The sequence below is a fragment of the Danio rerio genome, chromosome 25, assembly GCF_052040795.2.
Source record: "Danio rerio strain M-AB ecotype USA chromosome 25, GRCz13ab, whole genome shotgun sequence".
Classification (NCBI taxonomy): domain Eukaryota; kingdom Metazoa; phylum Chordata; class Actinopteri; order Cypriniformes; family Danionidae; genus Danio; species Danio rerio.
Genome location: NC_141045.1, coordinates 7,119,365 through 7,263,543, shown reverse-complemented (window position 1 = coordinate 7,263,543; position 144,179 = coordinate 7,119,365). Strand labels below are relative to the sequence as shown.

The 144,179-nt window shown below is 35.7% G+C and overlaps 4 protein-coding genes and 2 long non-coding RNA genes across 54 annotated transcripts in view; 4 read left to right on the top strand and 2 right to left on the bottom strand.

Annotated features, from left to right (window-relative positions):
• Positions 1-15,685, top strand: part of ireb2 (iron-responsive element binding protein 2) — a 34,361-nt gene extending 18,676 nt beyond the window's left edge. For 2 of the 5 annotated variants that reach the window (XM_087311408.1, XM_087311409.1), the window contains exons 11-21: positions 746-862; positions 3,286-3,445; positions 3,550-3,685; positions 5,579-5,663; positions 5,753-6,034; positions 7,306-7,410; positions 7,926-8,068; positions 8,356-8,503; positions 10,926-11,048; positions 11,140-11,325; positions 14,772-15,685. In XM_087311408.1, the coding sequence (XP_087167534.1) occupies positions 746-862; positions 3,286-3,445; positions 3,550-3,685; positions 5,579-5,663; positions 5,753-6,034; positions 7,306-7,410; positions 7,926-8,068; positions 8,356-8,503; positions 10,926-11,048; positions 11,140-11,325; positions 14,772-14,885 (1,599 nt within the window). In that variant the 3' untranslated portion in view covers positions 14,886-15,685. Of the gene's footprint in view, positions 1-745; positions 1,512-1,705; positions 2,109-3,285; positions 3,446-3,549; positions 3,686-5,578; positions 5,664-5,752; positions 6,035-7,305; positions 7,411-7,925; positions 8,069-8,355; positions 8,504-10,925; positions 11,049-11,139; positions 13,327-14,357 lie in introns of those variants that run through there. The other 3 variants (XR_015525933.1, XR_015525934.1, XR_015525935.1) reach the window with 3 other exon arrangements.
• A 2,537-nt stretch (positions 15,686-18,222) lies between these two features.
• Positions 18,223-19,608, top strand: LOC147830768 (uncharacterized). The gene is made up of 2 exons (XR_015526100.1): positions 18,223-18,704; positions 18,788-19,608. It is a non-coding gene; the product is annotated as an uncharacterized LOC147830768 (long non-coding RNA).
• A 1,787-nt stretch (positions 19,609-21,395) lies between these two features.
• Positions 21,396-32,074, top strand: psma4 (proteasome 20S subunit alpha 4). The gene is given in 9 exon segments (NM_214697.1): positions 21,396-21,459; positions 22,029-22,053; positions 22,139-22,181; positions 22,271-22,433; positions 25,685-25,762; positions 27,227-27,315; positions 27,413-27,543; positions 30,112-30,235; positions 31,807-32,074. Coding segments are annotated over 8 exon segments (786 nt in total). The 5' UTR covers positions 21,396-21,459; positions 22,029-22,050; the 3' UTR covers positions 31,962-32,074.
• Positions 32,075-40,271: 8,197 nt separating this feature from the next.
• Positions 40,272-57,326, bottom strand: oaz2a (ornithine decarboxylase antizyme 2a). Its single transcript, NM_001304356.1, is given in 5 exon segments — positions 40,272-41,234; positions 42,647-42,732; positions 43,166-43,338; positions 49,664-49,794; positions 57,176-57,326. Coding segments are annotated over 5 exon segments (540 nt in total). The 5' UTR covers positions 57,196-57,326; the 3' UTR covers positions 40,272-41,103.
• Positions 57,327-57,470: 144 nt separating this feature from the next.
• Positions 57,471-76,107, top strand: LOC141380873 (uncharacterized). Of its 3 annotated transcripts, XR_015526117.1 has the most exons (6): positions 57,471-57,973; positions 60,692-60,876; positions 61,122-61,412; positions 69,947-70,112; positions 75,224-75,334; positions 75,621-76,107. It is a non-coding gene; the product is annotated as an uncharacterized LOC141380873 (long non-coding RNA). The 3 variants fall into 3 exon arrangements; XR_015526116.1 differs by lacking the exons at positions 57,471-57,973; positions 75,224-75,334; positions 75,621-76,107 and having other exon boundaries at positions 69,947-70,732; XR_015526118.1 differs by lacking the exons at positions 57,471-57,973; positions 60,692-60,876; positions 61,122-61,412; positions 75,224-75,334; positions 75,621-76,107 and adding an exon at positions 67,422-67,800 and having other exon boundaries at positions 69,947-70,732.
• Positions 76,108-96,589: 20,482 nt separating this feature from the next.
• Positions 96,590-123,531, bottom strand: rbpms2a (RNA binding protein, mRNA processing factor 2a). 43 transcript variants are annotated; one of them, XR_015525681.1, is made up of 10 exons: positions 123,121-123,520; positions 114,877-114,918; positions 114,678-114,755; positions 114,553-114,591; positions 112,429-112,491; positions 109,329-109,479; positions 107,001-107,164; positions 99,874-99,946; positions 99,184-99,803; positions 96,590-96,797 (listed from the first exon to the last, which is right to left on the bottom strand). XR_015525681.1 is itself a non-coding variant. In XM_087310638.1 (9 exons), the coding sequence occupies exons 2-8, from the start codon at positions 122,946-122,948 to the stop codon at positions 99,881-99,883; spliced, it is 687 nt and encodes a 228-aa protein (XP_087166764.1). In that variant the 5' UTR covers positions 122,949-123,014; positions 123,121-123,520; the 3' UTR covers positions 96,590-99,803; positions 99,874-99,880.
• Between the last annotated feature and the right edge of the window lie 20,648 nt (positions 123,532-144,179).

Sequence of the window (144,179 nt, the reverse complement as noted above, 5' to 3'; positions counted from 1 at the left end):
TATATATACTCACTAAGGCTGTTTTTTATTATTTATATTTGTTTATTTTACTGTAAAAATATTAATACTGCGAATTTTGTTTTTACAAATTTTATAATGCAATAAAATTAAAATGATGCAAATAAAACCTTCAATCAGAAGAATTTTTAATGAAGTTTTATTGTTATACTTTTAAAGTGCTATTAAATAATTTTGGGTTATTTTTGTCTTTATAATTTAGAAAAGTTTTTTTTTAATGTAAAAAAAAGTTAAAAACGATAATATTACGAAATATTTTTTACAATTTTTATTTATTCTGAATTATTATTATTTTTTATTACTTGTAATTAAAAAGTAGATGAATTATATGAAAAAACACACTTGCTTTATTTTGGCTAGTTGCCCAGGAAACATTTCTCATTTTCAAATTAAAATAGCAAAAAAGTAATATAAATAAATATATAAAGAGAGATACTTTTTTAAATTACTAAACATTTTTTTTTATAAAAAATGAAGGCAATGATAGATACTAAAATATCTGTGAATAACTGATTAAATCATTATAATGCAGATCTTCATTTTTATGAATAGTTTAAAATATTGCATTAACTTTGTCATTTTAAATCGGCTAAATCCATCCTTACCTAAATAAAATTAAATAATAAAAAACTTAACAAACCAGTGATACAAATTCATGTTATTTCCCCTATAAAAGCTCAGAATCTGTTTGTCTCAATCAAATGGTTGTGTTTTTATTGTTCTGCAGGTTATTGAGATGAACCTGAGCTCCATTGTGCCGCATGTCAGTGGACCCAAACGGCCGCAGGACAGGGTCGCCATCACCGGCATGAAGGAGGACTTTATCAACTGCTTAAATGAGAAGGTAAAGGCACTCCAGCGATTTAAAAACAACTATATAGTGAAGTATTATTTACATTTAACATAATGTTTTGGATTTTCATAAGTTTTATAATGTCATTTATTCAGGGGACTCGAAGCTGTATTGAGCTGATTTGCTGTTTTATTATGATCAGTTGTTTTCTGTGATCAGACATTAGTAATAATGCAAAACTGCATTTACTTGAAATAAAATCTTTTAATGCGGTGTACTTGTCTTTACTCCTAAATAGTTTGACTATCTTGATTAATATTGAATAAATAATTAAGTAAATTTTTTAATGGTCGTGTTTAACAGTTTTCATAAAATATGAAGCACCCCAGCAGTTTTCAACACTGCTAATTCAATTCATGTTTGTTTCTATAGCGCTTTTACAATGTAGATTACGTCAAAGCAGCTTAACATAGAAGTTCTAGTAAATTGAAACCGTGTCAGTCTAGTTGAAGTTGCGTTTAATTCAGTTCGGTGTGGTTTAATTTCACTGCTGAAAGTCCAAACACTGAAAAGCAATTCTATTGATGTGAAGCTCCTCAATTCCCAAACCAAGCAAGCTAGTGGCGTTGAACAAACTTCACCAATTGACGAAAGTGAAGGAAAAAAACAGGCTCAGTTGGGCATGAACATTTCCCTTTTGGCCCCCAATCATAATTTTAAATTTATTGAAAATTTTTTAAATTTATTGAGCATAGGATAATCATGTAAAAAGGATTGATAATCATAATAATAAATTATATACCAAATAATTGATGATTCAACTTTAAAACCCCAAAAATTTTATGAATTTATTCAATAAAAACATGTATGTACAGTTGAAGTCAGAATTATTAGCCCACCTGTTTATTTTTCCCCCTAATTTCTGTCGGAGAGAAATTTTTTTAAACACTTTTCTAAACAAAATAGTTTTAATAATTCATCTCTAATAACTGATTTATTTCATCTTTGCCATTATGACTAAATATTTTCAACTTAAATATAATTTTAAGTTATTGTAAAACGCTGGTTTGTTCTGAAGACAATCAGAAAATAAAAGCGTCTGCTAAATGACTAAATGTAAATGTAAATTTGCTTAAATAGGGTAATAATTTTGTCTTTAAAATGGTTCATAAAAATTAAAAACTGCTTTTATTCTCGCCGAAATAAAACAAATAAGACTTTTTCCAGAAGAAAAAATATTATCAGACAAACTGTGAAAAAAATCCTTGCTCTGTTCAAAATTGTTTGGCAAATATTTAAAAAAGAAAAGAAAAATCAAAGGGGGGCTAATAATTCTGACTTCAACTGTATGTGTGTGTGTGTGTGTGTTGTCTGTATTTTATTATGTATATAAATAAATACATGCATGCATATATTTGAGAAAATGTTTATTTATATTTAGATATAACATATTTATGTAAATGAAACAAAATATATGGAAATTTAATTATCTCTGTAACAAAATGGTCAAGTCAAGTTGAGCTTTATTGTCATTCTGCTACATGTGTGGCGAAATGCAGGAACGAAATGTCGTGTCTCATTAGACAACGGTGCTACATAAATTGATCTTGAATACAAACACAACTTTGGACTTAAGAGCTATTAAAAAAAACTATGCATAACTAACATATAACATTCTTAACTTTACAAACAAGACAGGCTATACAAGTACAGGATATTGTGCAAGAGAAGTATTTAAGGTTGAATATTGAGCGAGAGTAAGGTTGAAGCAAGCAGCGCAACATGATTGTGGTACACTTATAGTAAAGATTGTTTTCTTTATTGAGTCCCTTGTAAGATGGATTTTAGATAAAGTGTCAGGTACATAAGAGAGAACAGTGTTTCTACGGGTGGTTTGTCAAGACCACTCACCTGAATGAAGCACAAAGCTTCCAGGGGGTAAGAAGGGATTGAGAAAGTGTGCAAATACGCAGCCTGGTGCAAGAGTCAGAGATAAGGGGGTGTCTTTTCTAGAGGTGGTTTGTTAAGCCCACTCACCTGTATGGGAGATAATCAGGAATGCATGGGGAGGGTTAGGGTGGCGGGGTGGATGAGATTTCAGAGGTGGGTAAATTGACTGGAGTTGAGGGCTCTAACAGGGCTCTGTGGAAAGAAGCTGTTGAGTAGTGTAGCCGCGCAGGCTCTAATACTTCGAAAACTTGTGTTTAGTTTTGTTTCTAAAATAAATGTATATAATAGACTCACATATATTATAATTATTTATAAATTATATTCATGTTTTTATTTTAATTTATGATTTATTTTAATAAATTTTTTACTGTATTTTTGAACAAGGAAAAGTAGCCTTGCTAAACAAACTACCTTATTTTAAAACATTTTAAAAATTTAACCTGTTCCAGTTGAGTATTACTAATAAATTGAAGGAAATGTTAGAGGCAACATCACTCATGAATATGATTCTGTCTCTCATGTAGGTTGGTTTTAAAGGCTTCCACATATCCAAAGAGAAGCAGTCGACTCTGGTGCCGTTCCGGCATGATGGTGCGGAGTATAACCTTGCGCACGGATCTGTGGTCATCGCCGCTGTCATCAGCTGCACCAATAACTGCAACCCGTCCGTCATGCTCGCTGCAGGTCAGACGTCAATACAACTGTGCACTGTGCATCTGATCTGCTATCAGCTGTTTGTACAGTGTTTTTTTTCATGCATCTCATGTGTTTGTCTGTGTTTTGTTCAGGTCTGCTAGCGAAGAAAGCTGTGGAGGCTGGGCTGACGGTAAAACCATACATCAGGACGAGCCTGGTGCCCGGCAGCGGAACAGTCACACATTACCTGAACACCAGCGGAGTCCTGCCCTTCCTCAAGAGACTCGGGTACTGCATATTCACACTCACATATGCTAAAGATATTATTAACAAAGGCTAAAATAAAAATGACTGCAATTAAAAAATATATTTGTTTTATTTCTTATTAATATATTTAACGGAATCTTTTTTTAACATAATTATTTTATTTATTATTGAAATGGAAAATATAAATATTATTTAACATATATATATATATATATATATATATATATATATATATATATATATATATATATATATATATATATATATATATATATATATAATTTAAACAAAATGTATTGAAATATTCTTAAATTAATTAAAAAACACTAATTGGAAGCAATAATTAAATTACATTTTCTAAATTTGGGCCATATATATGCACAGAAAATGGTTAGTATTCATATTATTAATGACTCCTAACTAAAATCTAAGTTATATTTGTTTGTTAAATTAAATAAATAGCAATAAATACAATAGCAGAGGTAAATATTTTAAAAATATTTTTTATAAAAATTAAATAAAATCTTCATTTTAAAGTGATTTTAATTAAAATAAAATTTGTATTTTTAACAGTCTTTCTATTCTAGTTTTAGTCATTTTGCTAGTTTAACCAAACTAGTTTATTTAATTTAGTTTTTATTTAATTTATTTCATTTAGTAAAGACAATATTTTATATATGTATATACACTACCGGTCAAACGTTTGGCATCAGTAGGAATTTTATATGTTTTAAAATAAGCTTCTCCTGCTGCATTTATGTCATCAAAAATACAGTACATAGTGTAAAATTGTGAAATGTTACTTCACTATAAAATTACTGTTCGAAAGTAGTTTATCATTTTATTTAATCATTTATTCCAGTCATTTAAATGATGAATTTTCAGTTTCATTACTCCAGTCTTCAGTCACATAATGCTTCAGAAATCACTCTAATATTAATTATTATTATTGTTATTATTATTAATATTATCATTAATTGTAATAGTAATAAAAGCAATAATGACTGGAATAATAATTCCATTTGAAACTACATACAATGAGAAAGCAGTTATTGAACATTTTAATAAATATTTAATAATTTAACATTTGTTTACATTTAATAAATGCCACCTTGATGAACAGAATAGTTTTCGGTAAAAAAAAAATGACCACAAACTTTTGACCGTGTCTATACAAATTTGTCTGTATATGTGTGTGTATATACAGTTGAAGTCAGAATTACTAGCCCCCTTTGATTTTTTTTTCTTTATTTAAATATTTCCCAAATGACTTTTTACAGAGCAAGGAAATTTTCACAGTTTGTCTGATAATTTTTTTCTTCTGGAAAAGTCTTATTTGTTTTATTTCGGCTAGAATAAAAGCTGTTTTTTTATTTTTTATTGAAGGTCAAAATTATAAGCCCCTTTAAACTATATATATATTTTTCGATACTTTACAGAACAAACTATCGTTAGTTAACCTAATTAACCTAGTTAAGCCTTTAAAGTCACTTTAAGCTGTAAAGAAGTGTCTTGAAAAATATCTAGTAAAATATTATTTACTGTCATCATGGCAAAGATAAAATAGATCAGTTATTAGAGTTGAGTTATTAAAACTATTATGTTTAGAAACGTGTTGAAAACATCTGCTGTCTGTTAAACAGAAATTAGGGAAAAGAAAAAGCAGGGGCTTATAATTCTTACTTCAACTGTACATAATACATATGTATATATACATAATTATTTTAAACACAATTAAAATCGATTTAAAAGAAATAAATACTCTTAAACTTTTAAAATACTATAAAAAATATAAAGAATAATTTTTTTTTGCGAAATAATAAAAAATATTTTTAAATTGGTAATAGTTTTGTTGCACATTACCACTAAATATAAAAACAAAATAGTAACATGTCTTTTGTTCATGTGTTTCAGTTTTGAGGTTGTAGGTTATGGATGTGCGACGTGTGTAGGAAACACAGCACCTTTACCTGAAAGTGTGGTGGACGCCGTCAAACAGGTGACACGGTTTAATCCATACACTTTCTCTCTCTCTCTCTCTATCCATTCCTTATCTGCTGTATATTAATCTTGTCTGCTCGTTTTCAGGGTGATTTAGTGGCGTGTGGCGTTCTGTCCGGAAACAGGCATTTAGAGGGACGCCTCTGCGACTGCGTGCGGGCCAATTATTTGGCCTCCCCTCCGCTAGTAGTCGCATACGCCATCGCAGGCACTGTCAGTATAAACCTGGAGACGGAGCCGCTGGGAGTGAACGCAGATGGCAAAGACGTGTTTCTGTGTGATATCTGGCCGACCAAAGAGGAAGTGAACCACATAGAGGAGAACATCGTCATCGCCTCCATGTTCACCGAGCTGAGGAGCCGGATGGAGGTGAGCAGAGTTTCATTGCACGTATTAAACAGGAAAATACTTCAGTGTGATTCAATTTAGAAATCAAATGTTCTAGTTGTGTTTACATTGTCATTTAGCAGACGCTTTTGTCTAAAGGGGTTTACAATTGGGAAGGCATTCAGCGATTCAACAAGGCAATACACACAAGATGTGCTAATTATACGAAGGAACAGTTAGCAGTCAGAGGATTAGGTGCTAGAGTAAGGAAGGTTTTTTGTTTGTTAGTTTGTTTACTTCTATATTATAGAGAAAAGTGTTTCTACAGGTGGTTTGTCAAGCCCACTCACCTGTGTGAGGCACACTCTGAATTGCATAATGTTTTGAAGTTGTCAAAATATGATTTTGGTTAGTTGCTGAGTTGAATGGAAGTGCGAGACATTATATTAAACAGGAGATACATCAGTGTGATTCATTTGATTCACTGAGTCATGATTCATTATGGATCAGATTTTCTAGTTGCGATTAAATTAGTCATTAAGCAGATGCTTTTATCCAAAGCGACATACAATTGAGAAGGAAGATAATTAGCACAAGAAGAGCTAATTATACAAAGGAACTGTTTGTGCTCAGAAAATTAAGGAGAGAAAAGTGTCTCACAGGTGGTTTGTCAACTCCACTCACCTGTATGAGGCACACTCAGAATTGCATAATGCTTTGAAGTTATCAAACTGTTATTTTGATTAAACGCTGAAGTTTTTATCACTATTATCAGCGTTTACTGTATTATTATGCTGCAAAATTGAACATGTATAATAACCCAAAAATAATAAGTGTTTTATGAATATGTTCAGAGTAAATAAATCAAATTGCAAAAGAATGATAAAGTTTCATTAGTAAATGTTAGCTAATGGATTAAGTCAGAAATATCCATAGTTATACTATAATAATATATAGTAATAACATCATTTTGAATTGTTATTAACAAATAAAACTATTACAATTTTAATTAATGTCTTTTTCAGTTATTTACTTGAGTTAAATTAACTGATGTTTAAAGGAGCTTTACTGTACGAACAACAGGTCTATAAATAGTCACCGAATTTTCAATGTCGTGGGGCAGATAAACGTGGATATTCTTATAAGGTGCTCTAAAAGTTTAAATGCTAAGTAATTAATAACTGTATTTTGAAGTGTCCATGATATCAATATTGCGCACGTTCATTATCACGATTTATTGAATATCATATGGCATCTGTCTAATTAGTTTGAATTTTGCGTTTACTCCGGCTAATTTGTGTGATTGTCTGCAGAAAGGAAGTTCGTTCTGGAATAATTTAGAGTCTGCTGAATCTGCACTCTTTCCGTGGGATCCCAAATCCACCTACATACGCTGTCCGTCCTTCTTCAGCAAAATGGTGAGTGTCATGATTTACTTTTGGAGAATATATTAACATTATGATTATAATTTTAGTGCACTTTCGCAATATTTGTTGTTTAAAATATTTCTGTTTGTTTTTTCATTTGTTTAATTTTTTGTAGTTTTATGTATATATTAAATTATTACTTTGTTTTAATGCTTCTGTTTAGCTCAATTGTTTATTTCAGTAATTTTTTGTCATTCATTTTATGCATTGTTTTTATTTAATGTATATTTTTCATCTTTTTGCTTTTTAAAGTGTTTTTTTTTACTTAGTTTTAGTTTAGTTAATCTTATTTCAGCTAGTTGCTAAAGCAGAATTTCCCATTTTTATGTTTTATATGTATATATATTTTTTGGCTTATTTTAAAATGAATCATTCCATTTTATTCTTGATTCAATATTTTTTCCCCCCAACCTTTTGTTCAAAAGCAAACCTCCACAAGCATAATTTTGTTCCTTTTCATATGATTTTGACATTAACACAGCCCATATTTCTTTTTTTAATCTCAGTCTAAAGAGGTGTGCTCTCCTCAGTCCATTGACGGCGCATATCCGCTCCTCTTTCTGGGTGATAAAGTAACAACCGATCACATTTCTCCAGCTGGAAGCATCGCACGAGTCAGTGCTGCCGCCAAATACCTGCAGAGCAAACGGTGAGCGCGTTCACATCACATCATGCTCTGTTTCTTCCCCAAAGTACATCTTTAAACTCGTATTAGACTTGCTGGAAGAGTGTCAGAACTTTGGTTCATTAAAATCATTGATTCATTCATTAAAGTTGATTCTTTTGAACAATTCATTCCAATCGAGACATCGTTCAGTGTTTCTGGAGCTCCTGCATTGCATTTTAGATTATATTTTGTTACTGTGTTGTTAAATATTAATGATAATGATCATTTAAATGGTAAGTTGAGTTTCTTTCTTATTATGTTTGTCTCAGTCTGACCCCTCGTGAGTTCAATTCTTACGGCGCACGCAGAGGAAATGATGCCGTGATGACTCGAGGAACGTTTGCCAGCATAAAGCTTCAAAACCGCCTCATCGGGAAAACCGGACCCAAAACACTGCACATTCCTACAGGACAGACGGTCAGTGGCCAGAGCAAGCCAGACTCAACACAGTTCATTCTAGAGTTACAAAATGAATCATTTACAGTTGTGATGTTGATTCTAAATAGTAGCAGATTTCTTAATTGTTTGACAATCTCTGCTTATTAAACAGATTCAGCCTTTTAGTCTTTTCAACCAGTATTATTATAATTCCAAAACTATTATTTGTTAATACCATTCAAATTGGCACATAATTAGAGGGATTATGGTTTATTGTTGGTTAAAATATTGATGTCTAGCAATCAAAATAAAAGTTTGGAAGCAGCTTGGCACGGTTGTAGGATTACAGTGTTACACTAAAATAAAAAATAAAAATTTGTTTCTGAATAATTGATTAAATTATAATTGATTTTATTTAACCATTTAATTTGTGAAAAATATTTCAATTCTTTGTTTATTTTCCTTCGGCTTGGTCCTTTATTTATCAGGGATTGCCTCAGCTGAATGAACCACCAACTATTCCAGCATATGTTTTACTCAGTTGATGCCCTTCAAGCTACAACGCAGTATTGGGAAGCACCCATACACTCTCACATTCATACACATACTCATACACTATGGCCAATTTCAAGAGTTCACACTTAGCTGATGATTGATAATAAAGCTTGTTTGGCATGCCTGAGAGTGAGCCCTGAGCTCATAAGATCCTCAAGCCTGGGGCTCCCTCCCGTTAGCAGGGCAAGAGGGGAGTTTGAGCTTAGGTAGATCTTGATGAACTCCCCCGACTTATTTCTGGCTAATGACAGATAAGGGATGGCTAAATAGAGATACACGGCTTACTAGGAGTGGACTATGATGCCAATTTAGAATGTTCAATTTACTTAAGTTGCATTTTTTTGGACTGTGGGAGGAAGCCAGGGAACCCAGGGTCAGAACACGCAAGCACGGGGAGAACAAGCAAACTCAGCACAGAAATGTTGACTGGTTCAGTGGTGACTTTGAGCTGTGACATTCTTGCTGTGAGTCAACAGTGCCAACCACTGGGCTGCTGTGTCGCCCAATCTAGAAAGGAGGGGGGACTAGGTTCATGAGTAGCGCATGAGTTTAGACTGTGGGGTAAACCGGAGCACCTGGATCAAACACACCAACACGGGGAGAACATGCAAACTCCACACAGAAATGCCAACTGACCCAACCGGGACTCAAACCAACAACCTTCTTGCTGTGAGGCAACGGTGCTAACCAACTGAGACATCGTGCTGCCCCATATTAAATTATAATTGACTAAATAATTGTAATTATAATATGTTATAATTGATCAAAACAAATTGAATCTCTATTTAAACAAAATATCTGGGTTCTCAGTTTCTCCAGAATTATGCCGCTCTAATTCCCTCGGACTGGAAATTCCGGCCAGGGTTGTATACATATATTAATTTCCTCCTGCTTAGTCTGCTTAGTTAGGAATGAAGGGTCAAGCATGATAGCAATAATTCTTTCCTCTTGATCATTTATATCTAATCTCCCAAGTTAAAGAAATAAGTTAAATTTTGCAATATGGGAATGCTTGGGGCAGGGGTGTTCAAACTCTGTGCTGGAGGGCTGGTGAACTGGAGAGTTTAGCTCCAACCCTAATCAAACACACCTGAACGAGCTAATCAAGCTCTTACTAGATTTACTAGAAACTTCCTGACAGGTGTGTTGAAGCAAGTTGGAGCTAAACTCAGCAGGACACCGACCCCCCAGGGGCCTCCTCCAGGGGTATTTAAAAAAAAACCTTTTATAATGTAAATGTCAAGCTTTTTTTGTAACAAAGAAATGGTTCTTGTTACTGATAAGAATTAGTATTTAATAAATACTGTGGAACTCTTCATGACACTTATTAATTTGTATATCTTTGACAATTATACAGTAAAAATATCTCATCCTGTTATATAACTGTCACAGTTTGATATACAGTTGAAGTCAGAATTATTAGCCCTCTTGAATTATATATTTTCCCAATTTCTGTTTTAATGGATTTTTTTCAACACATTTCTAAACATAATAGTTTTAATAACTCATTTCTAATAACTGATTTATTTTATTTTTACCATGATGACAGTAAATAATATTTTAGATATATTCAAGACACTTCTTTACAGCTTAAAGTGACATTTAAAGGCTTAACTATGGTAATTAGGCAAGTTGGGGTAATTAGGCTAGTTATTGTACAACAGTGGTTTGTTCTGCAGACCATAGAAACCAATATTGCTGAAGGAGGCTAATAATATTGAATAATATGATTATAGAAAAATTTAAAACTGTTTTTATTGTAGACAAAATAAAACAAAAGACTTTCTCCAGAAGAAAAAATATTATAGGAAATAGTTAAACATCATTTGGGAAATATTTAAAAAAGAAAAAAAAATCCCAGGAGAGTGAATAATGTTGACTTTAACTGTGTGTTTTCATACTGCAGCTGGATGTGTTTGAAGCTGCTGAGCGCTATCAAAGAGACGGAGTTCCTCTCATCATCCTGGCTGGAAAGGAGTACGGCTCAGGCAGCTCACGAGACTGGGCTGCCAAAGGACCTTATTTACTGGTAGGAGACGTATAAACCTTGAAATCAAAAAGTATTGAGCTGCGATTCACTCACCACTCAACACACTGACTGTCTTTGTTGTGTTTCTCAGGGCGTGCGTGCGGTGATCGCTGAGAGCTTTGAGAAGATTCATAGGAATCATTTGGTGGGGATGGGAATCGCTCCTCTTCAGTTTTTGCCAGGACAGAATGCAGACTCACTGGAGCTGTGTGGAAAAGAGCGATTCACCATCGACATCCCAGAGGAGCTCACGGCCAGACAGCAGATCACTGTACAGGTAGATGTCCCCCCCAACTGCACAAAACAACAGCATGACTTGTGTAGTCTGATTTATGATCCTTATAAACAGATTCTGTGTTAAACTGATTCACATACAAATGACTGTCATGAGCCATTTCTTTATAGTGAACAATAAACATACAGCATAACCAGTGCACTGTGATTTACAAACAAGTGACTCTTATGAACCAGTTCTTTTAGTATTTTGAATAATGGTGTGTTACAATTTGTGTAACACCATTGTTAACAAATGACTTTTATGAACTTTTTTATTTTTAATGAATCAAAACAAATGACTTTTATAAATCAATTAAATCTTATGAATGTTTTTACTGCATCAGAAACAACACAATTCATGTAGTCTGAGATAGAAATTACTTTTTTTGTAGTCTTTGTACTCATTGTTGTCCAATTTTCAAACAAATGACTCACAAAAACAGGTTCTTTTAGGCGAAACACAAATGTACAGCGCATCCAAATGTAAACCAAACCAAATCAAACAAATGACTCTCATAAACAGGTTCTTTTAGTGAATCAAAAACATAACACACAATCAGTGTAGTGCAAGTCTCAAACAAATGACTCACCTGAACAGGTTCTTTTTAGTGAATCAGAAATTTACAGCACCTCTACTTTTAAACTCTCAAACTAATTGACTCGCATGAACAGATTCTTTTTAGCGAAACATAAATACAGTGCATCCAAATGAAAACCAAATCAAACAACTCTTGTGAACCAGATATTTTAGTGAATCAGAAACAACACAAAACCATTGTAGTCCAAATTTCAAACAAGTGACTCTTATGAACCAGTTCTTTTAGTATTTTAAATAATGGTGTGTTACAATTTGTGTAACACCATTGTTAACAAATGACTTTTATGAACTTTTCATTTTTAATGAATCAAAACAAATGACTTTTATAAATCAATTAAATCTTATGAATGTTTTTACTGCATCAGAAACAACACAATTCATGTTGTCTGAGATACAAATTACACTTACAAATTCCTTTTTTTGTAGTCTTTGTACTCATTGTAGTCCAATTTTCAAACAAATGACTCGCATGAACAGATTCTTTTTAGCGAAACATAAATACAGTGCATCCAAATGAAAACCAAATCAAACAACTCTTGTGAACCAGATATTTAAGTGAATCAGAAACAACACGAAATGTATTGTATTCCCACTCTCAAACTAATGACTTGTATGAACAGGTTCTTTTTAGCAAATCAGAAATATACAGTGCATCTAAATGTAAACCAAATCAAGCAAATGACTCTCATGAACCAGTTCATTTAGTGAATCAGAAACAACACAAAACCATTGTAGTCCAAAACTCAAACAAATGACTCGCATGAACAGGTTCTTTTTAGTGAATCAGAAATTTACAGCACCTTTATTTTCAAACTCTCAAACTAATTGACTCGCATGAACAGGTTCTTTTTAGCGAAACATAAATACAGTGCATCCAAATTAAAACCAACTTAAACAACTCTTTGTGAACAAATTTTTTTAGTGAATCAAAAACATAAGTCTCAAACAAATAACTCACATGAACAGGTTCTTTTTAGTGAAAAAAATATACAGTGCCTTCAATTGTAAACCTAATCAAACGACTCTCATGAAGCAGCTATTTTAGTGAATCAGAAACAACACAAAACCATTGTAGTCCAAATCTCAAACAAATGACTCACATGAACAGGTTCTTTTTAGTGAATCAGCAATATATGGTGCTTCCAAATGTAAACTAAATCAAACAAATGACTCACTTGAACAGGTTCTTTTTAGTGAATCAAAATATATGGTGCCTCCAAATGTAAACCAAATCAAACAAATGACTCACTTGAACAGGTTCTTTTTGTTGAATCAGTTATATATGGTGCTTCCAAATGTAAACCAAATCAAACAAATGGCTCACTTGAACAGGTTCTTTTTAGTGAATCAGAAATATACGGTGCTTCCAAATCAAGTGTGCCGCAAGCCTGCGTTTGAGTGAAGGTTTCGGCCGTTAGATCGCCCCCTGGGGGCTGGCTGCAGTACAAGTCATAAAGCCCGCCTCCTCCGTGTTAATGAAGGAGACTTGAGCCCAAATAAAAAAAAATATTACACTTGCAATAAAATGTCCCGAAAGATAGTTCTGGTCGATTAAGGCACTGGTTATTGTGCTGAAATAGGTGCAGATCTTCATTTTTGTAAACAGTTTGTTTTTAGCAGTAATTTAATGCTGGGCGTGTCATCGTGATTGACAGCTGTGATTGACAGTTTCTCAAAGCGCGGCGTCTGCGCTTCGGCAGGAGACTGAAGTAGACTGAAATGTTATTATTCGATTTCTGTGTTATTTTACCATGACAAAATGAGTTCAGCAGTAAACTATAGTAAACTATATATATATTTCTGACATACATGATCCTGGTGGAACACTGTTTATTCGCTAAGTTCAGGGCTTTTTTCGGGCTTTATTAGTTTGCTGATACACGCCTAACCACCCAGATAGCAAAACACAGTTCCGGCTAGATTCTCGCCTGCCGGAGACTTATCTCTTAGAGCTCAGACTGACTAACGTTACCTCTGCTGGACCTACTCCGGATGCCTGGACTCACTACCCAATTCCAGCCCGAGTCAATCGAGCCAGATGCGGCGGCCGAGCGAGCAGGCGCTGCCGCATGCGAGCCGGAATCAGCCCGCGACGCCGCGAGTAAGTTATGCGCTGCGGCCTGGAGCTGGCGCGATTGAATATATAAAACCCTCATATTTGTTAACGTTATTACATCCATTTGTGTTGATATGACAGCAAACGCATGCTGAGAAGTTCGGGGGGCGTAGTTGATTTTACATAAAGCGTTTGATTGGAAGCTCGACTCCGCTCATTTTCGCGGCTCCTCCTCTGGCTCCATCAGACAATCCTTCTGCGCATGTCTGGCTCCAATTTTAGCAGTCTTTTGCGACAGTTTGTGCCCGTCAAGCAGGCGTTTTGCCCTCAAGGCGTTCAATGGGAAAAAGGGCTGTCGCGTCGTCCATATTTTTTACAGTCATTGTTCCAAATGTAAACCAAATCAAACAAATGACTCACTTGAACAGGTTCTTTTTAGTGAATCAAAAATATACTGGGTCACCAAATGTAAACTAAATCAAACAAACGACTCTCCTGAGCCAGTTCTTTTAGCGAATCAGAACCATAATACAGTTGTTGTAGTCCAGTTCTCAAACAAATGACTCGCATGAACAGGTTCTTTTTAGCTAATTAGAAATGTACAGTGGATCCAAATGTAAACCAAATCGGACAACTCTTGTAAACCAATTCTTTTAGTGAATCAAAAACAAAACAATCATAGGAGGTCAAGTCTCAGACTAATGACTCACAGGAACGATTCTTTTTAATGATTTAAAACGTGCAGCATCTCCACAAATGACTCTTATGAACTGATTCTGTTTTTTTTCTCCAGACAAGCACTGGGAAGAGTTTCATGGTCACGGCTCTCTTCGAGAACGACATGGATGTGGAGTTTTTCCGACACGGAGGCATCCTGAAGTACGTGGCTCGCTCTCTGCTGCCGTAAAGCATAATCATATGGACCTCTGAACACCACAGCGCCACCTAGAGGCTTTCAAGAGGCCTTAAAAACTGAACGCTGTGCCTCTCGTTTGCCCAATCCTCCAGAGGATGTCATTATTTTGCACTTAAAGACAACAAATGTCCGACGTTTCTCTCCAAATGATCCTCTCCACACTCAGACGGCTGGTTTTAGGGTCTGGGTGTGGAGATTGAGTTTGGGAGGTTTGATTTGGGCATTTTGTATTGCAGTGCCTGCGACGCGTCAAAAAAACTGTTCTGAGCTTTTCCGGTGCAAAGAACGTAGTCGACGGAGGCTCCGCTCTTCCTTCATGGTGCTGATTTGATGAAGCATTCAAAGCTTTTTCTGCTCTGGTTTGTGTATGAACGTCCACATGTTGCCGTCACGGTGAAAAATAAATCAAAAACGCGCACTCTTAGTTCAATCCGATCCTGTAGAATATCAGTTTATTTATTATGATCGTCCATTTCATGTCTTCTCCTATTAGGCACGTGACTGAAGAAGTAAAGGAAGTCGCATGTTTAACATCCGACGGAGACCGAGATGTGTTTTCATCTCGACACATCATGTTAAATATGAGCAAATCACTGAGGTGAACGATGGCTGGCTGTGATACTTTCGCTGTGCTGTTTGCCTTGTTCAGCTTCAGTCTTTGTGTTTCTGTATGTGAAGATCATATTCAGCTCCTCGGCACAGGGGTGAAAGATGCAGTAGGTAAATAAAACTTTGTTTTCTTGGATTATGCTGTTATTGTAAATAATTTTTAATAAATGACGAGATCAGCATGTTGAGTTGGTCTGTTTTTATTTTATTTTATTTATAATGCTAAAGGCTGTCACTCTGTATCTTAAATAACCTAATTTAATCCCTGAATTTGGGAAATCATTTAAAAGTTTTCATTTCCGTTACATTTTAAGAATCAATTTTGGATTTAGAATATATTTGAGGTGTCTAAAATGTGTACAGTCATGGCCAAAAGTTTTAGGAATTATATAAATCTTGGAATTTGGAAAAGTTGCTGCTTACGTTTTTATGATAGCAATTTGCATATACTCCAGGATGTTGAAGAGTGATCAGATGAATTGCCTTCCTTCTTTGCCATGAAAATTAACTGAATCCTGATTAACACTTTCCACTGCATTTCCTTGCTGTCATTAAAGGACCTGCTGAGACCATTTCAGTAATCGTCTTGTTAAGTCAGGTGAGAATGTTGACAAGCACAAGTCTGGAGATCATTATGTTAGGCTGATTTGGTTAGGCTGCGGTCACACTAGAGTTTGTGTGCGAAATTCTGTCGTACGGCTCTGCGAAAAGGGGCGGGGTTAAACAAGATGATTAGACATTTAAAAAGCGAGCGATTGACGAGATGTCATGTTTTGATCCTCGATTGGTCTCAAGCAGTCAAGTGATGTGATTTCGCAGGTCAGAGTTCACCGAGCTTGCACCGCAGCAACCTGCGAAACTTGACGCATGACCCTGCATTTCCGGTCTGACACATTCGGGTGCGTATAAATGGCAGTCTATAGAAAGAAAAGCCCAGTGTGACCGCAGCTTTAGAATGGCAGATTTGACTTGTTAAAAGGAGGGTGATGCTTGAAATCATTGTTCTTCCATTGCAGGGGTGTCCAAACTCAGTTCTGGTGGGCCGGTGTACTTCATATTTCAGTTCCAACCCAATTAAATACACCAGAACTAGCTAACAAGCTCTTACTAGGTATACTAGGAACATTCAAGGAGGTGTGTTGAAGGAAGTTGGAACTAAACTATGCAGGACACCGGCCTTCTAGTACTGAGTTTGGATACCCCTGTTCCATTGTTAACCATTAAACCTGCAAAGGAAAGCGTGCAGCTGTCATTGCATAAAAATGGCTTCACAGGCAAGGATATTGTGGCTACTAAGATTGCACCTAAAGGGATCACCAAACTTGCTCCCGGGCCTGGTTTTTTAAAAGTAATCCACTAGGATTTTGGATAAGGGATTGGATCAAATCTTCAAAATGGGTTTTTCAAAAGAAAAAACGGATTACGTAATCGGATTAGATCACGTAATGCAAACTTGGTTTTGATCCGGATTAAACCTTTACTTTGGGTTTTTCAGACCTTTTTTTGTAGGTTCTGGATCACTTTGATCCAAAAAACCTGGATTAAACTGATCCCATCAGAAGGGTGGATTTAGCGTGGATTTCATGCCCAAAATGTAATGAAAACTTAAATGTATTAAATAATACTATTTTTGGATCATGCAGTATCTTACGAGATATACTATTTATTCATAAGGTTTTCATTTTATTTGTTCATCTGTCAGGCTATAGTGAGTATAGGCTTTAATGTATTCAGCCTTTCAGTATAGGCCTACAGCAAAGTAGAAAGAGTTTGGCCTCATAAAATAATCCCCCAAACAGCTGTCAAAACTGACCAAAAACCATCAATTTTATTCCGTCTCTAATTGATATATATATTCATCACACAATGGAAAATATTTTTCTTTTTAGAATATATATTAGTGATGCATGCAATGATTACAGAATAACAAACAAACAGAAAAATCGCAAAGAATGGCAATGACTGATTTTTGAAATCACTTTCAACAATTGCAAAAAGAGACTGAAAGGGCAGAAGCACAGCTTCATCTGGCAGAGAACAACTGACTCTAAACTAAACTGCAGCAAACCAAGGCCAATGACTTGAGATTCGCCTCCTAAAGGCTACGCTCAGACAAGCTGGCCTCTCCACATCAGATGAAGAAGTCTGAAATTATTGTGGAGTTTTTGAAATTAAGTCTTTTTTTTATTTACATTTATGTTTGAAACTTATTATAAATATCCTCAATGTACAGTGTTGTAGGTCTCAGATGAGTGGACTGCTGAAAGAGGATGGGGTGGGGTTTTTCTTGTTTTTTATTATTTATTATTATTTTAATAATTATTAAATTTTCATAGTTTTCATTTCAAATAAAAATAAAGTTATATTGGCCCCACGCTGGCTATTCTACTTGTTGCTCTTTACATATCTATAGTTCTACATTGTGATGTCCTATGCTGTTTGAGCACTGGTAATCCAGATTTAGTGATCCTGAAAAGTTCCTATCCGGATCAGATTGATCCAATCCGATGTTGCTTTGAAAAACTGGCTCAAAAAGTAAGCTGGATTACATGATCACGGATCGCAAAAACAGGATTACTAAATCTGGATCAATTTTATCCGGATTAAACCTTTTGAAAAACCGGGCCCTGGAGGTCTGGTGTCCTGCAGATTTTAGCTCCAACCCTAATCAAAAACACCTGAACAAGCTAATCAAGGTCTTACTTGGTTTACTTGAAACACTCAGGCTGGTGTGTTGAGGCAAGTTGGAGCTAAACCCTGCAGGGCACCAGAACGCCAGGAACGAGATTGGTGACCCTTCATAGATAGGATCATCAGGAACTTAAAGAAAAGAGGTTCAATTCTTGTTAAGAAGGCTTAAGGGCGTCCAAGAGCGTCCAGCAAGCGCCAGGATCGTCTCCTAAAGAGGATTCAGCTGTGGGATCGGAGTGCCAGCAGTGCAGAACTTGCTCAGAAATGGCAGCAGGCAGGTGTGAGCGCATCTGCAAGCACAGTGAGGTGAAGACTTTTGGAAGATGACCTGGTGTCTAGAAGGGCAGCAAAGAAGCCAGCATCAGAAAAAAAACGTCAGGGACAGATTGATCTTCTGCAAAAAGTTTGGCGAATGGACTGCTGAGGACTGGGACAAAGTCATATTCTCCGATGAAGCCCCTTTACGATTGTTTGGGGCATCTGGAAAAAGGCTTGTCCGGAATAGAAAAGGTAAGCGCTACCATCAGTCCTGTGTCATGCCAACAGTAAAGCATCCTGAGACCATTCATGTGTGTGGTTACTTTTCTTCCAAGGGAGTGGGCTCACTCAGAATTTTGCCCAAAAACAGCAATAAAGAATTGTACCAAAACACCATCCACTAGCAACTTATTCCAACAATCCAACAACAGTTTGGTGAAGAACAATGCATTTTCCAGCATGATGGAGCACCGTGCCATAAGGCAAAAGTGATATCTAAGTGGCTCGGGGACCAAAACGTTGAAATTTTAGGTTCACGGCCTGGAAACTCCCCAGATCACAATATCATTGAGATCTTGTTGTCAATCCTCAAGAGGCGGGTGGACAAACAAAAATCCACTAATTTTAACAAACTCCAAGAAGTGATTATGAAAGAATGGGCTGCCATCAGTCAGGATTTGGCCCAGAATTTGATTGAGAGCATGCCCAGTTGAATTGCAGAGGTCCTGAGAAAAAAGGGCCAACACTACAAATACTGACTCTTTGCATAAATGTCATGTAATTGTCGATAAAAGCCTTTGAAACGCAAGAAGTGCTTGTAATTATATTTCATTACATCACAGAAACAACTGAAACAAAGATCTAAAAGCAGTTTAGCAGCAAACATGAAAACTAATATTTGTATCATTTTCAAAACTTTGGCCACAACTGTATGCGGGTTGAATTATAAATATTAAGCATTTAATTCTGAAATTATTTTAAATGTATTGTCAATCTTGGTTAGTGTATAAGTTTAAAAATGTTGTGATAAAATACATGACAATGCACCTTCCCTTACACTAGGGGCGATGTAAAGCTGAGGAAGTTGTTTCTGCATGATGTAGAACATTTTCAAGCTAGCTCACCCACTCTTACACATTAAAAGCGCATGAAAGCAGGCAGTTGTGAGAGATTTTTCTAATTAGTCTCCTTTGGTCTGGTAAACTTAAACAATAAAAGCTGGTAAAGGCTCAATTTTAAAACAGTTTTCATATTTCACTAATAGATTTGTATACTTAGGATGTCTACAAGTAGATATTCATATATCAATTCAATTCATCATAATTTCTGTAGCACTTTCACAATGTAGATTGTCAAAGCAGCTTAACATAGAAGTTCTGGTAAATTGAAACTGTGTCGGTCCAGTTGAAGATCAGATTAGTTCAGTTCATTTATTTTCTTTTTTGACATAATCCCTTTATTAATCTGAGGTTGCCACAGCGGAATGAATCATCAACTGATCCAGCACATGTTTACACAGCGGATGCCCTTCCAGCTGCAACCCATCACTGGGAAACACACATACACTATGGACAATTATAGCTTACCTAATTCACCTAATTAGATTACCTGATTCATGTCTTTGGACTGTGGGGAAACTAGAGCACCTGGAGGAAACCCACGCGAACGCTAAGGGAACGTGCAAACTCCACACAGAAATGCCAACTTCGGATCAGTGACCTTCTTGCTGTGAGGCGACAGCACTACCTGCTGTCACTGTGTCACCTAGTTCAGTGTGGTTTCATTTTCACTGCTGAAAGTCCAAACACTGAAGAGCAAATCCATCGATGCACAGCTCCACAAGTCCTAAACCAAGCAAGCCAGTGGCGAGGAGCAAACTTCACCAATCAACGAAAGTGAAGGAAAAAAAATCGAGAAAAATCAGGCTCAGTTGGGCACAACCATTTCTCCTCTGGCCAAAACCTCCTGTGTGGAGCTTCAGTCTAGGCGTGGAGGCTCATCGTGGAGAAGCTGCAGGTGTGAGTAGGTCACCAGAGGGTGTTCAGGCTGGCTTACGGGATCAGTGTGAAGACTCGTCTTTCACTGGGATCTTTCAGGAATCAGTCTCATGCTCTCTATTCCTCAATGGCCACCACAGCATCAGCTCAGGATACGGCCTGGTCCAGGATTATGGATGCCTTGGCATCATCTCTTTACAGTTCTTGGATCATATCAATGGTGCTGCACAATCTCTAGAGCCCTCTGGATGAGTATCCCCAGGTGGAAAAAGAGAATAACACATCACAGAAATTAACTTCCTCTTATCAGAGCGTGATTTTCGAAAACGTACATCATGGGTCTTACACCTGATTCCTGGAGGGCCGCCGCTCTGCACAGTTTTGTTCCAACTCTAATTAAACTAATCAAGGTGTTTAAGGCTACTAGACTATTAAGCAGGTGTGAGTTGGAGATGGTGGAAGCTAAACTATGCAGAGCTGCAGCCCTCCAGGAATTGAGTTTGAGACCATTGAAGTACACAATTTTTAACCTTCATTTTCAAACATTTTTACACTGATTAGAATATTGCCGTTTCAATAAAAACGCTATAACGTTTAACAACAAATTGATATACATAAAAGGCATTTTATATTTGCGAGTTTTAGAATTCGTAGTCCCATGAAATTAAAATATGAGATTACATCAAATATTGAATTACAAAAAAGCACTTCATGGGACCTTTAATGTTAAAATATGTTTTGAAAAAAGTAAAATTAATGCTGTAACTGATATTCCATGTAGAAACCCCAATAAAAGAAAATTGAAATAATAAATAAATAAATGATAGTCAAGCCAATCTGCTAGCGCATCCGCTACTCTTAAAAAAACTGAGCCAATCAGATGGCTGAACGTAAGACACGTGACTCATCCTGGAAGTGAACCCAGAGTGGACGCGCTTCTCGCCGCAGTGAATTTCTTCAGCGGAGTCGGAGCCGCAACAGTGAACAGGCATTGCTATCCCAGGCTTTAGGTATGAAAATTCTAATATTCTACAATTTTTTACATTCTTCACATCATGTTTATGATAATCCCAAACATTTTATGCGTGTAAGAGACGCTGAGCCGGTGTAAGGTGAATTAAACGAAGGCTAATTTTAAATGATATGAAAAGTTGCTGCTTCATGCTGTTATGCAGCTGCTAATGCTAAAGCTAAACACATTCATACAGGAGAAACTGATAGAAGCGCTACAGTTCACCTTTATATTCCAGCACATTTAATATTAAAGTAGTTTTTATAGGTATTTTAATGTATTCGTTATGCTTCATTTGTGTTTGTGTGGAATTTTGCTATTTTCAGCTACTTTCTGTTTCATTTTGTTGCTCAATGAGTGTTTAAGCGCCTTAGATAGTGACAGCAGCACAACAAATATTTTTAACTGAAATAAACTGATATATTTATTAATTATAATGTGTTTTAACTATTAATGTTGAGCATATTTTTCTTGTTTTGCACTATATGTTTTATGTATTCATATATGTATTGACAGCAACACAAATACATTACTGATTAATTTACTAATTTTGTAATCTGTTTGCAGGATTTATTTTATTTAGGGCACTATGGTAAGTAACAATTTATTTCTTAATTTTTAATGCGTTTTATTGATTAACAACATTCATAATCATAATTTTTGCTTTATTTTTACAGTCTCGGAGATATGATTCAAGAACAACCATCTTTTCCCCAGAGGGTGAGGGTCTTTATAGACTGTTTGTTTAAATTATTGTGCGTTTTATTGTTCTGAATGTTGATTATTATTGTTTTAATTATGTTTTGCAGGGCGTCTGTATCAGGTAGAATATGCCATGGAGGCCATCGGGCACGCTGGCACCTGTCTGGGCATCTTGGCCAATGACGGTGTGCTGCTGGCGGCGGAGCGAAGGAACATCCACAAACTGCTGGACGAGGTTTTCTTCTCCGAGAAGATTTACAAACTCAACGAGTGAGTCTGGGTTTTTTTTTTTTTCATATGAGATTTTGAGCATTTGTTTGACTTGAGTATCTTTTACATTGTTAAATGAACACAAATAACCTCCTAGCATTTGAATTTCTTAGTAATAGTTTTGTAAATGAAGATAAATTAATAAAATGTATTATTATTTCTTGTATTTGTCGGAATAGCTTTGAAATTAAAGGCGTAGATTTATTTGTTTATTTATTTATTTATTTATTTGTAAACTGATTTATTTATTATTATTATTATTATTATTTTAATCCAAAGCCACTTGATTACAAATGTGGAAGGCATTGTGATCATAAAGAGGCAATACACATAAGAAGTGCTACTAATACAAAGATTCTGACATGGTTAGGAAAATAAAAGCTAGTTTTTTTGTGTGTTTGGGTATTTTTTTGTAAATCTTTTTGGCCTAGTTTTAGGATATAAGCTTGAAATTTATTTCAGTTTGTTTTTAAGTTATTTTAATATGTTTTTGGTTAGTTTTAGCTTCTTTTTTTGTCATTTTGCAACATGCACTTGTCATTTTTATTTTTTTATCTTGGGTCTAGTATTTAAAATGTGCTTTAGTTTGTTACCTTTTTAAACTTTTTTTTTTAACCTTTGAGACTGAAATTTTATCTGTGTTAGTCAGTAGTTTTTTCTTATATCTATGCGTTTAAGTATTAGCAATTTTTACTACTTGAACTTTTCGATTTTATTCAAATAGTTATCAATTCTAATTTGACCTTGTTTTTAGTTCAATTTTGGTTTATTTCTATTTCTGTGTATGGTCATTGTTAGGTTTTGGTAAAATGTAATGCTTTTTCAGTTAGCTATAAAAGCTTATTTTTAGTTTGCTTTAAAGTTTTCATCAAACATTTATGTCATTTCAGCTTTACTTGAAATGTTTTTAGTCATAAAGTAAGGCATAATGTACATGTAGCCCGTTGTTCTAGCAGAATAAAGCCTGACAGGTTTTTCAGCAGCTGTTGCATAAGACTGAATTGATTAATTTTGTGTAAAGAACTGTCTAGATGTGCATTATCCCACTTGTTTCATGACTTCCTGCCACAAAACTGAACTAAATCAGACATAAAACACTGATCTGAGTTGTAATAATTTACTAAGTCTTTAGTTAGACGTAAAGCATGTAGAAATAAAAACATCTGAATGCAGCCTGTGCTCATCATCCAGGCACAAGATGGCGACAAAAAAGCATGTAAAAATTTAGGTTGTAATGGCTATAGTTGTGTATAAGTCCTATATTTTATCTTTAATGGGAATAACAAAAAATCGATTAAAAGTAAAAAATTGCTTTCAATGTATAATCTCGTATATATTTCCCGCTGGTTTGTGTCTTATTATATATTTTTTTTACTTTTTTTTTTCTTTGTTTAAAATGTAATGTGCATAATGTACCACCATTTCTGTATTTTTTCTGATGTTGTAAGTTTCAATTCAAAGTTGCTGCAATCTTTATTGTTAACTGGTTTTCGAAATCAATTAAAAAAAACTGATTATAAGATAGAGGTGTGAACCTACACTGGTCTCTTGGTTCAGTTACGATTATCATGCCATCGATTCGGTTTAATTCGATATCACGGTGCATTGACAATGCTTTCCATACACAGTATTAGATTTTCAGCACAGTACAGCAATTCTTGGATTAAAATGTATGAATATATTTATATTTACCATTTGTAATACAATTTTGTCCTTTAATACAAACAGTCAGATATATAAACTGTACCTTTAAACAACTCAAGCATTTATAGCAAATAAACAAATACAAATATCCAGCTCGCTTTCTGAGCCTTGTCTAGCAAGTTCTGTCGTACAGCCCTTTGATTGGTCACGTACTCAACAGAAAGGGCTGCGATTGGCTCTAACACGCTGGCGCACTTCACAGATGAGTGACCTTAGCTATGTTTTCATCCACATATTTTTATGCGCATTTTGCATATGCGCATAGGAAAACCGGTTGATGGTGTTCAATCAAAACTTTCATTTAAATATAGTACCTTGTTTCTTTTAATATGGTAACTGTATTTTTTTTTTGCATTTTTAGTTTTTTTTGTTTAAAGTATAGGGAGATTGTTAACATGTTGTTATCTCTACTTTGTTGACCTCAAAGAAGGTTATCCGGGTTACAAATGAGAGAGCGCGCAGGGGCGGGGTTTTGTGTGGTGAATGTTTATTGAAGATGTCTCGTATGTGTGCGAGGAGGGAATTAACGAAATAAAGTATGCTTATTAAATAAACGTCGTGTTTTTTCAACTTTACAGATGGAAACACCATGATGCGTATACATTTTGAAAATGCGCATTTAAAACTTGTGCGAATAACTTGAGTAGGAGAAAACCTACGATGGAAACACTTTTACCTCACAAATTTCAGTATGCGCATTAAAAAAGGTCATGTGATTTTGTTATAAGAGATCATGTGATGATGAAAATGTGCGTAAATGGACAAACCAGCAAGCTGAGCACACTGTAAACCATCTGAAATGTTGTTTTGGTCATTCTAAAACGCCTTACTGTTTAAGTGTTACTGTCACTCCAGAATTATTACTGGACCTCCAGAATCCAGAGCATCTGTGCTCCGCGTCCAGACTGCCTTGCGCGTTCACTGCATGTCAGGATTGCCTTCTGAGGCGCAAGTCATTTATTAGATGAAGAAAAGATTGATGCAGCTTCTCCTACTGCAGCAAATGCAGTTTTTATTGTTGATATTTGGCGCCAGTTAATCAGGAAGTGACGATTTTGTTCGCTTTGACTCGTTAAATGGAAACGCTGCTTTATTCGCACGTCTTTTATGCGATAATCCAGTTTTGCGCTTTAAGCTCATTCCCATTTTTAGATGGAAACATAGCTAGTGATAAACTGCAGCGGCGATCACAGCTAATCCATGATCGACACGGAGAAAACTCTGCATACACACGCTCGTGTCGGTATCCAGAAGTAAAGCTGTAACAGCCGAGAGGAGAGGAAAAGTCACGCCAGCAAGAGAGAAAGAAATGGAGTTTACTTTCATTCCCTCATTCGCAGTAAAATAGGGGATTCTGCTGAAAGTGTCAAGTGTGAAAGTGTGTTTCGAAGTACCCGCATGAGCCCAGATGTTATTAATTTCAGCGGTTGTTATCTGGGAAAATCATACCTTGGAATGTCACAATTGACCAATCAGAATCAAGTATTCCAGACAACCATGTAATCATTTCCTGTAACTCACTGCTGTGTGTTGATTGTGTGATGCAGAGACATGGCCTGCAGTGTCGCAGGAATCACATCAGATGCAAACGTCCTCACGAACGAGCTGAGACTCATCGCACAGAGGTCAGTCAAAAATCACCAAAACACACGACTTTAAAGAAACATTCTTTTTTTTTTTAATAATGCTCATTTTACAGCTCCCATAGAGTTAAACAGTTGGGTTTTAGCATTTTTAGCTTAGCATAGATCAACGATGCACCTTCTGCAGTCATTATGGTTGCTTTGTGGTCTGGTCAGATTGGGACGCAGACCAGAAAAAAAGGAGAAGTTTAAAAGAGAGACCCGAATGTCATTGTTTGGTGCCCTACAATCAAATCACTCTTATTGTCACATCATCTGCAGCACGTCTGCTGTGATGAGTGAAAAGCTTAGGTGCTGGCTTCAGATACAAAAACATACAACAGCATACTCCTAAAACAACAGGACAATGTAAAATTGGCAGTGTTGACAGCGATATGTACAATGAATAGGTGTACACATAGTTGTAGGCAGTACTGTTTTAAGTAAGGGTTGGTTTAAGTGCACTGCATGCTACATATTGATTGTGTAGTGAGGGGTATGGAAGAGTCTGTGTGGGGTGTGTTAAGTGTCCATCAGCCTGATAGTCTGTGGGAAGAAGCTTTCCTTCAGTCGGCTGGTGCATGACCGGATGCTGTGGAACCGTCTGCCTGAGGTTAGCGGAGAGAAAAGTCTATGGCTTGGGTGGCTGGAGTCGCTGATGATTCTCTTGGCTTTCCTCATGCACCGCCTGGTGTAGATGTCCTGGAGGGAGGGAAGCTCACTTCCTACTACGCGTCCAGCAGTTCGCACAATCCTATGTAGGCCTTTGCGTTTGCTGCTGCTGCTGTTTCCATACCCAAGAACACCCAAGAACAACAGATGTGGGTGTCAGATTGGACCTGCCGACCGTTCCCAGTAACGCAGACCTTACTGTAGTTGATATACTGGTGAATATTACATTATCCATTCAGCAATATTATATATATTAGGGCTGCTTAAAACATTAACATTGCAATGTGTTTATCCACAATATGGTCAGTTTTGAGTCAAGTTTCTTATTTGCAGGTGTATTAAAAGTGCCTGAGAATAGTCCCGAACTAGGTAATATCATTGCAGCTATGGTAAAGCAACAAGTTCCTTGATTATTACGCCAGAATGAGAGTATAGTTACTATAGCCATATCAGCCTAGAAGATAGCAACTTTTGTTAGTCTTAGTACATGATGTAACTACAGAAGAGTCAAACTTTTAAATGGGAAAACTATCACTCTTTGGCCATTTTTGAGTGAATGCTAACGGTCTAATCTGATTCAATAACTTATGCTAAGCTAAGCTAAACATGCTCCTGCCAGACCTGGGGAGTGGCTGAATGGATTCAAAAATGGTAAAACTGAACTGTTTAACTATAGGAGTGTAGTAAAATGAGCATATATCCAAAGAAAGTGGAGTGTTCCTTTAAATGATCTTGCTTTAATAAATGAGAGTGAATATATGAACATTTGTAGAGTCATAAATGTGCAATGTTCAGGTACCTGCTGCAGTATCAGGAGCCCATTCCCTGTGAGCAGCTGGTGACGGCTCTGTGTGACATTAAACAGGCCTACACGCAGTTTGGAGGTGCAGCAGTCAGCATTTTTACATTATTAATAATTTCTGGCATGATGAGTTCACTTGTCTATGTGCAGTCGAATGTAAAACGTGTGTGTTTTGTCAGGTAAGAGGCCTTTCGGTGTGTCTCTGCTGTATATGGGATGGGACAAACACTACGGTTTCCAGCTCTATCAGAGCGACCCCAGCGGAAACTACGGAGGCTGGAAAGCCACGTGCATCGGCAACAACAGCGCAGTGAGTGAACCCTTTCTGTAAATGTTCTTTGAACCCGCTTAAATGATCTAAGATGATTCGGCAGATCCTGGATCTTTTAATCTTGATAACTGATCTCTGGCTAATTTAGTTCTTCAAACGAGTTCGTGAATTACTTTAAAATGTCTGGATGAACTGATATGAGATCGCTGCCTGTGTTGTGAAGGACAGAGCTATCGATCTTCGAAATCTTAATCAGCAATGCAACAATTGGCTGACAGCACAGCTACGTAATGACATCATCTGATTAATATTCAATTATCCATGCAAGTGAAATTATACAAATATTTGCAGTTAATGGTTTGTTAAATATGATGCGCAATAACTTTACACCTTTGTTGTGGGCTGCAGACTTTACAGTTTCATGTGTCAAGTATTTAGCAGTTTTAGTTTTACATTTAGAGTGTATTTTCTTTATTATAGTAGCCTAGGCCTATTCAAGTTTTTAATGGGTGTAAGGAATAACTAGCTGTTTCAATTAATTTTGCATCAGAAAAGCATTTAGATATTGGTAAAGGTGTCTGCAACTTTTGCGACGCATTTAATCCCAACAGATGAGCTGTTAAACGTGTGCATGACTGCATAGATTATTCCTTTACAAAACAGTCGAATATTGTACTTGTCTAGTATCATACACAGATTGTACTAAAGCTGGGCGGTACCTTAAAATAGTGCGCTTTGTATCTAAAAAGTCCCTATTAAAACATTTTCTTATTGAATCTCTTGGGAAGAACCACCCCATGTACTTTTATTTTGGAGTGCAGATTGCATAAGTTTTATATATTAATATTTTTATTATAACTTATAAACTTCAACTACACATGTATATTTTTTATTTCTATCTATTTTACTATTTTCCCAAGTGCATTTAACTAGAACTGTAAGAAAATAAGAGCATTTAGCACATACTTTCAGTATAACCTTTGCTTGAAATGACCTGATCTCATCCTGTTTATATGAAATAAGCAGGTTTGAGCTACCAGACCTGTTGCTATGACAACAACTCTCAGATGAGTTTTGAAGAACGAAACGATCCTGGATCATGTCAAATCCTAAATGACCAAATCCAGCTAATTGAGTATTCCACGTACGAAGAACAGACCCCTGTTTGAGCTAATGATTCTTTTTAAGTTTTGGTGGGTTTTGCCCCTTGTTTTTTATTTATTTATTTATGTTTTATACATGTTCCTACTTTGTGTGCATGTTTTTAAGTTTGAATAACTTTTAAGCATTTTGGTTAGATATAATTGTTAGTTTTATTTTTTTTTATATTATTCAATATGCTTTTCAGTTTCTTTTATGTAATTTTTGTATTTTTTGTTGATATATATATATATATATATATATATATATATATATATATATATATATATATATATATACATACATTTTTTGTCCTTTTAGTATTTAATTGAGTTACTTGTCAATGTAAATAATTTTTATTTGAATTTATTTATACTTAAATTATTTATTTTTCTAATTTTTGTACTTGTAAAAGGATAATGCAATTAGTTGTTAAGGTATATTAAATATAATTTAGTAATTAATGTGCTCATGGGATTTTTTAATTTTTTTTTAAATGTACGTTTATCTTTATTTTAGTATTTTAGTAATATTTGTATGCACGATCATTCCAGGTTATTGTCGGCTAGTTTTATCTGGTATTTTCGTTTTAAGTTTTAGTGTTTCTTTTTTTTTTTTTTTGCTTGATCTTTTCTTTTTACTTTTAGTAACTTCAAGCATTTTAGTTGGGTATGAATGTTCATTTTATTCTTTGTTATTTAAATGTGTTTACATTCAATTTCTGTTTTAAATATTTTTTGTATTTTTTATATTTATTTTTTACTTTATATAATTTTTTTGTCATTTTTGAACCTAATTATTTGAGTAATTTTTATATCTATTTTTTATGCTTATTTATTTTTATGAATAAAATATTTTTTGTAGTTTTTCAATTTTTACTGTTACTTTATATAATTTATTTTGTAATTTTATTTCTTAATTTGGATTATTTAGTCTTGAATTTACATATTTATTTATTGTTTTATTTCTATTTGTTTTAGGACATCACAGTTAGTTGTCAGGGTTTATTTTATTTACATTTTAAGATTTAGTTATTTATGTGCTTATGGATTTTTTTTATCTTTATTGTAATATTTTAGTCATTTTTGTATGCACACTCATTTCAGTTAGTTATCAAGGTTTATTTCAAGTAAATGCAATTTTAATTGTGTTTTTGGGATTTGTTTTTTTCAATTTCAAAGACAGTCATAAGTGTCAATTTATGGTTTTCATTTATATCCACGCAGGTTGCTTCAGTTCTTTTTGCCTTTTTATGAAATTAACAAGACATCGCCACTACGTTTGAATTCTCATTTGTTTAAAGCTATGCTGCTGAAATATCTTCTGTAATAATGTCATGATTCAACCAGTAGATGGCGACAACAGACCTGCCCTAAATCCACCATTTCTGCTGTCACCTAAAGAACAAATGCTGTCAAAACACTTCAGAGACTGAATGAGTCTGTGTGTGTTTGTGTGTGTGTTCAGGCTGCTGTGTCAATGCTGAAGCAGGACTATAAAGAGGGAGAGATGACTCTGTCTGCGGCCCTCGCTCTCGCCGTCAAAGTGCTGAACAAGACTATGGACGTCAGCAAGCTCTCGGCAGAGAAAGGTGTGTGCTTGGCAGACACGGAGAGGGAATAAATGTTTTAGCGTGCAGACCGATGCTGCTAGTTTGAGGAAGAGAGCAGACTTGTGCATTATGAATGATCATGACACTATATACAGACACACAGTCCATCTGAGCACTCAGAGTAATGTGGATGCTCACGTGCCGGACCACAGACACTGCAAAGCTGTCATGCAGCTACTGTTTTAACAATAACATGACTTTAGAACTGCCTTAATCATTCGTGGCATAGATTAAACAAGGTACTGGAAATATTCCTCTGAGGTTTTACTCCATATTGACATCATAGCATCATGCAGTTGCTGCAGATTTGTCGGCTACACATCCATGATGCAAATCTCCCGTTCCACCACATCCCAAAGGTGCTCTATTGGATTAAGATCTGGTGATTGTGGAGGCCATTTGAGTACAGTGAACTCAGTCATGTTCAAGAAGACAATCTGAGATGATTCACGCTTTTATGTGATTGGCGGATTATTTGCGTTAGAGGAGTTGCACAGATGTACCTAATAAAGTGGCTGGTCAGGCTATAATTTTTATATAATATAAATGCATGCATATCAAAATTATTATATTTATAATTAATATGCATTCATTTATTTATTTTTTTCATTTTTTTCTAAATAGGCTTCATATAAGGGTTTTGGTTGGGTTTAAAAAAAAAACGTAAAATTTAAATATCTAGAATTTAGGCTTCAATAATTCACAGAACATTTGTGTTCTAGGTATTAAATAATTTTAAAGTGGCATTAATTTTCCTGTCTATATACTCATTGAATGCTTCTGCAGTGCTTTAGATTGTGTTCTTATGTTTTTTTGCAAATTCATTTATTAAAAAAAACATTTATAATTAATATGCATATATTTATTTATTATTGATTAAATTATCAAATGTTTTGTATTGTATTCATAAATGTATTTATTTATTGAATTTAAAAAAAACTAAATAGGTTTCATATATGGGTTTATGCTGAGTTTTAAAAAAATATAATAAAAAAAAACTATTAAAATTTAATTATCTCAAATTTAAGCTTTAATAAATCACAGAAAATTTGTTTCCTAAGTATTAAATCATTTTAAACAGGCCTTAATTGTCCTGTCCATATATTCATTGAAATGCTCCTGCAGTGCTTTTAGTCTGTATTTTGATGTTTTGTGTTGTGTTTGTTTTTTCTTTTGATTTTTGTGGTTGTGTAGTTCTTTTGCTAGTCAAAATATGGCATGTATTACTGCTATAAATGAGACCAACATCATGAAATACACTTAAAAATGAGATTGGCTGTTTCTTCAACCTGCTTATTTAAAATCCGCTGAAACGATTACATTTTTTTTGGGGACAAATTAATTTTTTATGTTCAATTCAAATATGCAAAAACTAATAAGCTAACTTAATTCCTTCATATTCCTACACAAATGGATTGCATGGAACCCAGCAATTTTTACAGAGAGTAGGTCATGATGACAAATGATGCCAATGATTGCAATTAAAATTATTCAGGGACAAAATGATTTGATCTGATTTTATTCCCTTTTTCTCCTGTTCATTTCTGCAGTTGAGATCGCTACACTGACACGAGAGAACGGCAAGACCAAAATCAAAGTCCTCAAGCAGAAAGAAGTGGAAGAGCTCATCAAGAAACACGAAGCGGAAGAAGCCAAAGCTGAGAAGGACAAGAAAGAGAAAGAACAGAAGGAGAAAGACAAATAAAACGCCTGCACTTGTTTTCTACTGAAATGCAAACGCCCGCTGGGATTCGTAAAAAAGTTCATATTGCTCTGTCTGTCCATCTGTCGATTTCTTTATTAAACACAAAATGAAAAGAGAAATGTGTTGTTTTTATTTCTAATGATCTAATGTATGCCCTGAGTGCATCCCTCAACACCCTACAGCTGGTGGATTAATGTTGAATAATGGATATGTTTAAGCGTTCATCTGGAAATGCCTGCTGCTAATGTGTGTTGTGTAACTGAGTTTTTATGCTGCTGTGTGTCGAGAAAACTTTGTTGCCCAGATGTCCATACAATATCATATATAAGTCATTTGTAGTACTGTAGTTGTACTTGTAGTACTTGTTCAAACAATCTAAAGTTATTAATATTGTATTCATGAATAATACATTTAAAACCCTTTAAATTTATATATATTTCTATTTCTATTGAAGTAATATTCTATTACTTTAATGCAGGGGTCACCAAACTTGTTCCTGGAGGTCCGGTGTCCTGCAGATTTTAGCTGCAACCCTAATCAAACACACCTGAACAAGCTAATCAAGCTCTTACTAGGTATACTTGAAACACCCAGGCAGGTGTGTTGAGGCAAGTTGGAGCTAAACCCTGCAGGGACACTGGGCCTCCTGGACCGACATTGGTGACCCCTGCTTTTAATGCATAAACAGGCTCCATAACAACATATAACAAGTAAATAGTAATTCAATACAACTATTTTGACTACTGTTAGCAAATACATCCTTAAAACAGTTTTACTGCAGGTTACCATAGTGAATTATGGAAATAATACTTTAAAGAAAACCATTTTCTGTGTTTTATATAAGACTCTCGTAATCAAATAGATATATTTACAGGGCCAAGGGTGCCCAAACTCGGTCCTGAAAGGCCGGTGTGCTGCATAGTTCCAACCCCAATCAAACACACCTGAACCAGTTAATAAAGCTCATTTGGTATACAAACACTTCCAGGCTGGTGTGTTAAATGAAGTTGTAACTAAACTATGCAGGACACCGGCCCTTCAGGACCGAGTTTGGACACCCCTGGCTTAGGCACTTGTTTAATCTTTGACTGAGGTGTTGTTGTATTTTGCCCGTTTTCCAAGAAGCGCGGGAATATTATGCACGTGTTGCGTAAGCGCGCGAAAAGATTATAGCCTCTGAGGTCAGACCTGCACGCAGCGAGGAGCTCGCACAGTAACCCAACAACACAGAAATGTTAACGTTTTACACACTCAGAGAATTTAGGTCATTTTTATGGACTAAGATTGTTATGATGTAACCCAGCACGGATCGTTAAGTGCTAATGGCCTGCAGGTCTGTACTGCTCACAGCGACAGACGCTCTTCAGTTAAGCCTGTCAACAGAAGTCAGTCAGCGTTTGAATGGAGGTACATCTGGGTTTCAGAGGGTTTCATAACCATTATTATTTCATGTTTAGTGATGGATAACGAATTTGTGTTTTTGAGATATATTGCAGTAAAATTGTAGTCTGCTAGCTGTGAGGTTGATTAATATGTTAGTGTAGCCTACCATTACGACCTGGTTTTGCTAACAATAAGCACAAATTTTGGTCAAACAATGGTAACAACAATTTAACTGATTTTGCTACATTATTTATTGTTTAACCATGGTATGTGTTGTAAAACTGGTTATATCCACATTTTCTTGTGTAACTCGAGACAGTATTGTTTACTATATTCAAGTTTAGCCATACAAAACAGCTCATTATGCTGCTTAATATTTGTATTTCCTTTTATTCATTTCCCTTTAAATGTATTGGAGCAATTCCGTGTAAATGTCAATTTTGGCATGAAAAAAAAAAAATTAAGTTTACACCAAAATACACAAACGTTTTTTTTTTCTTTTTGTGTGTGTGTGTGTGTGTGTGTGTGTGTGTGAACAAGTACACAGCACTTTTTCAAAAATGCATCTGTCAATGTTTTCAAACTACTCCATTTGATTTTACAAAGTCACACAAGTGGCAATTTCACATCGGTCACATCCATAACGGAGAGCTGTCACATGCATAACGACACTTTTTTTTTTATTATTTTTTTTTTTTTGGAAATGTGAAAATATTAAATTAAATAAAACCCAATTATTTTTGTTCTATAGAGAGTCGACTCTTATTCTTTTGATATGTATTATTATTTTTTTGGGGTTGTGCAGTTTAACAGAATTTCTACAAAGTATGTTTTAAACCAGGGGTCACCAACATGTTGCCCGTGGGCACCAGGTAGCCCGCCAGGTACACATGAGTTGCCCGCTGGCCTGTTTTAGAAAATAGCTCACCATAGCACCACATATGGGTAAGCTGCATCTAATATTTTTATATTTATTCTTTTTTCAATCACACTTGCTTTGGTGTAAATTTGAAAAAAGTTATATATTTAAAAAACTTTAAAAACAATTTCAGACAAATGAAGAGTTGCAAATTGATATTTATCTACCTTGTTAAATCATTGTTGACAACTACTGTGACAAATCATTAACATGATCAATGTCTTCACAAAGATTAATATTATTAGTTATTAATAATTACATATAATTAAAAGTAAATTAAGAAAAATGTGTTATTTAATAACTGGTAGCCCTTCATACTAATCCGTACCCAAGAAGTAGCTCTCAGTTTCCAAAAGGTTGGTGACCCCTGCTGTAAACTGTAAACTCGCAGACTTTTTGTCACATCCATAACGCATGTTTATTTTCCTCATTTATAGTGCGAAACATGTTTACAGATTGATATTTTTCTGATCTCATAACTCTGGTCAGTTGTTCTGGAAAATATAAACAGATGTTTGAATATAATGTTAACAACTGCAATTGTCACATGCATAACGCTGGAATTGCTCATTGCCATAAACATGGTTTATAGCGCAAGTAGTTTGACCCTTTATTGCCGTTTGTTAATGGTCATTTAGCCGCAGCGGAAGTCACATTCACAGAAAAAAAAGAGCTTTCTTCAACATTGTCAAACAAGGTGGATAAATGGTTAAGCAAAATAAAATAATGGGTAATTTTTGTAATAGTTAACGTCAAAATATTAAGATTTAAAAACTGTTTAAGTATATGACTTTCTTATAGTTACCATCAATAAACATATTTAATGTACAATTTTTTGTATAAGACTCTATTATAAATAAACTAAATGAGCATCGTCTCTTTAGTCTTAAACAATACACAAAACGCATACTGCCTTTATTAGCAGTTTCATTTTAATCATGCTCCTACTTTTAAAACATACAATGATTTCTGGCTTTAAACAATTCAAAATATATATATATATATATATATATATATATATATATATATATATATATATATATATATATATATATATTAACTTAAGTGGCATTTGAGAGCTACAGCCAAGAAAAATATTACCACACTTTTAGTAAAATAGTTTATTTTTTTAAATAATTGTTTTTGTAATATTTTTAATATTAAGATGGGAGTGCGTGAAAATTTTGCTTAAGTATATGACTTATTTTACAATTAATGTCTTTAATAATGTACTGTTTTATTTTCGTATAAGACTATGAACCAGCTAAATAATACACAAACTCTGTCTAAAATACTGTCTTTATTAGCGATTTCATTTTAATCATGCTCATATTTTTAAAACCTTCATTAATTATTTGCAAATTTTAAACAATGACAAAAATATATATTTTAACTTAAGTGGCATTTGAGAGTTACAACCAAGAAGAATGTATAACAAAGACCCCAAAGAGGGTGAGTATTTACCACACATACTGTAGTTTTAGTAGTGTAATAATATCAGCTTTGGACTATTGAAGTTTTGTTTGTTTTATCAGCATTATCAGACATTTTATTTTGTCTTTCAGCTTGTTTATGGAAAACTGGTTTACTGGTGGACGCCAAAATAAAGGCAAGTCATGATGTCTATATTTTGTGTGTTTTATTTGGACATAAGCAAAAAAAAAAAAAAGGTAACCTCCTTATTTTTCTTGTAAAAGTGAAGGGCAGCCGTTATAGCTAAGACACAGTCCCGTTTACTTGCATTAAAGTTTAGCCCTATCAAACAGCTCGTCATGTTGCTTGATGTTAGTATTTTCTTTTATTAATTTACTTCATTTATTGCCATAAACATGGTTTGTAGCACAAGTACTCATTTACCCTCACCGTAAGTCACAATCACAGAAAAGAGCAATTTCCACAGTCAAATAAGGTGGATAAATGATGGTCAACTGACCAAAAAAACAACACTTTAGTATAATACTTCATATATAAATTTAAATAACTGTTTTTGTAATATTAAGATGGTAGTGCATGAAACATTTGCTTAAGTATATGACTTATTTAACCATTAATGTCTTCAATAGTGTACTGTTTTTATTTTGCATGAGACTGTTATAAACAAGCTAAATAAAACTCAAACTCTGTCTAAAATACTGTATTTTATTAGCGATTTTGTTTTAATCATGCTCATATTTTTTAAAACCTTCATTAATTATTATCAAGTTTTAAACAATGAAAAAAAATATATATATATTTAAACATAAGTGGCATTTGAGAGCTACAACCAAGAAGAATGTATTACAAATGTATTACTTACTGTAGTTTTAGTAGTGTAATATCAGCTTTGGGCTACTGAAGTTTTTTTTTTGGTTTATCAACATTATCAGACATTTTATTTTTGTCTTTCAGCTTGTTTATGGAAAACTGGTTTACTGTTGGAAGGCAAAATAAAGGCAGGTCATGATGTTTATATGTTTGTGTGTGTTTTATTTGGACAATAGGAAAAAAAAGTTAAAGGTAACCTCATTTTTCTTGTAAAAGTGAAGCGCAGCCGTTATACTTGAATCGACACAGTCCAGTTTACTTTGTTTTTTGTTTTGTATAAGACTCCTATTATGAACAAGCTAAATGATCATTGTTTCTAGTCTAAAACAAAACACACTGTCTTCATTAGCATTTTAATCATGCTCATATCTGTAAAACATTCAATGATTTCTGGCTTTAAACAATCCACACACACACATATTATATATATATATATATATATATATATATATATATATATATATATACATATACATATACATATACACACACACACACACACACACACACACACACACACATATATATATATATATATATATATATATATATATATATATATATATATATATATATATATATATGTGCTTTTTTACATGGCATTTAAGTGCTACAGGCAAGAAGGTGGTATTAGAAAGACCATAAAGAGGGTGAGTATATTTACCACACTTACTGTAGTTTTAGTAGTGTAATATCAGCTTTGGACTACTGAAAGATGTTTTTTTTTTTATCTACATTATCAAACATTTTTGTCTTGCAGCTTGTTTATGGAAACTGTTTTATTGGCGAACCAAAAAAAAAAGGCAAGTCCTGATGTTTATTTTTTCATGTGTGTTTTATTTGGACATAAGGAAAAAAAGTTCAAGGTATACAAGTGTAGATTGTCAATAAATGATTTCACTCTAAACCCTATACACTACAAAAATCAATCAATCAATCAATCAATATAGACAAAATAATATCGTAGATAAAAATAAAATTTAAGTGAATAAACAACAAAAACAAACAAACATTCTCTAAAAGCTTATTGTCACAGCCCATGAGGAAAGGTAAGATCTATTTACACATGCAAAACCTAAAGGCCACCCTGCCGAGAAGTCTGAATTCACTGAACACCTATCATTTCCACAGAGATGACCCAGAATGGAGGAAACAGAGGCTTCTGCTCCAGGGAATGTTTTTGCATGTTTTACCTGACTGCGCCGGGGTTTACCTGCTAATCTGAAGGTGCTGCTACCTGTCTTATCTGAATGAAACTTGAGGCGGCGTTCACTCTGAATGGAGCCCATTTTCTTTGGCAAGTATATGACAAGTTCACTAAACACTGCAAGACATCTTAACGACTCAAATTACATCTCCGCAATGCGCCGTGGACTGAATTGCTTGTGTTTTCCTAAAGTGCTTGTGTTAAACCCCTGAGGGCCAGAGGGTGGGGTTGGTTTACTCTCATGAATTGTGAAGACAAACGGTGTAATGGACTATGGTAAGACTCAGAGCATCTGCTAAATAAAAATGAGGACCTATTGACGTCATTCTTCACGTACAAGCGTGCACCGCCACTTGAATCTTTTTGGCTTGGATTTTTCACTTTTGATTTTCCGATCTCATTCATAATTGATTTTAAGCCATTAAAAACAGCTGCTTGATTATATTATTCAACTTTTTACATATAGTCATGAACACTCTTGATTGTAGAGTGAGTACACTACCTGACTGAAGTCTTGTCCCCTATCCAGGTTTTAGGAACAGCAAATAATAATTTGACTTCTAGTTGATCGTTTGGTATCAGAAGTGGCTTATATGAAAGGCAAAGGCCTCTAGATTACGCTTATTTACCACAATAAAATATGATCATTTCCTGATTTTTAATTATTTAATTAGGACAATAAGGTCTGACTTTGCTTAGACTTATTAAAGTCATCTGGAATGGCAAAGAAAGCGTCCTTGCAGGACTCCCAGAGTTCATCAAGATTCTTTGGATTCATCTTCAATGCCTCCTCCATCTTACCCCAGACGTGCTCAATAAGGTTAATGTCTGGTGACTCGGCTGGCCAATCCTGGAACACCTTGACCTTCTTTGCTTTCAGGAACTTTGATGTGCAGGCTGAAATATGATAAGGAACAATATCCTGCTGAAGAATCAGGCCTCTCCTGTGGTTTAGGTCACACAAATGTCTTGATACCTCATTCTGTTGATGTTGCCATCCACTCTGCAGATCTCTTCCATGCCCCCATACTGAATGTAACCCCAAACCATGATTTTTCCCTTCACCAAACTTGACTGATTTATGTGAGAATCTTGGGTTCATTCGGTTTCCAATAGGTCTTCTATTTTGGGATAATTGGGATGCAGATCAACAGATGATAAATCTGGAAAATCTACCTTCTGGCACTTTTAGAAATGATCAACTAGAAGTCAAGACATTATTTGTTGCTCTTACAACTGGGATCCACAACAAGACTTTTTCTGCCGTTTATTATTCCTCCCATAGGAAACTCAATTGGAAGTTATAAAACAATCGCAAAAAAACGAGCGCACTTCTGCACCACACAATAAGGTCATAGGGTTTTTTTTTTTTAAATAGAATGGTTCATCACTAACATGCTCATGCATCTAGAAGCGTTCAAGTCTGTTTTTTTTTAAAGAATAAACAGACCTGGCCGATCGACTTCAATTCAAAGGATTTGTGAAAAGCAAACCTCACAACCAGACTAAGATAAACGTCAACTAAATTTAAACATAAGTGCATTGTTGGGGTCTGGAATGATGCGATGGTGTTTTTATTAAACTCAAACTAGAATGCTGCGAAACGTCCAGTATTTTCGACTTCTTAGAATAAAGCCATTGGTTGCATGATGATGATGATGGGTGGATATAAACGCACTTTTATTATCATTTTAATTATTTAAAGTGGGAACTTTCACGTACAGTTAAAGACAAAATTATTAGCCCTCCTGTGAAGGTTTAATTCTTTTAGAGAGTTTACTTGCGGGAGTTCATTGGCATTTTCCCGCACGTGAATTCTGACCAATCGATAAGCAGTTTAGGAACTATGTTTAACAACATCTGGCCAATGAGTGATGAGGATTTTGTCAGATGAGCGGATTTTGGTTCTTTTCAACTGGTTCGGACCAAAGCCAGCAGTGTGGTGTGAAAACAAGCCAAAGACGGCAAAAAAAATGCAACAATGTGTCATTTATTGCCCTTGGTCCAGACCAAATGAAGCGAACTACAGATGTAAAAGCACCCTTAGATTAATTGGGCAAGTCACTGGACAACAGTGGTTTGTTCTGTAGCCAATTCATATCTTCTTAAGGGGGCTAATAATATTGATCTTAAACAAAAAAAACCTATAAAAATTAAAAATAGGGCTGGGCGATACGGCAAAAATGTCATGTCGATAATTATTTTCCATATAGAACGATAACGCTATATATTTCAATATATAAATTGTTAGTCCAGATTTAAAAGAGTACCCCAACAATGACTGAAGCCACAAAAAAAATAGATATTAAATAAAACATTTTCGGCCAATAAATTGTCGGTGGCCGAAAATTCGGTGCATCTTTAATATCAACACACTTTTAGATTTTCATTGTTGCACATTACTGCTGTGTGATTGGCTCCGAGATCAATATAGAGTAAAAAGGTCCAGAGCTTATCATAGTTATTGAGATAAATGTTATCTCGATTCAATATAATATCGTTTATCGGCCCAGCCTTAATTAAAAACTACTTATATTTCAGGCAAACAAAAAATAAGACTTTCTACAGAAGAAATGTATAGGAAATACTGTGAAAATCCCCTTGGCCCTTTTAACATTACTTGAGAAATATTTAAATTTCACAGGAGGGCTAATCATTTTGCCTTTAGCTAATTTTTAGCACTTTCTTTGGACTTGTTCCTGTGGCGTTCAAGTCTGAAATCAATTTCCGTAGACCTTTCCAAGTTGGACATCCAACTTCAAGTGCACTCAAACTGTGGAAAGTTGGACGTTCAAAGAGCTGAATGGAACGTAGCATAAATCCTAATGAGCGTCTGAAGGACTAATTGTGCTGCTGAAGAGAGTCGAGTCTTAGTTGCTAAGAGCGGAGCGCTTTTCAGCTTGTTGAATGATTAACTAGCTGAAACTCCTAGAGAAGAGTAAAACCAGAAGTCTGACGAACTGAAACACATAAATCGCCAACAAAAAGCAGTTTACAGTCGATTACAAAGGCATTCCCTTCTGTAAAACGTATCACTACCATCTCTGCTGTCTAAATCTGCTGTTCTATACATGACTGTTTTGATATATGGTGTGAATTAACAGAAAGGATATGCTGGATTCTGGTTTAGCACCAACCCACCTCCTACTGATGGAGCGACCAATCAGAACGGATCGGTGAGATATTAACCCGAAGCTGAACCAATCAGAGTGTAAATCGGAGCAGCTACGTCCCTCCCCCTGTCTTTAAAGTCATTTTGATGCAGAAGATTAGAGAGGGGGAGGAAGAGGGGTGGGGGGGCATCTTAAGATTGACCGAGAGTGTGATGGTCACTCTTCATCTGAACTGCTGCTGTCCATACAATAGACCATAAAGAGGAGATCGGGCCGAGCCGGCACCAGCGGGTGACCCGGTTTCACCACTTCAAAACCCATGTAGTGGAAGGTCTTCATGATTGACACTGTGAAAGTGGAGGGGAAAATTTGGTAATTATTTATGGTTATTATCAGACTGATTATACGGTTTTAAAACCCCAAAGTTAAAGTTATGTTATGATATAAAATTGTGTTCTAGGGCTGCACGATGTTGGTAAAATCTGACATTGCGATATTTAGTGTTTCTGTGATAAAATATTGCAGTATATAATATAATTTCACTGGATGACTATGGAGCCAGATCAGTCTAAAAAAATAATACATTTCTGAAATAAAATTCATACATGCACAGCACAATTCACATTTACAAAATCCAATTTGTAAATTCAAAACACAATTCATAAATACAGTACACAATTTGTTCATAAGTAAAAAATCTAATATTTTCGTCAAGTGAATTGGATTTGTGTATATTTATGAATCATGTTTTGAGTTTACGAATTGGATTTGTTTATTTACGAATTGTGTTACGAGTTAACGAATTGGATTTGTGCATTTATAAATTGTGTAATGAGTTTATGAATTGGATTTGTGTATTTTTGTGAATCGTGTCTTGAATTTACAAATTGGATTTGTTTATTTACGAATCGTTTTGAGTTTACGAATTGGATTTGTGTATATTTACGAGTCGTGTTTTGAGTTTACGAATTGGATTTGTGTATATTTACGAGTCGTGATTTGAGTTTACGAATTGGATCTGTGTATATTTACGAGTCGTGTTTTGAGTTTACGAATTGGATTTGTGTATATTTACGAGTTGTGTTTTAAATTTACAAATTGGATTTGTGTATTTACGAATCATGTTTTAAATCTGCCAGTTGGATTTGTGCACTTTTTTAATTGTGTTTTCAATTTCTGAATTAGATTTGTGTATTTACGAATCATGTTTTGAATTTTCAAATTAGATTTCTGTATTAACGAATTGTGATTTCAATTACGAATTAAATTTTGGTAACATGAATCGTTTTGTGGCGGTAAACACTATATTTTGTAAATGTATTATTTTTGAGACTAATCTGGCTCTATAGATGACTGCTATTTGCAAAGAACGTATTAATTTAGAATGATTGGCATGATTCTGTGAGGAAGTGAATCATGCATAAAACTAAATAAATTACAAGCAAATACAAAAAAGCAAAGATAAGTGAAATAAACTGTGTCATGGTTTTTGGGGCAGTCGAATTGTATTCAGTTACATAATTTGAATAATCAAATGTAAAATAACACTGAAAAAGTCTTTACTGCTATAAATAATTCAATAAAATTATTCTTTATTAAAGTTACAAACGGTACAATGTCTTGTGCCTGAATGCTTTAAACTCTCTCAGGCCTCAGGTTACTAACAAACAACCAATGTCTGAATAATAGACCGGTAAAAAAACACTAGTTAATATTGAGAATTGGTATTTAAACTAAAGTGTGTGTAAATGTATCTTACGTCGATCGTCTCTGTTTTTGTGAAGCCACAGGAACACATAGCTGACTTTCAACTGCTCCTCTGCAAACTCCAGCAGCCGGGTAAAACTGCAGCGTAACAAGAGAGAGAGAGAGACAGAGGTGGTGACGCACTGCTGCTTTTACATAATGTCCATCTTATGTAATAATGCAGATGTACTAGCCACAAAACAACTTCAGGTCACACACACACACTTAATGCTTTCTGACAGTCCAGCACCTGCTCGCTGAAGGTAAAACACTCTGTACTAATGCGTGCAGGGATCTAATTGACAGCACGTCACTGATCCAAATGAGAAACGACTATCATGCTTCTTTCACAGCCTCATACCACTGTTGAAACATCACACTGAAAAACCAACTCGAGCTGCTTTGGGCTAAAATTAAACCGGCTGTTTGTTTGGCTGTGGCCTAAAACTGTCTGTTAAAGTCAGAGACTGATATCCTGCTTTCAACTTGACACTTTTTAGCCACACTATGGCAGATTATAAACCCAATTTACCCTTCTCTGCTGCCATTGTGAAGAGCACCAGCAGGGATTTCCAGATAGAGAGCGTCGTCTGACAGAACCGTGTCCCAAGAGGAGATCCGTCGCTCGCTCAGCTGGTACTGGAAGTGCAGGACAGGGGGCGCTCCACTTACCGACCCTGCCTCGGTCACCGTCAACTTTTCGTCCTGGGGTAAACAGACAAATAATGTTAGACAACATCTGAACGCCATTCATAGCAAACCAAAACAAAATGTTATAGTCTAACAGTTGCTCATTTTTTAATCTTAGAGAATTAATCAGACCCCCTAGTTTTTCACAATTTTTTTTTGCGATTTAAAAATTATTTTAAGGTAGTAATTCCTAGAAATTTGCAAAAATTTTGCGATCAACAATGCATGTGTGTATACGTATATATATATATATATATATATATATATATATATATATATATATATATATATATATATATATATATGATATCTTGTTAGTTAGCTTACTGTTAGGTGTGCAATCTGACACAATAACACAAATCATAAAAATAAAGCTTCATTTTGGTCTCGACAAGATCTAAAACGATCGAGATTAAGCCATAGGAAGGTTATATAACTCTTATTTTTGTCCATGATCTTACTTTCTCTCAGATTTCACTCAACGGAGCATCTGAGATCATGTACCTCACTCAGGACATGCGTTAGGGCTTCCGCTACGTTAATACACCTAAAACACGGATTGCTGTAAAACTAGTCAATGACAGAATCGTTTTCTCTTATCAACGACAGGAAAAGTTTTATAGATTTGACGCAGATCATAATATCAGCTATACATGTAAAGCACAAATAATGTCCTTCAATTTGGTCACATCCAGCGGCCATAATTCTTGAACCAATGTCCATCATTGCAAGCTGCTTGCTTTTCTGTCTGTTCCATTGCTCCGTTTGTTAGATGTTTGCTCACACTTTCTTTCACAGTCTGAAGCACGACCAACGCTCAGAACGGCCAATTCGCGTCGTGTTATTCACTCGATTTGCAGCACAGGATGTCTAATCTTTGCATTGACTTCACATGTAAATACAAACTAGAGGTCTGCATTCCTGCTGGACCCAACCAGATTTCTTGCGGTGCGGGAATAAATTTCAGAATAAAGCGCGGGAGGAGTCGGTAACTGGTGTAATCTGAACGGGAGTGCGCGGTCTAACAATATCGCTCCTAAGCGAGTGAGCACGCGCACATTCGTGTGGATGCTGTTTATGTGTATGTGTGTGAATGAGAGAGAGTGTGATGTTGTGTGTCGCTTGTTTGGTAGGGGTGTCAAAATTAATCGTTTCTTAGGTGCACTGCGATGCAGACGCGGACGATTCGGTATCGGTTCAGTAATAATCATAACCGGTTTTTACTCACGTAATTTACCTCATATGCGCTCTAGCGATCGCGAGTATTTACAGCGCTTTAACTACTTAAAACTCATAAACTGTGCACAATTTCACTGTGTGTGTTTGCTGGATCAGTCTTTCACTGACATATACAACAATAGCCCCTATTTCACTGAGATCTGTTGGCGTGGCTTTTCTTCTCTTCTTGGCTGTTTTACAGCGTTACTTTTGCATACAGAAACGAGCGCGTGTCTGCAGAGTTTTCTCCACCGTGTTTATCATACATCAGCTGTGAGATCGCCCCTGCTGCTTATCAGTATCACTCATCTGTGAAGAACGCAGCGCGCAAGAGCCAATCGCAACCGGTTTTTTTTTTTTGAGAGTGTGACCAATCAAAGAGGTGTAAGAGAACTAGACAAGGATCAGAAAGTGAGCTGGATGTTTATATTTGTTTATATTATTTGCTAAATGCTCGTTTTGTTTAATGTTACAGTTTATATATCTGACTGTTTGTATTAAATGACAAAATTGTATTACAAATAGTATATAAATATATTCATACATTTTAATACAAGAACTGCTGCTGTGAAGAAAATATAAAACTGTGTATGGAAAGCACCGTCAATGCACCGTGATGCACCGAAATATCGAATTGAACCGAATCGATGGCATGATAATCGTAACCGAACCGAACCGTGAGACTAGTGTAGGTTCACAGCTCTATTGTTTAGTATTGTCTTTGTGTGTGTGTGTGTGTGTGTGTGTTTATGTGTGTGAATTAGAGAGAGCATGATGCTGTGCGTCGCTGGCTTGGTGCTGTCTAGCTATGTGTGTGTGTGCATGTGTGTGAATGAGAGAGAGTGTAGTGCTGTGTGCCTATGTGTGTTTACACCGACAGCGCGCAGATCTCTAATACAAACAAGGCAATTTGCAAATTGTGCAACAAACAGGTGACCACGAACCTAAGGTCGCATACACGGTATTCAGTTTCTGAATAGTTCAGGCACAAGCCAACAGTTTGGTGACACTGTCTGAGCCTTACATCATATTTTCTTTTATTATGCACGGTAATTCTGTCTACCGAGGTAAAATAGGGAGGAGGTTTGATGGAATCAACATTTGGATAGCATACACAAAAAGATTGTTTGGTGTTTGATTAAAATTGAATTTACAATGTATTGCTGAGTATGTAAACATGCTCATTTACTTTGGCAAAAGATCAACTATGTAGATGTTCCTTCTATTAATTCAAATGAGACCACTGTTGAAATCCAATACTGTTTGTAAGAGATCCTAGCTGAAACTATGCAATATTTCCTCTTAATTGCAAACCAATCCAAATGTGATGCACTGAATTGCGACATCTGTATTTGGGGCATTGTTATGTAAATGGAAATTCCCTCAGAGCGATTGCTCTATTGAACCCACAGCAGATTTTCAATCGATTTTCGTCTAAATATTACCCAGAGTGTCTATGTAGACAAATCAATCACTATAAATGAGCTCAGTAGCTTGCACAACAGGTGTAAGTGATCCAAAACCTCTTAACCTTTTGAGACAGTCACATGTCTGTGCACAGACAGCGCTGACATCTATAGTCTCGCGCACAGATGATCAGGTGTATGCCGAGTTCAAGTGCCAACACCACGCATATGTAGGGCAGATGGAAACTTCAGCAGTAAATATGGCACGGAGCTACATGACAAAAAAAACAAGCCCTAGAGATCCCAGCAGTCTCCCTCCCTCAGGCTGTTTGTGTGTATGGTTTATTTTGGACTGCTCCAGCATTTTATCGATTAAACTCTTCATTTACTGGTCAAGGTTTTCAGGATCATGCTGGGATAGTAAAATAGTACACTTAGATGGCCTGTGTCTCATTTTGCAATCTATCTACACTAGATTATTGATTCTATTTTGATATACTAATTCGGCTCAGTGCCATATACATCAGGGGTTGCCACAGTGGAATGAATCGCCAACTTTTCCAGCATATGTTTTATGTAGCAGATGTGTCCTCTCAGCTGCAACCCAGTACTGGGAAACACACATTTACACACTATGGACAATTTTAGTTATCCAATTCACTAATACCATGTGTTTGGATGGTGGGGGAAACCCACACAAACACGGGGAGAACATGCAAATTCCACACACAAATGCCAACTACCCAAATGCCAACTGGACTCGGATCCAGCAACCTTCTTGCTGTGAGGCAACAAAGCTAACCACTGAGCCACCGTGCTGCCAAAATACTAATCAAGTTTGGTTTTATCCTGTTGCTTAACTAACAGATTTGCTAACTGCTTACCGATTTAAGGATTAATTAACTATTCTGGGTTTTTACCCTAAATGTCATCCTGTGACTGTGAAAAAATATACTGAGATGGGCTACTGCATCCCAATTTGCATGCAATTTGCTGATATTTAACAAAATATTGAATCCTGTCATAGTCAAAGCACACAACATTAGTATATATATAGTATATAGCATAAAATATTAATATATCCAGATTTTTTTTGTTCAAAATATATTTATTTGCATTTGTTTTGAACACATAATACATTTAAATAAAAGAGAAAAAACACACATAAGAGAACCTTGCAGAACTTTAACCCCCCCCAAAAATAATAATAATAATAATAAATAAATAATAAATATATCCAGATTTAGGTGTTCAAAACATGAATACTTTAATAAACCAACAGAAAGCAGTTCATGTGTTTATATACAGGGCGAAATCTGCATAAGGGGCAAAAACTTAGTCATGACAGATGGTTTATGTCGAGTTAATAAAGGTATAGTTCACGCCCAAATTATAGGACATCATAATTTCATAAGCCTTGTAGCAAATATATGGACATAATCTGTGTGGCGCTTTTTGGTTTGAAAAGTAAATAGATTTTAAATGCAAGCATAAGAGATTATATCTGCATTTCTTCTCTGCTGTGACGTTTGTCAAGTAAATAGTCTTTTTGACATATAAATGATGAAATATAAATCTCCAGCTCTTTGAAATATAAATTGATTTGATTGGTCATACATTACGTATGTAATTAAAGATTGTGACGACACATTTAAAACAATTATTGTGTGTGCAGATTAATCATTTATAACGAACACTAACTGTCTATAAATAAACCCAGCAATTTTATGGTAACTTTAAATCTTTTTAAAAATGGACATTTATTGCTACCTGGAAAACTCATGATATACACACACACACACACACACACACGATATACATTTATATATATATATATATATATATATATATATATATATATATATATATATATATATATATATATATATATATATACACACAGGTGAAGTCAGAATTATTAGTCCCCCTTTGATTTTTTTTCTTTTTTTAATATTTGCTAAATGATATTAAACGGAGCAAGGCATTTTTCACAGTATGTCTGATAATGTTTTTTTCTTCTGGAGAAAGTTTGTTTTATTTCAGCAAGAATAAAAGCAGTTTACAATAAAAAAAAAACATTTAGGGACAAAATTATTAGCCCCTTTAAGCGATATTTTTTTCGATAGTCTACAGAACAAACCATCGTTATACAATAACTTGTCTAATTACCCTAACCTGCCTAGTTACCCTAAAAAACCTAGTTAAGAAAAACTAAAACAGGAGGGCTAATAATTCAGGGGAGCTAATATATACTATATATACTATTCACACACACACAAGTGTATATATATATATATAACAATATTCATTTATTTATTTATTTTTGGCTTAGTACCTTTAATAATCTGGGGTTGCCACAGTGGAATGAGCCGCCAACTTATCCAGCACATGTTTTAAGGATGCCAGCGCATGCCCTTTCAGCTGCAACCCAGTACTGGGAAACACCCATAGACACTCATTCACACAAATACACTACAAACAATTTAGCCTACCCAATTCACCTGTACTGCATGTCTTTGGACTTATGGGGGAAACCGGAGCACCCGGAGGAAACCCACACAAAATCCACACAGAAATGCCAACTGGCCCAGCTGAGGCTCCAACCAGCGACCTTCTTGCTGTGAGATGATTGTGCTACCCCCTACGCCACTGTGATGCTTCTATATAACTATATAAATACAATATATACACTTGTTTAGATGAAATCTGTTGTTTACAGTTTAAAATTAGTAATTAAATATATTTGGCGAGCTTAAAAGGTAGATTTTCAGCTGCAAATTATATAAAAAAATAATAATGAGTTTTTACCCTAATGATAAAATTTAACCCCAAATAAACCAAACTATCTAAAAAAAATCTTATTTGGATATGTTTTTTGAAGGGAATTGATATAAAAAAATGACCTTAAATGATTTGTTGCTTGGCGTTCTTCACTCTTGCTTGTTTAAAGTACAAATAAAACCAGAACTCGCCATTTTGATAAACTTCCGGTGACCTGTTATTGTGAACTTTTTTCCCATTTTATACGGTTCCTTAAACAGCATCAATGTTGTAATGTCATTAAAATACATTCAGTTAAATAAACTTTAGCATTTATTTAGTTGCTTAAGCGTAAAACGAGACAAAAAGCGATTTACTCGCACGCGCCCGTCAGAATCAGCAGGCTAGTGCAGAAGCTCCATTGAATATACTGAGGTAAAATAAATGCTCATATTATAAAGACATGGCGGGGGAAATGTAATTTAATGCAGTGCTTCTCGTACAATCTGAGACCCACTTTATTTCGGATATCACTCAGCTAGTGGAGATCGCTGATTTTTTTTAAAAAACAGACCTTAAACGCACCGGATTTTGCATTGGCATTCAATTCGCCGGAAGAGCTTAACCCAGGTTACTGGCAAATTAAAAGTCCTATTAGCATGCTTCGGCATATACCCCACTGTCAGATTATGTCTGTCTGAGGTATTGGGCCTGTCTGTAAAAACTCTTACAAACCCGATTTCCAGATCTTTCTGAATGAAATGCCTTCTTGACCACATCTAATCAGCTCGCATTAGAGAAACAAGCCACGCTCACCGTTTACTCATTTAATATTGCGTTTCTCTAGAAACTGTCACAACTGCTGCAGCTTCAGGTTCATGTGTACTTCAAGGGCTAAAATGTTTCATTCCAACGATCTAAAGACTGTATATATTGAATAAATGTGTGTTTTTTACCTTGTGCAGTACACTGTGAGGGAGATCCCTGCCCGTCCCTCGCCCACCCGGGATCTTCGTTAGTGGGAGAGGGGCATCAGGAGCACCACAGAGGCCCTGGAGCCCGCTGCCTCGAGCCCAGCACAGCACAACTGCAAGACAGAGACAAAGCAAACATCTCATACCACTGTGAGAGATTAACGCAACATTCCTCGAGTGCTTTAACAAAAACTGCTGTGTGTTTCCAAAAGCGATCTTCTCTCTCGGCATCATGAGTCAAATGCATGATGCAGCTTGGCACAGGACTGGGGATGCCAGCTGATTATAGATAGCCATCCTGCCAGCAGCAGAAAAACAGTCTGCTGAAATGTTGCCACTTTTAGAGGCTCTGTTTTTAGTTTTATGCATTATCACTGCAAAAAATGCGAGTGTCACATGTTAAAATCACACATGGAAATGCATGAAATGTGGTTTATTATGATTTTCAACATGAAAATATTCCAAAATCACACATCTCATGCGTGTTTCTCAAGATATGTTAACATGTGATGCTCGTGTGGTTTTTTTTATAAGGATTTTTTTTGCTCCCCATGTGGAAATCTGATATTCGGCCAAATATGAAACATGTACAGCTAATATATTTCAATGTATACGTGCGCCATTCTTCAACTACGGGCACTTTAGACTTGTGAGGTTGAGTAAAAAAAACTTAACGTAAAATTAACATACAATGCCTCATAAGTCTAAACAATTTGTCTAGTTTTAAGATCTGTAAGAGGACAAACTTCTAGATAAGAAGAGAAACTTTTTTTCCATGGTGAACTGAACAAATTCTACCACATCTCAATATACAGCTTATTTCAAAATGAAATAAATGATGGCAGTCAAACATTGTCTAAGATCATTTTTGTATCCAGTTTACCCAATCTTTCTACAATATATATAAAATAATTATACATTTGTCAATGAAATAAATGAGTTGTCTGCAGAATTGTTTACCCGTCACACTCTAAAATGTAATATTAATTTGGTTAAGAGCTACTTAGAAAATAAATAAACTGGATTTGTATATTAGAGCATGAACTCATACATTGCGAATACACTTTTAATGAGTGATGAGAACTTTTTACATATTTTTGTAAATGTGAGTGGTGATGGAAATGCAGTGGTGGAAATGACATTTCAACAGTTTATTGTGAAAAAAACGAAGGATAGCTTCACCGATTAGCTTTAAATTGATACAAGCCTTTCATGTATACAAAACACTCTTATTTACCCTCATTTTGTTTGGTTTTTGAAGGTACAACCTGTTTGGAAATGACGTAAAATAAATGTATTTCCTTATCAAGCAATATTTAACTTGATTTTTCTTCAAGTGTTGTTGATGAAAATGTAAATTCCCTCCATCTTGAACATGTTTTCAGATGACACTATTCAATTTTATTGAAACCACCTAAAATAATCTTTCACACAAACTTTTTGAAGCGACATTACAGTCTTATGGTGGAAATGATACTGATACTGTGCGACAGCTATATTTGTCTAAAAAATAATATTGATAATAGCCTCACATCAATACCTATTAAATATCTAAAATATTCCACCAGTGCTTCATTAAGATACAGCAATAGATACCAGATAAATAATAGTTTAAAATGTTACTTTTATTATTTAATTATTTATTATTTTTATTATTTAAGTTTAAAACTTAACATTGCTAAAACAGTGATTTTGACACCTAAAAGGAGGACGAATAATATAAAAAATATATAATAAAAAGCTAGTAATTTTTTTAAAAGTAGGTTTTATTGTTAGTTTGACAAAAAAAAGAGGAATTTTAACAAATTATGTGTATTTTTGGATATTTGATCAAAGGACATAAAAGTGCCCGTAGTTGAAAAATTACCCATGTACATATTTGTAAATCCCATAATTGAAAAATCTGTGAAATATTTTGACAAATATCATGCATGTGACACCTTTTATCCATGTGAAATCCAAACATGAACTTGTATGTCGTGTATGTAATTTGCATATAATGCCACATATCAGATTTTCAGCTCTTTTTTTTTTTTTTTTTTTCCACTTAAGCGGCACGGTGGCGTAGTAGTTAACAATGTCGCCTCACAGCAAGAAGGTCGCTGGTTTGACTTTCGGCTAGGTCAGTTGGCATTTTTGTGTGGGAGTTTGCATGTTGTGTTTGTGTGGGTTTCCTCCGGATGCTCCGGTTTGCCCCAGAGTTCAAAGACATGCGCTATAGGCGAATGGAAGAAGCTAAATTAACAGTAGTGCATGTGTGTGTGGGAATGAGAGTGTGTATGGGTGTTTCCCAGTACTGGAATGCGGCTGGAAGGGCATTAACTGCGTAAACATATGCTTAAATAGTTGGTGGTTCATTCCGCTGTGGTGACTTTTGATAAATCAGAGACTAAGCCGAAGGAAATTGAATGAATTTCCTCTTAATCTTTAACCTGCTTTTTTAACTTTCACTATCGTCAGCATTAACGTTTTTTATTTACTTAAAATAAAGTGACGTCAAACGTTGCCAAACTTAATTATTGGTCCATTGAGCATACCTGTCAACATTGGGATGTGAAGATGAGGCATATACAAGCCCCTTTTTTATCCACAGTGGAACGAACTGCTAACTATTCCGGCACATGTTTACCTCAATGGATGCCTTTCCAGCCGTAACCCATTACTGGGATTACACACTCATACGCTACGGCCAATTTTAGTTCATCCAATTCACCTATAGGGCATGCCTTTGAAAACCCACACGGACATAGGGAGAACAGGCAAACTCCACACTGAAATGCCAACTGACAAAGCCGGGACTCGAACCAGTGACTTTCTTGCTGTGAGTCGACAGTGCTAACCACTGAGCTGCCCCAAGTAAACATTCATTCATTTTCCTTCGGCTTAGTCCTTTTATTCATCAGGGGGTGCCACAGCGGAATGAACCGCCAGCATATGTTTTAAACATGCCCTACCAGCTGCAATCCATTACTGGGAAACCCTGAGTAAACATATTTAACCTAAACATTAAATAAATTCTGGTGTACGTTCACCTTTAGGAAGGATTCTACGCATATGTATATATCAGACCCCAGGATTATTGTACTGATTTTGCATCGGGTCACTATGGAGAAGCATTAGCTGACTTGGGGCCAGGTAAGCAGAGATATTTGAGTTCCCCACGACAGATGTTTCACTTTCCACTTGACAGAAGAGAGGCAGCTTGCACGGATCACAAACAAGCACATGACGTGAAAACAAGTCTGTAAATAGCAGCTTGGCTGAGAACATTTCGCATCCCAAAGGGTTTGAGTTACAGCGCTGGCGTTTAGAGACGGTAATAACAGACATTTATGTCCCCGTGACATGCTGGGAGATCTTTGGATCTGACGAAGCCAGGCCACACGCTGTCAGCGAAAATCTCTCATTACGATCGAAGGCATGCTAGAAAACACCCACTTTTCATAACAACCCTGTTTACAACCGACACTACTGAAGAACAGAAGCTCTTAAACTGATCTAGAAACAGAACATTGATATTTCATGCCGTAATCAGCTGACGCGCATCCATGACAGCACAAATGAAACGGCTGTTCAAGTCCTGGGCGCTTTGCTTTCTAGTCTCATGAGCCATATTACCCAGAAGGCATATGAGAGAAGGCAGGCGGAGTGTGGTTACCACATATGTCACCTTGGCTACTATTTTGCATTGTGACCACATTAAAACAGGTGAAGCTATAACTGAGGATACTTTCATTTTTGGTTACTCTACAGACCACTTCTACTTGTGTGATAGATTCAAGGCATCTTAAGGTACTCTAGACTCGAGTCTCTATATAGAGCGTTTGGACTAGAGTGAAATGTCAGCTTGTTTTGAAAGCCGACACTTTCCCCCTCTGACATTCAAGCACCTTCCTCCCCTTCGCCGTCTCGGATTATACACTCTGAACAGATTCAGGCCAACGGAAAGAAAAAAAAAAACTGGGGGTCTTTCAGGGACTTATTTCACATGGGGCAAACTTGTTTTGTGTTTACGCTTTCCTAGCTTGCCAGTGCAAACGTCTCTATCGCAATGATGTCAGTGTTTGCACGACTTTCTGATGGTTTTTAACATCACAGCAATGCTATGTCGAATATTTAGCTGAGCTTGCCTGTGTTCATTCATCTGTTTTGCATTTATTTAAATTCAATTTTGGGATTATGGCAACTTTTAATCATGAAAAGTTCAACATTGTGAGTTTTATTGATATTTTAGCAGACCAAAGTGATATTTGTTCTTGGTTAATCGTGTGAATTACAGTTGGAAAATACTGCGATGAGCTGCCAAATACATGTTCTGCTATTGCATGGATTGATTTCTAAATAGATTCTTAAATATATTGTTGTTTTAAACAACTAAAAACATCTATAACAAAGCCATTAAGCAATAAGAAGTCACTTTGTTAAACTGCAGATTTGCATTTTAAGGAGATTAATGAGATTAAGGTCGCATAATGCAATTCTAATGCATAAATAAACAGAAAATGTTAATTAAAGCAGAGTGGAAGGGAAAACTGTAAGTTTTTATGGTCGGAAAGGACACATTTACAAGAGAATATGCATATTATAGTAACAAATTAACTAATTAATTATAATAATACATCATTACAATGTATTAATTTACTTTCTTGATACAATTAAATGAAAACGAGGGAGTTATTTAGTTGGTCACAATTGGCTAAAATCATTATTTTGTGGGAAAATATTGACGGCCATGATCTGACTACACTGCCACACTTGATTACCATCTGTCCCGATGGTTTGCAACTTATTTGCTCTGCTTTTTGTGCGGTTTTGGACATCATTTACTACTTCCATCAATGCTTTCTAAGCTTCTATCAATGCTTGCACTCTTGTGTTGATTTGCTGTTTATTAAATTTATCCATTTTCCTTTAGCTTAGTCCCTTTTTTATCAGGGGTCGCCACAGCGGAATGAACCACCAACTATTCCAGCATATGCTTTACACGGCTAATGATCTTCAAGCTGCAACCTAGTATGGGGAAACACCCATACTACACACTCGCATTCACACACACACACACACACACACACACACACATAAACTACGGCTAATTTTCTTTACCCAATTCACCTATAGACCATTTTAAGGGGCGTAAACAATAACAAAATCTATGTAATGTAATCTAACGTATGTCCCGTTTTACATTTTTTTTCTTTCCATTGCTTTTGAGAATCCAAAAAGGTCCACATATTGATAAATAATGTTATGATGGTTGTTTTAACGTTAGGTCATGATTGAATTTCCTCTTATTAGAGTTATGGAATAGTTTGACAACAAGGAGGAAATGTTCATGGGCCAATACCATTGCCACTTTGCAAAGGTCTATTGACCTTATTCTTCAATGCGGAAGTGCGCTCATTTTTGCGCTCGTTTTAGAACTTGCGATTCAGTCACCTATGGGAGAAATGACTAGGACTAACAAACGGCAGTAAAAGGTAAAACTACGCACTCTACAAACTAATGTGTGCATGATTATACATAAAAAGTAGAATAATCTAATAAGAAAATAACATTTTGCAACATCAAGCAGCAGAACAAGCTGATTTTAACGTCTAAATATGAATGGAAGTGAATAGCACAGAGCCAAAAACGATTCAAATGGCTGCGCCTGTTCGTACGTGAAGAATAAGGTCAATAATCTTTGGACTGTTGGAGAAACCAGAGCACCCAAAGGAAACCCACGCCAACACGGGGAGAACATGCAAACTCCACACAAAAATGCCAATTGCCCTAGCCAGGACTCGAACCAGTGACTTTCTTGCTGTGAGGCGAAAGTGCTAACCACTAAGCCACCATGCCACCCTGTTTACTAAATTTCATATCCCAATTAAGAGCAACAGTTAAAGATACTGTTTGATTCCTAGAATCCAAAAAGCACGATCTACTCCCAAAAGGAATCCAAAGCTCCTCTTTTGTTACTAAGAAAGTAGTTCGCCTGATTCTACAGAAAGCTTTTCAAAGAAAACAAACAAGATCATTCCTGATCTGCAGGACCAGCACAGGGTTATAGTCCGGATCTGCCGGGATTCAGGTTAATCTTTAGTGCAGTAATTACTGGCTCCACTGAGTGTTTGGAAAAGGATCAGGAAACCGTCAAAAACCAAAACAGGATACTGTGGGTCTTCCAGGAAAACAGTTATCATTTGGCTACAGAGGGGCTTGAAGTGTAATGTTTGACCATCGGCTCACAGTGAACCTGTTTTTTAGACCAGGAGAGGTGGAAGGTTTGTGTTTTTCATGTATCAGATTTCAGTCTCAGCAAGCATTTGGCCTTCTCTGACAACAAGTCTGACACGTTTGTGTTTCGTCAAGAGATTTGGAGTTGCTGCGCTCTTCCTTAACACTGTTTCTCTTTTGAGTGTTGCAGGTCTGGACCAATTCCAAGTCAAACAACGAAAACACAAACCGAACATGAAACCGAGAAACAGGACGTCGCATGAAATGTGAGTGTGGATAGATTGTGACCTGCGAGGAAAACGTGTTCATGAAAGACGCAGTGAATTAAACATGGTTGTGAATTGTTAAAGGTCCACACTCTAATCTGGGCCACTGCAAAGATGTACAACAGAGCTTTCTAGGAAGTATATCTTATGTAAGGTTTACCTAACGCTCTATCCCTGTACCTTATCTCAGGTTAAAAATGGTTTATCAGCTTCACACCAGGACCTGTGCTAATCGTGGCACAAAAACAAAGACGTTTCACTGAAAACAACTGCTGGAAGGGTTTCAGATAGGATCCTTGCTAGGGTTTCATCCTCAATCCAGCTTGGGAAATGTCAAAGTACACAGATAGATTCGGAGAAACTGTCTATTGGGAAGAGCAAGTTAGAATCGACAAGCTCGTGAGTTGACGGGGTTATGGATGAAATATTTATAGCATCAGTTCTGTCTCTCGCACTCACTCATCTGTCTGCTCGACATTAAATCCGCTTTGATAGCAGACAGTGTGACTCTGATCCTACAGTACAAAACAATCAATCAACCCTGCCCATATATAATACACCTCACACTTATTTGTCCATACACAATGTTCAATGTATTTGTAACTGAAATATTTTTAGACATCAAATATTATTATACACTATTAAATATACATGCATGTGTTATAAAATATTGCACTACACTTGTATTTTGTTTTTTATTTATTTTTCCTCACTGCATCTATCTAGGTCTTTCTATCTTAATAATTCAATAATAATCTGTGTATATATGCATGTATGTGCATGTTTATATGTGTGTGTGTGTGTGTGTGTGTGTGTGTGTGTGTGTGTGTGTGTACATTGCATGTTCTACACTATAATTTAAATACATTTTAAGAAGTAAATACATACAGATGTGTTGATAGAGACTTAAAACTAAACACAACACAATAATCAGCTGCAGAAACTCAAGCTGTATTTGAGGGAAATAATATGTTGCGCGTCTGTGAAGCATAATCGTGTATTCTCTCACCTCTCCTCTGTGTTGCACATGTTTTCCTTGTAGGCTGCCTTATTTAGATAACCCAAAGAGTGACTGTTGTGTAGAAAGTCCACGGAGAAATGCACCATTCATCTAATAATTCTCTCTGATGTGTTCTGCTGTGCGCGCTTCGTGCTTTGACGCTGAGCACTGAGTGCGCGGTGACGTTTAGGAACTACTTCTTAATATTAATGAGGCTACGTCATGTCTTCCAATCGAAATCGGAGCACAAAAGTAAACCTCGTTAATATTCATGGACGCGTCGCGTGGAGATTCATGGGAAACAGACGGAGGAAGTGACAGGGAAGCGAGATATATTAATCCGTTTTTAAATAAAGAGGGTGTAGTATATTGTGTTTTTATGTATTCTACATAAATATATTATATTTAGACTTTGTTTGAGGGAAATGCAGAGGCATAACATTTAAACGTGACGTTTTCGGCTGAGGGATTCTGGGAAATGAAGTTCGCATCTTTGAACATTCCAGAACTTTCTGACGCTTAACGTTACATTTAAAGTACGAATAAAATCAAAACGAACCATGTTGATTTTGTTAGCTCACATTGCTAGTTTTGTGGTGAACAACTCATCTGTGGATGTCATTAAGGAAAAAAAAAATGCTCTTGAAATCTAAACTTGAAATCTGATAATGCATTTCCTGTTTGTTTGCAGTTAAATTCTCAGATTAGGGCTGTTTCTCAATACCAATTTCACAAAGTTCGGTATTAATGCGTCCAAAGTTCAGATTTGGAAGAATGAATTATCGAGGGAGCGAGGACACAAGTCGGGTACTTCTTCAAAAAGAACGGCAGTGTACTTTATAGCATCATTTACCTCACCATCGATTCATCGGTTCACTGTACATTAACATTTAAATGATTTAATTATATAAAACAGGGGTCACCAATCTCGGTCCTGGAGGGCCGCGGTTCCTGCAGGGTTTAGCTCCAACTTGCCTCAATACACCTGACTGGGTGTTTCAAATATACGTAGTAAAGCTTGATTAGCTTGTTCAGGTGTGTTTGATTATGGTTGGAGCTAAAATCTGCAGGACACCGGCCCTCCAGGAACAAGTTTGGTGACCCCTGATATAAAGCACGACCTTATAATTAATATTATATTAATGTTATGATGAAATATTTTTAATTTTAGAAAATGTAAACGTAAATAACCATAAATGTGGAGTGAAATGGGTTACTATACACAGACTCGTGTCTGATTACCAGATTTAATAAACTACAATGGACATTATACAAGTATAAAGCATAAGACTTAAACAATTTGGTAAACAAAGATAGTGTACAACATGTAACATAATTAAAAACAATTATAAAACGTAACGACGGAAGTGCTGTCGCCTCACAGCTAGAAGGTCGCTGGTTTGAGCCTCAGCTGGTTCAATAAGCGTTTTTGTGTGTAGTATTTATGTTCTTCCTGCATTCGCGTGGGTTTCCTTCGGTTGCTCTGTTTTCCCCCTCAAGTCTAAAATAAGTGGTACAGGTGAATTGGATGAGTTAAAATTGGTCGTAGTGTATGTATGTGAATGAGAGTGAGTGTGTAAGTGTTTCCCAGTGATGGATTGCAGCTGGGAGGGCATCAGCTGTGTAAAATATGTGCTGGATAAGTTGGCGGTTCATTCCGCTGTGGCGACCCCGGATTAATAAAGGGACTAAGCCGAAAAGAAAATGAATAAATGAATACAAAACATAACAAAATAACACTGCCAAAATAACACATCTGAAAACAAATTAATTTAAAAGACAAAAAAACTGTACGTTAGATATGCACAAGAGGTATTAAATATCATGTTTTAACTACAATGGACAGCTGAGATCCAGCGATACATCTAAAATGGACTAGGGATGTAAATCTGCTCTCGACTGTGGATGTGATGACTGCTACCGCTGACAGAGTCTACATAAATTGAAGCATGTTGTCAAATAAGTGCTATCTTTGTAAATAAACTGCAGATTCCAGTTTAAAAGAACTACATTCTTCCCTAAAAAACTATTAAAACCTTATTTTGTTACACATCAGAGGAGTATTTTAAAAATCCAGCTGGTTTTCTCCACTGCATTTAGCTTTTGCTGGTTGGGTGCATTCTGGGATACCTGTGCTTTGCATGTTCGCACAAGCAAAGTCCCTTTAAGGCATACCTGTCAACCCTCCAGTTTCTCCTTGGAATCTCAAGTATTTTACTGTTCTATCCTGCTATCATCCCGTAAAGGTATTTTCCCGTATTTCTCCCGTATTTTCAGTCTTTCTCTGAACAGCCGAGCCTACCTGTACGCAACCCATACCCCCGAACCACCAGGGGTCACCCCTTGCTCTGAAACGTGAGTCTTCTGTGCTTTCGCTTTGTTTAGGAATGAAAACACTTATAAATAAATATTACAAACGGCGCGATTCCCTTTCCTTTTGATTACATGTGCCGTCGTCCATCCTATACAATCCTCAAAACAGTCAAATAGTGGTGCATGACTGTCAGCTGACGTGCTCCATAGTGATAAACAGACGCTGTTTCCCAAACGGATTCTGTACACGCGATTTGAAGCGGAGAGAAAGTCTGGCTCTTGGGTGCGTTTAAACAGACATATGCACATAATTAATAATAACATAACCAAGAATGTCGATCTTGGTGGGTTTTTTCCCAAACACAACTAATTTCGTCTTAAATGTGCATAAAAAGTTAGGAAAGCAGTCAAATGCTTTCATTATAACGTTAGGTGTGTGCATTTCCCTTATTATGGTGGGCATATGCCTTATTTTCACATCCCAATGTTGACAGGTATGTTATGACTTAAATTGATTTATAACTGCAAGAGTGATTAATTAATGCTCCATTTATCGTTTAATTGTCATAAAGTGAATTTATTTACCTGGGCATTTATATATGCTGTTTTGCTTTAAGAACAGTTTTCCTATGATGCTTAGCGCTACTGAAAGTGCGCCTGTAACCATTGGCAACTGACTCAGTGAGAGAGAGAGTGTGTGTTCGGAGTTCGCTCCTGTTTCAGTATACAGAAAACTTCAGTAAACAGTTCATTTTTGTTCTAAACTAAGTTTTCCAGTCGTCATTATAGCTGCTAGATAAAAAGACAGAACAAGGTATGCTTTAAGGCAAGTCATTTCACTCGGCGGCCATCTTTGAAACACCTCTTGAGCAGTATGCTCGGGCATTCTATTTGAATGAGGAAACATCAATTTCCCCAAAACTACTTGCCAAGCTTACAATTACATTTCATATTACAAATAACCAATCAAACTAAACAGTAACTGTCTATTTAGTTTCATTTCTAAATGTTCGTATCGCACAAAATCTGCAGAAACTCATGTCTGGTCCGAGCCCCTTACCCGGAGAATTGTCATTCTAAAGGTGATCGCTGATTGGGTCCTGTACTAGAAGGAAGGCTTTATTTGACATATCGCGATCGCTGATTGGCTCCTTTATTAGAAGGCGGGGCTTCATTCGCCATATTGACAGTTATACTTTTCCTCATTCACAGGTTTACGAGTGACACATCTTGTGTATTCTATAGTCTTTGGCACAAGTCACCTCTCGATGTGTCCTTGATAAAAGGGGCGGAGCAAGTACACATACAGGAATTTTATCTGTACTTGGCAAGATGTGAACTTTGATGACGTCGAGGACACAATATCAGACAAGAACGCATATTGAGAAACAGCCTAGGTATGTCTGAGGTATTGGGCATGGCTTGCATAATTAACCACGCCCCTCCAACTGTCAGTTTTGACATCAAACAGAAATGGTGAGGAGGAGGTGTCTGTTAGCTTGTAATAACTCTTCCAAAACCATTTTCCCATTTAATGTACGTATAATTATGAATTAAAAACTACAAATAGTCCAACTAAAGTTTATAGGGATCAAATATATGTAATAAAGTCATCTGTTAATATTCTTATTCGTCCTTTTAGATTTATTTGAGACTTCTGCAGGACGTTTGGTGCAGCGTGGACTTATGTAAGAGCTGATAATGGAAACATCCCTGGGCCAAAAGATTAAAGGATTAGAAACCGGACACCGGGCGCAGTGATCGTTACATGGCGCTAGGTGAAGATCAGTCTCCATGCGTGAAGCGTATGACCTCCAGAGAGAAGTTACCCACAACACAGGTGATATCTTATAGGCTTCAACTCTGCAAGGCACTGGGGTTGAATGTAAGTAGCAATAGATCCTCAGCAGGCTCCTAAATCAAAGGACATTGAGTCTAAATAGGGTAAACTACAGTTGATTTTCTATTTATTCATCAGGGATTACCACAGCAAAATGAACCATAAACTATTCCAGCATATGTTTTACACAGCGGATGCCCTTCCAGCCACAACCCAGTACTGGAATACACCCATACACACTCTCATTCACACACACACACTCATACACTAAGGCCAAGTTTATTCAATTCACCTACAGCCATGTCTTTGGACTATGGGGGAAACCGGAGCACCCGGAGGAAACAAACATCAACATATGTTGTTTTGAAGTCATACTTACATTCGATTTCAGACCCAATATTCAAATTAGCATGGTAAACAATATAGGGGCCGCTAAATGAACGGAATGAATGGAATATAAAACCAACTTTACCTCAGTAGAAACAATGGAAGTGAAAAACAATACTTTCAGTCTATTATTTGTGGTTTGGTATTGCTTTCCATTTGTCATTGTTGGCTTGTGGTTACATCCCTCATGTGTTTAGTTCATTGTCTTGAGGTGTGGTGTTGGCAACCTGATTTAGTGGCGGCCTCTTTAAATATGACAAACAAGTTGGACGAACTAAACTCAGCTCAGATCCAGTCACACATTCCTCAGTGTTGTTTCTGTCAAACGTGGAGCCACCACCAAGCTCTCTAAACAAACAACAAATTACATTCCCTCTTGTACACTTATGCCCTGTAATGATTCACGTTGCTTGGAGCTGAGCGATGAATAACAATAATTATAAAACAATTAAATGTTTGACGATTAATTATTGATGACAGGATTCAACAATTGGTATGATTTCTTCTTAGGAGATATTTTCACAACAACAATGGACATCAATCCATTTTGCAACAGTCTGTAGTGTTGTTAAAAAGATAGTTCAACTCGAAATGAAAATTTACTCACTATTTACTCACTATCCACTATTATTTAGATATTTTGAAGAAAGCTGAAAACCTGTAACCACTCACTTCCATGCACATAGGTGTACACTACCTGACAAAAGTCTTGATCATAGGTATAGGAGCAACAAATAATGACTTAATGTCTAGTTGATCATTTGGAAAAGTGGCAGAAGGTCGATTTTCTGATGAATCATCTGTTAAACTGCATCCCAATCATCACAAATGCTGCAGAAAACCTATTGGAACCTGCATAGACCCAAGGTTTTTACATAAATTAGTCAAGTTTGGTAAAGGAAAAGTCATGGTTTGGGGTTACATTCAGTATTCAGTGGACGGCAACATTGCTAGCGTGAGGTATCAAGACATTTGTGCTGCACATTACTTTACAAACCACAGGAGAGGGTTATTCTTTAGAAGGATAGCGCTCCTGCTCATACTTCAGGCTCCACATCCAAGTTCCTGAAAGCAAAGAAGGTAAAGGTGCTCCAGGATTGGCCAGCCCAGTCACCAGATATAAACATTATTGATCATGTCTGGGGTAAGATGAAGGAGGAGGCATTGAAGATGAATCAAAAGAATCTTGCAAGAACGCTTTCTTCGCCATTCCAGATGAGTTTATTAATCAGTGATTTGAGTCATTGCAGAGATGTATGGATGCAGTCCTCCAAGCTCATGGGAGTTAGACACAATATTCATTCTTGACTTTATATTCTATACTGGACATTATTTCTGTTAAGTGACTTTTGTCTAAGCAAAGTCAGACCGTACTGTCCTAATTAAATAATTAAACATCAAGGTATGATCATATTTTATTTTGGCAAAATAAGTGTAATCTAGAGGCCTTTGCCTTTTATATAAGCCACTTTTGATACCAAATGGAAGTCAAGCTATTATTTGTTGTTCGTAAAACTTGGATAGGCGACAAGACTTTTGTCATGTAGTGTACTATCCAAATATTCAGGAAATCAATCAAGCAATAAATTAACTTGGGTTTTCTAATTAAAGATGCTTACTAAGTTCTCATACAGTATAACAATAAACGCTGGTAAAAATACATTTGTTTCTTTCATATCTCATAATATAACTAAAACAGTCCAATAAAGGCGGAGCGAACATCACAAACAAAGGAGTAGGGGTGAAACCAGCGACTAAACATACATATCAAAATATGTAGATGTATTTGAGCACTATTAATAAATTATATTAAATCAAATTATGGCTCTTACAGTAGGAAAAACATATACTACAGAAATCAGTAATTACTGGTGTCCAGCTTTCTCCAAGTGAAGTTTATTTATAAACAAATTTTGAGAGGATCACGTGCTTATTATTGTTCAAAGTTGTTCCAACTTTAGCTAATGACTGATTATCCTATCAGACGATCCTTAACTCACTATAAATAACCAGACTTTTCTCATCTCAATATCTTCGTCTTGAAGAACCCCCCCCCCCCCCCCCACCCAACCCTACTTACCCTCCTTTTAAACGGGCGTCACGTTGGCCAGCGATTAGCGCTGTTGCCTCACAGCAACAATACCCCTGGTTTAATTCCTTTCCAAACCAGACGGCATTTTTGTGCGGAGTTTGCTTGTTCTCCCCGTGGTCGCATTGGTTTACCCCGGGTCCTCCGGTTTCCTCCCACAGTTCAAAAACAAGCACCCTAAACAATTAATCCAAATACTTTAGCTAAACTCTGAGTACACCTTTCAGCATCCATATCTGACACTTAGCTACAACAAGCAAGAGGGGGAGTCATCGAGATCTACCTGAGCTCAAACTCCCCTCTCGCCCTGCAACGGGAGGGAGCCCAGGGCTCGAGGATATTATAGGCTCAGGGCTCTCTCCCGGGACAGCACGCCAAACTAGCTTTATTATCAATCATCAGCTAAGTGTGAACTCTTGAAAGTATCTACTTTTGTGTTCAACAGAATAAAGAAACTCATAAAGGGTTGGAACAAGTGAAGGGTGAGTAAACATCATTCATTCTTTCGGATTAGTCCCTTTTTTTTAGGGGTCGCAACAGCGGAATGAACTGTCAACTTATCCAGCATATGTTTTACACAGTGGATACCCTTCCAGCTGCAACCCAGTACTGGGAAACACCCATACACACTCATTCACACTCATACACTATGGCTAATTTACTTTATTCAATTCACCTATATAGTGCATGTGTTTGCACAGGGAGAACATGCAGAGTTCACACAGATATGCCAACTGACCCTGCCGAGACTCGAACCAGCAACCTTCTTGCTGTGAGGCTACAGTGGTAACCACTGAGCCATTGCGTCGCCAGTGCCTAAACAATGATTTTTGATTGTAAACATTTTCAGGCCCATAAAATGTATTTGTCTTGTAAACGAATGGAAAGATTTAATATTTCAAGTTGAAAACGGTGTCATTTAAAGAGACATACGCACACAAACGCATGCAGGACAGGCCGTTCTGATGAGCAGTGGGAACAGCGAGTTTGTTTTATTCCGTGGACTAATGCTGATCTATTAAAAGCTCTATTGTATCTCTTCCTCTTTGGCGCTCTTGTACATCCAGGAAATGCTTGTTTACTGAATCAGGTTATCAGCTCAGACCCAAATAGAGTTTCCCTCTCTGCGCCTGGAAACTGTCTAAGACTTCTGCTTCATTCATATGTTTTTACGGTGGTATTTAATTAAAAATAGTCTAACCTGTTGAGAGGATCCAACATACCCAAGCAATGTTCTAGTAGCCATCTAAAATACCCTGGTACTCACAATACTCTAGTACTGACCACTAATGAGTGGCCAGATAGCAACCAGCCAGAGCATCCTACTAAACATCCAACATGGGGTTTAGTTAAAAGGATTGATACCTTAAACTTTGAATACCCAAAAATGAAATTCTCTCAATAATTTCTCACTTTCATGACATAAAATTGACATATTTGGGATGAAATCTGAGCTCTCTGACCCTTCAAGACTCTTTCAAAGTCCAGAAAGGTACCAAAAAAATCAACCTTCAGTTGTTCAATCAGAATATTTTCAAGCTAGGAGTGCGCATATAAAACGAATATAGCTTTATTCGCGAAAAAAAAAATTTTTAATCACCAATTTCTTCTCAGTGTCAGTATATTGCGCACGTTCATGAGCACTGTTCACTAATGCTTACCACAGATGCTTACATGTTACTTCATGTATTTGAATTTACACCAGCAGCTTGACATACACAACGCTCTCATGAACATGCGCCCTATAAAGAAGGGGAATGTGTCGAAACAGTGCAAAGCATTCTGGGTATTTAGGACAAGTGAGGCTGATTCCTATTATTCTGTATTTATATATTGTATAACATATACACTCATCAGCAATAACCTGTATGCGCTCTCACTACAAATTAAGAAGAAATTCTATGTGTAAATGTTTTCTTATGGCAAGTCGATGATGCCCTGTTAGTTACAGATAAACGCCTTCATTTATTTGATCCGCCATCTTGGCGTATGTGCTCGGCTTCTTGAGCTCCACTTCACCGCTGGAGACAGAATGTTATGAGCAAAGAGCATTTATAAAGGTATGTACACATTGGTCAATTTTATTCGAAGGGTCCTTGCCAGGGCTTTTTTTTAATTTACTGGTAAAGTCGTTCCGGAAATAATTCACATATTTACTGGTATTACTGTGTGAAAGGGGCTAATTATTAATGTCTAAAGGTGGATGTAATCCATCCAAATTCCATTCATACTACACTGAAAAAAATGATTCAATGGATTTACAAAAAGTTGTTGCAAACAATTCATATGGGCTGAATTTAAATAAACAAATTAAGTTGTATTAATAGTAGTTATATTATTTATAAATATATACACACACACACACACACATATTTTTACTTACTAATTACATAATATAACATTTTTGTGTGTTGTGCTATAATTAAATAAATCATTTAATATTCATTCATTTTCTTGTTGGCTTAGTCCCTTTATTAATCCGGGGTCGCCACAGCGGAATGAACCGCCAACTTATCCAGCAAGTTTTTACACAGCGAATGCCCTTCCAGCTGCAACCCATCTCTGGGAAACACACACATTCACACACACACTCATACACTACAGACAATTTAGCTTACCCAATTCACCTGTACCACGTCTTTGGTCTGTGGGGGAAACCGGAGCATCCGGAGGAAACTCACACGAACATGAGGAGAACATGCAAACTCCACACAGAAACGCCAACTAAGCCGAGGTTCGAACCAGCGACCTTGTTGCTGTGAGACGACAGCAATAAACAAATTAAATTTAGTAATGTTCAATTTGGGGCGAGGCAGTGGCGCAGTAGGTAGCTACTGCGCCACTGCCTCGCCCCAAGTTGAACATTAATAAATTTAATTTGTTTATTTACATTAAGCCCGTGTAAATTGTTTGCAACCACTTACCTTAAAATTCGTTCATACTAGATAGATATTATACTATTTCCTAACAGCCGTGTACTAAATTTGAATTCAAATGTAGTACATACTTGAGTAGTAAGCGATTTCAGACGCAGCGTAACCCTTTAACAATCACACCGTTCCCATAGCAACTAACTGGAGCACGATAGCAACACCCTGTTGTTCTATTTTTTTATATCTCATACGTCTTCATGTGATTATATATAAAGGTTTCACATAAGTTTATCACCCCTGAATCTCTCCTGACCTCAGCTGTGAATCTCTTTAACCGCGAGTTGATTTCTGACCCAGTTTCTGTGATATTAAAATGCTAAGCAACACTGAAATGCCTCAATCCAGCCTAATGAACTTTGGGAAGTTCAGGCTGTCCCTCACGCAGGCTCACCTGGGGATGTTCTGTCCTCGCTGACGGATCAGCTTCTAACCTACGCTGACACACACACACACACACACTTAAGTAAAAGACATTATTGTGTTCAGTGATGATGACCCCTGACCCCTGATGGATGCTCAGGGATGCTGGCGTGTGTCTGGCATTAAGCTGAGCTTGTTGAAGTGAGTGCGTGTGTGTGTGAGTGTGTGTCAGGGGTTTTGTGGTGTGCGCCATTAAGCTGATTGGCTCTAATACTTTCTGTTCTGGCTCTGAGTTTCCATTGCGGCATTCCAGCTGATTAAACATGCATGTGTGTGTGCCATCTGATTAACCTTCGAGAGCACAGCACACAACGCTTCCACTTCCTGTCCATTCATCCATCATCAATACACACATTCCTGACAGGAGGCTGGCTGAAGGTCAGTAATTTAGCATTTAGATTAGACCAAAGGTGGCATCTAGACTTTAAGAGATTGCATTCCAGTCATAACAGATGTTGTTTACATACTGAAGTCTAATATCAAGGCACAGAATTGTGTTTATATATATATATATTACTATCGGGCGACGCAGTGGTGCAGTAGGTAGAGCTGTCGCTTCACAGCATTTCTTTGTGGAGTTTGCATGTTTTCCCCGCGTGGGTTTCCTCCGGGTGCTCTGGTTTCCTCGACAGTCCAAAGACATGCGGTACAGGTGAATTGGATAGGCTAAATTGTCCGTAGTGTATGAGTGTGTATGAGTGTTTGTGGATGTTTCTAATGGGTTGTGGCTGGAAGGGCATCCGCTGCATAAAACGTGCTAGATAAGTTGGCGGTTCATTCCGCTGTGGCGACCCCGGATTAATAAAGGGACTAAGCCAAAAAGAAAATGAATGAATGTATATATTATATTACAACGCAATCTCACAGCAATTCGTAACTTTTTGATTCAGTGGCTAATTCGTATGAATTCGTACGATTTAATTCGTACAATTTAGTATGATTTGCTCATCACCCAATGACGGTTGAGGTTAGGGGTGGGGTTAGGTGCCACGCCTCCTTTTTAAAATCGACTGAACTACGTATTTGTACAAATTAGCCACTAAACTGACAAAAAGTAAAACACTTACGTTTCCTCGTGAGATCGGGCTGATATATTATCAGTTTGCATACATTAACATGTCATTTAAATATTAATTGATATTAATTCTTAATAAACATTATTCAAATTAATCATATTAAAAATTGCATGTATTAAAATTGTATCATATTAATCATATATATATATATATATATATATATATATATATATATATATATATATATATATATATATATATATATATATATATATATATATAATGTATATATATAGTTATTTTTATAATGGTTATAAAACATTAATATTAAATAATATTTGAATTGAATGTTATTGTATGCAAAATAAGAAATAGAAATACATGTATATAATGAATAGATTGTGTATATATTATAATATAATGATCAAAATCCTATATTTAAAATATTTCAATTGACATTTTTTTTAAATAATATATTTATAATTTAATATAAAATATCACACTCGTAACAGTGTGATGTGGCCGTATTTCGGCACTGGTGGGAGGTGTGTGTTGGCTCGAAGCCACCAGCTGAGTGCCTTAGTGTCCCACCAGTGACAATATACAGCCACATCATCGCACTGCTACGTGTGTGATATTGCATTTATACAACAGTTCGATGGCATAATCATGTAAATAAAAAAGAAAATCAAATACAGAGAGTCTCAAAATCCTTTTGTATGAGGAACTACTTTCTTCCACCATTCGTTCACATCTGCAGCTGACATCAGAACAGCAGAAAATGTTACTAATTCACCAACGTCACTTTAGAGCTAGTGTTTGAATGATTCTCTCTAGAATAATGTCTAAAGTGATGACAAAACAGCTAATTTTGCTCACATCTTAAGATTATGAAGCTGAACGGCATGAAATGCCATCAGTCTACAGATATTTCCTAGTATTTCTCTGTTGCAATCAGGATCACTATAAAAGCAAAGCAAACACTACTTGTTTCTGTGGCATAAATACAGCACTGCAAAATACAAAAGAGAGAGATCGACTCAGAATTTCACTTACCTGATTTAAAATGATTCATTCAGCTGTAGCTTGAAACAAATGCTGAGAAAATGCGTTTTCTTACAGAGGGACTAATTATGGGGTCTCCATCTTGTGGCGGAACGTCAACCATCACTTTCTTTGCAGCCAATGCACTGAATGCGATGCTCTGAAATGATAAATATTTTAAAATAGGCACTATCCTGATAAATAAATGCATAATTGTAATTTAAACAACTACATTCTTGCCTAAAAAAGCCTCAAAATGCATTATGTTGCCCAACAGCAGCAATATTTATCAAACTGTAGAGTGCCCTCTGCTTGTTGCTGTATGTGGGTGGAATGATAAACAATGGTGAAGGGTTAAGAGGTAGTACGAGTGCTGTTATTTGCAGAATATCGCACAATATCAGCCAATCAGATTCAAGATATGTAGTGTGTATATATATATATATATATATATATATATATATATATATATATATATATATATATATATATATATAATTAGAATATATAATAAAATATAATATAAATATATAATAATGGGATTAATATAAATATGTAAACAGTACTAATATTATTAAAGTTTTGATCCTTATTTTATTTGTTTTAATATTTATGCACTGTTTAATATAAAGATTTTGTTTTTGAGAACATAATAATGCTTCATGTGATGTATATTTACTGTCGTGAGTCCTGAGATCCTTGACTTTTCACCGTTCCCATCTGAATCTATTTTTGCAGACCCTGCTTGGAGAAAAAAAAAAGAAATCGGACGATCTTTTAGTGGTGTATGAGTAGGAAGGGCAGCGGGTCGTGGGAATCGGTTCAACGCTGCAGTCTGAGACTCACTTCCACCAAAAGCATCAGAAGTGCAGTAAATGAACAACGGAGGAAGTGCAGGAACAATGTACAAGTCTGAACAAATACACACACACACACACAAACACACACACACACACACACACACACACACACACACACACACACACACACACACACACACACACACACAAACGGAGCTGATCAGGGTGTGGGACTGCAGTGAGGTGACAGCCGTTTCTCTGAAACACAGAAGCCCACAAAGAAAAGACATTTCTGTTTCCCATAATTCTGCGTACGTTTCCTCTGGCTACAGTTCCCACAGTGACTATTCTTCTTCTTTATTAAAGGGATAGTTTGCCCAAAAATGAAAATTACATCATCATTACTATTGACATCCATAGTATTTGTTTTTCCTACTATAGAAGTCAATGGCTTTTCCAGATTTCTTCAAATAATCTTCATTTGTGTTCAGTTTTATAAAGGTTTGGAAGCACATGATGGTGAGTGGTGAGTTCATTTTAATTTTGGGTGATTGTTTTTGGGTGAACTATCCCTTTAAGGCAAGACACTGCAGGTGAATAGGGTAAAAGAAAAGCAAACTACTTTTCTCCATAATTTTCTAGTTGAGGGTAAAAGTTTGTGAATACATGTGTAGCACAAAAATCTAAACACAGATGATGTCAGATTAAAAATACTTTTTTGGCATATTAGAGGCCCATGTTTTTATTTTGAGGGGATTTATGGAGATACTTTTTTTATCACTCCATAGTTTAGAAAATACTGTGAACAACCAGAAAGAAAACAAATTAATTAAAAATGTATATATATATATAAATATGTCTAAGAACAGGAAACGGAGGCTACAAAGGCTGGCACAGGCTCACCAAAATTGGACAATAGAAGATTGGAAAATTGTTGTCTGGTCTGATGAGTCTCGATTTCTGCTGCCACATTCTGATAGTCGGATCAGAATTTGGCATCAACAACATGATAGCATGGATCCATCCTGCTTTGTATCAACTGTTCAGGCTGGTGGTGTTACGGTGTGGAGGATATTTTCTTGGCACACTTTGGGCTCATTAGTACCAATTGAGCATTGTGTCAACACTACAGCCTCCCTGAGTATTGTTGCTGACCATGTCCATCCCTTTATGACCACAGTGTCTCCATCCTCTGATGGCTACTTCCAGCAGGATAACACAACATGTCATAAAGCGTGAATCATCTCAGACTGGTTTCTTGAACATGAATTTTCACTGTACTCAAATGGCCTCCACAGTCACCAGAACTCAATCCAATAGAGCTACTTTGGGATGTGGTGGAACGGGAGATTCGCATCATGGATGTGCAGCCGACAAATCTGCTGCAACTGCGGGATGTCATCATGTCAATATGGAGCAAGGTCTCTGAGGAATATTTCCAGTACCTTGTTGAATCTCTGCCACGAAGGATTAAGGCAGGTCTGAAGGCAAAAGTAAGGTACCTAATATAGTGGCCGGATATATATAATATATATAATATATATATAATTATTTTATTTTTTTGGGTAAAATTAATAATTCGATTCATGGCTCAATTTATAAAAAATCCTCTTTCAAAATCTTGCAATTAATATAATTAATATGAAAACAAATTGTTAAAATGCGACAAATGTAACACTTAAAAGTGTATTTAGATTATTTACATGTTTTTTTTAGACTGAAAAACACTTTATGAAAAGTCAAATGAACAATAATTTCAAAAACTACAAAAATGTAACAAATTAAATAATAATTAAATAGCCTGCAGTGTCTTGCCTCAAACAATTTTCCCTGCTAAACGAAAATGCAAAACTAGTGACAGGAAAGTGTGTTTATTCATTTCTCTGTGTGGGTGTGTATTTGTGAGCAACTTCAAAAGTCTCCAGGCTGGAAATGAAGCATGCTGACCGGTAATGTCAGTTTTAGTGTGTTGTTTATCAAAGCCACTCCGGTAGGAAGCTAGAACGTGACCAGTGTAGCGGCGCAAGCCATGAAAACGTGAATGATTGTGAATGTGCGCTGTTCCTGTCCCACACAACGCCCAGCCTCAATCAATTTGGTTGAAAGTGTAAATGCTGACTGAATAATTTGAGCTATAGTCCGCTCTTAACAACTCATTTTGAACACACATTTGCATATTTTATTTTAAAAAGGTAATTTTTAACTCTTTGCTGCTTGCATGTCATGATTTTACCAAGTACGATGCAATCCTGGATTAACATATTGATGCTGGAACATCATTCTTGTTGGAAAATGTAGTCCATACCTATTCCCTACACCTAAACCCAGCCATTACTGTAAATTATTCCTAAATTCAGAGTACATAAATAGTTAGATAACAATCATGTAGTAGTGCACAAACCTAACCGTACACCTAAACATACCATAAACTGTAAACATGTCCCGTAATTTTGATTGGCTGATTGGAATGTTGTTCCAGGATCAACATAAATGTTCACCCAAGAAGATGTCCTACTTGGTAAAATCAGGTTGGCTCTAGTCTATGGATATGCCTGATAATAATAGTCCCCAGCTAGTTAACTTTCAACGTGACCACCTGCTTGCAAAGGCAATCGTTCTGTGTATTATCATTGTGCCAGCTTCCACCATGGTACCGCAGCAAATTTCCTTGTTCGTTACGCTGGAATGAGAGTATATATGGTGACGTATCGGCCTAGAAAATAGCTATTTAATTTTCTGTTGGTCCTGGTACATGATGTATCTACAGAAGAGTCAAGATTTAAATAGAAAATTTATCAAATCTTTTTGGTGATTCTTTTTTGGTGATCTTTGCTAATCTAAGAGTTCTCCCTCCAGACCCAGAGATCTGGAATATGGAGCTCAAAAATAATACATTTAAAGATATGGTTCATACATCTGCAACAGAATTCAAATTTACAAAATCCAATTCGTAAACTCAAAACACGATTTGTAAATACACAAATCCAATTCGTAAATTCAAAACACGATTTGTAAATATACAAATCCAATTCATAAATTTAAAACACTATTCATAAATACACAAACACAATTCGTAAATTCAAAACACGATTCGTAAATTCACAAATCCAATTTGTAAATTTAAAACACGATTTGTAAATACACAAATCCAATTCAGAAATTCAAAACACGATTCGTAAATACACAAATCAAATTCGTAAATTCAAAACACGATTCGTAAATAAACAAATCCAATTTGTAAATTTAAAACACTATTCATAACAACACAAACACAATTCGTAAATTCAAAACACGATTCGTAAATTTTCAAATCCAATTCATAAATTCAAAACATGATTCGTAAATACACAAATCGAATTCGTAAATTCAAAACACGATTCGTAAATATACAAATCCAATTTATATATTCAAAACACGATTCGTAAATACACAAATCCAATTCGTAAATTTAAAACACTATTCATAAGCACACAAACACAATTAGTAAATTTAAAACACGATTCGTAAATTTACAAATCCAATTCATAAATTCAAAACACGATTCGTAAATACAAAAATCCAATTCATCAATTCAAAACATGATTCGTAAATACAAAAATCGAATTCATAAATTCAAAACACGATTCGTAAATACACAAATCCAATTCAAAAATTCAAAACACGATTTGTAAATACAAAAATCCAATTCGTAAATTTAAAACACTATTCATAAATACACAAACACAATTCGTAAATTCAAAACACGATTCGTAATATACACAAATCCAGTTCACTTTGGGTAAATAGTTATGATTTTTACTTGTGAGTTCACAAATTGTGAGCTGTATTCTGAGTGGTTGATTGGAATGTTCTTCCAGGATCAACATAGATGTTAATGCACGAACATGTCTCACTTAGGTTAGCGTTGCTCCTTTCACTCTAAAATAATCTTAAATTTTCAGATTTTTAAAAATCACAATTATGGGTTAATATTTATTTTTATGGATTGCCCCTCGTAGTTTGTGAGCATTTGTTTTACTTGGAAGTTGGTTCTGTAGTGGTGAACAAAAGCAGATAATAAGTGAAGACCGGGGGAGCTCTAGGGCTGGGAGGTGCACTGTTGCAAAACCGCCCACATTTTTTTACTCGCAAAATCAAATTCAAAACCGCCCAATCTGGCAACTCTGTCTGTAAAGTTTCAGCTCAAAACACCCATCAGATTATGTATTATACCAAATATTGGTATTATTTATGATCAAAATATTGGAATGTTTTGCTCTGAACACATTGTTGCTGTTTTTGTGGCCTGTACCTTTAATGCTAGTTCTCCCCGCCCATCGTTCCCATGTGCCTGTCAGAGTGTGCCTCAATCTCCACCTCGGCTGCGTCAGATAAACAGCACAGTGACAGACATGAAGGAAGCAGATCTCACGTAACGTTTGTGAGGAATACTTCAGCAAGAACTTTCCCAATGATTATTTGATGTATTTGTTGTGGAGTTTTTGAGTTGATGAGAACGATGAGTCACACACAGTGTTTGAGGAGGTTACTTTGGAAATGTAACAGATTACAAATTACCCTATTTAAAATGTATTAAGTAGTGCACCTTTTCAATTACTTTATAAAGGTAAAGTAACTGATTACATCTGATTACTTTTGAATTACTTTTAAATTTCTAATGGATATTTTCAACTAAATCATTACCAAGCATTTTTACCATGCAGGTGTGACCTTACAGTAGCTCTGTTAGCTGTGCTGTTTATCTGACGCAGCCGCAGCTGTTTATCTGTGTGACTCATCGTTCTCATCAACTCAATAACTCCACAACAAATACATCAAATAATCATTGGAAAAGTTCTTACTGTAGTATTTTTCACAAACGTTGCATGAGATTTGCTTCCTTCATGTCTGTCACTGTGCTGTTTATCTGACGCAGCCGATAAACAGCCCTCTGACAAGCACATGGGAACAGTGGACGGGGAGAACTAGCATTATAGACACAACAAAGAAAATACCAATATTCTGATATAGTAAATAATCTGATGGGTGTTTTGAGCTGAAACTTTACTGACACATTCTGGAAACACAAAAGACTTATCTTAAATCTTGAAAAAGAGGTAAAATATGTGCTCTTTAAAATAATAGCTTTGCTACTGTAAAATGTAAGCTACGCTACTGCCTAACACTGCAAACAGTTATTAACATTCTTCAAATTATCTTATTTTGTTTTCAACAGAAAATATTTCACAAAGATTCCAAACCACTGTAAAAAATGCTGGATTCTGCGCAATCGATTTGTGTTGGATTAACGTGAAGGAATCAAGTTAACTTGTCTGACTTTACAAATGTAAGTGTATTGAACATAAAACAATTAAGTTGTCCACAACAAACTCAAGAAGTGTGTTGTTTTAGCTCATTTTAAATAAGTAGTTTAAACAAGCAGCACACATTAATTATGTTATGAGTGTAGTAACTGGTGAACAAATGTTCATTTTTGTGTGAACTATCCCATGCAGGAGCCCCCTAAATCTCCAAACTGAGCAGTAAAACAATAGTGATTCGTTCTGGTTTATTCATATGCTTAAGCCCAAATATGAGTAAGTGCTGAGCTCTTCCCGCTCCTTGTTTTGCAGCGATTCAGTCACGCAGAATTGGGGAAATATGGGAGGAATTCCCTGGACTCGGCATAAATGTGCCCCCCTAAAGCCCTGCGGTGCAGTTTGGGCTACATCAGGCCGTGTGGACAGAGCAGGACCAGAATGCTGTTATTCTACAGATGTTTACTGGAAGAGCACAGAGGCCCGGACATACCCCGAATATCTGTCCTCTCGGTGTTTAAACACAGAGATTAAGGAAAGCAGGGCAGTAACAACATGCCGATTAAGTGCTCAACAGTGTTTTAGTGTCAGAACGTCACGCATTTACTGGCCCTGTTTACTGGAAGCTCTTTGTATTCATATAGATCTCTAATACTGCAAAACAAGAGGCCCTTTAGCACGAGGGAATTCCTGCAGCGCTTGACCCAGAAGATTAGCCCTGTATGTTTTTAAAAAGGGTCATGCTAAACAAATATGTATAATTTTTTTGATTGTGTTTAAATAATTAAATGGGGCAGAATGTGAGTGTGTATCAGTGTTTCCTTGTACTAGGTTGCGGCTGGAAGGGCATCCGCTGTGTAAAACATATGTTGGATAAGTTGGCGGTTCATTCCGCTGTGGTGACCCCTGATAAATAATGGACAAAGCAGGAAAATTAATGAATTAATGTTTTGAATTAGCATGATCTTAAAGAATAAGAAGAGAGCCCTTAATGCATCTATTAATCTTGTAGTAATAAGAGCTGCTTAATGTTTTACAGATGTCAGACTCTGCGTCATTTGCAACTAGACCTGGGTCGATAATTCGATATTGATAATTATCACGATATAAAATCTTTCAATAAAACGATAATGACAGTTCGATAATTGCTCGATAATATTTTCGCACTATGCGTAACGTTGCGCAAGCATTTTGCAGCCTGCCCTTCCAGATGCCGCACGCCGTACAAGTTTACAGCAAGTGTGCCGCAAGCCTACGTTTGAGTGAAGGTTTCGGCCGTTAGATCGCCCCCTGGGGGCTGGCTGCAGTACAAGTCATAAAGCCCGCCTCCTCCGTGTTAATGAAGGAGACTTGAGCCCAAATAAAAAAAAATATTACACTTGCAATAAAATGTCCCGAAAGATAGTTCTGGTCGATTAAGGCACTGGTTATTGTGCTGAAATAGGTGCAGATCTTCATTTTTGTAAACAGTTTGTTTTTAGCAGTAATTTAATGCTGGGCGTGTCATCGTGATACACAGCTGTGATTGACAGTTTCTCAAAGCGCGGCGTCTGAGCTTCGGCAGGAGACTGAAGTAGACTGAAATGTTATTATTCGATTTCTGTGTTATTTTACCATGACAAAATGAGTTCAGCAGTAAACTATAGTTTCTGACATACATGATCCTGGTGGAACACTGTTTATTCGCTAAGTTCAGGGCTTTTTTCGGGCTTTATTAGTTTGCTGATACACGCCTAGCCACCCAGATAGCAAAACACAGTTCCGGCTAGATTCTCGCCTGCCGGAGACTTATCTCTTAGAGCTCAGACTGACTAATGTTACCTCTGCTGGACCTACTCCGGATGCCTGGACTCACTGCCCGATTCCAGTCCGAGTCAATCGAGCCTGATGCGGCGGCCGAGCGAGCAGGCGCTGCCGCATGCGAGCCGGAATCACCCCGCGACGCCGCGAGTAAGTTATGCGCTGCGGCCTGGAGCTGGCGCGATTGAATATATAAAACCCTCATATTTGTTAACGTTATTACATCCATTTGTGTTGATATGACAGCAAACGCATGCTGAGAAGTTCGGGGGGCGTAGTTGATTTTACATAAAGCGTTTGATTGGAAGCTCGACTCTGCTCATTTTCGCGGCTCCTCCTCTGGCTCCATCAAACAGTCCTTCTGCGCATGTCTGGCTCCAATTTCAGCAGTCTTTTGCGACAGTTTGTGCCCGTCAAGCAGGCGTTTTGCCCTCAAGGCGTTCAATGGGAAAAAGGGCTGTCGCGTCGTCCATATTTTTTACAGTCATTGGTTTACAGCCATACAGTGTTAGTTGCACTTATATGAGTAAGAAAGAAATAAGGTAAAAAAGGTCAGAATCACAGACACTGTTGACAAGAAACGTCACTAGACTTCATGAGCTACTTAGTTTTTCGCTATCCGACACAAAACAGAGCAACGTGCACCGCAAACTGAGCAGACGAATCGTGTCATCAAAAGCAGGCAACACCACGACCTGTTTCACCATGTTAAACAAGACCACCCTTATGAAGATGCTAAGAAATTACAGACCTAAACAAGTGTTAGTAAACCAATGCAGCTACCCAGCAGAGTCTCATGTTATCCTTTTCGAAAGCCGTGCCTTACGAGAAAAAACCCCCGAAAAGACAGACACAAGACATGACAGAGGAAACAATCTCAAACACATCTCAGTGAACTCTTGATGCTTTCTGTAAACTACAGGCTGCATCATTTATTTGTTACGACAATAATAGGATCTTTTAATGTCAAGCTTATGATTTCTTTTTAATATTAAAACATTTGTTTTGAAATCTGTAATACTACTTTTGTCTCTCATCGACGGTAAAAGAACCAGCCTTTAGGCTATATATTTAAAGGACATAATCACAGAGGACATATAAGATGCTCAAGACATAATCTTTAAAAAAATGACATATTAAAAATGCAGCAAATATATGACAGACGTTTACAACAGCAGTGGATCATTAATTAAATCCTTTTTTTCCACGGAGCAAATTATGTGACCTTTAACTCACATTGTTCCAAACCGGGTTTATTTTTTTTTCCTGATGTTGAACAATAATATTCAATAACTTGTAGGTAATGTCTTTGGTTGTTGAAAACTTGAACAGTAAATGCAGAATAAAGATTGTTCTTTTGTTTACTATTTTATTATTTATATTGTCAGACAGTTAAAACATTTCACTAAATGTGTTAAATCAGCTGCACAAAGCCACTGGCATGCTGAAAATCTTATATATTTGATAGATATAAAGATTTTACATTTATCGAGATAAATATCGATATCGACTGATATGAAAAAAATTATCGTGATAATTTTTTTTTTGCCATATCGCCCAGCTCTATTTGCAACCATAGCTTTTTTAATGATGTACGTCTCACATTAACAGGTTAATATCTGCTTGCATTGCAGACATAATCCACACATCCCTATCTGCACATATCCCAATCATATCAGATTTGGTACCGCATACTGTATGAATTAAGCCCGAATCTGATCTGAAAACAGTGGAACTCATCTGCTTTTTAACTCCTTACACGATGATGACCTCAAAGGAGGAAGAAAATGGAATTGGGTCACTCAAGCCACGCAGTGTAAATGAATGGAGGGGCTGCAATAATGTACAGCACGTTTTTACAGGAAAACATGCTTATCTATGCTAGTACACCCAGCCAGAATAATAACCTTTTGCAATATACACCCACAGGCCACTTTATTAGGTACACCCATCCAACTGCTGTAACGGAAATGTCTTCAGCCAATAAAATATCAGCATCTCAATGCATTTAGGCATGTAGACACGTTCAATATGATCTGCTGCAGTTCAAACCGAGCATCAGAATAGAGAAGAAAGGTGATTTAAGTGACTTTGAATGTGGCATAGTTGTTGGTGCCAAACGGGCTTGTCTGAGTATTTCAGAAACTGCTGATCAACTGGGATTTTCACGCACAACCATCTCTAGGGTTTACAGAGAATGGTCTGAAAAACAGAAAATATCCATTGAGCGTCAGTTCTGTGGGTGCAAATACCTTGTTAATGCCAGAAGTCAGAGGAGAATGGCCAGACTGGTTCCATCTGATAGAAAGACAACAGTAACTCAAATATCCACCTGTTACAACCGAGGTCTGCAGAAGAGCATCTCTGAACAAAACGTCCAACCTTGAGGCAGATGGGCTAAAGCAGCAGAAGACCACACCGGGTGCCACTTCTGTCAGCTAAGAACAGGAAACTAAGGTTACAATTGGCACAGGCTCACCAAAATTGGACAAAAGAAGATTGGAAAAACGTTGCCTGGTCTGATGAGTCTTGATTTCTGCTGCCACATTCGAAAGGTAGGGTCAGAATATGTTGTCAACAATGGTTCAGGCATGATCTTAAAGAATAAGAAGAGAGCCCTTAATGCATCTATTAATCATGTAGTAATGAGAGCTGCTTAATGTTTCACAGATGTCAGAGTCTGCGTCATTTGCAACTAGACCTGGGCGATAATTCGATATTGATAATTATCACGATATAAAATCTTTCGATAAAACGATAATGACAGTTCGATAATTGCTCGATAATATTTTCGCACTATGCGTAACGTTGCGCAAGCATTTTGCAGCCTGCCCTTCCAGATGCCGCACGCCGTACAAGTTTACAGCCATACAGTGTTAGTTGCACTTAAATGAGTAAGAAAGAAATAAGGTAAAAAAGGTCAGAATCACAGACACTGTTGACAAGAAACGTCACTAGACTTCATGAGCTACTTAGTTTTTCGCTATCCGACACAAAACAGAGCAACATGCACCGCAAACTGAGCAGACGAATCCAGCCTGATCTCACAAGAAAATGTAAGTATTTTACGTTTTGCCAGTTTAGTGGCTAATTCGTACGAATTTGTACGAGTTCAGTCGTACGAAATGGTACGATTTTAAAAAGGAGGCGTGGCACCTGACCCCACCCCTAACCCCAACCGTCATTGGGGGATAAGCAAATCGTACTAAATTGTACGAATTAGATCGTACGAATTCATACGAATTAGCCACTAAATGAAAAAGTTACGAATTGCCGTGAGATTGTGTTGACGAATCGTGTCATCAAAAGCAGGCAACACCACGACCTGTTTCACCATGTTAAACAAGACCACCCTTATGAAGATGCTAAGAAATTACAGACCTAAACAAGTGTTAGTAAACCAATGCAGCTACCCAGCAGAGTCTCATGTCATCCTTTTCGAAAGCCGTGCCTTACTAGAAAAAACCCCCGAAAAGACAGACACAAGACATGACAGAGGACACAATCTCAAACACATCTCAGTGAACTCTTGATGCTTTCTGTAAACTACAGGCTGCATCATTTATTTGTTACGACAATAATAGGATCTTTTGATGTCAAGCTTATGATTTCTTTTTAATAATAAAATATTTGTTTTGAAATCTGTAATACTACTTTTGTCTCTCATCGACAGTAAAAGAACCAGCCTTTAGGCTATATATTTAAAGGACATAATCACAGAGGAGATATAAGATGCTCAAGACATAATCTTTAAAAAAAATGACATATTCAAAATGCAGCAAATATATGACAGACGTTTACAACAGCAGTGGATCATTAATTAAATCCTTTTTTTCCACGGAGCAAATTATGTGACCTTTAACTCACATTGTCCCAAACCGGGTTTATTTTTTTTCCTGATGTTGAACAATAATATTCAATAACTTGTAGATAATGTCTTTGGTTGTTGAAAACTTGAACAGTAAATGCAGAATAAAGATTGTTCTTTTGTTTACTATTTTATTATTTATATTGTCAGACAGTTAAAACATTTCACTAAATGTGTTAAATCAGCTGCACAAAGCCACTGGCATGCTGAAAATCTTATATATTTGATAGATATAAAGATTTTACATTTATCGAGATAAATATCGATATCGACTGATATGAAAAAAATTATCGTGATAATTTTTTTTTTGCCATATCGCCCAGCTCTATTTGCAACCATAGCTTTTTTAATGATGTACGTCTCACATTAACAGGTGAATATCTGCTTGCATTGCAGACATAATCCACACATCCCTATCTGCACATATCCCAATCATATCAGATTTGGTACCGCATACTGTATGAATTAAGCCCGAATCTGATCTGAAAACACTGGAACTCATCTGCTTTTTAACTCCTTACACGATGATGACCTCATGGGAGGAAGAAAATGGAATTGGGTCACTCGAGCCACGCAGTGTAAATGAATGGAGGGGCTGCAATAATGTACAGCACGTTTTTACAGGAAAACATGCTTATCTATGCTAGTACACCCAGCCAGAATAATAACCTTTTGCAATATACACCCACAGGCCACTTTATTAGGTACACCCATCCAACTGCTGTAACGGAAATGTCTTCAGCCAATAAAATATCAGCATCTTAATGCATTTAGGCATGTAGACACGGTCAATATGATCTGCTGCAGTTCAAACCGAGCATCAGAATAGAGAAGAAAGGTGATTTAAGTGACTTTGAATGTGGCATAGTTGTTGGTGCCAAACGGGCTTGTCTGAGTATTTCAGAAACTGCTGATCTACTGGGATTTTCACGCACAACCATCTCTAGGGTTTACAGAGAATGGTCTGAAAAACAGAAAATATCCATTGAGCATCAGTTCTGTGGGTGCAAATACCTTGTTAATGCCAGAAGTCAGAGGAGAATGGCCAGACTGGTTCCATCTGATAGAAAGACAACAGTAACTCAAATATCCACCTGTTACAACCGAGGTCTGCAGAAGAGCATCTCTGAACAAAACGTCCAACCTTGAGGCAGATGGGCTAAAGCAGCAGAAAACCACACCGGGTGCCACTTCTGTCAGCTAAGAACAGGAAACTAAGGTTACAATTGGCACAGGCTCACCAAAATTGGACAAAAAAAAATTGGAAAAACGTTGCCTGGTCTGATGAGTCTTGATTTCTGCTGCCACATTCGAAAGGTAGGGTCAGAATATGTTGTCAACAATGGTTCAGGCATGATCTTAAAGAATAAGAAGAGAGCCCTTAATGCATCTATTAATCATGTAGTAATGAGAGCTGCTTAATGTTTCACAGATGTCAGAGTCTGCGTCATTTGCAACTAGACCTGGGCGATAATTCGATATTGATAATTATCACGATATAAAATCTTTCAATAAAACGATAATGACAGTTCGATAATTGCTCGATAATATTTTCGCATTATGCGTAACGTTGCGCAAGCATTTTGCAGCCTGCCCTTCCAGATGCCGCACGCCGTACAAGTTTACAGCCATACAGTGTTAGTTGCACTTATATGAGTAAGAAAGAAATAAGGTAAAAAAGGTCAGAATCACAGACACTGTTGACAAGAAACGTCACTAGACTTCATGAGCTACTTAGTTTTTCGCTATCCGACACAAAACAGAGCAACGTGCACCGCAAACTGAGCAGACGAATCGTGTCATCAAAAGCAGGCAACACCACGACCTGTTTCACCATGTTAAACAAGACCACCCTTATGAAGATGCTAAGAAATTACAGACCTAAACAAGTGTTAGTAAACCAATGCAGCTACCCAGCAGAGTCTCATGTCATCCTTTTCGAAAGCCGTGCCTTACGAGAAAAAACCCCCGAAAAGACAGACACAAGACATGACAGAGGACACAATCTCAAACACATCTCAGTGAACTCTTGATGCTTTCTGTAAACTACAGGCTGCATCATTTATTTGTTACGACAATAATAGGATCTTTTGATGTCAAGCTTATGATTTCTTTTTAATAATAAAATATTTGTTTTGAAATCTGTAATACTACTTTTGTCTCTCATCGACGGTAAAAGAACCAGCCTTTAGGCTATATATTTAAAGGACATAATCACAGAGGAGATATAAGATGCTCAAGACATAATCTTTAAAAAAAATGACATATTAAAAATGCAGCAAATATATGACAGACGTTTACAACAGCAGTGGATCATTAATTAAATCCTTTTTTTCCACGGAGCAAATTATGTGACCTTTAACTCACATTGTCCCAAACCGGGTTTATTTTTTTTCCTGATGTTGAACAATAATATTCAATAACTTGTAGATAATGTCTTTGGTTGTTGAAAACTTGAACAGTAAATGCAGAATAAAGATTGTTCTTTTGTTTACTATTTTATTATTTATATTGTCAGACAGTTAAAACATTTCACTAAATGTGTTAAATCAGCTGCACAAAGCCACTGGCATGCTGAAAATCTTATATATTTGATAGATATAAAGATTTTACATTTATCGAGATAAATATCGATATCGACTGATATGAAAAAAATTATCGTGATAATTTTTTTTTTGCCATATCGCCCAGCTCTATTTGCAACCATAGCTTTTTTAATGATGTACGTCTCACATTAACAGGTGAATATCTGCTCACATTGCAGACATAACTGCACATATCCCAATCATATCAGATTTGTTACCGCATACTGTATGAATTAAGCCCGAATCTGATCTGAAAACACTGGAACTCATCTGCTTTTTAACTTCTTACACGATTATGACCTCAAGGGAGGAAGAAAATGGAATTGGGTCACTCGAGCCACGCAGTGTAAATGAATGGAGGGGCTGCAATAATGTACAGCACGTTTTTACAGGAAAACATGCTTATGTATGCTAGTACACCCAGCCAGAATAATAACCTTTTGCAATATACACCCACAGGCCACTTTATTAGGTACACCCATCCAACTGCTGTAACGGAAATGTCTTCAGCCAATAAAATATCAGCATCTCAATGCATTTAGGCATGTAGACACGGTCAATATGATCTGCTGCAGTTCAAACCGAGCATCAGAATGGAGAAGAAAGGTGATTTAAGTGACTTTGAATGTGGCATAGTTGTTGGTGCCAAACAGGCTTGTCTGAGTATTTCAGAAACTGCTGATCAACTGGGATTTTCACGCACAACCATCTCTAGGGTTTACAGAGAATGGTCTGAAAAACAGAAAGTATCCATTGAGCATCAGTTCTGTGGGTGCAAATGCCTTGTTAATGCCAGAAGTCAGAGGAGAATGGCCATACTGGTTCCATCTGATAGAAAGACAACAGTAACTCAAATATCCACCTGTTACAACCGAGGTCTGCAGAAGAGCATTTCTGAACAAAACGTCCAACCTTGAGGCAGACGGGCTACAGCAGCAGAAGACCACACCGGGTGCCACTTCTGTCAGCTAAGAACAGGAAACTAAGGTTACAGTTGGCACAGGCTCACCAAAATTGGACAAAAGAAGATTGGAAAAATGTTGCCTGGTCTGATGAGTCTTGATTTCTGCTGCCACATTCAAAGGTAGGGTCAGAATATGTTGTCAACAATGGTTCAGGCTGGTGGTGGTGGTGTAATGGTGTGGGGGATATTTTCTTGGCACACTTCAGGCCCATTAGTACCAATTGAGCATCTTGTCACCACTACTGCATACCTGATTATTGTTGTTGACCATGTCTTTTTTATTTGTGACCAAAAATGCGAATAAACTTTATGCGCAAAACTGCATTTTCACATAAAAGTTGTGCGAATGAAGCATTGTTTCCATCCAACGAGTCAAAGCGAACAAAATCGTCACTTCCTGATTAACTGGCGCCAAATATCAACAGTAAAAACTGCATTTGCTGCACTAGGAGAAGCTGCATCAATCTTTTCTAAATGAATGCGCCTCAGAAGACAATCCTGACAAGCAGTGAGCGCGCAGTGGCGTTTGAAGGTGTTAGACGCGGAGCACAGGCGCTCTTGATTCTGGAGGTCATTAATAATATAATAACATTAATACTGAAATGGTAAGGCATTTTATAATGACCAAAACAACATTTCAGATGTTTTATAATGTGCTCAGCCTGACGTTTTATCCATTTACACACATTTTAAGCATCACATGGTCTCTTTTAACAAAATCACATGACCTTTTTTAATGCGCATGCTGGAGTTTGTGCGGTAAAAGTGTTTCCATCGCAGTTCATGCGCATCTTTTCTTATTGAATAAAAAGTTTATCCTACCCAGTTAGGCGCATACGTTTTTTATGCGCATTTTCAAAAATTATGTGCATCATGGCGTTTCCATCAACTGTTTTTTATGCGCATTTGCAAAATGCAAAATAGGTGGATGGAAACATAGCTAGTGTCTCCATCTTCTGATGGCTACTTCCAGCAGGATAATGCGCCATGTCATAAAACGCAAATGATCTCAGACCGGTTTCTTGAACATGACAATGAGTTCACTGCACTCAAATGGCCTCCGCGGTCACCAGATCTCAACCCAATTTAGCCCACTTGGGATGTTGTGGAATGGGAGATTCGCATCATGAATGTGCAGCCGACAAATCTGCAGCAACTGCGTGATGCTATCATGTCAATATGGACTAAAATCTCTGAAGATTTTCAGTAACTTTTTGAATCTCTGCCATGAAGGATTAAGGCAGTTCTGAAGGCAAAATAGAGTCCATCTCGGTGCTAGTAAGATGTACATAATAAAGTGACCGGTGAGTGTATGCTTTACAATAAATGGCTTTTTTTTAGATATAAAATCCTGTACATAAATGACACTTGCATGAAATTAATGCATTATTTTTTCTGTGGCTTTTTTTGAGTAAACAAATACAGTATTGCATGTCTTGCATTCTAGTTGAATGTTGTTTGCTGCTGTTGAGAAAGGGGAAAGCATGTGCTCTGTGGTTTATAATGTGATTTTTATCTCGCAGTGTTTGGTCAGAGTGTCTTTGACCCCTCAGTGTGTAGTGCGTGCTGAGAAACATGTATCCCGGAAACTTCTTGCTTAAGGAGGAAACCTTAGATCAGTGTTATGAACAGACAGAGACACACAGGGAAAAAGCTGAATATAAGCTTATTGAAAGGAAATCTGAAAGATTGGTGGTATTACTGTTAGTGGTGTTTGTTAAAGAAATCTTAGTATTGATCTATTATCAGAGCAGGCAATTAGCTCTTTGCAACTCTCACAGTCACCCACTGGAGCTAAGCAGGGCTGCGCCCGGTCAGTACCTGGATGGGAGACCAAATGGGAAACCTAGGTTGCTGCCGGAAGTGGAGTTAGTGAGGCCAGCAGGGGGCGCTCAACCTGTGGTCCGTGTGAGTCCTAACGTCCCAGTATAGGGAAAGGGACTCTATACTGCTCGGTGAGTGCCGTCTTTTGGATGAGACATAAAACCGAGGTCCCGACTCTCTGTGGTCGTTTAAAACAGGGGTTCCCAAACTTTTCAGCTCACGACCCCCAAAATAACAATGCCAGTAACTTGCGACCCCCAATATCCTCTGAGGTGGTTATAAATACAGAAACCTTGCATGCAATGGGGCGCACACACACCAATAAACCCAAGTCTATTCTTTATTATATTTTTTTAATGTATGTCAGTGCTGTAAATGTGGCAGAAAGTTTAACCTGGTATTATAAAATTAATCTGCTGCATCTGACGCTATTGCTGAGTCTTTAATATAATGTAATTACCTGAGGGGTCGCAATCCAATAGAACTAGTAACTATAAGCTACTATAGTAACTATATACAGTAATGTATTTAGTAACTGTAAACGGCAATTTTTTTAGTAGGTTATGGATTAAAATGGTCATTCTTATGGTTTAATAAAAATAAATAGATTTTTGGAAATCACCAGGCGACCCCCCCTTCATTGTCCCGCGACCCCTCGGGGGGTCCCGACCCCCACTTTGAGAACCACTGGTTTAAAATACCAGGATGTCCTCTGTAAAAGAGTAGGGGTTTAACCCAGCCATCCTGGCCAAATGTGCCCACTGCCTCTGTCCATCATGGCCTCCTAACCATCCCCATATGATAATTTGCTTCATTACTCTGTCTCCTCTCCACCAATCAGCTGGGGCCTCATGTACGAAGACTTGCATTGAATTAATACTAAAACATTTCATACGGACAAAGCAGTAAATGTGCGTACGCAGTAAAAAAAATCAGAAACACGGAATCCCACGCATATTCTCTTTGTACGTCTGAATTAACGTGAAACTGAGCTCACGTGCACGAGCGCAAAACCCCTCCCTACCTCCTCCCCCCTTATAAATATGCTAATGACTCCACTTTGGCAAACCCAAACAAAAAAGCAATGGCAAAAGCAAGCAAGAAGAGAAACTACACAGAATGTGAATTGGAGGTGCTCCTATCGGAGGTAGACCAGAGAAAAACGATGTTATTTGCAAGTTTGTCCTGCGGAATTAATAACAAAAGACGAAAATAAAGTGGGAGAGTTTAGCTGACGCCGTTAACGCAGTGAGGTCTGAACATCGCAATGTGAGTGAATTAAAAAAGAAATGATCTGATGTAAAGATGCAGGTTAAGAGGAGAACAGCAGTGCACTGTCAATTGTGAAATGAACAGGCGTGGATAACAGGGAATGCTTAACTAACACCCTTTGCAAGGAGAGTTGCCTCAATTGTGGGCGACACTTTCCTGTCAGGAGTAGTATCCGTGTCTGTGGGAGACACAGATGTATTAGAGCAGGGCTGCTCAACCCTGTTCCTGGAGATCTACCTTCCTGCAAAACACAGCTTTCACCCTGATCAAACACACCTGAACCAATTAATTAGGACCTGAACAGCACTTGATAATTACAGGCAGGTGTGTTTGAAATGGGTAGCAACTGAAATCTGCAGGAAGGTAGATCTCCAGGAACCGGGTTAAGCACCCCTGTATTAGAGGAACATTTTGTTAGGGCGGTAAAGCAGCACCCCTCCGCTCTTATCAAGGCAGCGCCTCTGGCATTTCAGCTTCCCAGTTACCCGTTCTACAACTGACCGAGTGCCTGCCACCTTGGAGCCTCATTCCAACCATGCCGTTTATGAGGATGAATTAATCATGGGTTGACCAAGGCCACCTTGCTACAATATTTGTTAAGCACATTTGAGCATCACATCTTATTTGCACATTTATTGAATGCAAATGTTTCTGATTCACATATGCAAATTAGTCTTCAGATGGCACCTTTATAGCAATGTGTGTGCAGTCGATCGCTCCGATTACATTGGGAAAATTAATGTTTGGCTGGTCAACTGCATGGTATAGAAACCTTAAATACCTGCTAGGCATGCAGATGACCCCATCCCATACGGCTCAACGATACTTTGTAGTGTGCAATTTTGCCTCTAGGAGTCACCAATGTAAATAAAACAAACACAAGAAATACACGTACGCCAGACATGAAGTTGACTCGGATTAACACACTTTCTCACGTTAATTTCATCGTTAGTAAATCTAAACATGAGCGTGAAATCTGGCAGATGCAAAGTTTTTAGATTGATGCAGCACATTGGATGAGGAGATTGCCCCCAAAAATGTGTAAAGTGCTCGTGCAGCCATACAAATGTAAGAAATTGTTATTAACTATTATTAAAGTAATAGGTTATTATTAATAACCTATTATTATAAAGGAATTCTATTATTAAAGCGTTTAAAATGAGTCTGTGAAGTTTCAAATCAAAACAACAAACAGATCACTTGTTAAACCTTGATTTAAATGCCATTTTTGTGTCTCTTTAAAATCAAATTAGCTGCTGGTCCCCTCCCCCTTTTGCAGAACAGGGCTGAGCCTTTACAGCAGCAGTCCTGAAGGGCGCGTGTCCTGCAGATTTTAGCTCCAACCCTAATCAAACACACCTGAACTAGCTAATTAAGGTCTTAATAGGTATACTTGAAACACCCAGGCAGGGTGTTTTGAGGCAAGTTGGAGCTAAACCCTGCAGGGACACCAGCCCTCCAGGACCGAGATTGAGGACCCCTGCTCTACCGCTTATTCTTAGATACTCTATCAAAAACAAACAATATCCGCATGCTTTTTAGAGCCTTGTCGGTTTAACCTTTTGATATGTGGTTTTCTGAGTGCAGAAATGATCTGACCCTAGGTTTTTGCAACATTATATTCACAGAATGTCTCATCATTACAGACCACACTTTGTATGTTTTTGAGTGCGTTTGCGCTGATGCGGAACATTTGGCCTAGTTTAATCACTTGACTCTTCGTCCCTGCAGCACTGCAAATAAAACCTTCACAATACAGCAGCTGATGTGAGATAAGCTGTCATCCGCTGCCTATAATCAACCATCTTTTCCTATTCAAAGGGACTGGTGTGACAAGACATCTGTACTAACTTCATTATGTGATGAACTAGTTATGTCACACTCCATGCAATTATTTCAATACTACTTGAAAAATATAACCATAAACTACAAATGTCATGTAAATTCACTGTAAAAATATCAGTCTTTCTGTCTTTAGTTAGCTTTAAAATGTATTAAAATACTCTATAAAAAAAAACAATTATCTTGTTTGATTACTGACACTCATAGTATCTTAAATAAACCTAAAAGGAAAAAATAATAATAATAATAATAATAATAATAATAATAATAAAAGAGCAGCTGTGTCATACTGAAGTTGTCACATTTAGTGTGAACAAAACAACAAAAACAGAAACAAAAGGTTGCGGATCAAAGTACAGATTTTAATAATAAATAGTGCAGCAACAGTGAACAAAAACCCAAAATACCAAAGTGCAAAGTAACAAATAAACAGCAAAACAAGAAACTATGACGGAAAAACACGAACTAGACTTTAACAGGATACTAGAAGGTCGAACAACAACTCAGCATATCAGACTTACTGGGAACAAGAAAGACAACGACGCCATGACAAACAGTGGTTGAATGACTGAATAAATAGTCCTGGTAATCACGGAGAATGGAGAGAGCTGTGGTTGTAAATCAGTGTAGATGACAGACCGGGTGTGTGCGCGAAAGAATGTTTGGAAATGTAGTCTTTTTGGGCGTTGTAGTTCCACTCAGTGTCCATTGAACTACAGCGCCCTCAGGTGGTCACTGACAGTCGTGACAGAAGTAGATTTGAATTATCTTGTGGGTCTTTATATACTGTTTTTGTGCCAGAAAGAGCCTTTGTTTTAAAATATTCCTTAGAGTGAAATATCTGTGAATTACTCTCATGCATCTACTGCTTTAATAAGGCTCTTCGCTGAGGAAAACAGACCTGCAGCCAGTCAGTGTGTCTGCTTGAAATCCAGTTCGTCCGAAAGAAAAACCTGCAGCTAAAGCGTTTAATATTTTTGTGAAGGACACACACACACAAAATTGAGGAGTTTAGCAGCACTGGTCCATGACATAATGCTGTTTTTAGGATCATCTCACACTCTGGAATAAACTCACACACACAGATTTGCACACAAACACTGTAAGCTTTGTGCCTCATGCAAGTGATTTAAACTCTCAAATTCTAAGTGAAAATGTGTCTGTGAAGGCTTAAAATCAACAACAGCCAAACCCTGACCTAAATACACATAAACATGGTTCAAACGTACAACTGTCCAGAGATAAGTTATTGATTTTTCCAAAGACACACATAGAGAACTGCGTTACCAAACAATCGCTCGGTAACTGGCATTATATCACTGACTTTGACTGTCATAAAATTGGCCAAACGTAATCGATTCAAAATACAGTCCGTTGCATAAGAGGTCAGGGGTCTTCAGGCGTTAACTGTGTGAAAGGAAAGAAGAAAATGACTACTAGAAATAATGCGTATTTTGTTCAAATAGCGCCATCTGCGGTTTGTGGATGAACATTATCAAGGAGATGGCTGTTATAAAGCGTAGTAGACACTAAACCATAGACTGTAAAAAATGTAAAAAACTAAACAAAATAATTTTCAATATCTTTAATTTAAAGTTAAATATCAGTTAGCAAATGAATGCAGTGACAAACAACCCTGCTAAAAAATCCAGCTTAAACCAGCCTAGGATGTTTGGCTGGTTTTAGCTGGTCATCCAGCCTGGTTTTAGAGGGTTTTTGGCCACTTCCTGGCTGAAAGTGACCAGCTAAAACCATCTAAAACCAGCTTTACCATCCTGGTTTAAGCTGGACATAGCTGGTTTTGGCTGGGCTCCCAGCCTGGCTAGGCTGGTCAAGCTGGTTTTAGCTGATCATCTCACAACCTGTCCAGCTAAAACCAAGCTGGAAATGCTGGAAACCAGCATGGAAGTGGCCAAACCCCCTCTAAAACCAGGCTGGTCGACTAGCTAAAACCATTCAACCAGCCTAGGCTGGTTTAAGGTAAAATTTTCAGCCGGGAGGAGCGTAAAGTTTGTAATATTTTGTTTTATTTAACACAATTACAAGATATTAAACAAAAACAGTACAATACCAATAAAAAGAAGAAAATAAATATACAAAATAATTAACATTAGCCCCCCACCCCCTTAAAAAAGGGAGGGAGGGATCGTCTCAGTTACCAAATGACATGTAGCATAAACATATTAAAAAAGATGACAGTATTCACGTTTTTACAAAGTCAGTGTCATGAATATATAAGCTAGAGATGAAAATTTACAAAGGTAAAATGTTAGATTCCCAAGAGTCTTAAAATAGGTCCCCATGTGGTTTCAGCATTTTTCTGTGAAGTTTCAAGACGTTCCTTGAGTGACAAAAAGCAGCTCATTCAACTATCTCTTAAAACAGGGAGCCTTTGGAGACTTCCAATTAAGTAAGATCATCTTTCTAGCTGTAATCATGTCAACTCGGGGATGTGTGAAATAAATAGATATGAATGCAGCAGGGGGAAATAGCTGACTTCAAATTTAAAATATAGTTTACACTGTACTTAACCAAGATTAGCATAAATTCTGGTTGAAGGTCACATTTTCCCCATCAACGTTAACATTGTGAATCACAAACCACGGTGAAATAAAGACTAAAACAACTTCAAGTCGTTTATTCATTAACGTTCCGGGAATACTAACAGGATTTTAAAATAGAAAAAAAAACATTAGATACATTTAAGATAACCAATTTTTTTTTAAAATAAAATAACTAAACGAGACAACCACTGAGATTAACTTAAGAAAGCACTTTTAACTAACGTTAAATTTGCTTTTAGCAGTGATAAATCTTTTGCACCTTTGTCTTACTGTTGGATTTTGTCAGTATCCACAAGATGGCGACAGCGCTCCATCACTCTTTTCCCGCCGGGAAAGATTTCATTTCACACCTCATTTAGACGTGCGTGAGTCATTCCATTTAATTGCATGGATTATATTTATACACAATATATTTCTTGTCTACACATCGAATTTACGTGTATAACTAAGAGCTAGAGGCCAAAAATAGAAAGATGACATCATTCAGAAAATTACGTCACAGAAAGTAGGCCAATAAAACCCTAAATCATGGCGCTGTAGGTGTTTGGGTTTGAATTTCTGAGGCCAAAAGTTGACGTCAGCCTCACTAAACAAACACAAACCTTTTCTCTACCTTCCCGCTACTAAAATGCTTTATATATAGTATATGTGACATTTTTTGATGTGAATAGCAACATCATGTCATCTTATGATCTCATGAAAGCTAAAACGGCTGTCGGCTTATAAACACATTGCGATAGATAGATAGATAGATAGATAGATAGATAGATAGATAGATAGATAGATAGATAGATAGATAGATAGATAGATAGATAGATAGATAGATAGATAGATAGATAGATACTCTTATTTTCTCCCTTAAATACAGTTGTTAGAGGGAAATTAACTTTTTTTGGATTTAGGAAATGAATACAAGTGAAAGTCAAAGGCAGACAAACATTTCAGCCCTGTCTCAACAGTACACATTTCTTTCATGGTAGAAACGTGTTTTTATGGTTTATAAATACCAGTACTGACAGCACTTCTGGATTATTTACTCCAAAACAGTACACTGAACAGTAGGCCAACTAAAATCCAGGGCCAGACAGAATCTACAGACATTATTTGTCATTTCTTGCATAATTTTGTTAAAAAAAATCTGTGGATTTATGTGGAATGATTTGAGTATGGGAACTAAACACTTGAAACATGAAATAAAAAATAAGTTTTTTTAAGGTTTACAATACAAATTCAATTAGAACCCAAGTAGCAAAGAATTCTGGCCCAGATTTGGCATAAATCTGGCACAGCAGGCATTCATCCGGCACTGGCATACAGCATGTGGGCCAAACATGGCCCTGGTTTGGCAGAGGTGGCACACAATACTCTGGCCAGATGTGAATGGTAGTTTTTGGCCTGGATGTTAAGAATTGAAATATAGGCCATGTAAGTTTAACCTATCTTGACCCACATTTAAAATACATTTTATGATATTCAGATTTAAAAAAAAGAAATCTACCAATCAGGTCGCTCGAGAAAAGCACAATGATTCATGGGTTTTTCAAATTCATTGCAGTCTTGACCCACCAACATATCTGGCCTAGTTATAGGCTATTAACTTGGCCCATGTTTGGCCCTTGTCTGGAAGCTAGTCTTGGTCCAGTCATGTATCGTGGGTCAAGCAAAAGCTGATTGTGTGGGCCAGATATATTTTGCTATCTGGGAACCATGTGGAAAACAAAGCAAGTCCCTGCTATATCTAATAAAAACCTAAAAAAAATGTATAAATCTTAAGTAAATTACTCTACTATGGTTCCCATACTTAAAGACTGTTCAAATGTTGTATTTTAAGACATTTATCAGGTTTTTGTCCTCAAAATGTTTCTTTACGCATCTCATCTAAAGCCTAGTGTGATATGGAAACGTAAAGCAGTCAAAACCTGCTGGAACTACATCTGTGCGTCTGATTATAACAGCTCAATGTTCATCAGCAACCCAAAATTAAGCATTGAACAAATAATGTGGTTTACTTTTCTATGAAATTACAGAAGGAAGAAACTCTCGAGCGAAAACTGATTCATAATCTTACCTGTTAAATACAATTTTTTTAAAAATTAAGATTAAATTTTTGCTATAAAAACAAGAACAATGAAGAACATTACCAGAAAGTTTTTTATTTGGTTAAAAAAACTTTAACCCAGGGATACAGTGTGAAAAATCAACTAGATGTTGAGTGCAGTAGGGGAAAAAGTAATTATTTTAGTTTATTTTACAACTACCACATTAATATATTATAATAAATAAATTACCACCAATTATTATAATTATTTTTATTACTTTGATCAAATAAGACCAGGGGCCTGTTTCAGAAAGGAGGTTAAGTGAAAACTCAGAGTATTTTAATCCTGAAATGAGAGAAACTCTGGGTTTTCCATTTCAGAATGGCAGGTTTGTCAAACTCGAGAAAGCAGGGTAAGTCAAGCCTGTTTCTGAAAGAGAGGTAACTTTACCTTAAAGTCAGTTACCGTGGTAACTTACTCTGTGAACCTAACCTGGACAGGAGCAGGTTTTATTCTCTAAACTCAGAGTTTCCGTCGGTCTCCTCCTCTTTTTTTAAAGACAAAGCAGTATTTTCGCCTTAGCCTTACGCTTCCATTCACCTATTTTAATGCTCATTTTGGAGATGCGCATAAAGATGATTGATAGAAATGTCGTGATGCACATAAAAGTTTATCTTACTCAGTTATGGGCATGTTTGCATATTTTTAAAAGTTATTTGATAAAAAAAGAGGTGCATAAACTACGATGGAAACACTTTTACCGAACAAATTCCAGTATGTGCATTAAAATATGTTTGTTATAAGAGATCATATGCTGATGAAAATGTGCGTGAATGGACAAACCAGCAGGCTGAGCACAGTGTAACACATCTGAAATGTTGTTTTGGTCATTCTAAAATGCCTGAACTGTTTCAGTATTGATGTTAGTATATTATTAATGACCTCCAGAACGTCTGGAGCATGTTAGGAGTGTCTGTTCTCCGCGTCTCATGACTTCAAACGCCCCCACATTTTTATTGTGTGTCAGCATTGTCTTCTAGGGTGCAAGTACATTTATTAAGTAAAGAAAAGATTGACGCAGCTTCTTCTACTGCAGTAAATTCAGTTTTTATTGTTGATATTTGGCGTCAGTTAATCAGGAAGTGACGATTTTGTTCTTTTTGACTGGTTGGATGGAAACGCTGCTTTATTCACACATCTTTTGTGTTATTCCAGTTTTGCACATAAATTTAATTAACATATTTGGATGGAAACATAGTTATTACCTACATTTCAGTCACACAAAGAACAAAGTTACGTACAAGAATGGCTTGTCCTTTTTTAATAAATAATTTGCTTAAATTCACAGACCTTCGACATGTACTGTAACTACATCAATGGGATTATTATTCTTTCTAAAAACTTTAGTTCTGCTCACATTCTAAATGTCATATCAACCTCTATCACTTGATCAATAATAGGAGGCAGACACACAAGTGCACTTTTAAATTTATTAAAACTGATCAGCGTGTATAAAAGTGGGAACTTAACATTACTTATTTCATGAAATATTTAAATTCTGTAAATGTAAATTTACGCATTAACTTGAGCTGCTGTTTTCCCACTCTGTCTGTTTCTCTGATGCAGTGGTGTTGCTTTTTTGAATATATACGCTCATATTTGCCATAACTTTGCATGAGCACATCAAGTTCAGCTGGAGAAAGAAATGCTGATCTCTTTTTTTCAGATGCTGCCATGGTCACTCGTAATATCTGCGCTCCATTGATAATGCCTTTTATAGTCATGGTGTGCACACTTAACTCTGAGTTGGTCTACTCAAAGTTGATTGACCCAACTCAGATCAGCCATTCTGAAACTGAAAACTAAGTTTTTAATCTCTTGGTAAACAAACTCAGAGTACAAGTTTAAACTCAGAGTTGGTTGAACCTCATTAGTGAAACGGGCCCAAGTAGACGGTGAGCTTATAAACACGCTGTTTTGGTTTAAGTTAACACACACGAGGATTACGTCAGTTTACACAAAAATCATGTTTTTAATATGTAAAACGATAACAATCTTAATAATTTACACTTTGAAAGCATTTTTAAAATGCATTTATTTTTATGCCTCCAGACAGCTGCGGACTAGAAAATAAAGGGCCAAAACTAAGTTTTGTTTTTTTCCTCAGTCTTGTGTAAACATCCCTCAAACTGCTCACTTGGCAGTTAGTAAAGCACTATTTCTAGCAAAGCTGATCTGGAACGCATTGTAAAAGTGCCATTCAAACAAATTGAATTACCCACCGATATCCTTTCATTAGACTTTCAGACGTAGTTTGAAAACACTAGCGCTGCTCAAATAAACGCCGGCCAGATCTGTGCTTGTGTTGCGATTAGATGAAGCTCTGGAAACAGCTGGTTGGGATCCGACGCCTTAAAAGGCAAAACATGGAGACGAGAGAGCAGATATGAACACTAAAATACCCTATACACGTTTACAAAGACTAAAAAACACCATACAAGGGAATAAAAACTCACTCGAAACAGATTTCCTCAGATTTCCTTTTATTCTCCAGTTTCACATTCTGAAAAAAAATGACTTTAATATAATACAGCAATCTCATGTTAGCAGTCCATTTAAAGTCGCAGTACTGCCACAATTAGGAAACTTCAGTAACACAGAGCAAAAAAAAAAAGAAATCAAGAATTGCACTTTTACTTCAAACAGATTATAGACTGAATTAACAAAGGTAACACTTTACAATTACAGTACATGAATAATGATGGATTAATACGCAAATTATACATTATGGATGAGTTAATACAGGCGATGATCATGAACTAACTTTTACAACATGAGTCACGAGGTCATGTGTGAATAGCGGCGACCTTAATTACTTATACATGATTGTTTATTAATTGCTGTATTAATTAGCACATTAGTTTATGCTTAATTTAACGGTCATGAACTCATGAGCAGTTACTTTATAATTATATCATGACTTTACTTGAAGGGGCACACAATTAATCATCACGAACCCACGAGCAGTTACTGTAATTAAATCATGACTTTACTTGAAGGGGCACACAATTAATCATCACAAACCCACGAGCAGTTACTGTAATTATATCATGACTTTACTTGAAGGGGCACATAATTAATCCTCATGAACCCACGAGCAGTTACTGTAATTATATCATGACTTTACTTGAAGGGGCACATAACTAATCACGAACCCACGAGCAGTTACTGTAATTATATCATGACTTTACTTGAAGGGGCACACAATCATTAAAAATTCTTAACTACTCATGTATGACTTGTGCGTGTTCGTTAGTGCGTTTACATTGAATAACAATAGAAAAGTGGTCAACATTAACAGTTTAAACACAGGAGCTGATGAGTAGTTAATGGTGGTGTGCTCCCTCCAAGTAAAGTCATGACAAATCATACAGCTCATTAGTTCATGATGGTTAATGTCTAATTATATCATGACTTGAAGGGGCACATCATAATTAACCCATTCTTAACTACTCATGAACGACTACACTGAACAACAATAGAAAACACGGTTTGAACACAGGAGTTCGTAAGTAGTTAATGATGAGTTAAGGATGATGTGCCCCCTCAAGTAAAGTCATGACGAATCATGCATTAACAGCTCATGAGTTCATGATGGTTAAATTATATCATGACTTTACTTGGGGGCACATCATCATGAACCCATCCTTAACTACTAATAATGACTACGGCACGTTCGTTTAGTGAATTTACACTGAATAACAATAGAACAGTGGGACAGTTTAAACACGAGAGTTGGAGTTAATGATAAAGTCCTGAAAAATCACATTGACAGCTGTTTAGTTCATGATGGTTAATGTGTAATTATATTATGACTTTACTTGGAGGGGCACATCATTAACCCACTTAACCACAATTACTTCTGCATGTTCATTAAGTGCATTTTTACTCTTAAAAACAACAGAAAATTTCAGCATGAACCAATTAAACACAGGAGTTGAGTAGTTAATGATAAGGTAACTGATGTGACCCTCCAAGTAAAGTCATGACAAACCACTAACAGCTCAGTTCATGATGGTTAATGTAGAATTAAATCATGACTTAAAGGCACATCATCATTAACCCATTCTTAACTACTCATGAACGACTTCTGGATGTTTGTTTAGTGCGCGTTCACGCTACACAATAGAAAAGTGTTCTGTCAACATCAACACAAACAGATGAACGCCTGTTTAAAGAGTAGTTAAGGATGTTAATGGTGATGTGCCCCTCCAAGTAAAGTCATGACAAATCATCCAATAACAGCTCATGAGTTCATGCTGGTTAAAAGTTAGTTTAAACTTAAATGTTAATTAATAGTTAACATGTTTTAACTACTAAAGTACACTGTAAAAAATAAATAAATAACTGTAATTTAATGGTTTATTTCCAGCAGCTGGGGGTTACGTTAGAAATTTAACATCAAATAGATATTAAAATTACAGAAATTTACCATAAAATAGATTAAATTACAGAAAATTGTGTAAAACAGGTATTGAGTTACAAAAATTTACCATAAAAACAGATATTAAATTACAGTAATTTACCGTAAAATAAGAGATTAAATTACAGAAATTTACAGTAACACAACAAATATTAAATTACAGAAATTTACTGTAAAAGATATTAAATTACAGAAATTTACTGTGAAATAAGATATTAAATTACAGAAATTTACTGTAAAAGATATTAAATTACAGAAATTTACTGTAAAAGATATTAAATTACAGAAATTTACCGTAAAATAACGGATATTAATTTACTGAAACTTTCCAGAAATTAAGTTTAAGGAAATTTCTGTCATTTAATATACGTTATTTTTTGATATATTTCTGTAATTTAATTGCCGTTAATTTTATAGGTTTTTTCCCCCGGCACCCCAGCTGCCGGAAATTAACCGTAAAATTACATTTTTTTTTTGTTTTGTTTTTTAAACAGTGTAGCAGTTATTCACACATGAACTCTTGTAGTTAAAGTTATTTCATGATTATCGCATACCTTAACTCATCATTAATAATGTTTAGAGTACACATTAATACATTATTATTGATGTACTGTTATTGTAAAGTGTTACCATTAACAACCACAAAATAACAACAAGGCAACACTAAACTGCTCATACATATATACTTATTTAATTGCACGAAACAAAAATAAATGCATAAATACTCATTATTACACAATGTACAGAAACACTTGTACATTTCTCTTCTTTTTTTGTTCAAATATTCTCAAAGCAGACACAGATAGCGGAAGTTCGGTGAATTCAGGGCAAGACGCATGAAAAAAGACGAAAAACTTGCATCAGGATCACAAACAAAAACAAATACCCAGTGCATATGTCGTCAGATTAAAAAACAAAAACTAAATTCATGTCTCCACCTTTCACAAATGATAGAAACGAGAAGCTGGAAAGAAAACTGGGACTTGCGAATAAACAGACAAGTAGTTTGCATTTTAAAACTCATGCCTTTACGCATGCAGAACGATGAAAACGTACATCTACAAGAGCAGCGAGACGCGTTTTTGAAACAGTACCGCGAGTCCTCAGCATCTCTACCGCTTCTTTCAAGAAAAATAATCCTTCATGCTTTTGATTGTCCGTTAAATAAACCTGATTAAATCAAACGCTGAGCCCAGTTGTTCTTCGTTCAAACAGGAGGGAGAAAAGGAGAACCAAACATCTGGTGCTGGTCGGCATCTGTGGAGAGAAGAAGATCAGCTCATGTTCATTAAAAGAGCAGCGGTGAGGTAAAATGACTCATACTCACTGATTATTTAACAGAACTGACGTGATTTCCATCCCGGCTGAGAACTTTCAGAGGGAGACGGATACCAGCGCATCTACAGGGAAGAGAAAAGACAAATCAATTAGATGTGATATATTGCAGATATTATCTAAGATTATGGTTTTATAAAAGCATTATAAATTGAAATTGAGCTAGAATTTATTATTAGTATGAAACGTATTACTCCTACATTTACCCTACTTATTTACACAATATATAAGCTGCATCCATACATTTAAATACCCAAAGAGGCCTATAAACAAATATAGAAAAAAAACAAAAAAAAAATGTTGTGGTCAATGTTGTAGTAGTAGTAATAATAATAATTTCAAATAAACAAGTATAAAATTACTACAACAACTACTACTACTACTAATAATAATAATAATTTTACCACCAATTATTACAACATCGATCAACTTTACAATTATGTAACAGTATTTATACTACTACTACTACTACTACTACTACTACTAATAATAATAATAAAAAAACAAATTTATTATTATTATTATTATTATTATTATTATCATCATCATCAATACAACTGATCATATTTTTTACAATTAATCATAAAACCGTAGTAGTAGCAGTAGTAATAAAAAAAAAAAAAAAAAAAAAAAAAAAAAATCACCACCAACCAAAACCTATTATTATTATTATTATTAATACTGTTATACGATTAATAAAAAAAAATTGTGATTGTTGTAGTAATAGTAACAACAATTATTATTATTATTATTATTATTATTATTATGAAAATTATTATTAATTACTACTGTTACAATTAAATTAAAAATTAGTGATAGATGATAATAATAATAATAATAATAATAATGATAATAATAATAATAATAATAATAATAATAATAATAATAATAATAATAAATTAAATAAACAAATATAAAATTACTACAACACCACCACCAATTATATTATTATTATTATTATTGTGGTAATTTTTATTATTAGCAATGATCACAACATTGTTAATTATATAACAACATTTATTATTAGTGGCATTATTATTATTATTATTATTATTGATAATTATAATATTATCAACAACAACAACAACAACAACAATTTTTAAAAATTATATAATAATAATAAACAACAACAACAACAACAACAACAACAACAACAACAATAATATTGTTTATTAGTAGTGGTAAATTATTATTATTATTATTACTATTATTATTATTAAACCCCAATTTTTTTTTAAATTATGCAATAAATATAAAAACAACTATTTATTATTAGTGGTAATTTTATTATAATTATTATTATTAACAATGATCACAACACCATTTTTTAAAAATTATATAATAGTAATAGTAATAATAATAAATAATCATAATCATCATCATCAATCAATCATCTTTTTACATTACCGCATACTCCCACTTTCAATATATATATATATATATATATATATATATATATATATATATATATATATATATATATATATTTTTTTTTTTTAAATAAAAGAAATAAAAGTTCACACATAAAATAGTGTATAAATACAAACAAATAACTAAAATCTGCTACATTTATAGCATCTCTACTGATTCCCAGAACTAAAAATCAAAAAAGTAGGGTGGCAGGTTTCAATTATTTTTCCAAGTCTAAAAAACTAAAAGTGCAGTGGTGAAAACTGGAGCAGAAAGATGCATTTCTACTGCATGCTCCACAGTGAAGCAATGCGAGCTGAGCTAATGACCAGACGCCAGCAGGAAACTCTTATCAGCGCATCTATAAACATCTTTCAGCAAGATGACATTAACTCTTGTCTCCCGTCCGGCCTCCACTAAACCACGCCAAAACAGCCACTTCCACAGCCCAGGGCAAACAATCAGCCTGGCACGTCCGCTCAGGCCCCGCCCTCAGATCTCCCTCTGCCAGGTGCATGCTGGGAAGCGGAGGAAGACAAACTCGAGTGCACGTTTCTACCAGACGTTTTACTGCAGACTTATGGCTGCGTCATACCGGTTACTCCAAAAACATGCCAGAGGAATTCCACTTCTGTTTTCCTGGAGTTAAGTAATGCTGGAATTTGTCAGCTCACTGCAAGAGTTGCTTTTCATTCCACACAAGGGGATTAACTTTATTAAACATGCATACCATTAAATCTAAGAATTTTTCCAAATTACAAAACTATTTTATAAATAATTGTACAAATTATTCCCTTAACCTGTTGCACAGTTTTACATTTATTCAGACTAAATATTGTAAATACTGTAAATGGCATTCGATATATTATTCATTAACTGCATTAATGAAAAAAATAACAGTAAAAAAATGAAAATATAAAAAAAAAAAAAAAAAAAAATCAAAAACAAAAGCAAAATGAACAATTCTAATAATTAAATTCTAATTAACAATATATATAAAAAAGTAACAAATAAATTAATACAAATGTAAATAATAATAATAATAATAATAATAATAATAAATATAAAATTCATTTAAAACAATAAGAAAAGCAATAAAACAAATGAAAACTCTACACTAAAAAAATAAGATAAAATGAAAATTCAAATTAGTAAAAACAAACAAACAACAGAAAACTCAAATAAAAAGCAACAATGTAAAAAAATCTAATATAAACAACAACAAACTAACATTTTAAAATAATAAAAACAAATAATAATTATAACAATAACAAGTGAAATAATTCAAAACAACAACAACAAATAATAATAATAATAATAAATCAACAAGTAAAATTCAAAATAACAACAATAATAATAATAATAATAATAATAATACAAAATCAATTCCAAAAATAATGAAAATGAATTGATATTAATAACAAATATAATTATTAAAAAATATATACAAATTAAGTGTAGAAAATGACATGTTCAGCTTTCTGAAGACTGTGACCTTGGTCTGAAAACAAAATGCATCACATACACTCTTGCCTAAAAAGAACCACCTTTAAGCTACACAACTCATTAGATCCTTTATTCCAACCCCCACTGAAAAAAATAGAACCTTAAAACAAACTACTGAAATGACAAATCTCTTATTCAGCCTCGAGGAACCAGTGAACATACAGTGCGGTTCAAGACATCAAGTAAAACCCAGTGTGACCTTTAGATCTCACTGGGTTGCCTCGACAACCACAAAGTCTAGCCAACCAATCCATAAACCCGATCTGCCAACGAAGCCTTCAAAACCAATCACGTCAATAAACATGCAAGCTGCATCAAACACAACTGTTACCAGGTGAGCAATTAAAAGGGCTCATGAACAAAGAGATGATAGATGATGATAATTCTTTATTCTTTTGACGAGAGGCTTGAGCTGCACGATTCTGGCCAAAATGAGAATCACGATGTTCTCACGACTCTGTAGATGTAAAATAAAGGTTGCGAGTAGACTATTATTATTAATTCTCTGACTTATGGTAAAACAACAGTAATAACATTAGGCCGATATGTGTAGGTCTACTGTTGGTAAAATGCCAGATGTTGTATAGGCTTGGAACGGTGGACTTAAGCAGACTTTAAATCTGTCCTGGTCATTCACGATAATGATAAATTAGTCCTGGCACAGTAAAGTGAATACAAATACTCATGATTCTAAAGTTGCCATTTCTCATTGACAACATTATTAGACCATTTTTTAAAACACACAGGCAGAGGTTTACACCCATGGACATATTGTAGCGATCCTGTCCAATTTCAGCACCTAATCTTAGAAACAAAGCACTGAAACTGTTTAAATAAGCAAAATGCCAGCCAATCACAGCTCTGGGTGTTTACTTTGAGTCTACAATCCATGCCTGTTCTAACTGTGTGCGTGTTATTGAGCGGGTCAAAACAATCAGAAAATAACCCATTTACTCTAAATTTAATAGGAAAGGTCCTAATGCTAAAAGTGGACCTCAGAGGAAAAGTACAAAAATAAACAAGGTGCTTCACGACCTCTTTGAAAGTGAAGAGGGAGTGTTTTAACATGCTGCTTTTAATGGATCATAAAAAGTATAAATTTTTTGGCTAAACTTTAACCGGGCACAGATTCACTCAACGGCAGAGTCATAATCCAACCTGAGACGCAATTAAAAGCAGCTTTGCTCTGATGTGATCTCTTAGCAACACTAGCAGGCCAAGGAATGCCGTTGCGAAGGATTGTGGGTAATCGGGTCTGTCATGTTCAGATTGGACCTCTGACACTCGCTCTGGTTTTGCTGCGTCATGTTGACCTGAGGTCACTTTCCAGCAAAGCATGTGACTGGGGAATTATGGGAAAGTCAGCCGACTGAACAACATGCTCATGAAATAAGGGTCATGTTAAAAGTGGTTCTCTTATGCTACAGTATATAGCATGCACAGTAGAGCGGTGCGATTTGGGGAAAATATCTAATTGCGATTTGACAGATATTCATTTAGTTAGGCTTCAGCTCAAATCACACTCGTTTAGCCATCTGTGGTGCTTTTTTTATTTATTTTTTTTTTTAAGGTGCTGGTTGTTGCAATTCCTCATCCTGGCATTAATTCTGCGACAGCTCTTACAAATTACCTGGTTTTGTTTGGTGTCTGACTTTGAAACCAAAATATTCCCATATTACTGACGTGCTGTTGTTCTTTGCTATTAATTTGCCCATTAACGCTTTTAAAGCAGCAGGGTGGGGTTGTTGGATGGCGGAGGGGTGTTGCGGACGAAAGTGAAGAGGGTTGGGGAGTCGTAGAAGTGAAAGTAAAAGTGAACTGCAGACGGGGGAGGTCGGTAAAATGAGGTGCCAGATCAGATTACAGAGGTGCCGGATCCGTCGTGTTCTGGCACAAATTAAGCCCTGGCCCTAATGCATAGCAGGAAATTGCAACAAAGCATGAAGGTGCAGAATAAATCCAACAATGCGTTGAACTTCTCCACATTTATGCACTTTTCCTGATTCATTAGCAGAAATGGGAAAAAAAAGAAAAAAGAAAAAAAAAAGTAAAAATAGATTAACAATAATAATAATAATAATAATAATAATAATAATTATTATTATTATTATTGTTATTATTATTATTATTATTATTATAATTAGGGCTGCACGGTGGTGCAGTGGGTAGCTTGTTCGCCTCACAGCAGGAAGGTCGCTGGTTCGAGCCTTGGCTGGGTCAGTTGATGTTTCTGTGTGGAGTTTGCATGTTCTCCCTCCGGGTGCTCCGGTTTCCCCCAAAAGTTCAAAGACATGGGGTACAGGTGACTTGGGTAGGCTAAATTGTCCATAGTGTGTGTAAATGAGTGTATGGATGTTTCTTAGTAATGGATTGTGGCTGAAAGGGCATCCGCTGCGTAAAAACATGCTGGATAAGTTGGCGGTTCATTTCGCTGTGGCAACCCCAGATTAATAAAGAGACTAAACCGAAAAGAAAATGAATGAATAATAATAATAATAATAATAATAATAATAATAATAATAAATAAGTACTGACTATATTGAATTCCAATTTCACAAACAAGCTGAAATGTGTACAATATAAAGATAATAAATGAATAAAATAAAAAAAAAAGTACAATAATTAAAAAAAATTTAATTAGAAAAAGGCAAAAAAAAAAAAAATAAATAAAATTGCAAAAAAATTCAGTCGGTGATTGTTTTTAGAAACGTTTTTGTTGTGCTGGTTAAGTCAATACACATTCGAATAGTACTGATTAAAGTAAATAATCTAAATGTATTAACATGTATAACAGCATATTTTTAAGTCTGTAAAATAAACTATTAAAAGTGCTGATGATTGTGATAGTGTTGTATTGATGTCTTTCAGGTTATATCTCAGCTTTAATGCACTTTTTAAATTAATAAATTAAAAACTAAGCAGCTGCTTGCCATCACGACAGCAATAGGATCCAATGGACGGCCGATCGCTTTCACTACAAAATGGCGGAATCCAGGGCTGCTGCTGGGTCACTCCAAGCTCATTGGCTGAAGTATTTGTTAGACAGGTAATGTTCTGTTTTAAAACTATTTTAGTCAGCTGATGAAGATTGTGTTGTTTTATGAATGGGCTATATGCACAGAAGTGTTGTTCAGTCACTAAAATCTAGTGAAAGATCGATGTGACTGATGATTTTATATTGAGTTTGACAACAATGCTTTAGTAAAAAGCAATACTCATCTCGCCTACTTTACTGAGCTGAAGCTGCTTTAATATTCAATATTTTTTATATTTAATATGCTTTAATTTGAACATTGATAACCTGTGATGCGCTCCCTATATTGTTTATCATGCATGCTGTTTCAGAGTGAATATTCAGAGTAGCAAGTATGGCTCAGTAATAAGTGTAATTCCTGCACGCCGCCAGCCAACCACTTCAGTAGTCGCTTTAGGACAATGCGCATTAGATAGTGAGACCGGTGATCCTTGCATGCATAAAGTATTGACACTGACAAGTTTTGCTTGCAACACAACTGAAACTTTGCTAGATATAATACAGCTTTTCATTGGGAATAGTGGTATTATTAAGTACTATAAAGCTTGAAGACTGGCAAATGACATTGATCTAGTGGGTTGTCTACAGTCATCTTTAATGAACGTGCTCATGATATCAGGAGGCGTGGCTTTGGACAGCAGGGGTGGGACTGGCTCAAATTATGCCAACCATTTATCACTTTGGCAGATCCCCTACTGCACCTTTAAATAAAATGTAATGTACAACTTAACTATGCACAACTACTTTGGCTTCATCCAAAACCATAAATTGAAATTCAAAATACACCAGGTGAAAGGTTTAAAACGAAAATATAGGATTAAATAAAATTTATAACAAGGAAATTACAAGAAAAAAAAAAAGTAAATAAAATGAAATTAAAATTATGTACACACACACGTGGCCTTACTCTTAATACAAGCAAAGCAGGGGGGGACACATTATGAAACATAAAAGTTGTTTATATTGAATATAGTAAGTTTATACTGTGACAGCACAGCCTTTTAGTGCTACAAAAACAGCAGTCTGATCTTTAGTTCCACTGACAGCGACCTGCAGTGTCAAACTAGCAGAAGTCTTTTTTTTTTCTCACTGGGCTTTAAAAATCACCGTGGACAGAAAGCAGCAGAGAGCGAGTGATTGAAGAAAGTGTAAATAAAAGGTGCACACACCGGCGGGTCCCTCACCTGGGCGTGCAGAGCAGCGGCGGCAGCAGCAGCAGCGGGATAGGTGAAGGCGGCGTGAGGCAGGCCTGGGGTCAGTTCAGTGGTGTAGAGCGGATACGGAGCCCACGCTTCAGGAGACGCAGGGATCAGTGCTGCCCCCGTCAGGTCATCTGATCAATCACACACACAAAACAGCAGTAAATGCATTTGACACTCACAGGGTGAGGATGCAGATAATGGACACGAGTCAGAAGACTGCTTTGAAGGAAATAAAATTACATTCTATAAAATAAAACAAAAATATTTATTATATATATAAATACTAAAGATTCAAATAAATAAATAATGAAAAAGTTCAATAAAATAAATATAAATTAAATATAAATAAATACATTTAAAAATATATAAATAATGATAAATACAATAAATATAAATTAAAAAACTAAATATAAATTAAAAAAAAAAAATATATATATATATATATATATATATATATATAGTAAATAAACAAAAAAGTTAAATAAAACAAAACTTAAATAAAAAAAAAACAAATAAAAGTACATGAATATCGAAAAACTTTTAGAAATGCTGGTAAGAAGTGTGAATGATACAGTGTAAACAAGCTTAAGGTTCAAATGCATCATATGCCTATTAAGTTTAATCTATTTTTCGGACTTTAGTGACAGGACATCTTTACACAACAAATTTGTGCATAACATGAAGATAGACTGACATTCACAGAAAACTAATGCTCGCTTTGTTTTTTTTTTGTTTTTTTTTAGGTTTATACAATTAAAAAATTACATTTCAATAAAAAGCTGCGTGATCTCACCAACAAACATATCTTAACTTAAGACGTTCAAAAACAAGACCCTTTATGAATTTGTGACATTATTAATTAAAAGCTAGTACTAATATAAATAAAGTCCACCCAGTAGGTGGCGGGAGGACACTGTCTTAATTCATTCAAATAAAGAAACTGAACAGAAAATTAATGGATCAATAAGTGATGAAACTCATTGCATTTATATACATACTAACAGGGTAATATAAAGAATGACTCATGCTGGAACATTAACATAACAGATCATTTAAATTTATTTTTAGCAGCAAAGTATAAATAAATCCATTGAGGAAATGAACTGAATTAATAAGTGAAAAGATTGCAAACAAACTTTCCTTGATGAACAATATCTTATTCCAATTCTTAATAACTTAAAGCATCAAGTATTGAAAGAAACATTTGAACACATGCACAATAGTGTAACAGTCTTAAATTAGAATGCGCATAATTAATATAATAATTTAGAAATTTTCCAGTTAAGTATCCCATTCATTCAATAGGTAAACCAGAACTAAAAATACACTGTGGAGCCGATAAGGGCAAGTGGCATCATTGTGTAAAGGGTCTATGACGAACTACAGGACTTTAAGTATACAGATGCATCATGGATAATATATATATTAGATGTCGCCTACCCTGTTGTCTATTGGAAGGAATGAGTCAATAGAGCCACCATTATAACACCGTCTTGACTAGTGCAGTTGAATGACATTTGTCCTGGGAGCACAGTACCAATGTGGCGGCGCTATTGACGCATGCTCAGGGTCCCTATGCGATATCTATTGTATATATTTTTGCAGATGCATAGGTTTTTTTTTTTTTTTACCGCTACAAAGTGACCGCCACCTACTGGCCTGGCGTGCAAATTAGTTTAGCTTTTGTGGATTCATATACACAGGGATCATTTTAAAGTACATTATCGATTAAATGCACCCTTAATAAACTCAGGCCATGTCCACACATATACAAGCATTTCTATAAGCAGCTGTCCCCACTTTGCATTTTTATCTAGACAGATTTTTTGTAATACATGTTAAGGGCACTCCGAACCAACAGGTGGCGATACTGACACTTGTACGGAGTTCTCACCAAATATGGAATTGGGTATTTGTATGAGTAAATTGCATATAAATCAAAGCAAACGTGAGAAAAGAGGTGGATAACAGTCCCAAAGGCGAAATCTGCAGTGCATTTGCTGCAAATGTGTGAAATTTGGCCTCATTTGCGTTTACTGCATTTAGTGTGAACCCAGATGTGCTGGCCAATCAGAAATGAGAAAAACAGCACACATGCTGATGTCATGAGGCAAAAACTCTAGTGTAGTGTCCACACTGAACCTGGAGTTTAGGAAAATATTCACCCTGGCCAGAGTTTTCAGAAAGCTTTGTTTTCAGTCACCCAACACTCGGTTTTACCGTTTGTCCACACGAAAACAAATGTTCGTGTGGACCGAGCCTCAGAGTGTCGTTCTGCTCGGTGGTTTGACTCACATGGGTCTCGAGCGATGAAGTGCGCACCGAGAGCAGGGTGCAGGTTGGAAGGGTTCGGCGTGGCCATCAGTTTACTCTTCGCCATCTTCGTGTTGGCTTTAGCAAACTCCAGACGCAGCGTTTGAGGACTCTCTGGGTCAAAGCGGATGCCCTGAAAGCAAAAATACAGTCAAATTATACTTTATAGGATTGGTCTGTTGCTCTGAAGGTCATTGGGGTATATGCACACAGACTTTTATTGGACACTAAGCCAGCCCAAGCTGCTTATTGTAAGCGGTGCTTCCCAAACCAAAATGATGCGTACTGGTGTCATTTGCGCGTGCGAATGACTGGGAGGGATAATTGGTAGTGCTGGGGTTTCCCTGGACTAAAGTTTCGGCGGCCGCTGTTGACTTCCAATCGCTGTATCCCACGTCCGGTAGCGGGTAAGCGGGCCAGCAGCACAGTTATACTGTTGCGGGGTGTGTGTATTGCATTTTGTTCGCCGGGAGTTTGATTGCTCCCGGCGCTTGTAGTCTGTCTGTCTGTCTGTCTGTCTGTGTGTGTGTGTGTGTGTGTGTGTGTGTGTGTGTGTGTGTGTGTGTGTGTGTGTGTGTGTGTGTGTGTGTGTGTGTGTGTGTGTGTGTGTGCGTGCGACGGGGATGAGCGCAGGCTAGCATCACGCTCCATACAGGAAATGTTAAATGACGACGGCTTGATATTTAGCTGGAGTGGTATTGATGGTAGCTTATGATTTGATTGCTGTGGAGTCTATTTATGGGTGTTATTTATACATTTATATTTATGAGATTTACTGTGTGGTGTATTACAACTCTGGGTTGATGTGAAATGATGATGTTGCACAATTACAGTTGATACCCCTTGTTAAATGCCTTGTGGTGGTCATTTTAATTGCCTTACCTAATCATTTTTATGCAGTCCGCTAACAATCTTTACATCATGAACTGTGTCCTTTTGATTCCCTACCTGCTGCTCCCCTTGTGTGGAATTTTAATCTTTAAGATTATTGTATAAAATAAAGTGAAACTAGTATTTAAATTGAGTGTTTGACGTTTACTTGATTATTGTGGCCCAAAATAAATACTGTATTTTGTCCAGCAAAGAACTTGTGTTGTGTGTGAATACTTTATGCCCTTTTTGGGAGGGTTACATTATGGTAAACTGTTGCACCATTACAAAATAGTCACGTTTAAAGGTGCAGTAAGTGACACTTAGTGGTTGGACTAGGTATTGCATTCTTGGCTCAAATACAAACGCAGGTTGCCAGATTGAGGACCAACAGGATCGATCTAGTCTGAAAATAGAGCCTGAAGTCTGATTTAAATCACGTTCTAAATAAAAAGCAACAGCACACGATAGAACAAAAATTCATTTTAATATGGAAAATATCCCTTCAACACCTTGAATTGATTTATTAGAAATGGCTTCGGCTACTTGCAGCTGAACAGAAAACTGACAAAGATCACAGCTCAAGTGCTTTTAGTGTTAAATGCCTATAATGCAAGTGTGAATGGCATTTTACATGACATTTATTGCCATATCACTGAAAGCAGCAGCAGATAGTTCACCTCAGATCTTGAAAATAAAATAAACCATCTGAAATTAAACTTTAGAACTGAGACTCCAAACATTTACATTTACATTTAGCAGACGCTTTTATCCAAAGCGACTTACAAATGAGGACAAGGAAGCAACTTACACAACTATAAGAGCAACAATGAATAAGTGCTATAGGCAAGTTTCAGGTCTGTAAAGTCTAAGAAGGAAAGTATTAGTAATTTTTTTTTTTTGGGGTACAGTTAGTGTGATATCCAGAGAGGCACATAACAGTGATTCAGCATCTACATTTAATAATGTTAAAGAGGTTTAATATGCAATTAGATTATAATGCCACGGTCACTTCAGAGTTTCAGCATGTGAATATCTGTAGTACGGCACTGTAAAAAGGGGCGGGATTAAACATTAGACATTTTAAAAAATAGCCCAGTGTGGCTTAAACCTAACCATTTCGTTGGAGTGCAGCGAGTGCGCTATTCTGTGCTTCTGAATGGCTATAGTTACATTTCTGTCGTGTTTTGTCTGGTGCAAACAGTCAAATTGCATATCACTGCAAATCTCATCACATAGCATGATGTTAGTACACAGGGTTACAATGTAAGCTGCTCACTTACGGAGCAAATAATATAAATATGAGCGTAAACATTAATAACCTCATGTGGAACCCTGAATCTGCGTCTCATTTCAGAGGCTGCTGTTTTAGTTGCATTTCGGTCACAGATGCACAGTTTGAGAGCCTTTTAGAATGATTGAATGAAATGCGTGGTTCTCCAGCAAGGCAACCCGGGGTGCTGAAATATAATTGGCTAAACAGGCATTGGGCGCGTTAGAAGAACCAAAACAAAGAGCCGTTCTGACACGCAACACATTTTCAAAGCAGAATATCTGACTTCAGCATTGTTTTCCAAATAAGCTAGAATGTTCACTCAATATGTTTCTGAAATATCTGCAAACATTGATATTCTTATGCTTTAGTAGAGTCAAATGCTTACATACAGCCCCTTTAAGATCTGATTTCTTCAAAAATCTGTGATCTTTGCTCTCTGATGAATGTCTGATATAAAGTGGGTGTCAGACCGGACAAGCACCACTGCATTCAGTTCCATTATTTTACTACATGGCTTTAACATGGAAATGCATTTTACCAGTTTTTTCAGTATTCACAGTATTTTGGAGTTTTAGTCTGCTGCTACTGACAGCGCTTCTACATGCCTTTCATCTTGTTTACAACTAAATGGTTGAACTGATTGTATTTGAATACATTACAACATTGACGCTGTAAAAGGAACCGTATGAAATTGAAAAAAGCCACATTAATCTTTCACAAAAGCTTTACCGTTGGCTGAAAAACACTAGCTGTGTATACACCAACACACACACACAAAAAAAAAGTACAGAAAAACTCCATGACGTCATTTCGAAGTTGAAACTTTCAGACTGACTCTTAAAAGCGAAGTTTTGGAGGACATAAAGCTCAGACAGACTAATAAATTATTGAAAGTTGCCATCACTTCAGCTTACTGACGGCTCAGCGGTTACTTACATTTAACGCATTCTTGGCCGCTTCAGCACCAGACCGACTGTCAAACGTGACAAACCCCACAGGCTAGAGAACGGGGGGAAAAAAGAAAAGAAAAAAAAAGACAGATGCGTTATTTATATTAATCTCATTTGGGAGGGAAGAGAATGCTCAATTCTCACAGTCCAAACAGTAATATAGTACATTTAATGTGATCAAAATAAAGACATTTAAAAGGTAAACCTCTAGACAACTGTTGGAGAAACAATCTGTCATCATGAGAAAAAAAAAAAAAAAAAAAAAGTTTAAAATTTTATATTAAAATAATCCTTCAGTTTAACTTTTTTTAATGTTTACATTAATACATCAATATCAATTGCCAACTGTTTTTTCAAAAGAATTAAAGCACACTTGTCCTAAAATAAATGACTCTAAACATTTGTTAATTTGAATAGTTTCTTAATGACATTATGTACACATTTTAATTGTGCTTATTATACAAGCACACTTAGTAAAATTTGAAATATACCCAACACTACGTCATTAAATAAAATAATTTATATAGGAGCAATAATAATAATAATAATAATGAGGTCTTTATTATTATTAATTTTTCTTTGCCTTAGTGCCTTTACTCATCAGGGTTTGCCACAGTGGAATGAACCGCCAACTTATCCAGCATGTTTTACACAATGGATACCTTTCCAGCTGCAACCCAGTACTGGGAAACACCAATACATTGCGTTCTCTCTCACACACACACACATCTTAGGCGACAGTGCTAACCACTGAGCCACGAAGTCACCCATTATCATGAATATTATTATCATTATCATAATCATCACTACTATTATTATTATTATTATCATCATCAATAATAATATTGTTTTATCATAAAATCTCATAGCGGTCACAGAGATGAGTATCTATAAATTTATATTAATAACCAAAAAAAAAAATTTCAATTCTAAAATTATATTTACAAAATGTAATACCCGTTTTTCATACTACAACAACAACAAAATTATTTCAAACAAAAAAAAAATATTATAAAGGAAAGTTTTAAATTTGAAATTTCTCAGGTAGATCTAAATGTTGGACGTTGTTGCCATATGGCAACATTTCATAAAGTGCCTTTAAAAAATAAAAATAAAAATTCAGCACTTCAAGTTATGCCATTTTAAGAAAAGGAAAAAAAAAGTAATATATATATATATATATATATATATATATATATATATATATATATATATATATATATATATATATATATATATATATATATATATATATATATATATATATATATATTTTTTTTTTTTTTACAGGTTTATCAATGCAAGCGGTAAAGGGTTAAGCACAGTCATAAAATTACTAATATTTTCTTAATGACACTATATACACATTTTAATTGTGCTTATACAAGTACAACTTTGTAAAATTTTAAACAAATCATTAAATAGACAATTCGTATGAGAGCAATAATAATGGTTATTATTATTATTATTATTATTATTATTATTATTATTATTATTAAATTAATTTAATGACCCACCAACTTCAGCATATATTTTACACAGTGTATGCCCTTCCAGCTGCAACCCAGTACTGGGAAACCGCCATACACTTTTGCATTCACACTGATACACTATGGCCAATTCAGTTTAGTCAATTCACCAGAGAAACCAGAGCACCCGGAGGAAACCCACACAAACACAGGAAGAACATGCAAACTCCACACAGAAATGCCAATTGACCCAGCCGGGACTCGAACCAGCAACCTTCTTGCTGTGAGGCAACAATATTATTATTATTATTATTATTAAAAATAGTCATCACCTCATAACGGTCACCACGAGAAAAGTATCTATAAATTTATATTTAAAAATATATATTATATATTATAAAATTATTATTATTATTATTATTATTATTTTGTAGATTCATTTTCAATTATCAAAATTATATTCACAAAATGTAAAACCTGTTTTTCCAGTCATAAAAATTACTAATATTTTCTTAATGACACACAATACACATTTTAAAATTGCACAATTACATAAAGAATACAAGACTAGATTAAATACACATTTACTGTTTTTAGCTTAATATGGGAGCTTTTTTATAACAACAATCTCATAACTTTACCTGTTTCGAGGTCAGTTTTATGAGAGATCCTTCATATCCCTGTTTGATAAAAAAAAAAAAAAAACATTTAGAATTAACTAGAAGAAAATTCTGAATAAATCAGAAAAAGCACTGACATGTCTCACCTTGAAGGGTCTGAACAGCAGGTAAAGCTCGCGAGGCTTGATGTCAACAGGCAGCCCGCTGACAAAGAGTGTTCGTACCTGGAACAGGGAAACACCTGAATGACAACACACACCGGCAGACAGGCAACAGTGCGACCTCTGACCTATGAGTGCTGTACTGTATGCTCTTAAACACCTGAAGAGGAAAAGAACAATCTACCTGTGATTCTCTTTGCTACAGTGTCAGAATCTCCTGGAGTGTCTGCAGAATTTGCTATCGTGTTAGTTTCGTGAGCAGAAGTGTGTGTGCATGGTGATCAGGTGTGTGTGCGCGCAACTGCTCCATTGTGAGTGGAAGGTAGAAGATTATCAATTAACTTAAATTAACAGATTCAAAGTCATTACTGTGAACCGAGAGAGAGGAGAAAGAGAGAGCAGAGGGCAATCAAATGAAGAAAACTCACCGAAGAAAATCAACCTCGGAATTCTCAGAACACATTCTATCTAGCACATGGAATACAGCATCACTGATTCTAGAAGGACACTGTCTGAAAACAGATGTAGCAACTTCACACTGTTCTAGAGGGAGAGGAGAAGGACTGGAGGAAGGACAGTGTGCCATGTATGACCTTTACGGGGAACAGAAGAGATAGACAGAAAGAGACCGACAAAAAAAAAGGAGATAAAAGAAACAATATAGGAAAGAAAAAAAAAAAAAAATTGGAAAAGGGGAATAAAAAAAAAATATTAGAAAAAGAGGAAAGGAAAAACAGAGGAAAAGAAAGAAAGGAGAAAGAAAGAAGCGAGAAGGAAAGAGAGATAGAAAAGAAAAAAAGGAGTAAAAGAAAATATAGGAAAGAAAGAAAAAGGAGAAACAAAATAGGGAAAAAAGGAACCAAATTGTAAGAAAGAGGGGAAAAAGAGAGAAAAAACAAAAATTAGAAAAGAGGGAAGAAAGGAAACAGAAGGAAAAAGAGGAAGGAGAAAGAAAAAAAAAAGAAATGAGAGGAGAGAAAGAAAGGAGACAAAATAGAAGACAATGAGAACACAAAGAGAGAGAAAAATTGGAAAAAAAAAAAAAGAAAAAAAAGGATGAGCAGATAAAGAGAAAAAAGGAAAGAAAAAGAAATGAGAGAAGAGGGAAAAAAGAAAGGAGAAAGAAACAAAATAGGAGAGGAAAGAAATAAGAAAGAGGGAATAAAAATAAAAATGAAATGAAAGGAGGGAAAAGATAAAGAGGCGTTCCGACACGCAACATTTTCAAAACAGAATATCTGATTTCAATGATTTAAATAAACTAGTATGTTCACTCAGCACGTTTCTGAAATATCTGCAAACACATTAGGGTACTCTTATGCTTTAGTAGAGTCAAAAGCTTGCAAACAGCACCTTTATTATCTGATTTCTTAAAAAAAAATTAAATAAAATTTGGTGATCTTTACTGTCTGATGAATGTGATATAAAGCGGGTGTCAGACAACAACAGCAAGAAGCATCGCATTCAGTTCCACTATTTTACTACATGGCTTTAACATATGGAAATGCATTTTTACCACAGTATTTTCAATGGAGTTTCTGCAGTAGTCTGCTGCTACTGACGGCGCTTGCCTTTCATCTAGTTTACAACTAAATGGTTTAACTGATTGTATTTGAATACATTACAACATTGACGCTGTAAAAGGAACCGTATTTGAATTGAAAAAAAGCCACATTAATCTTTCACAAAAGCTTTATCACTGGCTGAAAAACACTAGCTGTGCATACACACAAAAACACACAAAAAAAAAAGTCCAGAAAAGCTCCATGACGTCATTTCGAAGTTAAAACTTGCAAACTTTAAGAAAAGAAAGGAGAAGAAAGAGAGGAAAAAAAAAAAAAAAAAAGATTCTGGCCATCACATTCTCAAATCAAATATTTTTTTGCATCCAGTTCAGATTTGACCACAGAACTAAAAGACAAAACTTCAAATGGCTTAATACAAAACATCCCTCTTCCCCAGTTCACATTGTGACATTACAAAACTGTCTAGACTATTTTCCTGTGTTCCCTCTCATTATTTTTGATGTGGATTCTCTGTGAAGTACAACCTTCTGGACCAGTAATAACAGCATCATTTTCTAATTCCTACTCTGTGCAAAGAATAATCAATCAATCGATCTCTGAGTTCAATACCATTAGCAATTTAAATTAATTCAATCATTGTCCCAATTAAAAAGCTAAATTTACAGCAACATTACAAACAACAACAACAACAATAATAATAATAGTAACAACTATGTGCTGCATTTGAATTTTTGAAACTTAAAAAAAAAAAAAAAAAAAAAAAAAATACTATTTGTACTGCCATTTATTTATTTATTATTTTTTAAGAGTCAAGTTTAAAATAAATAAATAAATCCCTGGGCTTCATAACTCAAATATGCGGTTAATAAATTATCTTGCTAAATTAATAACAATAATAATCATAAGCAGGTAAAGCTCACGAGGCTTGATGTCAACAGGTAGCCCACTGACAGTGTTCATACCTGGTACAGGGAAACACCTGAATGACAGCACACACCGGCAGACAAACAACAGTGCGACCTCTGACCTAGAAATGCTAACAACAACAGGTCAAATTCTGGCAAAATAATAAATAAAGAAAAACAACAACAATTGCTGCACTATATTGGGAAAATCTGACATTGCGATGTTTTTTCTGCAATATACGTTGCGATATGAAGTCAGTTTCACCGTATGACCTCAATAGCTCTTTGAAAATAAATTATTAATTTAGATTGATTGGTGTCATTTTGTAAGGGTGTGAATCATATTATATAACATAACCAAATAGCAAGCAAAAAATATTACAATAAATTACAAAAAATAATGTTTCAAATAATGTGCTTTTATGGTTTTCCATAAAACGTTACAGGACATTTTCAATCTGTTATGGTTAAACTTTGCATGAGATGTGTGGAGTCATTGCATTCTCAATGGTTGTGCTGATCAACTATAATCCCAACTTGCACATCCTGTGATGTGGCTATTGTGGACACACGCATTGCGATATTAATGCTGAAACCATATATTGTGCAGCAATAATAATAATAATAATAATAAAGTAATGCGTGACGTTTATCGACTTTTCACTTGAAAAAAGTGGAGAATTGGACAATTTAAGTTATTTCAAATGTAAATCGCATTAAATTACATAAAATAGGCTATTTCTACAATAAATTTGACAAAACAATAGAATAAAACCTCGTCTAAACCAGGTTAGGTTCACAGAGTAAATTACCACATTAACGGACTCGGAGTTAAAGCTACCTCTCTTTCAGAAACAGGCTTGACTTATCCTGCTTTAGAGTTTGATAAACCTGCCAGTTTAAAACAAAAACCCAGAGTTCCTCTCATTTCAGAGTTGACATACTCAGAGTTTTCACTTAACCTCCTTTCTGAAATAAGGCCCTGCGGTGTACACAAAGCATGGTATGGTATTCTCCGAAGTACTATACTGCATAAATGCCATAAGAGTTCAAGCCACATACCTAAAATAAATGTCAGATCATTATAGTGCTTAAACTGCGAAGCGTCCATCTCTGTACATATCACTTCCACCAATACAGCAGCTCAGGAAGTCAGTCATTTCCTGAGAGGACCAGTTTACATCTGTCAGTTTACAAAGAAACTTTGATTATTCTCAGAGCTCCCGAATCACTACAGCAAATCCATGCAAATGTCAACCTAGCCATGGAAAAATAATGTAATAAAAAGATTAGCAAGACACCTTTTAAGGGCCCTATCATACACCCAGCGCAATAAGGCGCAAGACGGGTTTGGCACGATGTGTTGCTATTTTCAGACCAGTGCAACCCTAATTTTCATGTTTTGCGCCACTTTGTATAAACAGCAAATCCATTAGCACAACTTTGTGGACTCATGGGTGTTCCAGTCTAAAAAATGGGTGTGTTAAGGAGCATTTCTTTTTTCAGTTTATTCATGACAACTTGCTTATGTTTATTATTATTATTATTATTAGTAGTAGTAGTAGTAGTAGTAGTAGTAGTATTTGTTTTAGACCATTTTAAGAGATTTAAACAATAACAATGGTCTTAAAGTATTTCCTGTTTTACATTAATTTCCATAGCTCCTGAGAATCCTAAAAGGTCCACATATTGATAAATAACATTATGACAGCTGTTTAAACGTAGATATACATAATTGAATTTCCCCTAGTTCCAGTTATTCAAATAGTTTGACAACAAGCAGGAAATGTTCAAGGGCCAATGACATCACCACATTGAAATGGTCAGTACGCACATTTATATTGGTTTTATTAAAAACCGAGCTTCAATTTGTCCACCTCAGGTTTTGGACCATATGGGGGCATAGGACGCGTGTTTGGATAACTATATTATAACTATTATTGCTCATTTATTCAAAAAACTGAACTTTGAAATAGTTTAGAAACAAATCTTTGAGCTTAAAATTAAATATGTAGGCCAGTGAATGTCTACAGTGGAGCGCGTACAACACGGTTTCCTTATCCACAAAAGAAAAAGGGGCAGAATAGAGGAGGCTCGTTCTTTATTCTCGTGCTGCAGATGGTCTGTTTAACCATTTTGTCGCTAGTGAAGCATTCAGTTTTTCTACTTACAAAGTCTGCCATGTAAATAGCAAATGTGCCATGGCATGACAAAACGGACTCTTAAAGGCAACGAGAGATGAGACTCTGATTGGTATATGCTCAAAATACACCTATAACTCATTAAGAGGATAAGCACAACCCTGTTAGACCATGCGCCATGACGTGAAACGTATTATTAAGTCCTTAAAAGAGCAAAAGTGGATTCGGACATGTCTTTAATGCACTATTTGCTTTAGACTTTGCGCCTGGATCATTAAGAGAGGCCTAAGTTTGTGCAAGCAAGTATTTTATGGTGCTTTAAAAATACTCAAAAGTCTGTCAAATGTTTTTAAACAATATTTGATTTACCAAACTCTCAAGTGCCAATTTCACATCAGACACATCCACAACGAAGCTTTTTCCTCAATGCAAAAATGAAATCAAAAATGAAATCAAAATCAATCATGTTTGTTCTATAGTGAGCCAACTCTAATCCTTTTGATTAGCATAGTTTTTTTGGGTTGTGCAATTTTAAAATTAACAAAATTTTGTATACTGTAAACTTGCATACAATTTTTGGTCACATGCATAACGCATGTTTATTTTCCTCAATTTAAATATAAAATACATTTAAAAGATAACTTTTTCTGATTGCATAACTATATTGCGAGTTGTGTTGGACAATATATACAGATGTTTCAATATAATGCTAACAAATACTTATGTTTTAAGTTTTTACTGCAAACGTCACATCCATAACACTGGAACTGCTCATTAGCATCAGCGCCGCCAGCAGCTGAGAGCACAAACAAACAAGAGGAATTTCATTAAAATAGTATAAACACTCCTCGACAGACAATGTGCCACTTAATGACCAAAATAAACTGTTGATTCTGTCAACAGAAAAAAAAAAAAAAAAGGATGCAGCTTTCGTAAGGCCTTTATATGGAGGGAGGAAATCTACTGCGCTCATTATTGCAGGTTCAGGCTTGAACACAATGAACAATCAGAATGCGCCACAGCAAATGCACTGACCCAGTGCTGAAACAATGACAGGACACGACTCCCACCCCAGACCCTTGACGAGAGGCCCACTTCAGTTTTACATGAGCATTTAAACTGCTCATTTTAACATAGAAAAAACCTGATAAAGGCTGGGTGTTCTGACACGGTGTTTGCAAGCTGCAAGTAAAATAATGTAGGAAATGACTCCATAAGAGGTCAAAGGTGATGCATAGACTGGACTAAAAAGCTCAGCAAATAAAGGCATTTAAAATGTGGCCAAGGGAGCAAAATGGGGCTGCAAAAGAGGGTTCTAGGGGGTCCAAAATACATCTAGAGAGAGCAAAAACTATTAAATTGAAATCATAATAAATAAATAAAATAAACACCAACAAACAGCATAACAGAAATTATATTTGACTTAATCAGAAAAGCAGTTTAAAAATGCACAATTATTGTATTACAAATATAAAATAATTTTAATATAAAGAAAAACACGCTAATATTTATGCAATTATGTGATAAACAAATGTTTGAAGAGTCAAATCATTAATTTAAAAACCACCTATGCAAATAATTGGTACTCCAATCAAATTAATTATGAAAGTGTAAAACAAATCTATTAATTTAAAATATGAAATAATTCAATTATTATTTGAATAAATTCAAATAAATTAAAGGTTTAATTACGTTAATGTATATTTGTGATTATGATAATTATAATAATGTAGTTATGGGTGTGTGTTTAACCCACTTAGAACTTGAGACATTAAAGAAAAGGATTGTGATTATTTAAGACATTCCTTAAAAACAATTACATAATTTTAATGAATGATTAAATATAAATACAGAACTAGAAGCAGAAAAAAATTTCACAAACATAACAAAACAGTGACAACATAAGGAGTAAAGCTTAAAAACAGGCAGATTAAGTGCATCCTGCTCCATTATTTGACAAATTATCAAAAGAAGAGCATACATTAGGCCTATATATAATAGTAAACAATCTTAAAAATACCTCCATTGAATTACAAATGACATTTTAAATTAAAGCCAATTAAAATGATCAAAATAAAGCATAAAATTCAGCCTATAAAAATGTAAACAATATTTTAGGGTCTCAAGTAAATTGAAGTACCTAAATTGTTAATGACATCTAGAATTAAAAGCAATTAAATATTACAATTCAGAGAAATTTAAAATCTCCAGATATTAATCAGAGTAAAATAAAACAAAGCAAAAAATAAACTGCACTAACATAAAAAAAAATATATATAGAAACTGTAGATGCCTTTTTTTTTTTTTAGACGGGGTTTATCAAACAGCAAACAATGTATATATAAATGCTTTTAATCTAAAACATTGAAACCCCACTGCTTTAAAACCCCATTTTATTTTGTGACAATATAAGAATGAGTAAAGCTTAAATACAGACAGATTAAGGGTATCCTGCTCTATTTTTTTAATGATCAAAATAAAAGCATCCATTTAGGCCTATATAAAATAAAAATGTAAACAATCCTAAAGAATAATCTGTTAACATTTTTATTTTATATATAGGCCTAGTTGTATGAATCTTGAATTGAAAAAAACAATTACAATTATCAAAAAATTAAATAAAATTAGGCCCAAGTAAAAAAAAAAAATTGTTAACAATATTTCAAGGTCAAGTAAATTAAAGTACCTCCAAATTATCAATGACCTCTAGATTTTATTACAATTCAGAGAAAATAAAATCTCCAAAAATTAATCAGAGTAAAATATAAAACAAAGCACCAACATTAAAGTAAAAACCAAGCTAAAAAAAACTATATAGATGCCTTTCCCATTTTAAGACAGGGGTTTGTCAAACAAACATTGCATGCATGTTTTTAATAGCATCTAACATTGAAGACCCACTGCTTATAAGCTCATTTTTAGTGTTAGACAATATAAGAATGACTAAAGATTAATTACACACAGATTAAGGGTATCATGCTCTTTTTTTTTTTTTGACAAACTATCTAAAGCATACAATGAGGCATATATAAAAATGTAAACAATATAAAGTACTTTCAAATTATGAACAACATCTTAAAACCAATTAAAATTACCCAAATAAAGCAAAAAATTATGCCTATAGATTAAAATGAAACGATATTCCAGGGTCTCAAGTAAATTAAAGTATAGCTCCATCAGCTCAATTTTATTTTGTGACTATACAAGAATGACTTAAGCTTACATAGATTAAGGACATTAAGCTCCTTTATTTGACAAAATATCAAAACAAACCATATAAGTATAGGCCTATATAAGATGCAAATAATCTTAAAGTACCTAAATGACATCTTGAATTAAACCCCATTAAAGATATTACCAGACGTTGAAATTTTAAATCTCCAAACATTCAATCAGAATGAAACGAAGCAGTAAATAAAGCAAACGGTACCCACACTATAAACAGAACTCTGGACTGAATTAAAAAGCCCAAAAGAGTGAGAAAAAGTGGACTGTCGTTCATTTACGTCAGATTGCGCGTCTTTACGGGGAATGATACCGATAGAAAAGCTTCAAAGCAACACTCAGGTAAGTATTTGCTCGTTAAACCCGACTTTAAACTTTATCCACACAAATGTCTCTCTCATCAGGTGAGTCTCACATTTCAACGCCAACTTGAAGATTAATCATCAACAGACTCCGCATTCCTCTCAAACTTTTCCTCAGGAAACGCTTCTCCTCAAACCGCAGCAAACAACGCGTTTAAAGCAGCTAAAACACCAAAACAAATGAAAGTTTCCACAAGTCATCCGCCGGGAGAGGCTTCAACTTCACCAAAGGAAGTTTTATGTTTACTAAAAGAGTTTATTTCTCTTACCTCCTCCTCTAATGAAACACTGGTGTTCGTCTCTGAATCTGACTTCAGACTCATTGTGTAACTTTAACGCTTCTTTGTGCCAGAAAAAAAAAATAAAGAAAAATCAAGTTTCCCTGTCGGTGATTTTGTCCCTGGTGTGCGTTAAAGTTGCAGAAGAGAATCTCGTGTCGTTTTGTGCCCAGTGAAGCCGTGAGTTAAAGCCACAATCCGAAAGTAAAGGTGAGAGGTGCTCTGTGAGGGTGACAGAAGGGAAAGGAGGTGATTTTTGGAGTTTTTTCCCCCCTCGGCTCACATCAAGCTCGTTTGAGTTGAAGTGGAAAGAAAGGAGGAAAGAGGAACCGTGGGTAGACTTAAAGCTGAAGTTGTGCGTCTGCTCTTCTGTCCTATTAGCGGATCAATCATGTTAAATGCGCGCACCCGAGCTTCAGATGGGACTCAGCTGCGCGAGGCCCGGCCCACTTTCACCAACACCATCACCATATCTGACCCCTCCTTCACATGCCTCTATATCCCATCCTGCAAATATTGTATAATCTATTAAAATATATATTTTTAAAGTGCTTGCGTGTAGTCAAAATTGTCAGTGTTTATTTTAGTGCATAAAGTTATTCTTCAGGTAAATTATTTATGACAGCAGGTTAATCCACAAAAAAAAGTTTGCTTTTCGTAATCTTTAATGTAAGTCTGAGCTTGACGGTGCTTCACGTTATTTTGACAGCCTCAATATTTTGAGCCACGCCCCTTTTAGTTTGCTATGAGGGAATGATGTGCAAAAAAAAAAAAGCCACGCCTCCTCCTAAATATTCTGCTTCAGTTGGAATTACAGCAACATACAAAAATCCCAGCAACTTTTACATTTCATGCAAGAGGGGTCTGGATCCCAGCAACTTTTGGGATGTTGCACCTGGTGCAGTGCAATCTGGGCTGCATCCAATGCTTCTTAATGGGCTCACCTAACCCCACTAACCCTACCCCTCAATGACGTCACTAGCTCCATTTGAGTGCATTGTGTATGACATTGCATCACTGAGTGATGCAATCTCAGCTTGCATCATAAAGGCTGCATCCAGATACTATTGTTTCATGCAGACTTTAAAGGCCATGTGAAATCTAATTTATTTATTTTTTGCTAGAGCACATTGTCATTAATTAGGTGCAAAATTAATCCAGGTAAATAAATCCACTGAAAAAAGTCTTTTGGTAATATTCAATCAAACTCTGACTATTTGCTTTTACGTTTGCCATGGTGTTTGACCCTTCAGCCACAACATTCTTAAACACGCCTCTTTTACCGTTAGTTTGCTCTGAGGGAATGATGCACAAAAAGAAAGCTCCACCCACTACTCTATTTCATTTTAGTTGGAAGTACATGAACATTTGGGAACTTGCATTTCATGCTGACTTTAAAGGCCATGTGAAATCAAAATTTACATTTTTTATTTTTCACATTGCACATTGTTATTTTTAGGTGCAAAATTAATCCAGGTAAATAAATCCACTGAAAAAAATAAGTTTGTTTTGGTAATCTTTAATCAAAGTCTGACTATTTGCTCCCATGTTTGCAACGGTGGTGCCTCTCTCCTTAGTATGGAGTTTTTCTAGGGCTGTAAATACCTGCCAAATAAAAGAAAGTTTTGCAAACAAAAAATAACGTATTAAGCAAAAAATAAACAAATGCAAATCTCCAGAAATTGCAGAGCGAAAATTAATTTTTGAGAAATGAAAATATATTTCAGTAACAAAAATAAAGAACTGCAAAGGGAAAATGAAGTTTTAAGAAATAAAAATGAAATTTGCAAACAAAAAAAGAGCTGCAAATAAAAATCAAGCGGTGCAAAAAAACGAAAATATTAATATAAATAATAATAATATAATAAATATAATAACCCACTAACCATAAACTGAAAGGGTGCATTTTTAACCGATTAAAATGTTTAAAAATATTATTATATGTATTTTTGAAGTTTGGCTGCATACGGGCCTGATCGCAGCGAATGCGCTTTTTACATTGAGAGGGGCGTCTTTTGAATAGTTTACTAACAGCAGCAAGCATTTTGCGGCGCCCTGTGTGCCTCACGTTTTTTGCCGATGCTCGCTGTCTTTTCGCAGTTAAAAAAAGCCAACTCTGAGCGTAAAAAGTGTGTTACGTCAGTTACGTCTTTTTCATTCTTCAATCAAATGAAAGCAGAAGGGTTTCCGTCAATTAATTGCATATTTTACATGGAGCGATCGATTTGAGGTGGCTTGCTCTTTTCATTTGATGGAAAAAACTTAAATTCTTGAAGATGTGCTGTTGTAAATATGTTCTGTATGCTGTTGTTCACATGCTAAAATAAATCAGTTTTTTAATGTGTTAGACACAATATATACCTGATATTTAATGTGTCAGACACAAAATAGACATGTCAATTTTTAAAAAATTAAATAATAATTTTATATTATCTGACCAGTTAACCATTAAAATTTGGTTAACGAGCAGCAGTTGTCGGTTGGCAAAATTAACGTAATTTTAATAATCTAAAAGTTTTTAATAACATTAACAAATTTGAATGTTTATATTTTGTGCAAATAAAACACTACAGCATATGTATATGATTTGTTCACTAATATAAGTACAATATGTAAAAAATTTAATTATAATAATTTAAAGAATAATTATTTTAGTTACATATAAAACGACAACAGCTATTTATTATATTGTATTTTATTCTTTTTATTTAATGCAAGTAAATTGTATCAGTCCCTTTCTACAGTACCCTTGCATCTGATCTGACCTTACCCTTGTCTCTTCCTGCAGTATATTTAATTGTTGTATCATTTAACCCTGCGTAATCTAAACTTTTGACTCTGATGTCATATCTACATAAACACAGCATATCTTAACCTTCCTATACAGCTCATTTAACTCTTTAAGTCTAACCACCAGGCCCACTGCTGAAATCCATGAGGCCCCAGACATCATTCAATGGGTGGACCCTCTTTCTCTTGGGGCCCCATGGGGTGGATTACACACCCCAGAGGACCTTAGTGAAGCCCACATTACTGGATGTACCCTGTACGTAGCCTCCCTTTCTCTTTCTTACACTCTAATACAGTATATAACCTAATGTTTAGCTAATTGCAATGGATTTTACCCAAGACAATATAAAGTTTTTGTAGATTAGTTTGAACCCTTATAGGTGCGTGTCTGAATGCTTGTATATGTCGTCTTGTTTTCATACCCTGGTGGGGACTTAAACCTTAATGCACAAATACTCATGGGGACTTGTGCCAACAAAATATATGCACGTATATAAGTAAACATGCTTAAAAATGACACATTTGATAATGTAGAAATGCAGAATATTTTCTGTAAGGGGCTGAGTTTAAGGGTAAGGGGGTAATATGAAGTCTGAAGTCCCCATAAGGATGCAAACCAAACGTGTGTGTTTGTGTTTTGTGTGTGTGTGGGTGAGTGTGTATGTGTTTTATTCAGCATTAACTGAGAGAGAATGGGCTGAGCACACAGTTGAACTTGTTGAGCTGTTGTTCGGATCTTTGGCTACACATTATGCAGATTAGTTCTGTCCACATGTGTTAAGTAAAAACTGGACGCAGGTTACACTAATGTACAGTAGTTTTGGTCTGAGATGTTGCGGCTGTCCCGCATGACACGCGGCTCAGTCTCATGACAGACTCTTGATTCCCCACGCATGTTTTATGGTAAATGAGTTCAAGTGTGAAACATTTATGATCCTGTTGAAGCAATCGAAGCAGAAAAATCGTCTGGTTGGACATCATTTTTTCTGTATCTATTTAATGCAACTTAATTTATTGTCATTTTAGTACTGCTTTACATAAAATCAGCTACTTATAAAACATTTGGAATTTTTATATTTTGTTTAAATAGAACACTACTGCATAAATATATTAAATGCCCTTATATAAGTATAATTTGTGAAATAAAATGTTAATAATTTGAAGAATAATTATTTTAAGTATGTAAATGTTATTTATTGTTTTATTTATTCTAACTTATTTAATATTTACATTTATAATCACATTTATATTCAAATGTTTAATATGTTGTATGTATATATATATATATATATATATATATATATATATATATATATATATATATATATATGTGTATATATATATATATATATATATATATATATATATATATATATATGTATATGTATATATATATGTGTGTGTATATATATATATATATATATATATATATATATATATATATATATATATATATATATATATATTAGTGCTGTCAATCAATTAAAAAAATTAAATAATTAATCACTTTTTTTATTTCGATTAATCACATTTTAAAGACTGAAACTTGTAATTTTGGCTATTAAAATGTAAAATTAATGTAAATGCAAGACAAAAACTATTTAAATTCAAAATATAATTGTTTATTAGAGTTTTTGTTAAACTTTTAACACAGATTTCCTCATGTAAACAACATACCCACAATAAACCATCAAGATCCTGGCTTAACAGCCATATTTATTACAGAAATTAAAACACAGGCATGTTAATGCCATTTGAATTTTAAAACAATCAATGCCAATAAAGAAAACATTGATTTCCAAGTTGGATTCTAAGTGGACTGCAAAAAAAAAAAAAAAAAAAAGCCTAAATACAGGCATTGCAGATATGAAAAATGGAAAATTATAATAACAATAAAGTATTGAATTCAAACAATTGTACTCATTGTAAAGTTGTATTGCTGTGAATTGAGGACATTAATTATAAAGTAGAAACAACTTTGCTTAGTCCTCCTTTAAATTCATCCAGTTGCTAAAACAGTCCAGTCTGTTGACATTATCGGGGTACAATGTGGACCTTTTCTTTTGAATGATGTGAGCTGAGAGTGAAACTCAATCTCACGGCAATTGGTAACTTTTTGATTTAGTGGCTACAGACAACGACGTTTAGGCAGGTTTTTTGCAAAGAAACATGCGCGCACACACATTCACACATACAGTCACACACACACACACACACACACACACACACACACACACACACACACACACACACACACACACACACACACACACACACATCACGCGCAGGACAGGGCAGCTTTGTGTTTACCTCATAGTTAAAGTTATTGCACGTCTGCTGGTTCCTGCCTCAAAATGAGCGAGTTTGAGCCACTTGTACATCCCAGAAGTGTTCAGGAAAAGCAAAACAGCAGCAAAGAAACTCAACACAGAGGAACATTAACACCTCACTGCCAACTAGCGTTTCGGAAGTGTTAATGCAGACCAACAGAGACAGCGCGCAGAAGAATAAATGCACAGCTACGCCCGTTGCATGCGCCGTGGGTCACGCCGGTCACTTGACGCAGAAGTATAAACCAGGCTTTAGTTGGCGACCCCTAATGAATAAAGAAACTAAGCCGAAGGAAAATGAATGAATTTTCAATTATATTTGACTTAATGAAAAACAATTAGGAGATTTATTTACATATATTATGGTATATTATTCATACATATATTATTATCTGATTTATTTGACCATAATTATGCATTTTAAGTTTTCAACTATTATAGAGTGCGTTTCTAGTAATATTTAAATAGTAGTTGATCAAATAATAGTAATATTTGATCAAGTTGTTGAAGTGCAGAGATCCAGTAGGTGTGTTTAGTGTGATTCAACACGTCTCATATGTACACAAGTAAAGCTGAAGTGAGTTCACGCCTCAGCTGCCACTGCAGTGTGTGTGTGTGTGTGTGTGTGTGTGTGTGTGTGTGTACATGAGTGGGTGAGTATGTGTGCGCATATGTATATATATATCTATCTATATGTGTGTGTGTGAGAGTATGTTTATATCTACAGTATATATATGAGTATGTACATGTGTATGTGTGTGCATATGTGTATATACAGTTAAAGTCAGAATTATTCACCCCCCCCCCCCCCCCCGTTTATTTTTTCCCCTATTTCTGTTTAACAGAGAGCAGATTTCTTCAGCACTTTTCTAAAAATAATAGTTTTAATAACTCATTTCTAATAGCTGATTTTTTTTTTTGCCATGATGACAGGAAATAATATTTGACTAGATATTTTTCAAGACACTTCTACACAGCTTAAAGTGACATTTAAAGGCTTAACTAGGTTAATTAGTCAAAAAAAATAAGACAGTCCAAAAAAAATAGCTTAAAGAGGCTAATAATTTTGTCCATAAAATGGCTTTAAAAAATTAACAACTTCTTTTATTCTAGCCGAAATAAAACAAATAAGACTTTCTCCAGAAGAAAAAATATTATCAGACATACTGTGAAAGTTTCCTTGCTCTGTTAAACATCATTTGGGAAATATTTAAAAAAGAAGAAAACAATTCCAAGGGGGGGCTAATAATTCTGACTTCAACTGTATACACACACACACACACACACACACACACACACACACACACACACACACACACACACACACACACACACACACACACACACACACACACACACACACACACACACACACACACACACACACACACAGTTGCAGTCAGAATTATTAGCCCCCCTTTGACCTTTTTCCTATATATATATATATATATATATATATATATATATATATATATATATATATATATATATAAGAGCTAGTGAGTGTATGCGTGTGTACATGAGTGTGAGTATGTGTATGCGTATGTGTACATGAGAGCTAGTGAGTGTGTATGTGTGTGTATACCTGAGACACTCATATATGTATGTATGTATATATATATATATATATATATATATATATATATATATATATATATATATATATATGTTAGCTGGTGAGTGTGTATTTATGTGTACATGAGTGTGTAAGTATGTGATTGCAGATGTGTATATATGAGAGTGAGGTAGTGTGTGTTTGTGTGTGTACCAAGAGTTTGTGAGTATGTGTGTGTGTATGCGTATATAAATGAGAGTATGTAAGTATGTGTGTGCGTATGTGTATGTATGAGTTTGTGTGTGTGTGTATGTGTGTGCACAGGAATGTCTGGTTTTGTACTGAATCACAGTTCCTCTGGGAGCTGAAATCTGCTCAGCTGTTTCTGAGAAGTTCTGAGGCTTCAGCAATCATTTACCTGCTTACTGCTTAACTGAGTCAATCTCTGACCTGCCTGGCTCATTGTTGAAGAGGAAAAGATGCCACAATATCAGCCGTTTACAGTCACTGATATTCTGATATACTGACACTCGCTGTAGTATTAGCTGTAGTGTAATATTTACACAGTACATGCAGCATATCAGTAATGATCTGCATTTATGATACTGCACACTTCTGGCTGTTTGTGTTATTTACGTTACTCTTCCATTGTTAAGTCTAGCATGTGCTAAATATTCATGAGTTTTACGAAAACCGAATAGAGTCACTGATTAACCCATGGCTCAAAAGCACACTCATGGTTTATATAATTCAGAATTCCCTATAAAGTTCTCTTAGAGTGCTTTGACACCTGTGAATCGATTCAGTTGTTCTGAAACAGGGATTTAAATTGTTTCAATCTTGCTCTTTGTTCTTGGTTCGCTTTCACACTGCAAAGTTTCTAAATGAACCAAAAGAGCTAAAACAAGTAAACTCTCCTCACATTGGTCAGTTTCACGGTTTATTTTGCAGAGTCCCGCTCTGCTGTCATGGGGTGGTAGTGGTTTGGTGGTGTTTGACAGGGTGCGCTCGACGTGTCTGAAGAGCGAGGAGAGATGCGGTGGGGAGGGGTGAGAAGGGTGACCGAAGTATTTGAGGACCGGGAGGGAGACGCACAATTTCCGGGAGATTATCCTTCGTTTACGGGCACACTCCGCGAGTCTCTGTGCTTTTATCCAAAGCGACTTACAAATGAGGACAAGGAAGCAATTTACACAACTATAAGAGCAACAATGAGTAAATGCTGCAGGCAAGTTTCAGGTATGTAAAGTGTAAGAAGCAAAACATTAGTGATTTTTAGTTGTTTTTTTTTTGTAGTACAGTTAGCGGTGGAGCCAAAGAGGCAATTGCAGATTAGGAAGGAAAGTGGAGACTAAATAGTTGAGTTTTTAGTCGTTTAGTAGCAACTGGCAGCCAGTGCAAACAGATGAGTAGCGGAGTGACATGTGCTCTTTTAGGTTCATTAAAGACCACTCTTGCTGCTGCGTTCTGAAGCAGCTGTAGAGGTTTGATGGAGTTTGCTGGAAGCCCGGATAGTAGAGAGTTGCAATAATCCAGTCTGGAGAGAACAAGAGCTTGAACAAGGAGTTGAGCTGCATGTTCAGATAGGAAGGGTCGGACCTTTCTGATGTTATAGAGTGTGAATCTGCAAGATCGAGCAGTTGCGGGAGACTAGCGAAACTTCCGGGAGACTTGGGATGTCTGGAATGACCTCCCGCCCTATTAATAATTCTCTCTTCATATAGCGCATGCCCATTACATATCCATAATACACTGTGATATAACTGGGCTCGGATCGTATCGCTTTCTTACAACAATCGATCCGCTCCAGAGTTAGTTTCAATCGAGCTGAGACCACCTCATTCAAGCGATCTCAGAGTGATTGGTGGTTTCACATATGCTAAACGAACCGCGCTAACTGGGCAAACGAGACAGGTTCCGAATACACTGTAAAAAATAAATCTGCAAAATTTATGGTAAAAAACCAGCAGCTGTGGTTGCCAGTACTTTACCGTTACAAACTTGGTACAAACCGTAAAAGTAATTTTTAATTTTTACGGTAAATTACTGTATTTTCTTAATTTATAGTGGTAATATGTCTGTATTTTGAATGATAAACATCTACACATCTTTTGTTACACAGTTAGACACGTTAGCACACCCACATGCAGGTGGTGATGAGGAAGTTACAAAATAAGCCAATGCTCATCACAATCAACTTTTCTCACAAGCACACAAGCAGAAAAGAGTATCAGCACATAGAATTGCTCAGTGTCATTCACACAGCTACTAAACACCAGTATGGTAACACGCATAAATTTAAAGTCATGAAATAAACATTGTTTATCAATATTAGATGTAACATAAATCTCTGATGTACATAACTGATGGGGAAACAACTAAAAAGATCCACAATGTCAACCAAATGCATAAAAAATTATGTGCCATGTAGGGAATTCTGGGAAAGTCAATTTACGGTTATTCGCCGTATATATTAAGGAAACATACCGTTAACCAGGTTACGGATTTGTACTGTAGCATTTTTACAGTTTTTTACCGTTGAAATCACGGCCATTTGTTACAGTGTATATATATATATATATATATATATATATATATATATATATATATATATATATATATATATATATATATATATATATATAATCTATTTATTTTACAATGAAGAGACCGTGGTCCATTAATTAACATTGCAGTAATTATTCAAGAGTGTTATGAAAGAAATTTGCTTCATAGAAAGATGACTGTGGGGGAGAGTTTATATATATATATATATATATATATTAGGGATGTAACGGTATCAGAATTTCACGGTACGGTAATACCTCGGTATGAATGTCACGGTACGGTATTTATTGAATCATTTACAGGAAAAAAAAAACTTTTGAAAATACTTCAAAAAAGTGCCAAAAGTGTCAATGACATACAAATTAGCCATCTATCTGTTAGCTTTGAAACAGGAACTTCAATTTTAATAACAAAAAATTATTAAACCATGTAAAAAAATAAAGTTTCAATTTAGTATTGTTGAAAACTCATCACATTCAACATTTAATCACTCACTTAGATAGAGATGGGTTTAAAGGAAAATTATCATATAACTATAATCTGGTAAAAGCTGGTATCTCTGGGTATTTACAATGTCCCCTGCAACAGAAAAAAAACCCTCTCATTTGGGACTGAGGTTTCTGGGACAAGAGAGATATGACTTGGCCCATGTTGACAGCAGTGGGTAACGTTGTGCATTGTCTTTCCCCCACTTGAGAAGACAAACCATGAGTGAGATAGAGATCTCTTTGCGGTACAAGTCAATGTCTGCATCAATCTGAACAGTGTGCTGTGTTCTGCAGTCCCCATGACTGTTATTAGTCGTATTCCCCAACTTGCAGGCACGTGCACACATAGGGCTCAACCTGTGCAGTGCACATGCCCTTTTTAGTCTTGGATAGAAAATGCCCTTCCAAAACGATCAAAAGTGCCCCCGCGACGCGACACAACCTCCGTCCAGTCCAGCCCTTCAGTAGGCGCACGACAACACCTCTCTTGAGTATGCGCGCTCAACCCCCCCTCGGCGCTTTACAATACGCGCGCCACAACACAGCTGATCAGAACGCGCGCGACAGCACCGCTATTCAGCACGCGCGCGGCGACAACACCCGCTTTAGGTTCGATCATTTCCATCTTTTTTTCATCTCCGCTACTAGCAGCACACTCCATTTCCGCATTACTGGATCTGTAGCGACAACAGACCGCAAAGGATTATGGCCACGCCGGGGCTGATGGGAAATGAAGTTTCAGCTACCTCCCGTTCGCTTCATTCGCCTGAGCAAATTTTCTCAGAAGACCTATAGTTTTACCGAGTCATGCGACTTCGGTAATATCGAAAAAATTTAATATTGCGGTATGACGGTATTTACAATACCGTTACATCCCTAATATATATATATATATATATATATATATATATATATATATATATATATATATATATATATAAATAGATAGATAGATAGTTAGTTATGTATTGTATTATGCAGTGTAAAACATTAATCAAGAGTTGTAATAATATATACAATATAATGCTTATTCCTAAACATTTCTCTTTATAAATTAATATAGTAGTTCAAATGTGTAACACCTGGTTTTTTTCGATTGTTTGTTTTTGCTGTTATATACTATGATTTGTTTCTGTTTGGAAAATATTATTTGCTGTAAATAACTGGACTAAACAATTATGCCTCATGTTTCTTTGACAGTGTAATTGATCACTAAGATATGATTGAACAGGATTCAAGTTGCTTCGATTTAAAAATGAAAGTTGCAAACATAGCTTAGATGTAGCTAAGCTAAGTAGCTAGCTTTTAACTTAGCTTGCTACATTTCCCAGAGGGTAGCTTTAAGTGTAGCTAAGCTACATTTTAAGTAAAGTCGCTAGTAGCTTAGCTCACTACATTTTTCAAGTAGCTTGCCCAACACTGTGTATTTATTTTCCGGTCAAATCTCTCCTCAGATCAGTCTATTCCTGGCTTCATGTTGATATCAGATAAACCCTCACATTATCAGAGGGCGTGATTGGGGCGTTTCTCAGGCCCTGTAGTGTCCCAGCGGAGTCTCTTTCGGACCCCCTTCCCAATCACAGATAAACACGTCTGCCACCATCACCTCGCTATCAGACGCTAAAGCTAATAATAACAACATCCCCTGACATTCCTCACTGCCGCCAAGATAACAGCTAGAGGACCTGAGTGAGAGCACCGCAGGGGTCAACATAAAACCCAGAGGACGTAAATGTTCCTAAACACAGCCAGGGATTGTGGTTTTGTTATAGCGCGAGGCTCGTGCTCTATAAATCGTGTTTGTGTATAGCGCTGTTCCTCAGTTATGTTCATAATGACGGTGTGCAGGTCTCAGAGCAGCTGCAAATCACAGTGTTTGTTTGACAGAGGAAGGCGAGATGTTCTCGCTCCGGGACTCGGCTGCATACACTTGCGCTAATGCTTGTAAACACGCAGAACATCCATGTTAGACACAGTAAAAATCTGCTTTCTTTTCAATTTTTTTTAACTTACAGTAACTTTTTATTGATGAAAATAATTAAGAAAATGTATAAAATAGTTTAAATATATTACAAAATAAACCTAATGATAAAAAAACTAGATAAATTTACATGGTAGCTTTAATAAACCTTCAGAAAATCCATATTGGATGCTGTAAAATATAGATTTGTTTTGTTTAAATTAATTTTTTATTGGTTTATGCTAATAATAACTGAAAATGTATAATAACTGTATAAACGTATTACAAAAAATGACTATAATTGAAATTAACACTAGTAGGTTGTGATTTACATGTATTAATCATAATAAACATTCAGAAAATCCATGTTAGACACAGTAAAATATAGATTTTGTTTAACCTAGCTTTTTATTGGTTTATGTAAATAATAACTTACAAAAAACATATAATAACTGTATAAACTTAATACAAAAATAAACACAATGATAAAAACTAAATTTAAACTAGTTTACATTGTGATTTACGTCCTTGCATTATCAAAAATCCAGAAAAATATTTGACCTTAAATTCACAGTAAATTACTGGCTAATAATTGCATTACTTTCACAGTAAAATACTGTATGTAAATTCACAACAAATGACTGTGAGGTAGTTCACAGTTTATTGTGATTTTGTTACATTAAATTACTGTAAAATCCCAGCCATGTTGTGTAACTTCCAACACAATCTCACGGCAATTCGTAACTTTTTTATTTAGTGGCTAATTCGTATGACTTCGTACAATCTAATTTGTACAATTTAGTACGATTTCCTCATCCTCCAATGATGGTTGGGTTTAGGGGAGGGGTAAGGTGCCACACCTTCTTTTTAAAATCGTACAATTTCGTACGACGGAGTTAGCCACTAAACTGACAAAACGTAAAAGACTTATGTTTTCTCGTGAGATCAGGCTAGTAACTTCACAGTAGATAGTAAAGTCCTTTCCTGTGATTTCACAGTATTATCTTGAAATATTAACCATATTTTACTGTAAAGCAGGCTTTGCTCAGCTAGTCATTCTGACATTTACTCTGACTTTGAAATAATTTTAGGTGTTTAACAATGTTTGGTTTTATGAATCAATTACTTTTGTTCCAGTTTATTAAGTTTTTGTCTCAGCACAACGTTGTGTTCATTATAAGATTTTTCATATTTTCATGTTAACCTTATAAAATTAAATAACGGTGCAGTGGACCCAAAATTTAAAATTTACGATGACATCCATTCAAAACAGGAAGATTTTCTTTCAAGTTAGTTTTGAAGTCAAATTGTCTTTAGAGCTGCAATACCAAATTGTCTTTAGAGCTGCAATAACATTCTGTTATTTCCTTTAATATTCTTAAAGTGCCAATACTAGCATAAAAGTTCATTTATATTAATGTCTATGCTGAATAAAATAGAAAGAGTTTGATTCTCTATAACTAACATGCAAAAGTTATAGCCCTGTTTACAGTTCTTTGCTGTAATCATGCTGTTTTGAATACTTCACCATAAAATTCTGAATACAACGCAATACTGTGAATGTTTATAGTTCAATCCTGTAAAGGGATACTAATGAAATTTACTGTGAAAAATTACAGTAACGTTGTGAAAATCTGGTTTGTTTTATAGAGAGATTTTTATTGGTTTATGTAAATAATAACTTACAAAAATGTGTAATAACTGTATAAACTTATTACAAAAATAAACATAGTGACAAAAAATAAACTAAAACTAGATTAGATTGTGATTTACATGCTTGTATAATAAACTTTTAGACAATCCATGTTATACAGTAAAATATTGATCATTTTGTTTAATCTATAGCTTTTTATTGATTTATGTAAATAATAACTGACAGAAAATGTATAATAACTGTATAAACTTAATACAAAAATAAACATAATAACAGAAAAAAAATTAATTAAAACTAGATTAGATTGTGATTTACATGCTTGTGTTAATAAACATTCACAAAATCCATGTTAGACTCCATGTTTAATGCAGTAATATATCGATTTTTTTTAACTTAACCTTTTATTGGTTTAGGTAAATAACAACCGACAGAATTTATAATAACTATAAACTTATTACAAAAATGACTGTAAGAGAAATTAAAACTATTAGATTGTGATTTACATGTATAAATCATTATAAACATTCGGAAAATCCATGTTAGACACAGTAAAATATTGATTATTTTGTTTAACCTAGCTTTTTGTTTGCTATTATTTTGTTTTAACCTAGCATAAGCTTGGCAAACAGTTTTGGAGAATTTGATGTTTCCCCAGAATGCGCGAGCATGCTGCCCAAGAGGTGTTTCAAAGATGGCAGCAGAATGAAATTCCTTGCTATAAAGGGACTTTGGTTGAAGTCCATTGGTTAATTTGTAAAATAGCATAGTCATAGCTAAAAGTCTTTCAAATTTTGAATAAAATTTACATAAGTGTTCCTTTACCAAGCCTCCTATACTCTGGAGTCAATCTAGGGCCATATATATACTTGCAATATAAAAAATAAACAAAAAATAAAGTATTGAGCAAAAATAAATAAATTAATGTAAATCTCCAAAAATCGCAAAGTGAAAATTAATTTTTGAGAAATAAACATTTATTTTGCTGACAAAAATGAAGAACTGCAAAGGAAGAATGAAGTTGAGGAAAAAAAAATGAAATTTGCAAACAAAAAAAGAACTGCAAATAAAAATAAGCGCGAAACAAACTTTAAATATCTGCAATAAAAAAAAAAAAACTTGCAAAACATTATTACATTGTCTTTATAAAACCCGTCCAGTCAATTGCAATGCTCATTTAAACATGAGCTTGTGGTGCTGTTTTGACTTCATGCTTCTGCGCGTTTCACTTTGTAGTCCTGATTTGACAAGAGGGCGGAGTCAAGAGAACTTGGGCATTTACAGCAGGCCCGACCCGTCATCACAGTATCACAGAGGTGGTCCGGCCTGCCGTAAACGCCCAAGTTATATAGTTTATATATATATAGTTTTTTTTAATTGCAAATATTTTACCTTTTTTTTCTCGCTTGATTTTTATTTGCAGTTCCTTTTTTGTTTGCAAATGTCTGTTTATTTCTCAAAACTTCATTTTTCCCTTGCAGTTCTTTATTTTTGTTACTAAAATTAATTTTTATTTCTCAAAAATTAAGTTTTGCTTTACAATTTCTAGAGATTTGCATTTATTTATTTATTTTTTGCTCAATAGTTTTTTTTTTTTTGTTTACAAAACTTTCTTTTAATTTGCAGGTAAATATGGCCCTAGATTGACTCCATACTATGCTTTTTAGATGATTGTCAGCATTTTTTTAGGAGACACCATCACATTTTTCTGTGACATACAGTTGACATACAGTTGAATTCAGAATTATTAGCCCCCCTGAATTATTAGCCCCCCTGAGTTTTTAGCCCCACTGAATTATTAGCCCCCCTGTTTATTTTTTTCCCCCAGTTAATGTTTAATGGAGAGATTTTTTTTTCAATACATTTCTAAACATAATAGTTTTAATAACTCATTTTTAATAACTGAATTATTTGATCTTTGCCATGATGACAGTAAATAATATTTGACTAGATATGCTTCAAGACATTTAAAGGCTTAATAGGTTAATTACGTAGGTTAACTAGGCAGGATAAGGTAATTAAGTAAGTCATTGTGATGAAGGTTTGTTCTGTAGACTTACAAAAAATATATAGCCTTAAGGGGCTAAATATTTTGACCTTGAAATGCTTTTAAAAAAATTAAAAACGGCTTTTATTCTAGTCAAAATGAAACAAATAAGACTTTCTCTTGAAGAAAAAATATTATCAGACATACTGTGAAAATTCCCTTGCTTGGTTAAACATCATTTGGAAAATATTTAAAAAAGAAATAGGGGCTAATAATTCTGACTTCAACTGTACCTCCATCAGCTCAGTCATTTTCTATAACTCTCTCTGTCAGAGATCAAAGTTTTATTCATCACATGCTTGTCTGGTGGTTCGTCACCGAGCATTTTGTTGTGTAATCTGTGTATCAGACAGTAAAAAAGACAATATATGACATGCACGACTGTAAAAAAAAGACAATAAACACATGCAGAGGTCTCCAAGGAAAGCGAAGCCATGCAAATGTTGTGCCTTTCTCTCTAACACACAGGAAAACAGACGTCAAGTGTCTATTTAAGAAGTGCTAGAGTGACTGTAAACTGTTTCATGCTGTTGTATATACACTCTGGTCTCTCTCTCGGGTTTATAGAGACTCGGGATTGGCTCCTTTTAAGGTGAATTCCCTGTTTGCCCTCTGCATTGAACTTCTACTGCCAAGAGCTGTAGAGAGACGGTTCCAGTGAAAGAGAGACACAAGCTCGCATGGACAGACGAAGCGATTCAGAGAAAAGAAATAAGAATAAACTGGATTAAATGGTGACATTTAATTAAAGCTCTCCGATATTTTTGAGAACGGTAGACTATTTGATGATTTTTCCTGCATGGGATCCGAATACTAATTCGAAGCCACATCACAACCATCAAAATACACTTAAATTAAAGTCAAAAGCTCTATTTAATCCAAACATTATATAAGTAATGATATTACTAATCAGCGGCACAGTGGCTCAATGGTTAGCACTGTTGCCTCACAGAAAGAAGGTCGCTGGATCAAGGTCCCGGCTGGGCCAGTTGACATTTCTCTGTGGACCTTGCATGTTCTCCCTGTGTTTGCGTGGGTTTCCTCTGGGTGCTCCGGTTTCCCCCACAGTCCAAAGACATGCGCTATAGGTGAATTGGATGAACTAATGGCTGAGTGTGTATGTGTGTGTGTGTGAATGAGTGTGTATGGGTGTTTCCCAGTAATGGGTTGCTTCTGGAAGGTCATCCAGTGCGTGAAATATACAGTGTGCTGGAGTAGTTGGTGGTTCATTCCGCTGTGGCGATCCCTGATAAATAAGGAACTAAGCTGAAGGAAAATGAATCAATGAATAATACTAATCAAATGACTCCAAAACACTTTGGATTTGTTAAGATGCATTATACTGTGTGGTTTGTAACAGGACCGAATTTAGGCCAGCGTCTTCAGACAGACATGAAACTGCAATAAGAGGTTGTGAATATTTCACGCTCAGCTCTGCTCTATGTCCAACACACTGACAGCAGCGTAAGATACAGGACACATTAAAGTGGGTGTCGGAGGAAGATTTGACTGACCACCTGATCTGGAATCAGCCTACTGTGGTCTTACACTCTCTGAGCTTGATGGAGTTCAAATGGTACAAGTTCAGGAAGTTTTGCAGCCACGCTTAAAGGGCACCTAGGTTACCCCTTTTTTCAGATTTAATATAAGTCTTTTGCGTCTCTAGAATGTGTATATAAAGTTTCAGATCAAAACACCCATCAGATTTTTCATTATACCTTTTACAAGATGCTGTCTTATACTGATTTCCAGCAGGGGGTGGTTTTGTCGTACTGCGCCTTTAAGCTTTTTCTTTCCCGCCCACTGTTTCTACATGCCTCCTCCCTCAGCTGCGTCAGACAACAGACAGACTTAAAGGAAGGAGGTCTCACGTAGCGTTTGTGAGATACTACAGTAAGAACTAACCTTTACTAATCAGTATTGTGAAGTTGCATTGATGAGTCACACACAATATCGTTACAAAGTTAACGCGCGCGCGCACACAAACACACACACACACACACACACGCAGGCAGGCAGACAGACAGAGCACGCTTAGCCTAGTTGAGCTAACCTCATGTGTTGATATCTGTTATGCTAATGTACAAAATAAACCTGATTTAACTTCCACAAACCGGGATTGAAGCGTCTTCTTTTATAATTGTTCTGACACACGGCTGTGCTGATGAAGTAAAGCTGAAGTAAAACGCTGTAATTAATTACACACATACTCTGTTTTAAAACACTTTAAACATGTGAAACTTACTCTTAATCACATTTGATGATGATTGCTGATCCTAGCGAACAGAACAGAGCTTTTATTCCCGGTTGCTTTGCGTATGTCTGTCTGGTCTTGTTGACATATACACGTGACTACCGGAACATGTTAATGCGCGCAGCTGTCAATCAATTCGGTGGGCGGGGGGAATCGCACACCTACGTAATGGTGCGATCGATTTGAAAACAGCTCCAATTGGCCGACCCTTTTTTTTGTAGTTAAATTGAAAAAAACGGACTGGGTGTGTTCATATCACCCCAGTATGACGTCTATACACTATACCAACACACAGATCTGTCCAAAGAGCTTGAAAAGTAGATTTTTTTTACCATAGGTGCCCTTTAAAGGAAAACTAACTTATGTCTCATTTGTTTTGCCAAACTGAACAAGTCTAAACTATTTTTGAAGTTTTAAAGGCCGACTATTACTGTAAATAATTTGAATTTGTTTTCAAGAGTTCAAACTTTGCTGATGACTGGTATTAAGGCTAGTTTGGCATGCTTTCCCGGAGAGAGAGCCCTGAGCTCATTGGATCCTCGAGCCCAGGGGTACCTCCCGTTTGTTGGGCGAGAGGGAAGTTTGAGCTCAGGTAGATCTTGAGGTAGACCCCACCCCATCCACCCTGCTGCTTAAGGATTGTTATGAGGGTGAGCTGCCTATAGGTGCTGATTCGGTTTAGTCAGTTTACTTATATCTCATGTTTTGGACTGTGGGAGGAAACCAGAGGACATGGGTAAAACCCAAGCGAGCAAGGGGAGAACATGAACCGGTAGAGACCCGAACCTAAGGTATTCTTGCTGTGAGGCAACAGTGATAGCAACTGGGCTGCGGTGCAGGAGGTAAGGTGGAGAGGTGGTGGAAGGGGGGATTCTTTGGGACGAAGATGACTAAGGTAAGATGCTTTTGGTTATTTATACTAAGTTCGTACATTAGCTTGACTCGGGCCAGCCATGTCACTCATAAGCATGTGATCCTGTCACAATTAATTCATAAATGAACTTCACTTAGTGTGTGACGATGCTGTTTGAGCATGAAGAAGATGTTAATAGAAGAGTTACTATCTATATCAGTATCTGAATGAGCTCTGAATGACCTCAAAAAGTTTTATTCTCATTATAATGTATTAGATTTTAATAATTGTATGTTTTTTCATACTTTATTAATTCAATGCCACAAGAACAAGAGGCATATTCAAATAATTTAACTTTAGCTGACAGAGAGAAAAACAGTAGACAGACATGAATGTATGTTTTTAGTTTTCATGCTTTTTTCCTGGGTCTAGCATGGATTTTCTACAGGTTATTATTATTATGATAATTAATAATAATAATAATAATAATATTATTAATAATAACAATATTAATATTTATTATTATTATTATTATTATTATAACAATAATAATAATAATAACAATAACAATAATAACAATAATATTAATAATAATAATTATTATTATTATAACAATAATAATAATAATAATAATAATAATAATAATAATAATAATAATAATGCCGGCATGTAAATCAAAATCTAATGTAGTTTTAATAAAAAAAAACATTTAAAATTAATTATTTATTATAGTAGATGTCATTAGTATAGTAGTAGCAGAAGTAGTAATGGTGTGGTGGTTACAGTAGTAGTAGTAGTCGTTGTTGGTGTAGTAATATCAGTAGTAGATGTTGTTGATGTAGATGTAGTAGAAGTGATTGTGGTGGTAGTAGTAGTAGTAGTTGCAGTAGACGTTGTTGTATTAGTTGTAGCAAATGCTATAGTAGTATCAGTAGTGGTAGTCGTTGTAGTAGTATCAGTATTAGTAGACATTGTAGTAGTAATAGTCGTGGTTGTGGCTGTAGTAGAAGCAGTAGTAGTTGTAATATAAGTAACTTTCTGTAGTAGTAGTTGGTGTAGCACTTGTAATTTATTATTGTTGTTGTCAGTTATTACTGTTGTCCTTTCTTTCTTTTTACTCTCATTTTTACTATCATACATTAATAAGCATTGTTGTTACTCCCTACCTCTGACTGGTTTCTTTATATATGTTTTACTTATATCTGTGACACTTGCTTCATTTATTGACTGTTATTGTTCCTTATGTATGTACTCTGACCTGTCCACCAAGTTACCTTTACATGCATACACACACTCACACGCGCACACTCACGCACATACCAGTACATGACTATATTGTTGTTGTTTTTTGTTTTGTTTATGTTTCGTTGCTTTGTATTTGTTATTTGTTGATGTTTTCTTGTATTTGTATGATTTTTGCATATTCTAATTAAAATTTTTTAAAAATCATACTTTTTTTTGTAATAAGTTTATACAGTTAACTTTATTATATTCATTTATTATATAGTTTATTATACATTTTCTGTCAGTCATCATTTTTTGTCAGTTTTACAGTGTGCTCAGCCTGCTGGTTTGTCTATTCACACACTATTTTCATCAGCATATGATCTCTTATAACAAACCTTTTATTAATGCACATACTGGAATTTGTCCAGTAAAAGTGTTTTCATCATAGTTTATGTGCATCTTTTCTTATCGAATAAAAGTTTATCCTACTCACTTTTGCGCATTTTCATAAGTTATGTGCATCATGACGTTTCCATCAATCGTTTTTATGCGCATCTCCAAAATGAGCATTAAAATAGGTGAATGGAAGCGTAAGGCTAAGGCGAAAATACTGCTTCGTCTTTAAAAAAAGGGGAGGAGACCGACAGAAACTCAGAGTTTAGAAAATAAAACCTGCTCCTGACCAGGTTAGGTTTACAGAGTAAGTTACCACAGTACCTGACTTTGATTTAAGGTTACCTCTCTTTCAGAAACAGGCTTGACTTACCCTGCTTTCTCGAGTTTAACAAACCTGCCATTCTGAAACGGAAAACCCAGAGTTTCTCTCATTTCAGGGTTAAAATACTCTGAGTTTTCACTGAACTTCCTTTCTGAAACAGGCCCCATGTCTTTATATGTTTACTTAATCTCATCTCTTGGGCTCATATGTTTCTATTTTTATGATTGTGGCAGGAACATCTGAAACAACGTTGATGCTTAACTAGAACATAACAAAGGTCTCTCTTCTCATTTCCTCCCAAAACATTCATAAATCTCTTATTCCTCTGCTTTTCAGCACAAATGGATACAGAAGTTCATAGCTGTTGACACACATCCGCTAAATAAACCAGCCTGTGGAGTGATTCCGCATCCAGAAATCTGATATGCGAGTAAAAAAGGCAGATTTACTGTTCAGTACAGCTGAACTATCCTTTACTACCCCCATTGGCTTTCCATACTTATTGTTTAAGATGGAAGAAAAGGCTAATTTTTTCATATCCAACGTCCAAATGTAAACAAATGACTTTCAGAGGACCAATGCCTTATATGGAGTCCGGAGCAGCTGAGA

Bases quoted from the DNA above. Each gene is read 5' to 3' on its own strand.
- rbpms2a (XM_087310634.1), bottom strand. From the start codon at position 123,522: ATGATTGATCCGCTAATAGGACAGAAGAGCAGACGCACAACTTCAGCT. The intron at 114,853-123,412 runs GTGAGCCGAGGG...TTTCCTCTTCAG, and splicing joins TCAACTCAAACGAGCTTGAT to GTGTTTAAGAGCATACAGTA. The intron at 112,492-114,552 runs GTAAAGTTATGA...CCCGTTCTCTAG, and splicing joins TAAAACTGACCTCGAAACAG to CCTGTGGGGTTTGTCACGTT.